The following is a 144,179-nucleotide window of genomic DNA, read 5'->3' on the forward strand; positions in this document are numbered from 1 at the left end:
GTGACAGCGACCCGGCAGCCGCACACTGAACGCAAACGGCGCGGGGTGTTACGTACACATGAGCGCGCTTCAAATTGAGGCGCGAATGTGTCGAACTTTCTCCTCTCGCCTTAAAGTTCGCCTTTAAAGTTTTATCTTTCAAGATTTCATTCATAGTTTCTCTTCCTGCTATTTTCTTTCTTCCCGCTGCTCTCAATGCTGCTGTTATGCCTAAATTTCCCTGACTGGGGATAAATAAAGTTTATCTTATCTTATCTTATCTTTCTCTAATTTCATTCAAAGGCGTCAGAGAATTGAAATCTGTTGCTACGCTACGCTGTCTGTCACAACAAACGAGTACAGTGATCCACAGTTATTACTGATCACTGATAGTGATATCAACTGTCCCAAGCACAGCAACAAACAGTGGACAATGGACATGTCAAAGCATGTGATAACTTTGTGTCCTTGAGTTCTACCCAACAAGGAAAAAACAGGAACCCTGCCTGACAGAAACCTAGTTTATGTACAGTAGTGTGGCATACATGCTCTGATCAACATGTTCGTTGACGTCCCCCATCAGCAGGACAATATTATTTGGCTGTGCCTTCTAGAACTAGAGCACATCACTGTTGGAAAAGTGTTTGATGGTGCGACAATGCTGTGGTTACGTTTGATTAGGTTTCGGCTCCAAAACAGCTCGATCAGGTGCAGGGAAAGATCGCGGCTTAGCTTAGAATCAGACCCAGAAGATGAAACAACATCTGCTTGTCACAGTCTGATTGTTGTTTCCTACTGGTTTGATTTTGAGCAATTTTTTCGGAATAAGTCTAATAGGGCTGAAAAGGTCAACCTAACAGTAATGATTAAAGGACAAGGCTTGCGATGCTCACTGTTTTTGTTATTGTAGACAAATCCTATGAAGAGACCGAAACTAACAATGTGTTCGAACATCTCTCAATACTTTCTGATTACCTGCTAGTTCCCATTTGTTCCTCTAGAGATGCAAATGGGTCACTTAAAGATAATGTCATTCTTAATAAAGGCTGAGTTATCTACAGCAGGAGCCGGGCAACGTAATTATTAGCACATATTTCACAAAAAGGAATAATTCATTCATTTGTTGCGGACTCGTTTTCAGCTCTTTTCTCCCGTTCAGGAAATACAGAAACACAATGCATCGAGGTAACGTGTCTGCATCCTGCAGGCTCACAAAGTGCCTGTGTAAGCTTTACTCATTGTAGCCATAAATTAACCTACTCGAACATTGTAGCTGCTGTTGCTAATTAACATGCATCAGATGATGAGTGATGAAATAATAAGAGACCCAGCATGGTGGACTCTGTGGAAGAGGACCCGCTCCCTCTGTAGCTATAAAGAGCTCATTCAAAGCTAATAAAGACACAGCAATTCTTATTTTCAGGTGATTAAACACCTGTTATATTTTCATCTTTATGTAGCATAAATTGAAAATGAGAACATCTCCATGTACAGTGTTAGAGCATCCGACCTCCTCCGTTCCTACTTTAAAACTTTGAACAATGCAGTGTTAGTGTTAAAAGTATTGTGATTAAAGTGCTACAACACTAACTGTAAACAGTGGCACCCAGCGGAAGGTGCAAAGTGTCAGGTAGATTTATCTACAGGTACAGGTGCATGTGTTTATGAGGCCCAGTGAATCATAAACAAGTCCTGTGCAGCGCAGAGGCCGACTGGGAGGGCTGTTTCTCAGCCGGGAGGGGCGATCTGAGTGCCGGCGTCTGTCTCCCCCGATGTTTTCACTGGTGTCACGTTGAATCGTGCAAGTTCCCGTTAGATCAGAAGTTCTGACGTCAGAGGAGTCAGCAGGATAATCTCAGTTATTATGTGTGAAAGCCCATCTTCGCCTAATCTTCTGCTGCAAGCATATTTATAACTGGGAGACATAATCAGTCAGATCCATGCTTGTGTGTGTGTGTGTGTGTGTGAGTGTGAGTGTGATGCAGCACTGTCCACATTCAGAATTGGTCAGGCTGTAACATCGGCAACCCCGTGGACTCACCGGCTCATGACATACATGTTGTGCAGGCATGCATACGGCCACAGAGCTTCAGTTTAAATTCCAGTCAGGACTTCAAGGTTTGGATGCAAAAACAACTTAAGGAGAGCAAAAAATAACTTTTAAAAACAGGAAAATGTTCATATACGAAGGGAATAATTGGACAGCTGCTTTAGATATTTTGTTTAATAAAAATGTTGAAAAATGTGCAGGGCTTAGAGTGGCTGAAGACATTTTTTTAATTAAAAAGCTGCACGTGATGAGACCAAACGTGTGTGAAACGTGAAAATACGTCAATAAAATAAACTGAAGGGCAAAGCAAAGTTTAATGTAATGACAAAATAATAAAGTGTCTTTAATTGAAGCGGCAGAGGGACATAAAGAGATCAAAAATCAACGCAAAAGAAATGGAAGTAAATGATGTTAACGTGTTTGAGCATGAATAAATCACATAACGTTAAGTTGTGGTTAAATGAAATTTAAAGCATGGGTGGTTCACCATGAAGCCACGCTGCAGTGCAAAGGAAGACAGATATATTTAGAAAAACAATCAAGACTGCGCTAAATTAGCGGGGTTAGATTATTTTAATGTGGTCTAACATGCATGAATTAATGTAAAATTAGTCCGAGTTTCATTTTTTAATAGTATCATGGATACAATGTGAGGCCGTATGCTGATGATAACGCCACGTTTAAAGTATGAAAGGAACCGACTGTTGTGTGCAGTGTGTTTTAACCTTAATAACAACATCAGTCGTGACAGTCTCGTCCTATTCGACCACGCTGTCTTTTCTTTTTGTGTCCCTCTCACAAGCTTGTTGTGGGTCTTCTGTTCTGCCGTCCTTTCGCAGTCATGAGTGGCATCCCATTCAGGGTTGAATTAATTCACCGCCGCCCTCTCTCTCTCTCTCTGTGGATGGCCCCATCAAGCCGAGGACAACTCCAGAGCAAGGAAGAAGGCTAAGAGGGTGTTTCGGGACGAGGCCCCGGTCTTCTTTATAATGAGTTGTGGGAGTTCAGTGGCTCCTACTTTAGACACTAGTTGAGTGAGAAGTGACATTGCAGCCACGGACGCTTTTGAAATTACAAATCTGGTCTGCAGCTGCATACAAAGACGTGGGAAATCTTTTATTTCTTTTAATTTTGTTTAATGGTTTCCAAATAGTTCACAATGTGACCAAGCAAAACAAGCTTGAAAACTACATTAATCAATATTTTTGTATTAACAGTGCATCACATGACTGTGTTCAATTTTCATTTTCAGGCATAGCAGGCAGCTGCCTTTGCTAAAAAAAAAAAAAAAAAAAGCTGCAAAAACTGATATCTACGAAGCAGCTAAAGAGTTCGAGTTCAGTTAAGACCAAAACCAAGCAAAAGGAAGAGTGAATACTGGATTCAAATCGTTCAGCTGGACCCAACATGACACCAAAGTAATGTTTATGTTTCTATTTATCTGCTAGACGTCTAAAATGGGGTCTGTTAGCGGCTAACAAATTAGCCATGTCAACTTTAACCCCTTGACGCCTGAATTTATTTAAAATTCTTATATTATATATTATATTAAAAAATAAAGTATTTGTGTTTTTGCTTTCAAATTGATCCTAAATTAAAAGGAGTTTGTTAATTTTTCTGTAGCACACACAATAGATATAAATTAAGGTATGATGCAAATTAGCGACAACAGCCACAAAATTGGCTTACAACCGTTACACTGTAACAACAACACAACGGATGTGGTTTTCACTTTGACCGGTCCAATGAGAAACCAGTGCTTGCAAACGGTTCCTAGGTGTGTGTTGAATATGCACAAACCGGCATGAGAGGAATGCATGTGCGATTCGGCTGCAATGTGGATTAAAGCGGTGTGATGCGAATTCGCGACAGTCAGCATTAAGGGGTTAAAGGAGACATTATGTCAGTGTTGTGTTTACAGCTTACAGGTTGTTTACAGTGTGGCCCAGAAATCACATAACACAGGTTTAAATTGTAAAATTATATGAAATAAGTGAAGGAAGAAGGTACATTTAGGACACCTGTGAATGGCCTGTGGATCTATTCTGCATTCTGAAAGCAAATACCTTATATAAAACACTTTATAAGGTTACAAGAGTTTTCACTTGGGTAATATGGGGTTCCCTTTCAGCTAATTATGTCTAATTTTGGTACGTTTGATTAAACCTTATTTAACCTTATTGTGCAATTAACTTTATTAACCTCGCCGGAGCGACTGTGGCTCAGGAGGCAGAGCAGGTCGTCCATTAATCACAGGCTTGGTGATTCGATCCCTGATTAGACACTGAACCCCGGGTCGGTCCCGATGGGCGGGCCGACGCCGCACATCATTGGCGTGTGTGAGTGTGTGTCTGAATGGGCGAACGAGAGGCAAGAATGGTGTCTGTTGAGATAGAAAAGCGCTGTATTTCTGTCACAAAAGAAGTTTTCACAAGGTTTGGGAGGCAGATGTTTTTTTCCATATTGTTTAGTCTGCTTACAATTAAAGTCAGTTATATCAATGAAATGATTGTAAAATTACAGTTACAACCTTTATTTGTACAACACTGAGAGCAAGGCCGGTCTTTCAGGATCCTCCTGTAATATCTACAATGTCTGTGCTGTAACATCAAATATAGCATTCCTGGCTATTCATATTCACTTTTCTAATAATATGTGGATGCGAGTCTGTGGAAGCTTATTACCAGCTTTGTTTTGCCTTTTATGGGACGGTGATTGGAGGCTGCAGAGCTGGAACGAGGCTGGAATGCAGTAATTGAAGTTTTTGTATTTATTTAGTTGGCATTTTGTTTCACGTGAAGATGAGCAGACTGCGAATTTTTCTTCATCTTAAGAAGTGAAGCACTGCTACCACTTCTTCTCCAAGTACATGTGCTTACACTTACGTACTTGCCAATACCAAGTACCAGTATGAGTACTTAATATTACCATTACCATATCCAAACACACCCTCCAAGATAGACCAGTTTGATGTCAGGCAAAGGTGCAGAGGTGATTTACAGGCTCCGACCATGAAAGATGAGTTTGAGAAGAGTTAACCTGGCAAATAAAGCCAAATATCGCACCCTGGCATCGGTAGCAGCGCCCTAATCTTAAACCCTGATAAAGATGTCTGCAAGTGGACCAATTTGAATGAATGGCGCATGAGTAATACTTGATGAGTCAAGCAGCATCAGTTAAGGTCTCTCCAATTTCGTCCACGCAAGGTGAGGATGGGTGGCGCATAACAAATATACACAAGTCTGCTTCAGTCCAAGTAAACAGGCCACATTTGCTTTCCCATCATGCACAGTTAATGTTTGGCCAAACATGGCTGCCAGAATAAATATTCCACGGCAGTTTTGGTTGTTTGGTCAGGCAGTCACATGTCGTCCCGTGTCCCTTCCTGTTACATGTGAGGTTTTACTTACCCAACGTATCCTGTCAAATAAGGGCAAGAGAGGCTGAATTGATGCTATGAGTGTGGAGTAAGTAATACCATTTCATTATTGCATTGCTGAGTTCACGCAAACAGGACAGAACCTTTCCAAAGTCCGGCACAGAGCGTAAATATGTGAGCTCAACAGACAGTGAAATAGAAGAAGTGTAACATGGAAGACGTTTATTCTAATTCAAGCTCTGTGATGAAAGGAAAACAAATCGCTTGGCAGGAAAACACAGCGGGACCCCGGAGCTTCGGCTTTAACATCCATCTTTGGAGAACAAGTTGAAGGAAAGAGGAGTGGAGTTTTTCTTTGAGATGCTTGACTGGTCACTTAGAGTCTTCATCATATATGGAGCTGGAGCCGCGAAGGATTCAGGGCTGCTTTAACCTCGCCGAGCCTTGAACCCCGGCCCTGTAGTGTGCGTCAGGCCCAGCGAATGATTATTCCACTTTGGTTCTCCTAACACACTCTGCATGTCCATTCTGCATGCAGTCCGTCTCTATCTTTGGCTCTTTTCTTTGTGCCCGCTGGGACCCCCGGGGAGTCACGGAGGAGTCAGTCATGGAGAGCGTAATAAGGTGCAGACTTTGAGAAGCATGTGAAGCCCTTCACTTCCTCTCGGCCTGTCTGGGTTTCTCTTCCACCACAGGCGGGAGAACTTGCACAGAGGTCAGATGGCCCCTGCGTTCGTCCTGTTCTGTATTCAAGCTGCATGGCCGGTTTGATTGATCGCTATACCGACTGAGCTTTTGGAGCAATACTGGGACGACATTTTTAACTGATTTTGAGAGTTAGATCGTTTGCACACCTCCAGTTCGTTTGCTCTCTCCTCCTAGAACTCCTGCTGTTTCTTCAGTACTCCTCGAGTACCACATGAGTAGTACTCCAGTGTACTTGAAGTGTACATAGTTGCTAAATTTGCTCAACATTTTACAAACTTTAAGTCCACCAGTGAAAATCAGGATTCATGAGCATCCAAAAACACACTTGCAGTACAATTGTATTATACAACCAATGTGTTTAAAATATGCTGAAATATACTTAAAATGAAGTGAAATAAAATACACTTTAATTAAGCTGCTAATAGTATTTTATAAAGGACTTCAAAATAAGTATAATTTCATAAGTACACTTTATTATTATGAAAAGTATTTGTTATTTACTACATATTTTAAGAGTACATAAGTACAATTTATAATACACTTACAATAAAGTGCACAATACTTTGAAATGCCACCTTAAGTATTGCAGAATTAGTATATTTAGTACATTTAAGTATAACGAATGACGCCTAGTTAGAAGTACACTTTTTAAAAGTATGTCAGATATGCTTTAAATTAAGCACAAAAATATCTATATACTTAAATGATATTTGGAATAGACTGAAGTAAAGTTGCAGTAATGTTGAACAACAGGAGCAGGTTTGGTCAGTCCTTGATGTGGCGTCAACTGACCCAATGCAGACAAAAACACACACATATAAACACACTTCAGCCTGCCTTCAGAGGCACAGTGGAACAGGATGATATACGAGCTCATAAAAACGGGAAGAAAAAAGTGAAAGCGGCACTTATTTGACATTCAGTTGCTCAAACGTCGTGATCCGTCTTTGGATTTCTCATCAGCAGCTTGGACAAATTGTTTTGACCCCAATCCAACACCTCTGTTTACCTGCGGCTGCTTATATCCAACACCTAACACGAAGCATGTCCAGAAACCCTCCTGATTAATGAGAAGTGAATATAGGAAGATTATTTTGGAGTCAAGGTACAAGAGGGACTCAGCGCCGACACTATGCAGAGCTGTGGCTGCTTTTCAAGTCTTACACCACTGTAGTAAAATTGGAGCCATGACCCACATTTCAAACAATTTAGCTGTGAGATTAAGTATTGGTGTACTTCAAAGGAAGTGAAGAATGCGTGGCCTCGCCGCCTTGAGCAATGTGCACCCGTCCACCTCAAAGTTGACAGTTAACCGGCTCACATGTTTCTAAGGCAACAGTGGAGATGGCTGGCAGATGGGTTTATTTTAGCCTAAATAAATCCCTTCATTGCTGTGACTGCGATAGCTGATAGTTCTGCTCGACGGATTATCTGGTTTGAGTGATCATCGCGACTCGCTGATGCTCGTTTTCAATTTGCCCTTCCTTCAGACTTCTGCTCTCACACTTTCGCTCAGCCTGATGGCTCATTCGCTTCCCCTCCATCTAATCTCAGCCACTTCCTGTCCACCTCTTCGCTCTGTCCGTCCACATCTCCTCGCCACTGATCGGGGCTTGGCCTGGGCATGGGAATGGGGGCATTCGATTGGCCTGCACACGGGCTGGATCCAGGCTGAAGGAGACGGGAGAGCAAAAGGCAGAGAAGCGAGTGGGTGGTTCGAGCGTGAGCGCTGGGTGTGTGTTTTTGCGTGTTCGTGCGCGCATGCATGTGTGCAGGAGAGTGACTGAGAGCAACCAATAGAGATAGCGGCGTGTCGTGGAGCTCCAGCATGGTGCTCAGTCGGATGCAGGGATACTGTCGCATCCTATCCTCCTCAACACCGGTCTCTGTGCTCTGCGGGCCGCTGAGCTCTATAAGACATCACAGAGATGTAGATGTGCTGTAAATGCTACATCACCCCAGCAACACCTTCTCCCAGTGTGCTGAGGCAGCTGCAGCAGCTGAGCTCTTCTGTACTCTCTTGATCTTAACGGGTCATTAAAAGGGATTTGACTACAGTTTTAAACGAGTGGTTTGCAACTCTTACATGATGATTGTAGGAATATTTATGGTAACGTGTACCACTGGACTTTACAGCACAACAAAAACTGTGACTAATATAACCAAGAAACTTCCTTTTTTTTCTTTTCAACATTAATTGTGGCTTGATTATTCTTGTTAGTACAGTAACATAGTGGATTATTTTCAGTTTTAAAGGATAAGTGTGTGTTTTCAACAAATCCCATTAAAAGACTGGCTTTGTGTGTTCAAAGCAACACATAATTCAGATCACCCGACATATTTTTGATGGACATAATTTCTTTCAAACCAGTTGATAGCGAACGGTGGATTTGAAGAGCGCCCTCTGCTGGACCACAACGCAAACTAGTGCAAAATTTGACTTCATTACAGTTCGAACATTTGATTTTTGTCCAGCCTGACTTGTCAGTCGGTTCAATGCATGATTGTTTTTTTTTGTTTGTTTGTTTGTTTTTTGGGCTTTCAACAATAGTTAAAATGTAGAAAATCACCTTCCCTTTCCTCTCATTTCCCATTTGATCTTTTAAATTAACTTCTGGGTAAAGGTATCCAGTCAAACCAACCACCTGCTAACTCATGGCAAACATATGAGAGAAGCATCCTAGAGTGCGTGTTTGCCCACATTACTGAACATGAAACCAAATTCTTACGAGTTAACTCTGTGTAGCTGTTTTCTAAACTTGAGAAAATCCACAGGACTTTCGAGCTACTCGTCAATCCAGGTCTGCTACCTCAAGAAGACATGAATTCGTTGAGACGTGCAGCCATGTGCAAATGACAGCCAGTGGCATGCTTTGCTCTCACTATCTGTGGAGATGGAAATGTCGTATGTAAATCGGTCACGGTTTTGAGTGTGATTTTGGAAATGAGATAATCTGAATCGTGAATTACAGAGACAGCGTTGGGCACGTGTTAATTACCCATTTTTTAAAGGGACATTGCACATTTCTCATGTGTCATTCAAGTGTCAGAACAGTGAAAATCTGAGAGTCACAGGCTATAAACTGTGCACATGCTGAATGCAGCTGTCACTCACATCACCATGAGGCTGCCAGGCACTGAGATGGAAAAAACACTGTAGATACATTCTGCTGTTTGTGCTGTTCCTCCACCCCCCCGCACTCACTGTCTGACACACACACACACACACACACACACACACACACACGCACACACACACACACACACACACACTGTACACAGCCAACTCCTGCTGATCCGCTCCTTGCACACATTTAGAAAAGCATGCACTGCTGCCTCTCTCTGGACATGACTGTGAACTGCGCCTTATTTAAAAGCAGGACAGTTTAATGACGGTAATTTCAGAGTCGATTGCTACTCACTCGCTTGTATTTCAAGACCTTATTTGTGTCTTTGAGCAGGTGGTTTATTTCTTCCTCTGTGGAGTCTCAATATTTCATAATCCGTTCGACAAAATTTCAATTTTGAAAGTGAAATGGGAAATCTATCATCATTTTGCACCTCAAAGTGGTTTCATTTCATTTCATCACAGAGCCCGGGGGGATGTGTGTCTCGGGTGAAACTCGTTGACAGTAAAGTCTGATTGAAGCCTTTCAAGTTTTTATTATTATTTCACACGTGTGTCTTAAAGGAGTACAACACAGGATATTTTCTGCAAAAAAAAAAAAAAAAAGGCAATAGTGCTGAGCATATAGGAAACACTAAAATGACAGAAATCTGTTAGAATTGCAACATCCAGGGCAGAGGGTCCCAGACTTTTTGGCTTGTGCCTCCTCCAAAGGGAGCAGTGCCTGTAGTTGCAACTCCTTGTCACATTGAGTATGTGCAGAGCCGTAACTACACCGAGGTCATGGCCTCGGTATTTCTTTCCTGGGAATATGAACCTGAAGTGCAGTTTACATTTTAGAATTTAACAGTTATATATAGAGGGTTTTTTTAAGGCAGACATAAACATCCTTTAGACTCAGTGAAAAATGAAGGAAAGCATCAGCAGCTTTTATCCCATCATGTGGAGAAACAACAAAATGAATTCATTTAAAAACATGGGTGAAAAAAGCATTGGGAAAATACCCAACTTCAGAGAAATCTGTGCATCATTTTAAGGTCTCAAAGTTATCTGGGGGTCATTTTCAAAACAGAGAGCAGCTTTACAGTTTTTCTTTATATGGCCACAGAGGATTACACAAAAATAAAGCAAAGATTACAGTAAAATTGTTAAAAATTAATGTTGTATGACAATAATATGTGTGTTTTTTTTATTTTTTTCCTACCCTGTTAATCATCTCATGACCCCTCAGGTTTATCTCGTGACGTCCTGACCACCAGGTTGGGAATCAGTGCTCCAGTTTTGGAATCTGAAACTGCCCTCAGACTTTGAACAGGTTGCTGTCAGCACTCCTGCTAAATCTGCACTAAGAAGAGTGTCAAAAATGCCACGTTAAGCAGTTTTCTTCATGTATTAGTGGTCTGTCTTCCTGGTTTGGCTTTAGAACTGATACTACTGTGCAGATGGAGCTCTCAGTTGTGCTGCAAATACTGAAATGTTATTAAAAATGGTTGCATAACTGCAATGCACAGTGAAATAAAACCGGCAGGCATGGTGGAGGTGAAGGACTTTCAGCAGGCTAATGGGGTCAGTCCTGTGCACCCTCAGCTTTTTCCATTTCGAGTTGTTTTTTTAGCAAAAAAAAAAACAAACAAACCGTCAAAAATGGCATGCCGAGTAAAGAGGAGCTCTGCCAGTGAAGGCATCAGCACTGGCAAACTGTGTTAAAACACAAGAATAATAGCAAAATGGCATAATGTCATTGTTGTGGATATTCAGCTAACACAGGAAATCAAATTCAGGTGCAAAATAAATGCTTCACGATTAGAAACTACCTTCACAGACGAGTTATGTCTGGAAAATGTATCTCATGTAATCCACCTACTGCGGCTGAGCAAAAGCTCCTTTATCCGAGCCATTTAATAGAAATCCTCAGATAAATGAACTCTTCCTGCTTCATTTGGAGCTCGGGCGCCCCAGCTCTATCCAGCCATTGATTGTGCTCAATAATTCAAATTATAGCATCGAAAAAGAGCATGCAATTCATCATCAGTCATGTCATTTTGGTGTTAGGCAATGACCCTTGCAGACATGCCAGCTAAATCATCTTCTGACATTATGGATGGGGTCATTTGTTACTGTGTCATGCTATGATTACTACTTTGTTACAATGGATCCTTCTGACCTCAATATGGTCCAGGGAGTAAAGAGCTTTGCTCATAATAATCAGGAACCTGAATGCATTCTCATAAGTGTTCCAGTCCCAAGGGTGATGAGAGGTCAGGCGTTTCACCAAAAAGGTTCCCAGAGGTCCTGATTTGATCATTTGATCATGATCATGAAGTTTTTTTCCTTTAACAACTGCTGAAATGGCAGAAAGGATGCAGAATTTTAGACTTGCATTAAAGGTGCATTCCACTATCAGGCGTAACGGGCTGTATGATGTGTTTTGTGGATCTGGAGGAGAAAATAACCCTGATGATGTCAGAGTGATGTCATCAGGGTTGGCTTGGATTGATCTGGAGGTGTCAATCAAGTCTGTGGTTAAAAGATGTGGGTGTTAACCAAGCAGAGTGGGGTCTACTGAGAACTGCATCATGGGAAATGTAGGATCCAGTGCTTTTCGAGTTTGGCCCATTCTAGAGAGTAAAAGTGAAGACATCTTGACATCTGCAGCATCTCTTTTTTTTAATTTGTCACTCTCAACTGATTGGAACAGCAACACTTCACTTAATCACAGGAGAATCCGTTGAAGCATGTTTTTATATTAACACTGAATCCAATGGATTTATGAGAAATGAGACCATCTACCAGACATGCAGCAATAAACAAACTTCGGGAGATGCTCTGTGGGGTCATTCAGGGGGAAAACTGCAGCTCCGGGTTTGAAAATTACCATTCAGAGGACATTCTGCACAAATGAAAGGCTTATCTTTGTTTTGCTGTTTGTAAATGTAATGAATATGTAAACGTGTTTTTCTTATTGAACCTTGTTCTGCAACTCTGGGTTCAAGGATTCAGGCATTTCATTACCAGCTAATACCACAAGTCTCATTTTTATCATATGTCATACACTACAGGATCTGTTTCCTGTAGAACTGTGGCTATTAACACACAAAACGAACAGAAATGGCACGAAAAAGGACGTAAAACAGATTGTATCTGAATGGTTTCAACACACAATTCTTAGAAAGCATGTGAGGAAACGAATGGCAGTGACTGACAGCAGTGGCAGCATTTATCCCAGTTCCATCCAGTTAATGATCAACAGTGTGTTGCAAAATGACCAGCTGATTATTTTACTCTGCACAAGCCGTTTTTATGAAGCGTAATTATTGCATGTTATTTGTTTTTAGTACTTTTGTCATTTTTGAGTTAAATCATTCTTGAGGCACAGAAATAGCGAAGAGTTGTTGATACGCAGAGCCAGAATATGCAGATGTTTCTCTAAGACTAACAACGCAAAAAAGAAATCTCAGTTTATTTTTGTAAGGCTTACTTTCTGTAATTATGATGTCTATGATGATGAGAACATTTCTAAGTCTAAACACCGAGGTCACCACTGTCCCTGACCTCTCGAGGGGTATTTCGAAAACCTCGCAGTGGCCGCCACCATTACAGCAGGGAAGGACGTGCCGTGGACCACAGGCAGGTCCGCCGGAGCAGGTGCTAGTTTGATGGATTCCTCTTTTCCACTTTGATCCAGATGCCGTTCTCGGGTCGCAGGATGAGCTCTCCCACTGGCCGCAGATCTTCACGTGTCTGACAAGCTTCCACATTGAAGCTACGCAGAACTGAGCCCAGGATCACCTTTTCCTCCATCAGGGCGAATCGCTGACCTGAGGAGCATTACGCACACATCAGCGGCAGTTCCGGGTGTGAAAGTGCGAAACAGCAGGAGCGAAACCCGTCCTGCTCTTACCGATGCAGTTGCGGAGTCCAGCAGAGAAGGGGAGGTACGCATATGGAGGCCTTCCCACCGAATTCTCAGGCAGGAAGCGCTCAGGCCTGAACTCCTCGGGCTCAGGGAAGTACCGCGGGTCACGGTGGAGAGCGTAGGTGATGATGATGGCGTTGACACCTTTGGGAACCTTGAAACCATCTACGGGAACAAAAAAGAACTTGAATGTAAGAGCCTCAGCTTCAGCCAATACCAGTCATGACAGACAGGTGAGCACTTTTCAAAGCAGATGTTTCAAAGTGCTTTACAGCACAGTAAAAGCAAGACAAGTGAAGTCATAAAACGGACAATAAAAGGGCTGTTAATCACGAGCAGCACAACAATTATCAGCCACAATATGGTGGTAAACTCATAAAATAATAAACGAATGAAAGCAAACAGGCTTGTACGTATATTGAGACACACATACTCTGCACACACGCCTCACCACGGGCCTGCGCACAAATGTACGTGCACATTATGGAAATGCCATCCTAAAGAAGTGTTTATTTCAAAGGGGAGGTTTTAAAACAGGAAGTGCATTCCAGAGTTTGGGAGCCCTGACAGCGAAAGCCCGATTTCCCTCTGGTCATTAAATCAGACCTGGGAAAAGCAAAAAGCAGCTGATTCGCTGATCTGAGGTCGCGCTCGGGCTCCAAGCTGTGCCTCAAAAGTGAATTATAAAAATCTTAAATCAATTTTAAAATGTAGAGGCAGCCAGTGCTACGCTATGATAGGTGTGACAGGTGTGCCGTGCTTCCTTTTGTTAGTGATTTATAAGCCTGGACGCAGAGTTCTGAACCAGTTGTAGCTGTGAAAGTTGCTTCTGACCAAGACAAGAATACGAGTCGTCAAAATAAAGGCATGTAAGACCTTCTGCACAACACTGGAGGACGGAAATCATTTCATTTAACTGCAGGAAACGTGCTTGAATGGCTTCAGCTGTAAAAAGAAAAAAAAGCAGGCTGCCTCATTTTTGTAGCATGACCTGAGATAACATTGCGAAAGCTTAATTATTTGCCGAGGTCTGGGGAAAAGGTGACATCACTTAAACAAAGTCCAGTGGGCAAGTGGTCCAAGGCATGAGATCAAAGAGCTCGACACAGCTCGAACGTCATTACTGAGCGCGCTCAGAGCCAGAACTAAGAGAATCAAACCCTGTAATATACCTGAACTTTCGAAATTTCGACTTTTGATGTGCGAGAAGCAAAATGAGACAGATGCCCTCAAAAATAGGGAAAAAAGAGCGACAAGCCCACTTTCACAGGTACATTTACTAAGGTATCATTTTTATAGTCAATGTTAATTTTTATGCACGTCTTTTAACTCCAAATTGCTATCAGCTGCAATGTCTTACAAAAGCACGGTGTGTATGCTAACACTGGTTTGAGCAGAGCTGGCTCTGATTTGACTGGTGTGGAGCCACATTTCAGGTGTCTTTGCTTCACATTTTATTTCTAGGATGTTAATTCCTTTTGTTTAGTCCCACATCGGCTGTGCTACTTTTTAATCAAAGAAGAACAGCTTTAGCCTGCTTTCGCTCTTTTTACCACACAGACTGATTATTTACACATGCAATGCAGACAGGCCCTGTTTTATTTTATTCATCTGAAGAAACTGTGTGAAAACTGGAGAAGAGGTGGATGCAACAACAGCGTACAATAAATGTTACGTGAGAAAGAAAACCATTTTTCAAATGACAATAATAGGGGAAGGCTGGCTTCCCTTGGCTTCCTATAAAAAATACCACTGCCTCGGGGGATTTGCACTCGACAAATGAATGTTTCATTCAAGTGTCATCATTCATCTGTAACTCACTGATATGGCAGTCTTCACCGAGGCTGCGGGCGAAGAAGGGCACAGAGGGAAACAGTCGCAGGGCCTCTTTGATCACGCACTCCAGGTATTTGAGCTTCTTCAGGTCCTCTGTGGTAAAGGGCCGGTTCGATGTACCTGAGCACATTAGACAGGAAACACTGTTTTCAGCGCTCAGCTCGGCGGCACGGGATACACATAGACACAACAGCCTGGAAACTACGTGTCAGATGGCTGTGAATACGTTTCCAGCTGTTTCTTCTTCTTCACTTCTATACAACAGCTGTCAGACTGTTCAACTGCAGCATCATTTAACAAAGCACGGTGGTAATGTTGTTTCACATCACAAACCTACTGTTTGCACTACTCTCTTATTTATATACTAATATCATTACATCTGTGCAACCTGCAACTATGCAATATATATCTATACATATATATATAGATATAATTTTTACTGTGCTATAAACCAAGGACACTGTATTTTTGCCAATATTTATTTTTATACTCTTTGTATATAATGTATGTATATATTTTCTATATCTGTTTAAGTCAGTGGTTCTCAACTTTTTCCCTTTAGTGATCCCTTTTCTATCATTGATTGGAGTGACTAGCCCTGCATAAGTGACATATTTTATGGATATTCCAGCTCTGTGGATTGAGCTTGTGTTCAGGTCTTCACCGTGAGATTTAATTTTAAGTTAATTTCTTAAATAACAATTTGTTTAGTGTTCTTCACAGAGATGAATGAAATGCTGAGATATAAGCCTACAGTAGATTTTTTTTTTTTTAAAGGTTTCTTGCACCTCTTAAAATCAAGAAGGCCTAACAACCCCATGAGGGGCTTTGGTGACCCCTAGTGGGGCTTAGGACCCCAGTCATTTTTACAGCATAAGCATTTGTGGACAAATAAATTCCTACCTATAAACAATAAATCAACACTTATTGTCAACAAATGGATGCTTCTGTGCTTGAGGACAAATCTATTCTCAATTCCTCAAACTGGTGCAAGTTGTTCTGTTATTACTGCCGGGCCATCTCGCTTACGTCATGGAAAAAAAAATGCATGGAGGCCGCTGTAAAGCCACACAGCAAGGAAAATAATTCAATTACTCCCTCTGTGTTTTGGCAAGGATTTTCACAGCTATTATCCCCCTATAAGCTCCTCTCGACTTGTGAAGAACAAACGAATCCGAGCAAAGATGAGTCAAAAGGCCTTTGGGCGGGAAAATAAATGATGTCATGAAAGTGAGAAGGTGTGCGGCGACGGGGGTGGCGGGGGCGACGGGGGATGAGGGCATGTTGCTGTTACCAAACACCTCCTGGAGCTCTTGTTGAACTTTGCTGTGCGCCTCAGGGTGGGAGCCCAGCAGATGCAGGACCCAGTTCATAGAGGCTGCAGTAGTATCATGTCCCTGCAGAATGAGGCAGTTTAACAGAGAGCAACAACAACAACACATCATTTTATGGCTTTAAAGCTGCATTCATTTTCCTTTCCTCTCTCTCTTTTGCCAGCAGAATAACAGTGAATTTTCCCTTATATTCACTCTGCATGTGTCTAGCTCTGTTTTGGTCTCCACCAGCTCCTGAGGGAAATACCTGGCTCCTTAGCTGCCAAACGCTCCACTCTGTCCTCCAGCTAATCATTAACGTCGCTGCCTGCCGGCGCTGGGCAACCAGCCTCAGAGTATCAGCTGTAAAGCAGCAGTAGACTGCAGAGCTGAGCAGTGGTGGACGTATTCAGATCCTTCACTTAAGTTAAAGTACTAATACCACGCTGAGAAAATACTCCACTTCAAGTAAAAATCCTCAATTCAAACCCTGCTGTGCAGTAAAATAGTCCCTCTCAGTGTTTTATTATTATATGTGATTAATATTAGTGCTTAATCTACACTAATGCATCATCTTCTATAAGATCATCACATGTTCGCAGCGTTTGAAGACACTTAACTGGGCAGGAAGGGTATGAAAAAACTGTGATCTGAAAACTAGCTTGTAACTAAAGCTGCCTAGAGGAGTAAATGTACTTAGTTACATCCCACCAGTCACCACAAGCAGCACACTTCTCCGCACAAACTGCCATTTGATCCATTGCTAACATGAGTGTTTTGTCACTGTGAGCTGTATCCAAACCACCAACCCTAAACATAAAGGTGTCCACTTCCTCCTGAATGTCCTGGTGGCTCATCCTGCTGCCGTCCTCGTATGTGGTATTCAGAAGCATGTCCAGGAAGGCCTGCCTTTTCCTCGTGCCCTGGTCAGAGTCGCTGTCTGAGGTGCTCTCTGCTCTTTCGTGTATCACCTGAGATGAAATGGCGGCTCTGGTTACGGCTGAATGTTGCCTCTTCGGCGTCGTCTCGAGTTAATGAACGCAGATGGAGCGCTGGCTTCCACACCACCGGCGCCATCACTCACCTTGTACGTGAAGGAGTGGAGGATCTTGAGCGTCTTTTCATGCTCCCAGCCCTCGCCGAAGCACTTGTACACAAAGTCAGGCCAGAACCAGGGCGTCCTCTGTCTGCGGCTGATAATGTCACTCATCCTAAGGGCGAAGACAAAAACATCAAATTATTGATCAGATAATTATTCCCTGATTGTTTTTGTGATAGAGAAAAAAATGCAAAGAACTCACTTGTACACACTCCGAACATACTCGGAGTCAGAATTACTCTGGGCGTAAATTTTCTTTCCCATTGCAGTTTCTGAAAGGACAAATTTTCAGACGTAACTTTCACAAGGATAAACCGAGGTTGAACACAGGTGGTGCACGATGGCGCTCACCGCAGATGATGTCCAGGGCACACAGGGTGATGTGGCTGAAGCAGTTGAAGGGGCCCTTCCCCGCCTGCTTCTCCAGCTTCTCCACCAGGATCTCGGCCTGCTCGTTCATCACCTCCAAGAAGTCCGTCAGGATGGAGAAGTGGAAGGTGGGAGTCAACATCTTCCTCCTCTGACGCCATTTAGGCCCAGTGCTGACCAAAGGAAGAAGACAGACAGGGTTTGAGGCTGAGAGAGTAAACCGACCACAGAAGAAGAACTTTTAGTTTACTACAATTAGCCATCATCAACTCAATATTTAGATTTTCTCTTTGACATGTTTCTGGTAAATAATAATAATGGTCAATCACTTTGGGTGCATGATAAACAGATTAGCATGAAAACCTCTGGCCTTTCCCCCGTCTCCACCATCAGGTCAGTATTTCTGGGATGATAAAATCTAAGCTTGTGGGTCTTTCTCACTGCGCCACCTTCAGGTTAAATTAAGAACTGAAAAGCCTGTTAATCAACCACATTGATTTTGGTGACCCCTTGACCTTTTTCACACTCTCAGGCCAAAATTTGACAACATAATTAACTCTTTATACTGAAACTCCCATAGAAACTCTCTATATTTTGCTGCTTAGACGCTACAGTGCACAGACTCTACAGTTACTGGGACAAATTGATGTTTCCAAAGTGTTCCTGAGTCCACTCCACGCAGCAACATCCATTATCCAATCATGTGTTCACAAAGTGGTGAACCTCGCTCCATCCTCGCTTGTGAACGACTGAGCCTTTCCAGGAAGCTCCTTTCATATCCAATCATGATGCTATCACCTGTTACCAATCAACCTGTTTACCTGTGGAATGATCCAAACAGGTGTTTTTGGAGCGTTCCACAACTTTCCCAGTCTTTAGTTGCTCCTGTCCAAACTTGTTTGAAACATGTTGCTGCATCAAATTCATAATAAGCAGATATTCTATTTAAAATCAATGAAGCTGATGAGGTCAAACATTAAAGATATTGTCTTTGTGCTGTTTTCAGTTGAGTATATGTCAAGAAGGATTAGCTAATGATCACATTCTGTTTTATTTATGTTTCAACAAAGCGTCCCATCTTTTTTACAGTTGGGCTCGTATTATCTTTAATCGTTTATTTCATCATCATGTTTGGTTTTGTTTTTTTCAAACTCACAGCTGCCTGACTATGTGTTTGAGCCACAGGTACCTGGTAAGAAGGCCAGTTCCAAGCCAAGGGTGGAGGAAGTCGTATGCAAAGGCTTTTTTCATATGAACGGGGTTGTTGAGGACTGTCTACTGAAAAAAAAGCAAAAATGGAAGAAAGAGCGACCGGTCAAATGGCAGAGCTGAGAGCTGGAGCGGTGAGCACACGCAGAGGTTACAGCGGCTGCAGCCTGAGCATCAGCAGTGGGTGTAAAAGTGCAATGTCATCCTAAACAGACTGTGCTGTTACACACGGAATAACAAGTTCTGCTTGGCCTGTTTGACAGTGCTTCAGTATTTGGGTGAGATGGTCATGCCTGTAATTACTTGACATGAAAGACGTTTTACTGCTGCTCAGTTGCTGAGATGACTTGTTGCATCACAGATATATTTACAAGATAAGACATGTGGACACTGACGAGTCACGCCCATCGTGCTGCATGCATGCAGTATTTGGTGGTGTAAATGTGGAGCTGTCAGTCACGATACCTCAACAGTTTCAGCATGAAACAGAATCAGACATGGGACTGGTCCAACCCAGAGTTTAAGCAGCGGTGCGTCACAGAACTCCCGAGTATAATCCTCAATTTGACGAAAGAAATCTGAAACGCAGATTTAAAAAAATAAATCTAATGGAGCATTAAGTCAGCAGTTACATCACCAGTTATGTCAGTCAAATGAAATTTCTGTTGAGCGCCTAATGGCCTGTGCCTTGACATACATCAGCCTCCTGCAGCAGCACACTGGTTGCTTTTCTTACCTCCTGCGTTGGTTTTGAACTGCAGTGCATTTCCAATGAAGAGATACGATCCTTCGATCCCTGGAATGGGCCTCATCTCAAACCATTTATGCAGGTAGCTGCTGAGCAGCTTGAAGGTGATGTAGCTCAGAGCAGCAATGAAGATGCTCACTCCAAGTAGCGGCATGGTGTAGCTACCAAGTAAAACTGCCATCTTTTCTATTGTGTGTACGTAGAGTGCATGTGTGTGTTCCGGCAGCAGTACCAGGCTGTCCTCCTGTGCCTCCACTATCAACCTGCGACGTGTCTTCTCTGCTTTTGCCCCTCCTTTTCTCTGCAGTCAATCCCCTGACAGTTCACTGGGCTACAGGGGCCCGCTGCATTTATCGCCATTTATTACTCTTATGTCATAAAAAGCTTCAGAAGGAGATATGAGATATACAACAAGAAGATAGATAAACATGAATACTAAAATGTGCAAAGGCAGATTGAGCTGTGAATGTTGTTCACAAATTAAAAAATAAAGATGTTAATTATTTACCTTATGATAGCTGGCTGGCCCTGACCAAGGCCTTTGTCCCACTTAGTCTCTCCTAGTCTGGTATTTGTCAACATCCTTTCATATGACGTCCAGCATGATGGCTAATGAATAACATGGTTATCTTGGCAGCATGTACGTTTTATGATGAAAAGAGGATTTCACTGTTGTAAAATGAATGTAAATAGTATACAGGGGTTTATATGAAGGTGTTTTTTCACTACATAATGTAAAGAAAAGCACTATATTCTAAGTGAAGGTAACCCTGATTTTTGTTTTTAGGCTTTATGTAGTTTGTGGTGCTTCAAAATGTCCATATCTGTGACACAGGCTGAACAAAGACTGGACATCAGGGCGGTAGTTAGCATGAGGATACTGCGGCAATGTACTATTTTACTTATTTATTATGAATTTTAGCAACCTGGCAGGAGTTTATATTCTGGAATGAAAAACTCACACATGGTGGGTATTTTCTAAGCCTCTAAGCTTCTACACCTGGCACTGAAGGGAAGACAAACTTTTAGCCACATGAGGGTTTAATGCTTTTCAGAATATAACTCAACAGTTAACTGAAGCAGTAAAATAAGAAAACTCTAAATTATTATTGATCTTTTTAGCTTACTTCTAAAAGTGTGTATTCTGCAAACTTCAAATGGCTTCTTTCTAGGAAGTCCAGCTCTCACCTTGATCAATCCCTAATCTTGCAGACTGAGTTAGTTTAAAGCCTTGAGGCGTAAACAGAAATCACAAATGGATTAACTACACAGGGCGTGTTTCTCACTAACATTTAGAAGCTTAGAAAGAAAACGCCACTGAGGCTATGGAACTGGCTTTTAAATCATAACATACAGTAAAGAGGAATAAACTGCTGCAATTACATCTGGCCATCATCTCCATCTCCTGTAAGACTGCTATTTCTATTAAGAATAAAAATCTGGCGTTACCAAACTGAACAATGACAATATGCTGTTTTGTATTGAGCTCAGATCAGATCAGTAACAGAAGATTTTAATCTTTGAGGCAAAGAAAATGGTGCAGTTCCTCACTACAACCACTAGGTGTCCATAGAGTCATTCTCTGCTCACACTGATCCCTGCGTGACGAAGATTGCTGTGTAAAAACAGACTTTTTCAGCTATATCATTCATTTAAAAGTCACCTTCTGCCATCGCACAACAATAACTGTAACCAAGAAATAAAAATCATAACTTCTTTGAGTTAATTTAGTTGTTTTTATAGATAACTTACACTTTACATGTAACTGTACCTGCTCAGCTGGAGTTTAAAAGAATAGCATGATAATTTTTGTACCTCAGACAAGTTTTTGTACCAAAGACTTGAACAGGCAAATAACAAATACACAAAAAATGACAGAAAAATCAGCAATTGTTAGAAAGTAGTGATAACTGAACATGCATTGGTAATTATTATCACAAAGGGAATTACTAGCGATGGCATACAGTCAGTCCTGCAATCGGTTAGTCATGCCAAGTGCTATGAGGAGCTTCTGGTGAAAGGCTGGTACCCTCTCCTTGTGGACAGGCCAGTCCAGGATGCAGCACGGACGCAACATGCCCCTGCGGAGGAAGAGTGAGCGAGACAGCTTGTAGTCGTGAACATCCTGCAGGAAGACCAGAACCACAGAGTCCCTGCTGGCTTCAATGACCTGGTGAAGGGCGTGATGGGCTTTAAATCTGGATGGGCAGGAGGGCAGAGAGACAACTTTGAAAACTCACTTCATCACAAATACAGAACACCAATACCAAGAAGTATGTAAGCCAGACGAAATATACGATGGAGTGATTTACCGTCTACACCAGGGATCTCTGAGGAGAGTTTCAGTGACGACAAACAAGATTTTTCGTGACTTCCTCATATTGTCCACAATGGATTCGAGCTGCGACATGCCGGGGACCGAATCCCGATCCTCCAAATAAAACCTGCACTTTTCATTCTCCAAGGGGACCATCCTTCTCTCCACCCAGCTCCTGTCCTTCTCTGCATATATGACGTAAGCGTCGTACTCGTACTCCCTGCCCTCTTCGACTGTGGCGTCGCTAAATCCCAATGTGCGATTGATCAGTATGTTCCAGTAAAACTGAATCCTCCAGCCATCGAACCGCACCACAAGCGCAATTACAGTCAGCATGATGACAGCTGTGCTGCTCAGTATGTAAAGAGCCTGAAACGGGGTCATGTCTTTGCAAGAGAGGGTGTCAAAATCCATGATGGAGCGGTTGAAGTAAGCCAGTGGAGTGTTGCACATATACTGCTCCCTGACGCCAGGCACGCCGGTCATATTTGTGCTATTCAGCCATGTCACGAACCACAGGATGCTCTCGCACGTGCAGTCAAACGGATTTTTGTCCATGAAGAGCAGGCTGAGGTTGCTCATGGGAACTTTGAACACTCCGGGCCTCACACTTGTGATCAGATTCTTTTGTAAAAATAAAGCCTGCAGTGACTTCAGGTCATCAAAAATGGACTCCTTGAGATTATTGAGGAGGTTGCTCGCCAAGCTTAGTTCATGGAGGTCACTCAGGCCTCTCAGAGCCTCTGCCGGGATCTCGTCCAGCCCGTTATTATCCATCAGCAAGGTCATTAAGTTCTGCGCCCATTTCAGAAACAACACTGGCCCACCTTGGTTGGCGCTCTTCCACAAACGGGCTAAGTTATTGTGTTGGAGCTTCAGCACCTTCAGGTTCACAAGCCCCTCCAACATGTTCTCTCTGATGTTCGCAATGTTGTTGTTGCTGAGATCCAGGAGGGCGAGGTTGGACAGGGGCCTGAACGGAGAGGGGTCCAGGTTCAACGCTGTGGCTTTAAGACTTTTTCCCAAAGTCAGGACCCGGAGATTGGGCACATTGACGAACGAAGTGTGGCTTAGATTGACCGTCTGGAAGTTATTGGACATGTGAATCTCTTGAACTTGGTCCAGACCTTCAAACTCTTTGCCAGTGAGAGTTTGCTTGATAAAGTTGGAGTCTAGAAGAAGGGTGCTGAGGTTTCCGAGAACAGAGAAGCCTCCGGGACTGATATGATTTATAGCCGTCCCAGTCAGATTGAGCTTTCTGAGCTGTGATCCGGCGAGGGAGACAAAGGTCTTGTTGGTGATGTCTCTGAGCGAGGGATAAGTACTCCAGCTCATGTCGAGCTCTTTAAGACTCGTCAAGCCTGTGAATGTTTGCTCTGTGATTTCCCGGACCGCAGTTCTCTGCAATATCAAACTCTCCAGGGAGCTCAATGGCTGGAAGGAGAAATCATCAATAATCGGGATGGCGGAGGTGTGACTTTTCACCAGAGCCTTCGTCAGCTGGAGTTTTTTCAAACCTTCGAGCCCCTGAAATGTGTCCTTGGTCAGGTGCTTGATGTTGTTGTCCACCAGAATCAGCGTCTCAAGTCTGGACAGCCACAGAAACGAGCCTTTTTCGATCTTACCCATGCCATTACCGGACAGATCCAGAAAGGTTAGATTTGTTTCCTGCAGCCCTCGAAAGGTCGTGTTGGTGAGTGTGACCAGCTTCATTTTCCGAAGAGACAGCGCATCGATGGCCGTCGATGACAGCTCCGAGCAGAGTTTAGCAATAACCAGAGTGCCCATGTTGCTCCCGTCCATGATTAAAGTACGCAGGCTTGAAATGGGATGGAAGCAACCGGGCTCAAGCTGCAACGAAATACGACAAGTGAGACAAAAAAAGCAGAAACAGAACAGACAAGTGAAAGCAAGGTGCCACATTTTTTCAACTCCATTTTCTACTAGTTCCAATTTTGACCACATCACTTTTAGGTAGGTTTCTTACTGTTTTCAGCGACACCGATGACAGGTTGAGGACTTGCAGAGAGGACGAGTGGTTAAGGAAGGAAAAGTCGTCTTTCTTCAGAGTGCTGAAGTCATTGAACGCCAGGTTGAGGTTCACCAGGCTGGGCAGCTGACGCTGGGAGCCGAGCTTGGCTGACGGCAGCTTGTTGGTGGAAACATCAAGAAATTTCAGGCTCTGAGAATCACGCCAGGAGAATAAAAACAAAGCAAAGTGTTATTCAATGCAACACAGGAGAGGAACATCAAACAATCTAACCCCCAAAAGTGGCGTGGTTCCTTTTCCTTTTTCCATTGGCTTCCCCTGACGATTTCTTTGTATGAGAGATTTAGGTTTGCACACCAGTATCATCCTACAACAGAGACTGATTCACTGATTGTTATAAGATATGACAGTATGCTTATTTCATCTAGTTTTTATTTGCTTCAAGCCTGTTTGACACCGCCGGGGTTGCAGTCGTCATGCACACCATAATAATGCATCTAAGCAACACATCAACAGAACATTTACACATTTTTGCCGGCTGTCCCTCCTGCATTTGGCAGCTGGGTTATTATTATTATTATTATTATGCGCATATTATCGGATGTTATACTTTGCTCTTCGTTCACCCTGCTGCCGGCAGACTTTCCATGTTTCCGCCGCCTGTTTCATGTGAGCATGCTCATGGCTAGATATGGAAAACCTGGGCTGTTAGGCTTAGTTATCTGAGCCAGATAACAAAAAGATATGCTGGGTGTGTTGAACTTGTTTCTTGGCACATGCTCCTGGTGAGATAGCATGAGCAGTCTACTCGTTGAGCTGCAACTACACTGTATTCACTTATTTCATATATTTTCATGAAGCAATCCATCTCTATCATAATCAGTCCTGTCCTGTATTGATTTTCTGCCACTGCCTTTACTCTGTTTCTACTATTTTTTCTGTTTCCTTTCATGTTTATTTAACAACAGTTTACTTTATAGGTAAATACAAATTGTTGCACAAGAAGGATTCTTTACTTAAAAAGGATAGTTTGACAGCTGCACGGTGGCTCGGTGGTTTGTGTGGAGTTTGCATGTTCTCCCTGTGCAGCGTGGGTTCTCACCGGGTTCTCCGGCTTCCTCCCACAGTCCAAAAACGTGCTTAGGTTAATTGATAACTCTAAATTGTCCATAGGTGTGAATGAGCGTGTGGTTGTTTGTCTGTATATGTAGCCCTGTGGTAGGCTGGCGACCTGCCCAGGGTGTCCCCTGCCTTCGCCCGAGAGACGGCTGGGATAGGCTCCAGCCCCCCCCGTGACCCTGCAAAGGATTCAGCGGTGTATAGATAATGGATGGATGGATGGATAGTTTGACATTTTGGGACACTCATTCGCTGTCCAGAGGGTGACATGACAAGAGCGACACCACCCTCACAACTATACAGTTAATAAGTAGCTGGGGCCAGCAGGCTAGCTTAGCTTAGCTTAGCTTATTTTAGCAAATGAGTTTTTTTTTGTCTAAAAACGACTATTTACTATCATTTCAGTCATCAGTACCATTATTGCACCCTCGTTCATGAGGTTTGCTCTCCAGCTTATCAAAGGTCTCACATCTATATGCTGGACTTAAGTGTGGACAATCAGACTGTTGCACACTGTCATTTTTGCACAACTGCACTACTGCGCTCACATTTAACCACCAGATGTCTATCTTGTATAGCTTAGTTCTATATTTTTATCTCACTATTTTTTATTATTTCTTTTTTTCTTATATTGTTAGTTGGTAGTTTGTATTGCTTTTTAGCCTCCTTACTTGAAAGATGTTCTTTTTGGCATGCCCTTGTGTTTCCACCCTTTGAGCTGCTGGAAATGTAAATTTCTCTTTGGAGATTACCGGTAATACAGTCTCTATCTATCTATCTATCTATCTATCTATCTATCTATCCATCTATCCATCTATCCATCCATCCATCCATCCATCCATCCATCTCTATCTGTACCTGCAGTGCAGAGAAGGGTTCTCCTTGTAGCCTTAGCCGGTTACTCGCCATGATCAGCCGGGTTAGTTTGGTGCAGTGGCTCAAATCCTCCCTCCTCAGCAACAGCACCTGGTTGTGTTGCATGTTCAGCGTCTGCAGCAAAGGCAGAGTCTGACACAAACCTCCGTCCAGCTTGGTGATACTGTTGTAGCTGACATCAAGGTGGAGGAGGCCCGGGTATGGGGTGAGCGACACGGGTGGAATCCCCTGCAGCCTGTTGTGAGACACGTCCAGGCTGGTGATGTTCCTGGGAAGGTTTGGGGGGACCGCACTAAGGCTGAGGTGGCTGCAGTCAGCCCTGCCGTCTCGCACCTGGCAGGAGGTCTTCTTCTGGCCCGCCACGCGACTGTTGGGTCCCGCCAGGAAGCAGCATGTGATGAGCAGCGCAGGGAGGAGGGAACGAGGGGCACACATCGCTTTAAAAACCTTTTAAAAAAGAGAGAATAAAAGCTGCATTCATTGATTTTGACATATTATGATCTTCTAAAGTTGATATAGCAAACATGTTAGCTGTTTATACATTAGGCACATACAAAGCATTATTCGGAAGTATTTGGAGTTAAACTTGGCTAGTCGCTAATGTTTTCTGTCTTCTGTCTGGTGCTGGTCAGTTACTGCAGAGTGTTTTATCAGAGTTTTTTTTTTTTTTTTGCTAAAAACACCTTTCTGACGCTGCTTGGAAGCAAAACGGTTCAACTGCAGGCTGTAAAATCAAAGCAACGAGCTTCTTATAGCTGAGTCTGTCAGGGCGGATGATAATTACATGGATTCATCACTATGAGCAACATCTTTCACTCTACACACGGTCTTTTAATCTATTGTTGATATAAAGATATTGATTGGTGCAGCTTTAATATACAGAACTGGCCAGGTATCACATGTGTTATGCAACAGTGAGGGAAAAAGTTGTAATTCTGTTTTATTTCTGACATTACAACATATAATATGACTTGGAACGCTGTGTACAGATGTTCAAAATTCTCCTTATTACTCTCAAAGTAGGCTAACATGAGCATAATTAGGATTGTATGATAATAAAAGAATAACTGTCACCTCGACCCTTTAAGTCTGGCTAATGTCAACATAATACCTGAAGATTTCTTACCAGGTTTTGCCTTTGCAAACAGCAGCACAGTCTCTAGAAGGACAGCTGCCACAGAGTCTCGGTGCAGCTTATGAAGCAGGCACCGCAGAGGCAAAGCCCAGAAACAAGGAAATGAGAAGCTGGAAGTTTCACTTCTTCATCAGTGTCTGGATCCACTGGAGAAGTGACTGCTGCCTGCAGGAGGGTGTGCAGAAGAAGCTCATTGTGCAGGCTGAATGAAATTCATACTCACGTTCAATAAAACCGGTGTTTTTAAGTACTTTAGATATACAGACACATCCCCGGTGCCTGCTGGGACACAAACATGGCTGCAGACTTGGTCAGGATCTGACAAGGCGTGGTGTAACCGGGCGAGATTGGTGGATTTTAGGCACAGTCACAGTGGGACGGACGTGTACAGCGAGGGAGGCATTCAGGACATTTCATCAGGACACGAACCTGAAGGCATCAGTACCGTAATGAACGCGTGTTCAACAAGTTGATGCCGGTTGGTTCGATGGTTTCCAGTCACCTCTTGAACGCCAAATCCCTTTAACCTGTTTTGAAAACTGTATCAAAAGAAGAAGACGTTCGTCGATGTGCACATTTGCTTCAAACATCAGTAATTTCAATCAAACAAACAGCAGGACGGGTTAGCGCCGACACGAAACGCTCAGTACCGTAATTTTACCAGTAGACGCGCAGATTTGATGTGCACAAACGCAGCTAGATGCGGTTTCTAAAGTCCTGATCTGTTAGGCCAAGTGCGTGCACACTTACAAGGACTTTGACTCCGGTTTTAAGTTGCTCACAGTGTGCTTACACAGGGATGTACAGAGCAACAGAGCATATGAAAATATATAAAAAGCAACCATGACCAACACCATTCAATGTCTATGTGCAAGTGTTTCAAACAGTGCAAATAGTGCACACAAATACATGTTTATAGTATATACAGCATTTAATTGCTATTTAATTTTATTCCTCTCAGTACTGTGCTGTCGTATAGGTCATCATTAAAGGTCATTATTAAAAATCTTTTTAGGCGGTTTTTCTGACTTTTCAGGAGATTTTTCTTCCGGAAACCGTGACCTCTGACCTCTTTTATGTGTCTTACTTCTGGCTCTCTGCTGTCGTTGACATGAGTGACCTTTAGTCCATGGAAGACAGGTGGGCCCAGTCTGAAATTACCTGAAGTGGTAGTTGCTCCAACCCACTCAATCAAACATTGTAATTTACAGATTCTGACACATTATTTTGGACTGAATTGAAATAGCATAAATGGGTCTGCCAGCAGTTTGTAAAACAATATCTGCGATCAGATTATTTGTATATGGTTGTTAGAAATCAACACTCAGCAGCTCATTCACAATCAGAAGCCAGGCAGGTACTTTTATGATGTCACTTTATTTGTGTAGTCCAAAGTTTATTTACACTGACATATAACGCACAAATGTACAAGTGCTGAACCATCCAAGTAAAGACTGACCAGTAAGCACAGTTCTCTGTTCTACAGCATAGCTTAACATTGTGTCCCCAGCAGATGAAGTGAGAGATTCACTCACCTGAGGTTTGTGGTTCCCTAAAACTGACTCTGCAAGTCAAGATGCAGAAGTAGCAGAATCCAAAAGAAGAACTGTTGTTGGAGCTCAGGTTTGTAGAATCCTCAGGCCGGCCTGGATGTTATCATTCGACCCCTCTGAGCAGACAGAACAGGAATCAGTAGTCATATGATGATGGTTAATGCTTTATACTTTTATTATACAACTCCAGATTCCCTCATTCAGATCACCCGAGCTGTGAAGCTGGACTGAGCTTAGCTGGGGGGAAAAATAACTGGGTTACTATAAAATGACCACTAGAGGGCAGTAAAGCACTATTAATGATCCAATCTTTGTGCCACAGTATAAACTTCCTATTCTTATAGGTGCAGTGGGTTCATATAGAACAGTTTTTTTGTTCCAGAAGCTCTTTCAGACTGTTTACATATTTGCATATGAAGTATTCAGTGTTTTTGGATCTAATAACACAGGAAAGTAAAACTTATTACTTGGGTTGTCAAATAGAAATGCAGTCTAGTTGACAAGACTATGAACTAAGTCCGGCTTTTTCGTATTCTAGGGGGCATATTTGCCTTTATTTGATAGCAGACAGTAGAGATGCACGTCGCCTCTTTTGTATGAGATCCCTCACTGCCCGAATTCAGATTGACATTTTAAATGTACAATATGGACGTACATGTTACATACATGTTACATGACACTGGGGTGTGCTGTTGCCCTAGGAGTCTGACCATGTAGTCCCAGCAGCCCCAGTTCGGGTGCGTTGTTGCATTTCTGTCCTCCAGTGGCTCAGACCTGGAAGCTGGAAGTTGCTCTTCCTGAAAAACTCAGTGTCAACAAATGTAATTGTTAATCAATCCGTTGGCATTATTTTGAGCTCTTGTGCAAATTGATCTTGTAGGACCGTTCATCTTCATTCATCTTTAAAAAGATGAGCTAGTTATTATAAAAAGTATGAATTTTAAATCAAAATGTACATTGCAAGTAAATAGAGTGAAGGTAATTTATTGAATAGTGTATATCTTTACAGCTGTAGGCAGGAATTAAGTGCATTACTGAATCTGAAGATTACTACATGAAACCCATTTTAAAAGGTCAGCAGTAAAAGCAGAAATGACCTGCTGATGGTGCTAAATGAGGCATAAATTTGAAACACAGTAGATCAAGGAACTCTGCATTTCTGAAAGCAAAAACAATTAATGTCTTCTTCCGGATTACGGTTAAGTGATGCATCATTTCATCATTATAATGGATGGTTTTCCTTTAAAGTATGTGAATTTTATTTAAAATGGAAATACTTCTTCAGTGTCATTGCAAATCTTTAATCACATCAGGCCAAAAAACACTTTTAACCAAAGTATTAATTATTGACATTGGCTGTCGTGCAACAGAGCCCCCTTCCCATCGTTCCCAAGTATGCCATCAATCCAAACCATGGCTCAAAGCTGCACTGTGGCAATGCGTTTCCATCATCCTCACTGGTGTTTAGCGCTAATTAGCAAGTGTCAGCATGCTAACCCTTTAAACTAAGTTAATGAATAACAGGTAAACATTATACCTGCGGCTCATCAGCGTGTTAGCATTGTGACTGTGAGCATGATGTGAGAGTTTAGCCCAAAGCACCGCTGTGCCGTCGCCAGCACTGCCGTGAACTCATGTTTAGTGATTTAACAACTTTAATCATGCTTGATATGCTACAAATACACAATATTTGTTCATGTTTTCTGGTATTAATTGTTCTTTGGTGTCTATCAAACCAAAAACATTCTGCCTTTATTGTATCAACTCCTCTTTTGACACAGCGGTTTCTGGCTTTCTTGCACACTCTTTTTGCCAATATATTGATTAAATGGAGATTTATGGAGGGAGGACGCTGTCCCTGTCACCTTTCATGTTAGTGATTCTGCTATATGGAAAGCAGGAAACATCTGCAATAAACTCATCCCTCATCCTCCATAGTCATGCAGACATACATATATCCTTCTATCCCCTCTTTTCCTCTCTATCCTTCCCTCAGATTAATAGAGCAGGTCCTTCCTGGGATAGACCTCTGGCCACCTGATTGGTTTAGCCCGGTGCTAAGCCGAGGCAGCTTATAGGGCTTTGTGACAATGGCTGGATTTCTGAAGACCTGTAAAAAGTGGAGAGAGCTAGCATGATCTGCACTGGGGAGGTGGTCAAGTTGTTTAATGTGAGGAATAAAACCAAGAGATTAAATTCAGGGGTTTTCTGCAGGGAACACAGCCATAAAATAAACAGAGAGGCTGCATGGAGACGGAACAGTTTGATGGGAACCAGAGCAAATGATGCAGCAGGGAATTGTTGCAGCCCCATCCTGCTTTAATTGTGGCTAAATCATGAAGTGCACTGTCAACAGCTCAGGAGGCAAAAAGAGACATGAAAGCTGACAGGAGTTAGGTGATCATCAGATTCTCTCAGGAGAAGCAACTTGGCACCGGAACGAGGGATTAAAAGGAAGGTGAAACACCTCTCCTGCACTGTGGACTCATTGGTTAGTATTGCTGTACGTGCTTCACTTAGCCCGAGAGTGGCTGGCGCCTGCCATGTGTGCATGTGATTGAATGCACTAGTGCAAAAGGGATAACTGAGGGGGGGCGCAGCGGCTCCATCAGTGGGAGTGTGTGCCACATTCTTCATCTTTCTGGGTAAATCTCCTCTCCCTCGTATGCAGATTGAGTCTCTCTGTGTTGGGATGTTACAGAACGAAAGGTGAGTTTTTCCTCTTCACAGCTGTACATGGTGGATGTTAACCTGTGTGATGTAATCCTGAACATTAACTCGCAGTTACATCATTATCCATGCGTTCAGGTCCTCACTACACATGCTGCTCACTGTGCTTATCCACGTGTAGCCTATGAGGCTGCTGGAGTTTCAATGGGGTAACATGGAGAGAGGGCGATGTACATACAAGCAGCAGTGCAGGCTGTAGCAGCAGTGTTGTAGCATGTTCTCTCTGCCCTCTGCAGAAAAAAAGACACTGCGGTACTGTATGTCTCCCCCTCCCCAGTTTGCTGACCAATGATGTTTGGAGGTCGGGCGCCCGGCTCGGCTCCTGGTGTCAGCCGCTGACACACAGCTTGTTCAAGAACACGCTGGTTATTACACCTCGGAGGAAGGGAGGGGCCCGTGGCTCATAGCAGTGTGCATGCATTTGGATTTCAGTCACATGACGTAGACGCTGTTGTCCTTCATTAAGGCCACAGTGTGTCACACTGCACACGAGAATGAGCAGCCGTCTTTCACTGTGGACAGATGTCACACCTTTAATAAGTGAGGAGGCTTTTCTTCCTAATTGTGATTAATGAAAGTCACATGACAGGAAAAACAAGCTGCCTACATGACTGAGAATGAGATTATTTCTTTGCTTATCATCAGTGAGACTATGCCAGTCTGCTTGTGGCATTATCGACATATTAACTGTATTTTTCTTCTTTTTTTTTAACATTAGCTGATGGTATGTGCTTCTCATCACTGGCTAGTGCTCACTAAGTGCTGACTCAGGTCTCTTCTCACTGTAAGTGGTCCCGAGGGGTGACAGGACATCAATACTGAACTGGAATCAGCAGCACGGATCTACTACTGGACTGTTAACTCTCTGCAGTGCTGCTCAGTAAAACGCAAGGAGAGACAATTCAGTGTGTGGGGAGTACAGCTGGAAATGGGGCAGATACAATGAAAACCTTATAGGGGCTACAACTTAGTTACCTTACACTACTGAGTACTTCTGAAATTAATCAATTAAACAAATCAGTGTGACTCATAGAGAAGCAATACATTTTACTGTTCTAGTGATAGTTAAAAAACAACATTTAATTTCATACTGAGAGGGAAGCAAGAAAATCTTCACATGAAGCTGCGACTCAGTTTAAACCTGCATTAACCAACTTTCTGCCACTTGGGGGCAGCAGAAATAAGTTGTAAACCACATTAACATTGTATCATCTTATAAAGTTGACATCAAACAGATGACCATTTACATCCACAAGATAAAGAGTGACACTGACATTCATTTGGATTCATGTTTCCAGTCACCGAGCGAATGCAAGTCAGATATTTACTCTCTTTATAGCTCTGTTTTGGTCTCCATCAGCTAAGGGAAGTATTGATTGCATCCTCCTAACAACTGATTTCCTCCTTTGCTCCCGTCATAAGTACTACGACCACTAGAGGTTGCCGCCCAACAATAAAAGTACACACGGGTCGTAATAAACTACTTGCAAAGTCGAACTATGCTGCTGTTTATCTGGTGAGGACAGGCTTGAAATGGCCCTTTAGCTGCTAAATGCATCACTGTGTTTATTAGCAGTTTATCAACAGGGAGCATGAACAGTAAAGTTGGGCTGCAAATTTTAATGATCACGTTAGCTAATTTTAGCTGCTCACATTCTCTTCAAAGAGCTACGTGATGAGACCTGGTGAAATTTGGGCCTGCAGCTTGCCGACACTGCCTGAGGCTCTGTCCTGTGGCTTTTCAGGGCCGTTTCGCGAGGAGTTGACACTGTGAGGCTTTGACCATGTGCTAAAAGCTGTGAGACAAGTGGCCTTTTCAGGGGGAGATTACACCTTTCTAACACCAGGCTGAGAGCATGGAAGGCAGGCAGAGCTTTGTGCCAGCGCCTTAAGCTTTGGCTACAACAGTCTGGCAGTACCAACGATCCAGCCTGTCAGTGATAGTTAGCAGATGGGACTTAATGCCCTCTTGATTTAAAAAGCCATATGGCTTGAGGGAATGTTAACGGTGTAATAGCTCCTTTCATATAGGATATTAGACCAAAAGTGAAGTTTAATTTCTTCTGTAAGTGAAGTAATGAATGTAACTTAATGTACATAAGAAATGTACTTATTTTAAGATGAACCATGATCTTTACAAGTACTTCTGGTGCCTAAAACTAACCAAAGTGCATCCGTTTCACAGCATTAACCACATGTTTATTATTGTTCTCAGAAAGCTTTATTTTGAAAGTGAACTTGACATTAAAAACAATGACGCTAAAGGGGTCCCAGTGCCTTAAAAAGTGACGCCAAGGGGTTTTGACCAAGCATCCGTATGTGAGTTGGGAATACCAATGTGTTGCATCCTCCTCGTTCAGGAGAGTCATGTGTGATGTAGCTCATGTTATTGTTTATTGCAACTGGCTGCACGATTTGTATCTGCAAGGAGAATATTACCATTATCCAGCAGAGCACAGTGACTTCAACCAAACAAACAAGAAAACAAACCAAAAAGACAAGAAAAGTAGACGTGACCGAAGCAAATAAAGCAATAAGATCCCCTTATTTTGATAGGATTTGAGTTTCAGCTGAAAAATAAATAAATAAACTAACACTCGTTGCATTTTTCTTTGGATCTCTCCTCCATAATAAGTTAACCCCCCCCCCCCCCCCTTGGCAAAATACACAAATATTTCTCTGGGTCATGTGGTCAAAACTGATTTAGCGATTTAGGCCTCTTTTGATGTGGCGGAGCAGCGCTGTTACCAAAGAAGGAAGAGCGACTTTCAGGGGTCACATTCCTCGTCCATTCTCAGCCTGGACAGATTGCTTTGCCCCAAAGACAGCAGAACGATTTGCTCCTGTACGCCGCCATTATTCACATTTGCTGTGAAGCGCTTGTGCTAAAAATGTACACCCAACATGACACAACATACTGTGCTGCTCATCCCCTGAAAAGGTAGGAAAAAGTCACCAGCACAGCGCTATTTCAAGTTTTCACTTGACTTTTAGATTATTTTCAGTGTTTTTTCCTCTGAATACAAATATCTGTTTTATACAGTACAGTTCTGATCTCTGCACAGAGCCTCAGCGGGTCGAGGCCACTTCTTTATTCATTTCCTTAAGTTTCTAAACTGGTGCCATTATTTGCACCATTATGTGCACAACTGTGTGTCACTACTATTGCATGTTTGATCAGTATTAATCTCCTCCTGTTGGCTCCTAATGAATGTCCCTTCCCTCCCCTCTGGCAATGCACATTTGATAGGATTAATCGAGCCATTACTTAATTACAATCCTGAGAAGGAGCTGAAAATCTATGAAGAGGATTTACAGCTTTAAATCAAGGACAGAATTTGAAAGCAGATCTTTTTTTTCCATAAATACTTTCCACTAACAGGCTCATTAGCAAGTAGATGATGAACGAGTTGGTAATGCGAGTGATTCTGCCAACTCTGTGTAAGCAACCCCAGCTGGTTCCTCATGGAACATCATAATAATTACTCAGTGTCTGAATGTGAACATGGGAGCTTGCAGAGATGGGCAAAAAGACATCAAATGTGCTGTTGTGAATAGCAAGGCTGTTGTTCAATCTAAACAAAATAAATGTCAAATTAGTGAAGAAGAAGAAGAAATTAAGTGAAAATGAACTGAAAAATGAGTTTAATCCTGATATTTATAGTCGTCTTTACACTGCATAGAAATGAGAATAATAGTTCCACCATTGTTTGGATTTTAATGTGTAAAACATCCCTATGAAATTATTGATGGCTGAATTCCATTTAGCTACAGTTCAGGGTCCTGGTATTATTATTTTTTCATTCAAGCTTTATTTAAGATTTCAAAAAAATCATTGAGGGCGTGCCCTCCTTTTTAATGATGCTGAGACTTTTGCATTGTGCATGCTTCGCTTTTCCTACTTTGGCTACCTTTTTATGCACTGTGTTAATTTCATATATGTATACAGTAAACCACTGATAAAATTGCAGCACACCCATATATAGGCATATACAATATAAATGGAAGTGTGGGTGAGTATCTTCAACATAGAAACCTCAGGCGAAAGATAGTTTTGGCTTTTACTGTAACTGACTGCGTGGAAATCCTGCTATAATTTAATAGCAACATGTCCAGGAGGCCTGTCATCTTTTATCTCAATGCATGCTGGGGAATGTTACAATAGGAGCAGTAATAGAATATGACAAGTGTAGGAAACAGATAGATAAATCAATTATGATGGACCCTGTGGCGCCCTCTACAGGCTGGCTTCAGTTTGGGAGTGCTAACACCTGAGCATCTCTCATGACAGCCAGTCGAACACCCATCAGGGCTCTGTGTACTGCCTGGTTCTCTCCAAGATAAACAGTTCTACACCAGAATACAATGATCCCAATGCTATTCCTGCGTGTTTGCTTGTGTTTTGGTTTGTTTGGTGGTGTCAGTAGCCAGTTGTGCTGTGCGTGGAAGCTGACTACAGAGTGAGAGGAGGCTCTGAATTATACACAGCTCCTGTTTAATGATGCCTCAACACATTATTGTTGGTTACAGACCATAAATTCAGGTGAGTTTAGTGGGACAGCTGTTACTGGACTGAGTTTTTGATTCATGAGTCTTGCTTAGTCGCACTTTCTTAACACATTTTTTCAAACTCAAAATGTTAACTGCATAAAGTTATACATGAGGCAGACACGATTAAATCAGCATATATTGCAATCCACTGCAATACCTCATAAATAACTTATTTTGACAAGCTTCAAGGGTCCTGAGTCTGATTTTTTGACAAAACTGCACCACGGGACACGTCGGAAGATATGTGTGATTCATTTCCTGAGACATCCAGGTTGTAAACTGGTAAAAAGGTTTATTAAAATCAGCCAAGACGTTTCTGTGTTCATCCAAACACTGTAATCAGTTATAAAGTGACAGGAAGTAACTCCTGATAGCATCCTTATTTTCCGAACACACCGATAAGACTCCACAATTACAAAATTAACAAGACACCTCCAAACCTGAGAGCGTGTGTGTTTTCACACAAAACACCTGACAGTGTGAACCTGAAAGGTTGAAAGCCCTTGTGATCACACAGCTGGGTTAGAGACACTCTCACTTTCAGTCACGTCACTTTTCATTTAGGCTTCTGTTCACTCTAATTTCACTTCCTCGTTGTCTGTTATTTTTCAAAGTCTCTTCTTTCACCAGATCTTACTCCCCACCTTTGAATCAATCTCGTCTCTTCTCTGTTATTTGAGTCTCATCTACCAAACTGCTCACTGGAAGAGCAGTTCGGTAGACACTGCATCAGCATCCAACTATGCGACATTTCATCAGCCTCAACGCCACTTATCAATTCACTTAGCAGTCACACAGCAGAGGCCTGGCTTACCAACATCAGTGAAGGGCACTGAGGTGGATGAAGTGCAGAGTAATATTAGGAAAGCGTTCCAGAGAGACTGTCTATCAGTAATTGTGTTTGGAAGACACACGTGGGAAACATGAAGAGGTATGTTGCATAACCAGCATAAGCTTCACTTCGCTCCATGCCCTGATAAGGCAAAGCAGAGAGGTGCAGGAGGTTGAGAGCTCCAAGAGTCAGATTAGATGTTTCAGCGTCAGGTGTAGTAGTAGATCATACTGTACTGTATGGAGGTATCTTAATGATCGCAGTACTGAAACGATTCAAATGATTAGACATGCATATGATTATTTAAACATAAAGTATAGAAGCATGACTGAGAGTGTTCAGCTATGCTAGCAGCTCTGTGAGGCTTCACAGAGGTGCTATGAGCTGATGTCAGCACGCTAACATGTGCACAATGACAATGCTACCTTTATGATGCTTAGGCAAACTCACATTCATCCATTCACCATCTTAGATTAGTGTGTTAGCATGCCAACATATGCTAGTTAGCACAAAATACAAAGTAGAGCTGAGAATGGTGGGAAAGTCATTAGCTTCAAATTGAATCAACAAAACTATTTGGACAAATCTTGGCTCAGATGATTATTAGCTATCACAAGCCAATTCTTGAGACATTTGTGACAATAACTCATGGCGGCATTAGAGGAAAGGTCACATTTTCATCCAAGTCATTAGACTTTCCTCCAGAATATCCTCTGAGACCATGAATGTCTGTATAATGCCTTTCTTTCGAGTGGATGTTGAGATATTTCACAGGATAAATTATAACTTTGACTTACTGGTGGCACTACAGGGAAATGATGAAAAGAGGAATGCATTCTCTGGGTACTATGCATATCTGTACCAAATTTAATGGCAGTGTATGCAATATTTGTTGAGATATACCAGTCTGGACCATGCTAGTAGACCCACCGATCGCCAGAGATACAGATCAATATTGCAATCAATACAGCCACTAGCATGGCTGACAAGTGGCAAATGTGAGGCATGAACACAATTATCCCGATGGCTCACCTAACGGCTGATCACGATGACAGTATTTCTATTACTGTATCATAGATATTCATACTGGGTGATTTTTTTTGGTGAAAGTAGGTGAGGCAGTAGCTGGAATGACTTATATTTAAACCAGTAATCATGTTGTCAGTATTTAGTTTTTCAAAAGTAATCTGATTACCTGAGTCAGGCATGGTGAATGCTGAAGAGACTCAGTGGTGTGCATCCCTAGTATCTTGGGGATATTCAAAAGCATGCGAGGAATGTTGTTAAACATTGCATCTGGCTGACAGCAAAATGTTTGCTTACAATTTTTTATCGAGCATACTAAAATGAAGTTATTGCTCAATTTTAAATAGGATTTCATTGGCATATAAGAGTTCTCAGGTCATAACACATTTAGAAATTAAATAATATCTAGAGTAGCTTTACACTCCAGCACATTATAAGAGGGAGAGATAGGCAGAGAAATTAGCACTCTGGTAGCCTGAAAGCATCCTCATGCCCTGCTGTTGTAACTGCAGTGTTTGACTCATGTTCATTATTGTCTCTGCTGGTGTGAGCTGCCCCTGAATGCCTGACAGCTGCTGACTCCTCTCCTGAAGAGAGAAAAACACCAAGGTCTGCCTGACTCTGTGCCACGCAGATGTGCCGAACATGAAATATTGTCTGTAATTTGACAGTAACTGACAATGTCAGCTTGGCAGCTTGAAGAGGAGAGTCTACTCAATATGAGGACACTGGAAACCTGATTTACAGACAGTGAAGTCTGTGTTTATTTTACAGTGTTATATATGTTAAGTTTTACATGCAGGGGGTATTAGCTATGCTAGTGGCTGGGTTTTTTTTTGTACAGGACTGTTCAGGGCCCGACGGGTAAGGCAAGATTGGGATACAAACTTAAAAATTATGTTCAGGTTCAGTAACGTTGGCTGGCTGACACATGTAATCCGGTTTAACAGGCAAGCTGTAGCCATGGTAACAGCAATTTTGTGACAAGGTAGCACTCAGTGCTTCAACTTACGTTAATTGTGTCAAGGTCGGGTTTGGACAATTAAAAAAATGTTTAGTTTCGGGCTCGGGTCAGGCCCGGTTGCTACTATCTTGGACTTGATTTAGGCCGGGACATAAATATGCAGCCTGAGCCGCACCCTAGTCTCCCCCTACTCCTCAGAGGAATATCTATGTCTTACGCTTCCCTGCTGTTGTACTGTACGTTGTCTTTGTGTGTTTGCATTTCGATGCTGAGCAGGTGGTTGTATTAGAGCTTTTTTGCTGAAAATAGCTGCCAGTTGGATAACAGGGCTTTTTAAGAATGGAATTTCAGGGCAATACAACCAAAATCACGAGCTAAAAGAGGCTAAAAAGCTCGCTATGAGTGACCCTTTGTACATTACACATAATCATCTGATCCATTGTTATTATAAATATATTAATTTGTGGAGATTTAAAGACTATGCAAACAATAAAAATACAAGTCTTCAGCATTTACCTTTAATACATATTCAGACTTTAAGTTATTGAAAATTACATAAAGTTAACACATTATTTATTATATGGTATGAATGGTTGTTTAAGTCTGTTATCCATCAGTGCATATTTTTCAGCGCAGGCTGTTGCAAAACTTGATTTCCATTTATTCCAGTGATAAAATAAAAATAATTCCTGCCCTGCACTTTGTCTCTATATACTTTTCATTTATATTGTGCTGCTATTACGTAACAGGTTCACCTTCTGTCAGCTATAGATGTTACAGACATTAACTGGAAATGATCTTAAACAGTATAATGTGAATGTTTGGTCTATATCTATGCCTATATCTTCATTTTAAATGATTTATTCAACTCATAAAATGCAGTGTCATTCAGTGAAGATTCCCATGAGGTAATCATGTCTAGACAGGTAGACAAATGATGATGTCAACTTGTATAAGCTCAGAGTTAGCCTATGACTCTTATCTAGCGTCTCTGTTCTTCTGTGTCCTTCAGTGTGTCATTTATTATTCTGTAATCCTTCATCTTCTTCATCTTCCACCATTTTACTCAGTTCTGTTCTGTCAGCGTCTCCCCAACATCTGTCATAACACCGTAGCGTCAGCGTTTATATGCAAAATGAAGCGTCATGAGTGACACTGGCATTTTCACCGGGGACTGTTGACTCTTTTTGATTGATATCGCAGGGTGGGCAGGCAGAGGCCAGGGTGAGTGCTGGCTTAGATGAAGTGTAATTTGTATTTTGGTGTTTGAGTGATGGTTGGTTGACAGAATTCAGCACTTTGTTCTCTTCACTGCACCACCGTAGGGTGGGGATTGACCCTGTTAATGTTTTAGCAGCCAATTACGCTTAATTATGCTAAATATCTGAGTAACACCAATTAATGAAGTAAAAAGGAGGCAAATGAGAAAATGTAACGACAACGTTAGCACGACTAATAATAATAACCAATAAACAGAAGGTCAAGGATTTAACTGCACTTTCTGGCACTGCTAAAGAAAGAGATGATGCAGGACCCTACATCAGCAGCCTCGTTCTCTGGCAGATCTGATTTGACATTTCACCTGGTCAGCTCTTAGACATCAAAGCAAATCTGGAATGTAAGTGGAAGTGGCATGATGTCATTGCCAGAGTATGTCCTCATGCACTCATATGCCATCCACCCATTCAGCAACACTGTACTACTTTAACACTGGCCAGACGAGTGAACCTCAGTATCAGCCGTTCCAAATGTGGATCTCTTTGGAAAGCAACAGTGGAAAGATATGAGACAGTGCCACTGCTCAGATAATAGAGTTATTTTCTCACAAGGTCCATGTGCCGGCCTGCTCTCTTTTATTGTGGGCTATTCTAAGAGAGGCCCAGAGGGTGCGGTGGTAGTATATGTAAGGGCTTGGACATTAGATAATTGCAGACATGAAGGAGATGAGGGTAGGAAGCGGCAGCCATAAAAGCATGACACATGGTTGATGATGTCACATTCTCTAAGATAGGCTTCATGTTGCCATCCTAAAAGGGAAATACTATTATGGGAAGCATTGTTGCACATTTGCATTCGGATGGAGGTCTGGCACAGAGTCAGATACTTCATGTGGATTGTAATGTAGCATTTATTTTATTTTTTTTACGGTGGTCAGCTTCAGCTCTATCAAAGGCCAGCTTTCGGATTTCACTCACGTCAACACTTGACTCCACTTGATGAATGTTGCACAGTGGTGGCACCTCTGCTACCTCTGCTTAAAGGCCATTCTTAGCTCTCAGATGGCGTGGGGAAGGATTCCTGTGACTATATGTAGTGACACAGTCCAGGAGGCCTCGCTATCCTGGTCGTCTATTTCGTCACAGTTGTGGCATGATGCTACACCTAGCAGTGCATGCTGGCCCACTGGTCTGTTCACCACTTTGGCTAACTATTGGACATTTTATCATTATGCCTGGCTAATACATCGATTCATGGTCATGAATGGAGCCTACTGACCCTGGTGTTTTACTCTAGCGCCGCCATGAGTGTCATTTTTTTTTGGTTTCTTAGTGACATGTCTCAGCAGCTATGGAATAGATTGCCATTACATTTGGTCACATATGACCCCCTTAAGGATGAATTCTACCAATTTTGCTGATCCCTGAACTTCCACCATCAGGTCAAAATTTTATGTAATGCCACCCATACTACTTATGACCAAATACCTGCAAAATTAAAATGAATGACAGCCACAGCTGTACTTTCCGTTTACTCATAATTAGCAAATATTAGCATGATAGCGTGTGATGTACAGTATTGAACATTATACCTGCTGATGTTAGCATAGCTGACATTAGCAATAAGCTCAAAGCACTGCTGTGAAGTATAGCCTCACAGGCTGTACATGCTTGTACACAGTGCAATACACAATCAGTGTAGATATGCGTACAAAATGGAAGGAAACAGTGTAAAAATTACACTTCAGGTTGAGGTTAGGCGCATGATTAAAATAGAAGTATATTTGCTCTGTCAACATGCATGAGACGGACGGTTGAAAAAACGTGTCTTAAATGGCTCCTGTGCAGACACGTTAGTCTTGTTCTATAATGTGCTGTAATGCCCCAAGCTCCACCCTCCGTATGTCTGCACCTGTATCACCTATGGACCACTGCATACCAGACATAATGTATCGTCATCATGCTCCCTGGCCCTGTCAGAGTGACTGCTAAGAGTATGTCTGTGGACAACATACCACCTATAAAAAGGCACCTACTTGACAACACTAAGATTCAGTAAGGGCTGCCTATACTGCACATAAGAGCTGGTGATAAAAGACCAAATGCATGCATGCATATGTGCACACACACTCACAGATCACTCTTGTTGATGGTTCAAAAAGGTCAGCTATCAATATCAGTCTAAATTTGTACACCTTAACTGTTGACAGAGGAAAGAGTTCTTTATGCATGTGTTAACAAAATAACACTGCAGCTTTAATACTGCTGATTCGTTGTTTCTTGTTAGTGCAACTTAAAGTATTATTTACAACTAGGGTGACATGTTAATTAACCCAATAAGAAATTCCCTCGTCCTGCAGTTAAAGCATTTAACAGTAAAACACAGTTAAGAATATTCAATATACTAAATCATCTGACAGAAAAATCAATATGGAATATAAATACAATGAACTTATATTATACATAAACAGAAAACTAGGTTATCTACAAATGAAAAGCATTTTTTTTAAGCAAACAAGGTCGTTGTAATTGAATTACCTACTACTTACATTATTAGGATAAGCATTGCAAGTTATGCTGCTGTTTAGCTGATGACAGGAGTTAGCTTAGCACAAAGCAATTGAGCTGATTAGGTGAATGACACTACAATGAGGGCTCAGAAAAGATTGTATTTGTCAGATATTTACATAAGAATTGATGCATTCCTAAAGTGTCATTTTTATAAGGTGAAAGCATCGTATCTTTGCTTTGTGGCCGATTCCATATCAACTCAGTAGACCATCTCTAACAGGCCTCTAAAGGCTTTAAGAATTCATAAGCAATATGGCTTTTGCTTTTCCCACTTCAAGTCTACAGGTCCATATCTGATATTGCACATTTGGAATTAGTGCAAAAGGTAGATGGATAGATAGATTTTGTTCGGGACCTGTCGGTTTATCTGCTGTTTATCTCCAGGTGCACCAGACTGTACACAGAGGACAGGCTACTCCTGCTATTTCCTTTAAAACAAAATCAAAACAACGTGATAAGTAAAGGCTATGTTTTCTGCAATGGTCACAGGACATCTAGCACTGACTATAAAGGTCCACCATCCACTCTGTAAATAATTTAACAGGTCGGTGTGTGTGTGAGAAAGAGAGAGACAGACAGACACAGAGGGGGAGAATTCCCCAGTTAAGCCATCAAATATCAAGACACGGTCCAGTTGCTTTGCTTAATAAAGACAGTGTTAAACAAATACAGTTTTGTTAGAGGGCAACACCTAAAGAGACAAAACCATAATTCAGCCTCTGGCATTTCCCAAACAAGAGCAGAGGACCTCACAGCAAAAATGTCACTTTTAATTTAAAACGCTGTGTGTTAAAACCAAAGCCACGCCAGTGTCGATATAAATCCACACCTATCACGGTTTAACACTTTCAGATCATTACTGGATTTTGCTGCCACAAAATTATGTCAGCTCTGAACTGAAAAGTCAACACTTGCCATGTTAACACAGAAACATTCGCTGTGTAGATGCACCACAATGATTAATGATTGGTAGAAGCAAAGTACAAACACTCATTTATCCACAGCACCACACAACACTGTAGTTATACTATAATTTGTTATCCTATCCACTAAGGAACAAATTCAAAAATAATTCACTTTTTTGTGGTCTACAAGGAAGTCAAGCAATAAGTGTCCACAAACAAAAAGTCTACCATATCCTACTGTGCCTGATAGTAATGAACTTGAGTCATATAAATATCCCTTTTTAACCTACATCCTACATATGAAGAATTTCTTTGCAAAAACAGATAGAAGCCATTCTTAAAATGAATAAACCAGCACCTGATTGATATCCCCTGAAAGGCACAAAAAATACAGATGGAGGAAAATTAATGAAAACAGACCCTTCAGATGCTACAGATAATTAGCTTGCACTTCTAAGATACAGTACATTATGAGGACAATGTAAACATGTGTGTTATTTTGGCTCAAAATGCAGGTTTACCTGAGGTTTCTCTTTTTCAACTCTAGAATGTGTAACTCAATCCTCAAAACACAGGTGAGGCCTACCTCAAATGGCTCAGCGGGCATATTCTACAAGGAAGTCAAGCTATAACTTACTTGTCATTTATATATAGCTTAACATTTCCCTTCAAACGGTTTGATGACACCATGATATGCTGCCAGGGAAACACACACAAATGTTGGCATAGCTCTAGCTTATTCCTAGCATGGGTCTGTGAATCACTCACTAACCCTGACTATATTATTATCATGTTCTAGCCATTAACAGAGCCCATAGCCCCCATAAACTTGCAGCCCCTCACGGCTGGAGTCGGTCTGGTGTGCGTTTCTACCGCAGATAGGAAGGTAAAGTGGCACTTTCCTGTTAGCAGTGAGCTTTACACAGGCCCAGTGTCCCAACGTCCTCTCCGCGAGCGACTGATTGAACCGCGGGCGTTGCCATGGCTACACGCAGATCCAATGAGAAGCTCGCGGTAGACTGTTGCTGAATGAACATAACAGTGGCCATTTTGCGCACAAAGCTACGGCATCATTCAATAAACATAAAAAACGGAAGCGGGAGGCAGGTTCAGCCCATTTCTGGACCGACGCGAAGAGCCGGGAGAGCAGTGCGGGACCGCGGTGAGACTGGCGCTCGTACTCAAAAGACAGAGAAACGGCATGCGGTAACTAATTGTGCCGCCTCTTCCGCGGAGGTTCACGTCGTGAGGAAAGGGGACAGGACTGCTTCACCGCATTGGTATCCGAGCCACAGTGACCCCCCGAGAGAGGGAGCAGCCTTTAGTTAGCTGACCCACACCGGCGACATCCATGCGCGTCGAAAAACAGGTGTACGGTTTCATCACACGGACACCGCACTAGCTTCCGAGCCTTTGTAGCTCGCCTTGTTTGCGACGGTGTACTTATGTGCTTGTTCCGACTTTTCACATGGAAGAGGCTGCTTACCTGACGATATGTTGAGGAATTAGTCGACTGGGGCGGCAGTCGTTTTAAGGTAAGACACACACACACGCACGCACACACACACACACACACAGTATCATTCAGTGTTGCTGAAGAGCTAATATCTTCTTCTTCCGCGCCGATTTTAGCGGCTGCAGCGGGTCTGACCAAGAGCTGAATTTGGTGCAGTTTAGAGGAGATAAACAGGGTATTTTGAGTGTTTTTAAGTGCGTTACAAGCTACTATGACCCTATAGTTGTAATCAATGTGAGCAGGGCAAATGAATCAGCTCGTCCGGCATGCGGTAAGGTCGCTACGAAAGTGCATTCCAGTGAACTGCTGTTTCCAGGGCATTAAAGGAAGATGCGGTCAGAGCTGCGAAGATGTTAAACACTCAAACCAGAAGCGTTTAAAATGTGGAGAAAAAAAGAAATATTCCTTAACATTAGCAGCAGCCCAAACACTGCCAGCATGAGAGACGTTCAATAACAAACAGGATGCTTGGTGGTAATAAGCATGAATTGAGATATCCATGTTTAACCTACATCCCAAATGCTTGGGATAATCCCTATTGTTAGCTTGCACTTCTGCGGGGCAGTTCAGTATTTTACGTGCAATGATGAAAAACACTAATATAGCAATTACAGCTGAGTTTTGTATTGTGCCCTGTGGAGTTACTTGTTTTATGGTATCAACACTAACCCACTAGTACTGTACATTTGCTACACCTTATGAGGATGGTGTATTATGAAGGCCCATGCCTCACATGGGCAATGTTAAGTCAATATTGAGCTACAGTTTTTCCCTCATTCCTTCTACCAGTGGGTTTGTTGCATTCACCTGCTATTAAAGTCTCTCATCACTCTTGGATGAAAACCAGCGGGGCTCTGACTCCTGAGTCCTACTGCAGTAGTGCATTTTATGCCGTATTTTAAGACTAATCTGTTCCTGAGTTCCCTGTGTTCTATCCCAGATCTGACATAAAGCAGTAAGGAATAGTTAGACCCTGTGTTTCATTGGTGCTATCTGCTAACTGGTAAAAAAGGATGATGTAATGAGGGAAAAAATAAAAAGGACAGCAGCAATAGATGGTATCTGTAAGACCCATTTGAATGCTGTTTGAACAGGGAGAGTGGGGTGGTGTCCAGGATGCACAAAGCGTAACCTTATCACTCCGGGAACCTCATACTGCTCCCAGTGTGGGCTACCTGGCCTGTGTGTGTGGGCTTAACTGGATGATATCTTTGATGTAGGACTTTATGTATTTCTATGAACGCAGACTTGGGTCTGGGGTAGAGGAAGCGACATAGCAGGATGCAACATGACAAGCAACAGTTGGCTGCTATCCATCTCATGGGAGGCTGCTACACCAATAAACAGTCTCTCACAGAGGCTTAAATATACACACTTAATGGACGATCATAGCATTTTGACTTGATTGATGAGCCGGAGAGTATGTCTCTGTTAGCGTTAACTCAGTTGCACCTGCCAGTTTAGAGTTACTGAGAGAGACTGTGTGTGTGTGTGTGTGTGTCTGTGTGTGTCTGTGTGTGTGTGTGCGTGCATGCATCTTTGAGTGAGAGAGGCAGAGAAGGGGAGAGGGGAGCGAAAGGGGATCAAGGCAGGCCATCGGGGAATAGGAGAATGTGATACATTTTCTCCTGAAAGTACAGAATGTAAAAGGAGGTTACAACTCATGGTTCACTTTCTTTAGCTCCCGCTCTCTGTCACTCTCTTAGTCTCTCTCTATCTCAAACACAAACACGCTTCTTTTTGATTCTCCTTTGTCTGTTTACTGCCTTGTTTTGGTGCCCTCTGTTTTCTCATTGTCCCTCTGGTTTGTTTTCTTCCTTCATCATCCCCTCTTTCTGCTGCTTCAGAAGCTGATGTCATGGCTCAAGTGATGTGTGAAAAGGCTTGCCTAAGTCTTAGTCTCTCTGATAATAGGGGCTGCCTGCAGGGCATGCATACTCCCTGAGCTCTCTCAATGACCAAGCTGTTTGATGATGGGGACTTTTTTTTACCTTAACTGCAAAGCCAGTTTCTTTTATAAAATATAACTTTGTTGTCAAGCTTGGGGATTGATTGATTGGGATGATCAGTGATTCTGGGTCAGTTTGAGTCGAGAATGCTGCAATAATGTTGGATGTTTCTATTAATTGATAAAGTAATTATTAAGGAGTTCCGCTTTTCAAGTACATATTAACATCATATTGTGGGAAAACTACTCTCAAGACAATTTTCCAATGACAAAGCAAATATATATAATTATATCTTGCTTTTTTGCTACTGTTATAATTGCAATACCTAACAATGAACACAGGGGGAACCACGTCATATGCCACACAGGCACTGGTATATACACATTAACAATAATCAGATGTGGAGAAATAAATTTTCAGTGGCAGAGACAGAAAAAGAGGATACTTAAGAGAGTGTATATTGACATAGATAAAGTTTGCATTCTTTTTGGCTGCTTTCATTTAAAATCTGTTAAAGTTAACAAAGATATACCCTGAACATTTAGACAACAACACCTGCTGAGGTGGGTTAGTCTTACTAACATATTTGCAATATATGCTGTGACAAAACAGAACTGTTATCAATATGTCCATGTAGTGCTAGAGCATCTTAAAACTAAAATGTATAAGGAATGAAAAATGTTAATATTAAAAAAATAATAATTGTACATCTTTACTTAGACATGTTCTTCCCAGCCAGGATGCATCCTGTATTTTTATTTGTACTTTTTATTTATCATGATATGTAAATACTAATTCAGTCCAGTGAATTTTAATTTATCCTTTTTAGCTGTAAAACAGTCACAAGTTTATCACGGCAGTGAAAATTTTTTAAAAAGCCTCTATTTAGTTGAGGATCGAGACATGCTTTAAACCGATTAGTGACAAGACACAGGAATTAAGTAGTCTGTCCTGCTAAGCTAGGATAAAGTGTTGGAGACTACCTTGAGTAAGCAGGTAGTTCAGTATTCCCAAATGCAGTCTGTTGAGCTTTATAGTATGTTAGACAGGTGTCTGCTGCCTGGTGATGGTGAATGGAGAAACACATGCATAATTTTAATGACAGTTTTTAGATTTCTGTTCATTATAAACAGAAACACCTTACTTTTTTGCTGGTATACTATTCAGCTCATCAATAGATCCACTTAGGCAATTCTGAAAGCTCTTAAAGGTATGTGTGTAGGATTTACAGTTATGGTTCCATTAGCATATAATCACCTGAAAACAAAAACAGTTGTGTTCTTGTCTTCTTAAAATGAGCCCTTTATATCCCTTTATACAGGGAGAATGGGTCCTCTTCCACAAAGTAGCCCAGAACAGACAAACCAACCACTGGCTCCAGTGAGGGCCTTTATGGTTATTTGCATTTTTCGCAGCCACCGTAGAGGAGGGTGAGACGAGGGTTGTCGAGTTGGCCACAATCTGCAACCAATTCTACACACTGGGCCTTTAAGTAGAGCTATATCCTATGTTAACATGTACAACAATTAAAAGTTCATACTTCAAAATATTTAATGAGTTAAAGTAAATGTGACTATCTGTCTGTTGTGCTGCAGAAGTGTAAGGGAAAGCTGTTTGAAGGAGCACTCGATCAATGACTGCTGTAACTGTACTCTGTCCAGCACATCAGGCCCTAAAACCTAGTGAGATTATGTTTAGCTTGTTTTGAAATGTATTTCAGGTTGCTTATTCTCCATTTACATCTAAATATTGTATATTAACTCTATCAACACAAAATACAGTGAGTTCTGCGCTCATTTTCCTGTGCGTCACGTGTCGTTCCAAAGCACCAAATCATTGGCACCAACTCTGTTGAACGATATCTTTGTGGATATATTTTTTCGTTTTTGATGTGCTCTCAGGTTTAAGTATTTTCCAGTAAGTGACACTTACTAATGTGTACATGCACAGCTCCTCTGCTTTTTATAACCTGCCACTTACTTAACTGGGAATGGCAGGGCCTTGCAGAAGCTGATAATGAATTAGGTGTTGAAACTGTACGGGTGAGAGCATGTCGACGCAGCCCCTGTAGTCCGGAGTGGCTCATAGGTCAAAGTGTCTGTGTGTTAGAGTGCGAGTGTGTGTCAGTCAATATAAAAATAGTTTGTTCTGGTACTTTAATGAGATCGTTCCTAAGCTGCTGCTGTGTAATATTGTTTTTGATTGTTTTTATAAACCATTCCTTCACATGCAAATGATAGAAGATGCTTTTCAAAGTTGCATTTTAGTTTTAATGCATGAGAGATGTGATCCAGAACTGAAAACTTATAACCATCGAACGTTAAAAACAGTTGGTGATGCTCGTTCAGATGCCGATGAAGGTCCTGTCGGTCATCTTTTGTAAAGCCTTGTGCAGACTAAAGGATAATTTCTGAAGTAAATAGATAATGATTATAACAGAGAACGAAACTTAAGTGCTTTGGCCCTTCAGTACGTTATTGGTCTCCTGATACTCCCCTGATTTTGGCCAAGAGGTTACATCATTAGCACCTGTCAGTTGTCAGCTTTTCACCATACCTCCTTGATCCTTGGCACGTGACCAGAAATTTCTGGGGCCCAGCTGCTGTTTGATCATGTGTGCTAACACACCAGTCACTGTAGTGGGCTTTGGGAACCCCAAGGTCTGGAGCTCGAGTGTTTTGGGGGACGTAGTTGTTACAGAAGTGCTACTTATCATTGGAGCTATCCGTGCCCATGTAGATGGGATTTTTACATTACCACTTCATCATTTGCACGATGACAGCAGACACAGATAGTGCTGATCCGGGACAACTCTACTAAGTCCAGCCATGCTTGATTTAAAGGTTGGCAGCATGTTGACAGTTGGCTGAGGTTGTTCATGACTTTAGTGTTTTGGCTTTGTGGATTTGTATGCATAAAGTACTTGATGTGTTGACCCATTTAAACTTATTGTTTTTGATACACTTGCAATAATGGGTCCATTTCAAATGTAGACCTGGGCTGTGGACTAACATGATGCCATAGATAGCCCACAGTTGTTTTTCTCACGGAAAATAAGTCACCACTCAGCAATCTTATCAGCATTCACTTGCCACTAATCAAGCTTCATTACCAGAGGTTAATGGATTGCCCTTGTAGCAATTGCTGAACTCTACCTGAACCCTACTACCCAGTAATTTGTTCGTTGTTGATTTTTGTGCCTGTTTTGTTTATTGTCGAGTATGGGTGTGAAGGGAGGGGGTGGTCCAAAAAAGCATATTGCACAGTAGCTGTCTGGTTGGTTTTAGGTATCCAGGGTCTAAATACAAGATGCTAATAGCGGTAGTTACATCATCATTCTGGGAATAGAAGGGAGTCTAGGGTCTAGAGGTGGTTCTGGCTGACCTCTCTGCTGTGTATATTCAGCCTGTGTGTGTGTGTGTGTGTGTGTGTGTGTGTGTGTGTGTGTGTGTGTGTGTGTGTGTGTGTGTGTGTGTGTGTGTGTGTGTGTGTGTGTGTGTGTGTGTGTGTGGTCATTTCCAAAAATATACATTCCCATATGGATTACACAGCAGTTAAGATTATTAATGACACAGGTGAGTGGACACGTTATTAGTCCATATATTTACAGCCTGACGTGACACTGACCACATGTGATTTATTTGTGATAAAAAAGAAAAAGAGTTGGTGCATCTGCATGTACATTTGCACATCTCTGAGTGACTCTTCTTCACAGATAAAGTGTCAGCAACAGAGAATGAAAAAAAATCTCATGTGAAAACATTCTGACACTCTTGTCAGTTTCTGTGTGGAGAAGTCCACTTTACATAGCCCCACACTGACGACAATGGCTACTGTGTGCCACTAAAGCCCCAGAGGGGGAGATGGGCATGTGGAGGCACTCTGACACTCCTCTCTGTGTGCTCTCCTCCACTGCTATCCTAACCCTAGTTCATTTAACCATGCATCCTTTATCAGAGGTGTACCCACCTGATGCATTTTGTACCATATAATTACAGGGTGTATGTGACTATGTTGTTGTTGGTACAGTATGTGAATGGGTGTATAGATAGAGTCTTTGCGTGCGTGTGTGTGTGCGCATGTTGTGTGGTATGCATGCATGCAAACATGTGTGCCTGTGGTAAAATAGAGATAGTCAGGCCTGTCACTTAGCCCCCACCCATATTCACTGGGGGGTAACTTTCCAGTCTCATAGACGAGCATGCCTGAGTCTGAAAATAGCCGTATCTGATCACTGCTTCACCCAAACAGGGAACTCTCTTTCTCTGTCACTCCCTCTCTTTGCCTCTCTAACTTTCTCCTCGTTCTGTTGTCTCTTTGCTTCCCAGGCATTAAACGGGGTAAGATCTGGGAATAAAGCTTGACCGGGAGGAGAGACTTATACCGAGCAGAGGGAAGAGGAAGGGAAAATCTCATCAGAATTTAAGAAGACAAAGTGAAAGGAAAAGGCCTCACAGCTCACCTATACCTGACTCTTCTTAGCAAGTCTCCAGTCTTTTGGTTTTATGACGGTAAGAGTTCAATTTTCTCTGCTTGATGGACAGTTGCACCTGCACTCTGCAGGTTGAGAGGTCAGGCTTTCAGGGTTAAATGTCACAAAAGATAACCAGACTGCATGGTTCCATTTTATAAGTAAATTATGTGCTCATGTGGGTTATTATGCCAAAGCACAGGAGAACATTATTTTTTAAGTTCTAGTGTTTAAAAGTGCATTGAAGATGAGGTATTATGGATTGACAAAAACAGGTTAATTTACCTTCCTAATTCATAAAAAGTAATTATTGTATTTTGATATCCCTTGAATGATTTACATATATTTCTGTTTTGTAATGTTCAGTAGTGTTACCTTTACATACACTCAAACAGATCATATGAAGCTGTCTGCTCATTTGTGATGTATCTTACTTGGTATGAACACATTGATGCCTTAAAGGGAATGCAAATTAAAAGAGATGTGAATAGATTTTACAATGCAAACACCAAAAAGGAATTGCATTTATCTGTCCTGCCAAAACCCACAATTATAGACTGAGAGTAGAATTTTTGTCTTTTGTGACAGTAGACAGGGGAAATGGTGTCAAATAAAACAGTGGCTGCTACCACGGACACCTCAGAAATAGCATCAGCAAATAGCTTAGATTATAGTTTTGTGGATTTTAAAGTTTTATACAAAAACCCTATGAGATATGTTGAGGCTTGAGAAAAGAAGAATGTGTGACTTTTTAACTGAAAAGGGAAAGTGGGAATTAATTGTACATACCACAGAAATCCACCTGTTGAACTTTAGTGTTTTTGTATTTTGATGGATGGAGAAATATTAAGAAGAATTTTAATTCAGTCCCCAAAAACTTTTCCTTTACCTTCCCATAATTTTGCCCCAGAATCTCATTTCCCTCCCTGTGCCCTTTTTACATACTTCCATCTCTTGTTACACACTTTTTCATGCTCTCTTCTTTCCCACTCAACAAAAGCCATGCACCAATCCCTCCATTAGACCAGTCTCAGAGGTGTTGTGGAATGTCACCTTGACCCCTTGGGTACACAATAAGGGGTGGTTCCCAGCCTTGGTTCGTAGCACGGGTTCGCTTGGTTCCCTTTCCCCCTGGACCTTACATACAGTGAAACACTTTGTCTGTTCCTTGTAAATGTCACAGGCCACCCCATTTTTCCATGGCACATGTGACATTATTGATACATGGCAATGATTCCTTCCTGTCCCACTCAAAATGAACAGATTTCTGCAGTGCTCCGAACAGGATTTCGTTGCACTTGGAAACTGTAATGACAATAAATGATTCCTGATTCTTGTAAAACCTTTTGGCAATACAGAAGCTACATTATTTGGGACAGAGATGGCTTGATTACTTTGCTGGACCTGTATCACCTGTGATGTGGGTGTTGCAAGTAAGTCAGGTTTGATGATAGATTTATGTATTTATTCGTCTGAGGTGCAGAAAGTTGTGGGTTATGTGTGTTCTGCAAAACAGGGAGCTTAGTGGGGCAGTACAGAATCTGTTTTATTTTCAGCGGCTTTACAACTATAATTCCTTTATTACTGTTAGTTTTTTTTTTTTTACCTCTTCTTCCTCATTCCTTCCTGATACTGGATATTTGTTTAACAGCTGATGTACAAAAGAACAGACATTCAAAAGGTGCCTTTACAGAATAACAGCAAACACAAGTTTCTTGAATTACAACTTTGTGTGAATATGCAAAGTTCTCTTTCTCTCTCTGTTAGCCATACAAAATACCTCTTAAAGAGGCCTTGGTATTTACACAAATACTTGTCTCAGAATTTTAAATCTCATGCATAGCGACCTCTCTCTGAGATATTTCCTGTTGTGCATCCAGTTGTGATTGTAAAGTTTACCATCTCTCTTTAACCACCTGATGAATTTAAGGAATTAAAAATGTAAAATAGTAATATTTCCTGATAATCCGGACCACCTTAGAGGGTAATGGGTCTTGTCTAATGGCAGTAAATATAGCACCCCTGCTAATCAAGGTCCTCTTATCTTCATGCTCAACACTTAACACAGGTACCTGGGGAATCCAGACTATGTATGGGGAATGTAATCTTAGCCACAGCTGATAGCCATTCTGTTTTAGTGCACCCCTTGCCTCAAATGAAAGACTATTTTCACATTTTTGTTGTTTTTGACATTAGATGTTCAAAATGTTTTTAAAGAATGAAGCATATGAAGTCTTTACTGAACAAACTCTAAATTGGAATTACATTTTCAGCTAATTTTCTTTTTAAGTTATCAAATCGTTCTGCAAGATAGGTATATTGTTCTTCAGCCTCTCATTTTTTCCTGTTGAGGTGCAATGATCCACACGTCTTCTTCACTGTCAGTCACATTTGGTCTTCGTTTTAGGCCTTGTGCATTGGTACCAGATTGTGTTCAAACTAGTGACAGAAAAGAAACTACCGTTGAATTTAAATGTTCAGTCATGGTGGGCTAGATTATAATATAGGACAGTTCAATCAGCATTTGTAAATCATGAGTATTCTTTTTAAAAAGTATAAACATGAAATATTTAAACATTGACATGTATTTAGTGTCATTGATAACTTCTTTGCTGTCATTTACAGTATGACTGTGACCTTTCTATTCTACGTGCTCATCTTTGGTCCTCTCTACACACTTGCGTGATATGGTAGTTTTAGAATAGGGCATGAAGAACTGGTTACAAAAATTCAGATTTCAAAGGAATTATTATGGAATTTAAAACTTAATTTTAAATACATTTCACTCATGTTAGTTTCAAATAAACAGTGTACTGCAAACAATTGTCATATATCTACCAGGGCCTGGCTACCTGTCTGCACCTGTAGTCATGCGCGTTGAATGCATGTATGTCTTCCCATCTCCTGATACATTTGTCCTATTAAATCATGAGTCTAGCATTATTCTCAGCCATTGCAGAGTTGCTTGACTAGCAGGTGAATAGGACATATTGCGTGATTGTCTTGTAACGGTCTCCTTAATTCAGCAAATGCTGTTCTACAAAATGCTTAACAAGGACAGGATTGGATATGTCTATTGATACAGCAAAAAGTAAACGCCAAAACATTCAAGAAACCAGTAAAGAGACTACCATCCACCATCGCTGTGGTTACAGTATCTAGCTAGTCTCCGCTGGTAACATTTATCTGTGGTTAAGTTGCGTTTCATCCAGTTCTGCTGTAAAGAATGTAGGAGGATGCTGTAGTTACACTGCACGAACAGGGACTTTGTATTTCTCCACTGGCTGCATAGAGCTCATGAGCCCTACTTCTCAATTACATTTTTTTACCTTAGTAAACAAACAATTTTATAATGAATTTATGTTCTCAGAAGTTAGTTTGAAGTCTTGTTCAATCCAGCATAATGCGCATTTTGTAAATTATGTTCCCATTTAGAGGAAAATAGATGATAAAGCAGAGTATGCTTTAAGGCACGACTTCCTTATGGTTGACTGAGTACATTCAGTGAATGACTGAGTACATTTTCAGGAAAGATAATTGTAACATTTTGGTCACGTGAAAAATGTCTTCTTCAGCATGTAATTGTAGACTGTAAGGAGTCGGCTGTTCAGTTTTTCCAGTAAGCAATTTTTGTTTTGTTTTTTTGTTCTGTTTTTTTTGCTAGCCAGAATTAGCATCCCAATTAAAATCACAGTTTAGGTGAATTACGGTTGCTCCTTGCTAACTGAGATAGCTAGCTGGTGCTAGCTATTAACTCCCCAGCTCACAGTAGTAAGTCTTATAACTTTTTTAATATTACATGGCATTATAGCAACATAGATAATCAAATAGCCCAAGGTACTTGGTTTAAGGTATGTATGTATGTAAGTGTGTGTGTGTCTGTGTGTGTGTATGTCTGTGTGTGTGTATGTCTGTGTGTGTCTGTGTGTATGTGTGTGTATATACATACATACATGCATGCATGCATGCATGCATGCATACATACATATAAACAGACATACATACATACATACATACATATTTGTATGGGTGCATCTATATCGGTATATAACATTTATATATCAAATATCAATTACTTATATCTTACAATATCGAAATTATATATTTCTTCAAATAGTAAGAGACTCTAGGCACCAGTGCACTGAAAAAATTGGGTAATACCCTAGAGGGTTAAACACTACATTTTAGACTGAAAGTGTTTGAGATTTTGAGTTGACCAGCAGTTATTCTCCCGTCACTCAACCATTTGAAAAGGCTAAAGCCATTACTGGGGACCGCTGAGTTATAATGTCAAGTCAGGAAATGCTCATGCGTCATCTTTGAAATTGCTCTGGCATTCATCACCATGTATCATTGTTCCTCAGTTTGTGCATCCAGTCATTTCATTGTAAGTCTGCTTATACGCTTACATACATAGCTCTGCAGTGCTGTAATCACCAGCCTTTGTTTCTGAGCTTTCCTGTAGTGTAGTGTATGCATCTTGGAGAAGAGGAGATGAAAGAGGTGTTGTTTAGTGATGATGCTGTGTCCCCAGACAGCTCTAGCCAGACAGCTTACGTAATACAGCATGCTAGTATCGGCTTATTTCCATTTTCACTCGTATTTGCTTCTTCAAACTTACTCCTCTACAGCTCTCATCCTCTCTGTGACATATTTTTTTTCTGTGTTAATTTTTGTTTTTTATTTGCCTTTTTTTGCTTGTCTATATGCTTTTATCACAGCTTTTTGTTTTGTCTCTCTCTTCCACTCTGTGTGTCAGTGTATACAGTGAATGCATCTTTAGTGCTGTATAGTCATGGTAAGAAAACAAACCCACAAATTGTCACATCCAATTCATTCTTCTTCCCCCATAGCCCCGACTCACAGTGCCGGGGCTTGTGTTGCATAATTGCATTAGTGCTCTCAGGCTAATGGCTCTGCTCGTTAGTGGGGTTGTGATGCAATCTGTAGAACACATGGGCCTCTGTTGTTTGCGGTATGGGCAGTGAGTGGGCACGCAGGGTCAGTGTATTGACCTTCCCTATCCATTCATACAGCCAGAGGGGGGTCTGCTAATGAGTGGCAAGGTTGAACAAACAAGGCTGATAACAGAGACTTTGTTGGAAGTGGTTGTTGTTCAACTAGTGGCAGTTATGTGGTGGTGGAACATGGTGCTGATAAAATATTCCCTATAAGATGGCCTGCATCTAACAACAAACAGCTTTGTATTTCTGTGAAAGAGACGTTTAAAACAGTGCATTGCATGAAGACTCATTCAATATGACATATTAGTTTTTAGCAATTAGCTATCAGAGTTTTTAGTACTGCATTAAAACCCATATATGTACTATATAATATTTATGTTGATGTAAACCCTGGACCGGCTGAATACTGACCGTATTTCTGACTGGCCGCAGAGTGTTGCCTAAACCCTTTACAAAGGCCTGTCTAATACGTCAAAAAATGTGTGAATGTTCCTATTTAACATTTTTGGCAAGTGACCAGGGAATAAGCAGGATAATCGTTCTGATGTGTGCATCAAAGGATTTTAATACTGCAGCTAAGAAGAACCCTCAGCAAGGATTTAAACATCCTTAAGTCCTTAAACACGTCTTGATACGGATTTAAACTTAATGTCAGATTCTTAAATTAATTTTGATTTCATCATGGCGGAAAGCTGTTTTTTTTACGACTATAGCGAAGATGCGGTTTTTTAAAAAACTTGGTTTAATTTATTCACTTGCTTTTATGGAAATACAAATTCAGATGCTCATATGGAGTACCGGCCGTCAAGTTACTATAGCCTTGAAAAAATCAGAATAGCTTTATTATTTATCAATGTATCATCAAGATGAATAGGTCCACTGTAGTATATGGCTACACTCCAGTAGGATGGCTTACTGTTGAGCCACTAACATGTCAAGAAAGGAGGTTTGGGAATGGGAGACAACAAGCGACAAGTTGTCTTCACAGCAGCTGATGTAATGCTCTCCTGCTCAGGGGCTTGCAGGGTTTATAAAAACTGTCACATTTGATCTGCTCATAGTAGCTTAAAGTAAAGCATTATATGCATCATAGCTGCCTGTGATTCAGACTTTAAAATAAAGAGGTCGTAGGATGTAAATGTTGTTTATTTAAGTTCACTGTTTTGAAATTTTAACTACTAAACCCGATAAAGTACAGTTATCCGTCTCCTGTACTGTGTACTGAATTATATACTGTTCAAATGTTTACTTGTTTTGCTGAACATACATGGATACTTGAAGTACAAGAAATACTTGACCACTGAAGCACAACGGGAATTTCCTTATAGTTAGACTCTTATTTTGATTCTCAAGCCTTTCTTTTTTTCTTCTTACCACAACCCTGCACTCCCCACATTTTTACCACAAAAATGCACACCTAAAATAACTTGCCTTCAATTCAGTCATTATTAAGGAATGAAGCAATTCTACATTCTGCCTTTTTTGGAGAGGTGACTCTCCCTGTCAGTTGGGTTTCAGGCTAACCATGTCTCGATCAGGATTTATGTAGGATCTCCAGGGAAATTCTGTTGCAAAGAGATTTGCTCTCTTTGATTCCTACAGTAAGATTATCGCTTCATTTTCATCCCCATCAAACTCCTGAATGCAGGCTTATAACTAATGCTCACTGCAGAGCATCACTACTGATAATACATAGATTTTTTGTTATGAATTTTCTCAGAATATTACATCTAGTGTCCATTATTTTATTTATTTTTTAAATCTTTTTAAACTTTCAAAAGCTGACAATATTTTATTTATAGAACAGCTGAACAGAAAATGTCGATCCAATGACTTTTTGGCTCGGTCTTTAAATAGATTTGCTAAGGAGCTTAATCTGTTGACATCCTGTGAGTATGTCTCAGTCTGAGTGACCACTCCTGGGTCCATAGTCCATAGTCGGCTTATCTCCAATGACTGTTCACTCTCTCCTGCTGTCCTCACACATGTGCACAAACACAAAAAAGGACCTTTAAAAGTTCTGTTAAATTACATTGAAATAAGAGTATAAAAATAGATATGAAAAATTAATTATAATATAACTTTGCTTCTATACTGAAAGTTTTAACTTGTCCTAATTAGTTGAGTTTTGATAATTTATAGGTTTAATGAGTTTAATTATTACAATTTGAGTATCATTATTACAATTTATTTGATTATTGATGTGATCATTGATATATTTTGCTGTATTCATTAATAAGATTTTTTTTTGTGGTGCGTTTGTTTGTTTACTTTCAGCAGTTTGGGGGTGGCTGTCATACTCCAACAGGAAGTGTAGTAACTGGAATAAGACACATCATAAATATAACCCTGATTCTAAAACAATTGGGATGCTGTTTAAAACATAAATAAAAACACAATGGAGTCATTTTGCAATGAACTCTGTTTACTGTTTTTTATGAAGTGTTCCTGAGCCCATGTACTGATCTCCTTTATTCAGTCGTGTTTCACAAAGTGTTGAACCTCACTCCATCCTCGCTTGTGAATGGCCGAGCCTTTCCTGGATGCTCCTTTCATTCTCAATCATTATGCTATCACCTGTTACCAATCAACCTGTTTACCTGTGGAATGATCCAGACATTCCAGTTAAGTTGATGACGTAAAACATTAAATGTATTGCCTTTGTACTGTTTTTCATTGAGTATTTGTCAAAAAGGATTAGCAAACGATCACATTCTGTTTTATTTATGTTTTGTAGAGTCCCAACTTTTCCCATGTCTTGTAACAGGAATGAGCTATGAATGATGGAAAGATATGTGAGCTACTGAAGAACAAATTAATTCATGAATGAGAATTGGAAGACCTCGTCTCCACCACAATTACAAACAATTTCTGGGTCTTGGTTTTTTGGACAGTAAAACAAGGAAGCATAAAAAAGTATCCAAAAAGATCTGCTCTTTTCTGTTTGTCACTTCTACCAAAATGCAGTAGATAAGCTACCAACAAGGGAAACACTGTAGTACAAAAGGGATACAAAGCAAAGGATGGGCAGTCAATAAACAGTAGCATAAATACTTTTCAGCGGTTACTCCCAGCCTCTGCTGAATGCTTCTATAATGGGAGTGGTCTCTACCACCATTCTGCTGATCTGCAGGATAAGATCGGGTGGTTTGATGAGCTTGAAAACAACATGAGCTGTAATGCGTAGCGTGTGCAGTTGGCAGGAGATTGAAAGAAGTTCAGACATCATTGTTATTTGTTTATGTTTTCATTGTTATCATTTTTCTCATGGAGGGACGGTGACAAATGTGTATTTTCAACACTTGTTTTGTCTATGCCAAGGCAGACTGCCAGTGACTAATGGCATCCCGGCCCGTGCTCTTTGAGGACGTGTTTGTGTTTTTCTTTCCTTCCTTTTGTGTTTCCATCATACTGTCTGGGTTACATTTTTCTCCATGTTATTGTTTTTTCAGGACATCTCTTTTAGTTTAAGACCCAGCGTTTTCATGCATGTTTCGTGACATTTTATGGTGCGCTTTAACCTTCATTCTCTAGTTACATTGATCAAGTTCTGCTTTGTCATCTAAGGGCTGTTTACATACTAATTTTATGAGATCATTTAAATAGTACAAACTGAAAGATTACTCATGGAAATTCCCATGTACTCACTGCGACTTATGTTTTGTCTTTAGAATTGAATTTGTGTCAAGAGTTTTGTAAAGGTCAACAATATTAGAACTCCTCTGTGTGGAAAATTAGCATGTCATCAAGGGGAGGCAAATGGACATGCCATGATGGTAATGATTTAATAAAGAAACAGAAGGATGAACTTCCTATCATAATCATAATTGCAAGAGTGTTTTATGTTCCAAATAGATTAAACGCTCAAAACCTAGTTCATCAATCATTATCTTACCTCAAAAGACAATCAAAGAGGTATCCTCATTTACAATGGTGTTGGGATATAAAAAAAATGCTTGCAAACAAAACAGCTAACAATAAAAACAACAATGGATGATAGCTAAAACTTAAAATACATCTTATTAAAGATGCTATAGAGTAAATAATAAAATAAAACAAATACATACAATGAAATATAATGTGGAATAAAGTTAATTAATACAAATGTAATACAAACATATTACACTATAGTTAAATCTTTTTTACAGTCAATCAAAAGAAGATCTGAAATAAGATAGATCCTTTGCAATTAGTTCATGTATAAAGTGTAAAATTACTTTTTGTCATTGTTCAGTTCTGATTAATGGAATGTGGAGAAACAATTTATTCTGTGTGCGAGTACCAAGGTCAGAGTTAAAAGGGATGTTAATGTTTCCTGGATGCTGTAGGGCGAGTGTTTGCACCTGCAGAAGTCCACCGCCAGCTCTTCGGTTTATCCTGCATTTATATATCACATCCCCATAAACCAAAACAGATAAAAATGTTGATTCAACTTTTTTTTTTTCTAGGGCGATTAGCAATACTTATTTCTCTACAGAAGGCCAAGTACTGTTCTCAGTTTAACAATAAATGTGTTAATGTGATGCTTGATGTTAAGATTATTGTCTAGCCAAATACCAAGGTTTCTACACTGACGCACTCTTACTTTCTATTAGTCCACTGAATTGAATGGAACTGTCCCAGTGGGTCACTCGACAGACTAATGAGCCTTGATGGGCTTGTGGTGTTGGACATCATGGCTTTCTGTGGTTTATAGCTCTGACTTGTGTATTTGCAGTCCCACAGCTATTACACTCAGTAATTATATACACACTAGTCTCCAGAGTGGCCCACCAATGTCTAAATTACAGTCGATGGATAAACCACAGCGAAGAAAATAAAATGACTCGAAGCAAACTTAACATACCAAATGCTCTGGCCAACAAAACTAGGACAAGAATCGAAAAACAGCTCTTTGGAAATGGTCTTGATATCTTGTTTATTATCTATTTATTTAGCAGACTTAGTTTAATCCTGTAAAGATACAGTGAAATTCAATGTAGAGAAAAGTCCTGGGAAGTGGCATTTAAGTTAATTAGTGATTAGAAATGATAGGATAACCAGTATTTGTTCTGTCAACATTTATTCCCACTCCTTCCTTTGTAGCATTAAAACTTTGGACGAGCTGTCACTGAATATTTTTGGAAACATTCGCTGCCTGTTCAGCATTTACCGTGACATCCATGCTGAAATGTGTGAGCTGCTAATGATCTATCCCTGGCTTTAGAGAGGCCTACACGTTTTGTATATATAAAAGCTTAAAAAAGTCTATCTGGACAGATAGTTCGGAGGTGTAGAGTCTGGCGGGTTTTCTTGCAGTGTCCAGCCATAACATTACACCATGGCCACAGCTGCTGTGTCGCCGCTGGTCTGTCCCCAAGAAACATGAGCCTGTTTATAATCTGACCATCATTTGGACGCCGACTGCCTGCGACGCCAGACCCATGATTTACCCCAGTGTGTGTGTGTGTGTGTGTGTGTGTGTGTGTGTGTGCATGTGTGTGCATGTGTGTGCGTGCGTGTGTGTGTTTCTCAGAGATAGATTTACGAGGGCATACTGTATGAGGGTGAGGAGTAGGTCTTAAGGGACTCAAAGTATCCCACGATGCATGGCTTCATGTAGCCCCACAAGCAAAAGGACTCCCTCCTCACCGACATTAGTGTTTGGAAACCCTCACATGGTGTCAACAAAGTAGTTGTGTATGTGAGTATATTAATGATTATTACAGAACTTGAAAGGCACACTTGTTGCTGACAAGCTCTGGAAGACTGTGCAGGTTGAATTGAGCATTATGTGTTTTGCCTGAGAGAAATGTTTGTAAGGAAATACTCTCTGCAACAAACTCAGTTGCTCATATGAGTGCTTTGGAAAAACTGAACCTACAATACAATTGCTATCAAATACATTTCCAGGTACAATTCACACAGCGCCTTTATGAAATGATTAGCTAAGTACTCTTATTGACTACATGACTATATGAACCTGTCTTCATGTAGTGGTAACAGATGGTCCCTCAAGGTGCTGTATCGGCGTGGAGACAAAGTAAGAAAACAAATAAGATGACAAACAAACACTTGGAGTTTAAAAAATCAATGACATATCTGCAGATTTATACATAAAAAAAAACAACTTGACATGGATATCTGTTTTTTGTTATGGATGTTTTTTGTTGTTCTTGTTTATAAGTATAGTGACCAAGATACATAGTAAACAGGACATTTTACTGCCATTTTTCTCTGGTGGTAACACTGTTTTTATTTTCTGCATTTTTTCTACTGCAAATTCTTGTTGCTTATAATCTGACATATACATTGATACAGTATATATGCATTAAGATAACAGTAGCCATTAGGTCTAATTCTGATATTAATGAGAACCCGTGTGCTAATGTACTGTATCTGATGCTATTTGATCGTTCTGTGGAGATACAGGCTGCCTCAGTAAGAGACAATGTTCTCATGTCTGGATGTCTACCATCTTCTCATCTGAATCAAGCCTGTACAATTTTCAGTCTGGTGAAATACAGGTTAATGTCGTGCCATCCATCTAGCGCCACTCTGGAGCCAACTGCTAAGGCAGTTTACACATTCATGTCAGGATATGGTTGCATACCTTTTCAAAAATAAGCCCCAGTAAATGGTAGCCACAGTGATCAGGCCCAGCGTTGCCATAGTGTTGAAACACATGTCTGGTAAAGCATTGTCGTTTGCATTGCCAGTTTGTTTGTATCTAGACCTGAAACAAATGCTAAAATTGTTAAATATAGCACAAAATGCTAAAAATGTGTGCTTTCATCATAACACAGCCTTTATGACTAGGGGGATCCCTACTTGCTCATATGCAAGCACAATGTGTGTTTATGTATACTTTTTATGTACTGTATGACATAATTAGTCACATAAATCACATTTAATTACATATCTGAAACAGCTGTGCATTTGACCCCCCCCCCCCCCCCATGCTTTACATTGAAACTGAAAAGATAGAATAAAAAGAGCATTCCGAGTGATTTGGGTGTGCAAATTCTACTTTTACTTCTAGATTTGCTTAAAACAGAAAATGTTCATTGTACAATACAATTAATATTCCAGGTTCCAACATTTGCCAAATTGCAGAAGGTAGTTTGTGATGTGACAAGAATATGCAATGGGAAAATCATGTGACTTCACCCACATAACTCAACACAAATGCTCTTGACCAAATGAGGATTAAGTTTTAATTTTCACCGTATATGTTGAGACAGTGTATGTTGACCAACTATATTTGTGACTTTGTCCTTGCCTCCTCTTTTATTTTGCTGTATATATTTTTCAGTTACATTTGTGGTTATTAAGCTACTCATAATGTTTCAGAGTAGGTTAAGAGTGTGGGGGGTATTGGAAGATTCAGAGAGCAGCTACTGTATATCACATTGCCAAAACTTCACAACAGTATCTACATGTGTGTACGGCAAGGTTAGCCTTGTGTATGTCATAGTTATTTACATACCAGACATAGATGATCACTACTGCAGCCACTGTAGGCTGTCACTTATAGTATCTGTCATACACACTAAGTCCCGTGATGACACACGTGCATGTATTCACGCTGCGATGCAACAGTCCGTGCTGTGCCTTTAGCTTTTGATGTGTGTATTGTTCACATCAATCATGCGCCCTATCGCAACAGTTCCAAGAAAAGGTCTCCATATGGCAAGAGAGAGAGGCATCGCATATGGGTACGGTTGAGTAGACATGTGTTTCTGTATCATTTATCAGTGCCATTTAACTTATTTATGTTTCTTCTATATGCTGAATTCGCTGAGGTCATGAAGTGTCTCACTCAGCTGGAAGACGTTATGTTCCCACATTTGGATTCCATGGGTTTAGGCTTTGGCTCAAACATCTTTTTGAACATGACAGGCAGTATGTGTTGATTTTATTCCAACTTTTACTTTTTTGTACAGTGCTGCGTAGTAACTCAAGTGACTAGAGAATTAAAAAGTATAAGTGAGCTTGTTGTCCTGCTATTCATTACCTCCACTGCTCGTATGTGAAGATATTATGGTCTCTTTCTGCAGCTTATATCTGTTTGAGCTGCACTACATCACAGCTGAAAGTACGTTTCTGTTCACATTCAAAACAAGATACATATTTTACATGTCAGATGTCCATCCAGTATTCTTTGTCTCATTGTTAAAGCAGTTAATCAGAATCACTCTCATAATCTTTCTGAGGCGTTCTAAGGCGCCTCTATCCATATCTGTTGGTCGTTCACATCCATGTCACATTATCCATGTATCTATTTTCTAAACCTCTTATCCTGTTCAGGGTTGCTGGGGGCCTATCCTGACACACTTGGACTTAGAGGCTGAGCATAACTTATACTGCTTATCAGATAAAGGTCTATGCCACCATACCCTGATAAACAGACTGAATCTCCATTTCAGTTCACTTCATATGAATTGGTGAATAAATCAGAGATGTGGATGGTGGTTCCAGTCTAATGAGTCCTCATTTTGCCTGGAAATTCAGAAGTGCAGTTTATGATTCAGTTCATCATCAGGTCTCGCTTCATGTCCGGGAGGTCTACACTTCCGCCCAAAGGTTTTCTCAAGATTGGAAAAATGAAATGTGTGAAGGGAGTTTAAAATTGAGCTGACTTGGAGTGTATTGCAGTATGTCAGCACGCTGCATTCCAACTCCTAAACATCATTAATCTCTCTAGAATTTCCCTGCATAGAGATTTGGGGGTTTTGAGCAGTGTGATTTCAATCAAAGTAAAGCTAATGACCCAGTGGGCAGCAGGAAATGGCATTTTTCCAGAATAATTGCTTATGTTTGAGATTTAATACGAGCCTGATTCCAAGAACGTTGGGAGAATGCAGAATGTGATACTTTGCTAATCCTTTTTGACATATACAACAGCACAAAGATAGTATATTCAATGTTTTACCTCTTCAACTTCATTGGTTTTTGTAAATATATGCTTGTTCTTTGATGCCATCAACACGTTACACACAAGTTGGGACAGGAGCAACAAAAGACTGGAAAAGTTGTGGAATGCTCCAAAAACACCTGTTTGGAACATTCCACAGGTAAACAGGTTCATTGGTAACAGGTGATAGTGTCATTATTGGGTATGAAAGGAGCACCCTCGAAAGGCTCAGTCATTTACAAGCAGGGTTGGAGTGAGGTTCACCACTTTGTGAACACATGATTGTATGAAGGATAAGGATAATCAGTAAACACATGTTTTACACAGTGTCACAACTTTTTTTTGGAATCAAGGTTGTAAAAAAGAGTTTACACAAAAAAGGTTGCATAATTGTATTGCATTGCATAATTCCAATAAGTCAATTCTGTGTTGTAGCAGCCTCAGGAAGATCATTTTGTAAATGTAAATCACTCTAAAACACAATAGCGTCTTCCCTGTTTAAGAGGGTTAATCAGCTTTTCTAGAAGACCTTTATTTTTGAAAATGTTTAATGCTGTTATCTGAAATACTTTGCTTTTGTGTTTCAGGAAAGTGTATCCCCCTGCAGTAGATCAGTAAGAAGTGCTCTTCAATATGAATACAGGTATACAAGCATACACACACACACACAATTGAACCACATGCTGTATGAGATTTTTGAGAAATCATCTATCCAGTCCATGTCATTCTTTTTGTTTAGCAAACTTTAGTGATTATATTTTTCATTTTTGCAATTTATCTGGTATTCCTTAGTACAAATTAACTGAACATAAAAAGAAATGTTAACTTTTTATACTTCACAATAAAAAACTCATTGTTTCCATATTTCAGACCGCCTAGTGGTTTGAAACACCACTATGTGTGCTAGTTTTCCTCTACCACAGGCATGAGTCTATAATTCTAACCCTGACCCTGTTTCACCACTTTGGTGTTGGTCCATTTTGGGCCTGGGTTATTGTGACTGAAAGCATCACTAAGTATAGTAAGCCTGTTGCTTTTAACCACAATGACGTCTTCCTCCTTTAATACATCCCCAAAGCTCTGTCCTAAAGTTGGCAGCCATCCCAGGTGTGTATTTCAGCCAGAGAATCAATGATGAGTAATCCGTCTTTGAGTCCTCTTCACACACCACACACCAACACACCAGTGGTAGCTTGACTCATCTTGGATGTTTGCCTGTATTTACAATATGGAAGACCACACAAAAATGGGTTTGTCGAGTGTTGAAAAACAACATACAACATTTAGAACAGATAATTAATTTGACGGAGAACCAAAACAATAAAAAGCAAGTTAAGAAAAAAAGAATAATGGTAAAGCTAATCTGCTCCTCGTAGAACACTTTGATCCTGCATGAGCCCCCACTTGAGAGAAACTTCAGTAGAACATCTTCAAACTCCTACTTTACAAAAAAATCTTGTGATTGCGCAGTGCACCAGTTTCATCACATATCCTGAGCTTGTGCAGTAAAAAAAATCAGGCTCTTTAAATGCATGTGCCTTGCCTCTACTGGTTTGCTTTTTTCTTCTGGCTGGCTGCATTTGCGTGTGTGCCTGTGCATTCGTATATTTGGGTATGTGCATGTGCATGTGTGCTGCTGCTTCTGCCTCTATGATCACCTGCCTGGCTGTGATTTCTCAGATAGCGGAGGATTCGCTCGCAAAAGCGTGGCCTTGTCACTCATACTCTCTCCCATGAAGAGGGTCCAGAGCTCACCAAATCTAGGCACAGGTACTAACACTCACAAACACACTCTAAATTACCATGTTTGAATAAGAAGAGCTGTATACAGTAAGTAGATAAAACACAGGCCACTTCAGGTATGAAAGTGTGAGGTAAGTGTTTAAAAAGGGGCTTGTTGTTTTTCAGAATCATGTTTGAGCTTCATCGACCTGATGTGGCTTTAGCATATTTGAAATACTTTCAAATGGGTTGTGGCTGCCTCAGTATGCTTAAGCGATGTTTGGACTGCTGGATGCTATTTTTTTCTAGTCAGTTCATTGTATAATTATTTTATTTCCTTTTCTTTAGTCTCTTCCGTCTTCGGCTTGTTTTTGCTAACTAAGTTGGTCATGAGTCACACTGTACCGAGCTGTTGTTGATGTTAATCTTCCTTCCTTTTGACAGCTCTCATATGTCATGCTTTCACACAACTCCATGCCATTTCCCCCTCTTTATGGGTAGTTTATTCTTCTCTTCCTGTTGTGTTAAGTTGTTTTTCCTGCCTCTTTTTTTTTCAATTCTTTCTCCTCTTGTCAGCATGAATTGGTTAGACGTGGCACATCACCCTTGACCCTGAGCTCTTGGAGAAATGTTCTTGGATGCGCTTGTTATACTGACCAAAATGGCAACCTTTCTACTTCATTCTTGCTGCTCAGTGTTTCAGTTTAATGCAAGCAAAGTTGATTCGCTGTGTATACAATCCCCTTCATCCTAAGCATGTTGCCTATAATTGTTAAAGGGAATTTGAAATAGCAGGTCAGGTTAAGGTGAATAACTTAGGAGGCTTTATATAGCAAGGGGAAGGAGCTAAGATTAAGTATATATTCTCATCTTCCAGACGCTACAGCTGGTCATCCCCAGCTGCCTACTCCTTTCCTCTGCTGTAGAGGCAGTGTTTGTCCCTGAAGCTTATCAGCATCCAGGTTAACAGCTGCACCCTTATAGGCATTCTAGCACTGTCAGCTTCCTTTTAACAGTAGTAGGGCACTGTGTGAAAACTGATAAGATGTTGTCAAATATACAGTAGAAGGTTTAGGAGCATGGTAGGACTGTGCATAGCCACCAGAGCATTATTATGAGACATGCAGATGTCAGTTCTCCAAAATCTGCAAAGCTGTTTCAAAGAAACAGCAAGTACCCTACAGAAAATACCCACCTGCAAGGGTTCAGCATTGTAATAGACCAGTTCATAGTGTTTTGTGTGATGTGGAGTAAACCATCCGAGCTTGCGCCATCTCCACTGGTAAAAATAGCTGTCTATGTTGCTGTGAGCTAGCTAGCATAACCTGCAATTTGGAATTAATTTACAGAGACATATTCATAATCAGAAGAAGAATGTGGTGAAAGGATAATTCTGGTTAATTTCAACCTGGCTTATTTCCAATAAATTAAGCTGTGGTGGCTCTCTTGGTCATGCTAATTTTGCACTCACCGCCTCTGTTGTAGAGATATGGAGAAACAAGAACTTGTGTAAAACAAAGCATATCAGGACACAACAGTAGCAAAACCTGCCTAAGCATCTTGGATACAAGGATGAAAGCAGCACCTTTTCCAGGCTTTTACAGGCACTTTTGGATGCGACATGTGAATGCCCCCCTCATCCTTTTATCCAGGAGCGCGAACTGGTGCGCAAAAGACGCACATGTGAATGGCCCCTAACTGCCATTATGACTCACTGCATAGGAATCTGCATTTAGCTGATCTAATCACCCTACATATTCATCTGTGCTGCCGGTTTATTTGCATGTGTGAGGCTAACAACATTTCTGTGATAGAGCCAGAATCTGATCTGTACCCATTGCATACAAAGAGTAACCTTCTGAAGAAAGCCCATTCTTATACAAATAATATATTGATATTTCATTAATTTATGCTGGTAATGCAGTGAGAGTTCTGGCTTTAGAAATCTCTAATCTGTGTGGCAACAGCACGTTGATCCTTAAATGCTAAGTAATTGTTAGTTTGCCATGTGTCTTTCTGTAGTTTTCACTTTCCCATCTTCAAAAGATGACAGGAGAACTATTTTTTCTGGTGGAAACTTTAGGAGACTCCAACGTGGTATTATTAGTAGTAAAATGCTAGGTGATTACAAGAGGTTGTAGGCTTCTAACAAAGCGGTTGCCACAGACAAGACCACAGACCTCAGAGTGCTTGTGAATGTGAAAATGTTTGTACAGCCGGTGATATTGTGTATCAGGATTTGTCATGCAATCCTTAAGAAAGAATTTTTCTGTCCTGTACTTTTTCTGCTTCACTCTTTCTTTACAGACCTGTTTCTACTCCCTTAACCCCATCACCAAGTCTCTCTTTTTCACACTAAACACTCTCACAAGCATTTTGTGAGATGACGATTGCTTAAGATGTAATCCTATACAAAAGCATTGACATTTGTTGCAGGGATTAGTATGATCATGCGTTCAGTCCTGTCACTTATTATTGCTGTATTTTCTTTCTTCCTCAGGGAGTGATTCTCACTCGTCAGACTTGGGTAAGTTTGAAATTTGAATTCAGGTGGAGAATCTTGACAGTGCACATGACAAAAGAAGCTACAAAACACCCTGCAGGAGACCAGAAAAACTTCAAATCAAAACACACTGCGGTGTATCACATTAATATTATTAACTTTATCTTTAGATTCTTGGCGGTCACGCAGTGTTACAGATGGCCTTAAGAACGGAGACGCCAGCAGCTCATCTCTTGCTGCCAAAGGCTTCCGCAGCGTCAGACCCAACCTACAGGACAAAAAGTCACCAACACAGGTAAAATGAGTCACAAACCACACTGACAGATGTTGACATTTTTTCTTTTTAACTGCTATAGTTTTAGAAAAAAAATATGTTTGGCTTGTGAAAGTATCTGTGGAAAATTGTATTCATAATGACACCACAAAGCATCATAATTATGGATAATTTGCACAGAACCATACTATATTTCAAAGTATGTATTTGGAACAACTTGATAATCATTTGTTGTTGTTGTTGTTGTTGCTGCTTGAACCCCCCTTGGCTGCTGCATTCTAATTGGCCAATAAGGATATCAATCATGTGCCACTGCCACCCCCCAGGAGAGAGAGTTTCCACTTCTCGCCCACTGGCACTAATCCACCAGACTACAGCTCCCTTATTGCCCTGGCTAATGATTTTAGCCCAGGGACGCTAACATTCACTCAGAATGAGAAAGCAATTTTAAAGGAGTCCTACACTATTAGCAGCACATCTTCTTACTCCTATTCGGAGGGCAGTGTAAACCCAGCACAACAGGCACCCCAGTCCACTGTCCCAAACACCATGAGCAACTGTAGTGCGTCTGCCACCACAAGTGCACAGGCCCAAGAGCGTAAGGTGTCTTCCCTCAAACTTACCCCTATTACCATCCCTGACCCCCCAGTTCACCTCAGCTCTTACCTGAACCCCCAACCTAAGATAACAGGTTCCCCACCACCCACTTCCCTTTGTCCACAAAGGGGTCCCACCCTGTCACCGCCCCTAACACAGACAGCCTTGCTTTCTGTCCACTTGGGCGCCGAGAATCTGAAACATGCAGGGCCTTCAAACGACACAGTGGAGCTCAAGGTCCCAGATCAAGCCCCAAATCAAACCCCAAGTCCAGCTCCATCCCAGGTGGAGATGACGAAGACTCCTCCTGCAGTTCCACCAAGACCGTCTCCTGCCGAACTGTTGGTACATAACTTGACTGCATACTGCGACTTTAGAACAGAAGAGAGCAATGATTGTGTACATATGAAAGTCACAAAATACAACATCCCTGTGTTTTTGTCTGGGTGACATCAAGAGTGATTAAAGGGTAACACACTGTCTGCATCACATCATTTGATGTTCATAGCACACACTGACCGCAGCATAAAAACAGAAGTATTCAAGGTACTGTAGCTGAGATGTGCCAAATTCAGCAGCCAAAAGTGGTCAAATCGTTGCTTTTCTTTTGTCTTCTTGACACACACAAACACTGGGATTTCTGACAGTGCTGTTCCTTGAAGGTGTTTGGCCTTCCATAGCAAACAAGAGGCGCAGGTGTTTTGATGCACGTCATATGCTGCTTGTGTGTGTTGCCCTTTAGTTTGTTAGTCTTGGTGCTGCCATATCAAACTAATTGTGGTTCTACATATGTGTGAACTCATACTGTATGTGTGGTAACCAACTGTTTCATTTATTTTATACCGCTGTTACTGTCTGTGTATTTGCTGCCTTCCACAGAGTTTGAACTAACAGAGCCTCTTCAATTCACAGCATCAGTCCTGTTTTGGAAGACGATGCTGCAGCCTCATGACACCTCGGTGTGATTTCACAGCAGCATTTCACCATCTGTTAGGCTCACGTGTTACTTCCACACATCCTTTGTGACAACGTGGCTAATGAGTGATCTCACTAAGCACTCTCCTCCTCTCCTCCTTTTCCAATCAACTCCCTCTCCCTCCAACACCAGGGGCCTCCCTCCCCCGACCCCGCAGCACGGCACTCCCCCTATTGCTGCCGCAGCTCAGAATCACTCGACTACCTGTCAGGCCTAATGCCCAAGACTCTATCGCCCACCCCTTATGTTCCTAGCGGAGCTGGCAGCACAGCTGGTGCAGTCAGCGGGCCGAGCCTCACCACAGTCAGCAGCGTGAGCATCGGTGGCTGTGTGTCACCCTCAGCTTCCCCCGTGACGGTGTCAGCCCTCAGCCACTACTCGTCGTCCACGGCGGGTCTGCTGGACGAGCTGCAGATCTGTAGCCTGGACTCACCTGGCGCCTCACCCACGCCATCGCCCACCCTCAGCCATGTCTCCACCTACACATCCACTGCTGGCCTTGATGATGTGCTAACAACCTCTGTGGCCTCCACTGCTGCAGCAGCCACTTTCACTAACGTAATTATCCCAAGTCACTGCTGTAACACATATCATTACCAAAAAAATGGTTTCCTCCCTCCCCCCACTCATTTGGATGGCTGAACCAAAGCTTCACAAAATGTGTTATTACTACGATTTTTACCTTTCACTAACCATCAGCTACAACCTACCTGTCAGACACCAGAATTAAATGCAGCCCACTATGTTCCCTTATTATGTTAATGCCTGTACTCATTAGAACTCTGTCTACGTGTGCTTGTCTATGTTTCTTTGTTCTTTGTTATGCCTTTTTATTTGCAATCAATGCAATTTCACTGTCTCTTAAAGGCCAGTTCACATAAAGAATTCATGATAGGACAAAACCATTTTTCTGAGAAGTTGTGGCAGGTTGAAGCTGGAAACTGTTGGCTGCAGGTTGCTGGCATCTTGAAAGACTGAACCAGTGCGAGGTGGAGGGTTTAATAATGTAACATGACAGAACTGTAGTTACATCTCCTGTCTGCTCATTATGTTGCCCCAGGGAAACAATATGAGGGACGCTGCCACAGAATACCATACCACAGGCATACCTTTCCATGTGCATCTTTTCTTCTCAGACTGATATTGAGACTGAATTGTCTCAATTGTAATAGATTATTTAGTCTGACATTGTTTTTTGTTACTCCGCACTCCATTGTCACTGTTAACTTGTGCAATTAAGTGAGACATATCTCCACTGTATGGTGTCGTTCTACTACAGATCTTTTTCAGCACAACCTGTAAAGATTGTGATTGGCTTGTGTGCTTCGCTAACCAAGAATATAACCATTGACAGGAACAACACCAGACTTTTGAAACACAGATGTTATAATGGCCATCTTTAAAACCTTGGTTTGAGATTGTTAGCTGTGGCATTATAATCATAGTAACAGTGGCATTAATTTTGTTATTGAATTATCTACTGTATTTTGCTCCATGCCCAAGCACTAAACAAGAAGGAAGTTAGAGATAGAGTTAACACAGTGTTTACACAGGAAGCGTAGCAGGAGCAGGACGTTAGCAGAGCGGCAGCAGCTTCAGTGCTCTGTCGAGTGTAGGTCACCTTTGTTTTGGCCTCATTCAGAGCCCACATCACTGTAGTTATGAGCGTAGCAACAGAGGAAAAAAGACTTGAGGCATAGAAATAGGTTTCAGGCTGCAGTTGTGCATGTAAAGCTACAGTCTGTAGACAGTTAGACTTTGTGTTGATTTAATGCACATTCATCACTGTTACATTTTTGCATTGGTTGCTAGGTACAGTAGTTAATTGGTTTTAGAGCTGTCATGAATCTTTGATCTGAACAACAGGCCTTTAAATTGAAATGTTTTTACCCATTGTCAGATGAAATCATATGTTCCTGTGTCATGTTGAATGGGAGAGCATTCTACAGAAGAGCCTCGCATTGTAACTGTATCGTGTCCGTCGTCTTGTTTATGTCAACTAATTTATGACGAAATATGAATCTGAACGAGTTGTATTTGTTTACTGTCTCTGTTTTAATATCTTATGTCTGTTTTGAAGTGAAGTGATTCAATAAGTGCCCCTTTCCCTCACTAACTGTTCTTACATTGCACAGTCATTTCAGATTCAGCAGTTCCTACGAATCACATCAGCCCCCGTATCTGTCTACATTTACATTCATTCCTATACTAGGTTCCTGTACGTTTTTGAATGTTTTAAAGTTTTATAGCAATATTGTGACTAATAATGGATTTATAGAACTAATCGTTCTCTTGTTTGGGTAATTTTTTCTTACACTTACACTCATAATCTAATGTTGCAGCAACACTCCTCACTATAGTAAATGGATATTTGAACATTTTGCAGCCATTTGTAACTGTTAATGACTGATTATCTCTCTTTCTGGCTTGTGGGTCACTCATAGGGCCAGGTCCTCTCTCACGCTATGAATGGAAGTAGTAGCCATCCACAGAGGTCCCTCTCTCCCCCATCCTACCCTCCTCCCCCAACCTCACTCCACACTGGACTCCAGAGACAGAGCAGGAGTTCAGGTGAGTCGCTGATCTTTTGTGATCTTCTTAATTGAGCTGAGGACAACTCATGTTATCACTGCTCTCTACATGACGTGAAAAATCATCCACATGCATAGTTATTAGCAGGTACAAGTACTCGACAAATACAATTCCACTGTATGTTTAATTCCGAACCCCCTGCTGTTCTTAAGAACAGCAATGCACAGAAACAGATATGCAGAACATGAAAGACCTGCAATTAAAAAAATCATTAAACATTAATTGGTCGTATATGATATATTATTGATATATTACAATCCCAGGATATGATACTTGCTATTAGAAGATACAACCATTCTGTTGTAGAGCACAGTTAGACATTACAAAATGGAGAGAAACATAGTGGTGGTTCTTGTACTACTCAAATCTTGAAGCATACAAAAGAGCAGATAATCTTCAGATTATGTTGGTGCCTGACCTTGGATTTTGGTTTAGTTATTAGTAAGTACAACTGACTGCGTGTCTTCCTCTTTTCCCTCCTCTCCCTCCTCGTATGCAGAGGGCAGTGAGTCAGTCACCAGAGAGTCTGTGTTGTCGGGCCACACCAGCGTGAGCAGCACCGTGCCCATCGCCCGCTTCTCAGAAGAAGAGAAAAAGGTGTCCGTCATTAAAGCCCCTCATTATGAAGGCATCGGCCCCGTGGACGAGTCTGGCATCCCTATCGCCATCCGCACGGTGAGGTTAAACATACACAGAGATGAACACGGCAGTTACTGTACCGTGTTGCACAGGAGTGTCTTTTGACCCATTTCTGTTGTCTTGATATGTGATCAGCCTCATGAGAAGCGACTACTTTCAGCTGTCAGCAGCTTTTGACCCCATATTAAAGGCCCTTTCTCTCTCACTTGCACTATCTCTCAGTGTCTTTAACTCTCCCTCTGTGTGCTAGTTATAAATATGAGCTCAGAAAAGGTCTTTACTTTAGTACTGCAAGGTCCTCGCTGCTTACTTGTCAAACTATGTGACTGCGTGTTATCACTGCTAAGGCTTTTCATGCCAGTGTCACTCAGTTATCCATTTCTTGAAGAGCGGTATTTAAAAGCAGACATGTTGAACTAGAGAATGAGAAGGAGAAAGTTAACGGAGGAATGAAAGATGGGCAATGAAAGAAAAGAGAAAAGGTGAAAAGAAAAAATGCAGGGAAGAAAAAACAGATGCTCCTTGTTGTGAGCAGACAAACATTTTTGTGGGCACTTTATTTGGTAACCATGGAGAGTGAAGTGGTAATTGGCCCGTCTCATGGCCGTGCCAAAGCTACATGCTCAGTCACACACACTCCTTCACTGTGGAGCCAGACTGCCTCTTCTCTGACCAGAGTCCAGACTCAGTGTTTAGTGCTACTGAATAAAGGGAGGATTAAGTCTCTCTGCCATTTGATAGCTCTTTTTTGAAGTGGCTGTTAGATCTATACTGTATACACAAAGACACACATACCAGGGTCCCTCCTGGATTTGCCAGGAAGGGCACCAGGAGTTCCCACTTTGGTTTTATAGCAACATGGCATCTGTATCCTCTACGCTGTGAAACCAAACCTGCTGACATTGATTTCTGAAAGTAGTTACAATCACCTTATCTCACACGCACACTCACCCGAAAACAAACTGCTATAGTAGTTTATCAGGTTACTGATGACACTGTCATGTCTTTTTCTGGCTATGTTGGCTATATGTTTGGATATTGTGGCCATTTATATACTGAGTATGTTTAAAAGCTGAAATATCCACTTTACACACATTCAGACATTTTGAATGATGATCTTGTGTTTTTCACTTCTTTGTTATTGGTAAGCAGTAAAAGTGTCATAGACTGACCAAAGGACACACAAAAGTCCTTGTAAAATGATATTAAAAATTTTTGTTTTATTGACTGAAACAGCATTGAATTAAAACAACATCTTTTTTTCTCTTAAGGTCATTGTGAAGCAGAAGTTTAAGTGTTTATATTCTGTGATGTGACTTATTTCCAAGCCAAACCAGATATGTACACAAGGTATTATTATGAGAGAGATTTTAAATCAGATCCTTTAGGTTATATTGTATCACTCACAAGTGGGCGTGATCTAGAAAATATCATGCCCATAGAAAGATCCATAGAAAATATGGAGCTGTACAGGACTGATGGCCTCCAGCTCCATCTCTCTCACCTGTGTTGTTAGATCAGAAGGAGGAAGAAATTACTAACCAGATTCTTTAACCAGATTATTTGGAAAAGTTTCTCGCCAGCTCTAGGATGTGTGTTTGGATGTCAGCTGGCAAGAAACCTTTCCAAAGAATATGTTTAGTAATTTCTCATATCACTCTGCCTGCTACCTACAACCCACTAACAGTGGGTCAGTTTGTTTGTTTTTTTGAGGGGCTCGCTGCCCCAAATCACATTTGATTGCATACATTTACGTGTGTGTACTCTGAGTTCAAGATGAGTCATAAAAAATATTTTAATGTGTTATAGGAAGAGAAAGGACAGGGAGTTTGAAATTGAATACACACAATTAGCATAAAAAAGTGATAGTAAATGAGGACACAGGTTTAAATGTATTTTTCATTTCACTGTATTAATAGATGTCTAGAGTGTGTATGTGAGAACGATACAAATCCACTTTTCAGACTTGTTCCTCGTCAGTTATAGCTGATAAATAGATAAAATATCTTACTTAGACAAATTAAGAGCACTTACCTTGAGTTAAGTTAAAATTTCACAAATGATTCTTGACAAGATTTTTTATCTCTGATACGAAAAAGGGAGATTCAGTACTTAAATGAGCCCAATTTTTTTTCACTGAACAAGCTTGATCAACATTTCCTAAAAGCAAATTATGGAGAGTGTCTCCAACGGCAATGAATGTATCTTACAGATAATTTATTAATGTCTCAGCGTAAGTTAAATTCTCAGTGAGTGAAATATGGATCTCTAGAAAGGCTGAGAGTGTGTTTTTCTCTGCTCGGTAATATCCTGTAAAACGGTGGGAACCCTTTCAACGTTCTAACTTCAGCTTTCCAGTTTATGTTTCATTTCACGGAACATAAATCTTTATGATTATCTCTCCCTCCACAGACGGTGGATAGGCCCAAGGATTGGTACAAAACTATGTTCAAACAGATCCACAAGGTTCACAAAGCAGGTAAGTCTGCACTGAATCACACTGAACAGCAGAAATGTTGCATTATTTGTTGTTATTTGATCATCACACATTATAAGCGGAATTGGTCATGCATGCATTCATGTGTGTATCTTTGTGTGTCTGTGCACGTTGGTTCTTGTTAAACCAAAAGTGCCAGAGAAGCTCAGAGCCAGAACTCATTAGATGAGAGCAAGAGAGTCTGGAGAGGAGGAGGACTTGAGAGAAACCTCTAATAGACACTGAGCTGTCCTGGGAAATCTGCTCTAATTTTGTGGGCTTGACACAATCACACAGTCAGTACAAGGCTTGTTTGTTCATATCTGCTCAGGCTTCTTCTACTGCAGCACACACACACACACACACACACACACACAGTTTCATGATTGTGTGTGCCTGAGAACATCTTTATGAGTTCCCATGATGAATATTCACATATTCTCAGTGAATTTATGAAGCAATATTCCAGTAACCCGCATGCAGAATAGAGAAGAGTCAAGGAAATTAGTAGTTTTCTAATTTGCAGTAAACGGCAGCTTTGAATTCAGCCAGAATCAAATGCTCCAAGTTACCTCAAAATATGGCTAACACTGCTTCTGTGGTGTGCTGTCGCCCTTCTTAGAACTCAACAAACGACATATTGGAAAAACAATTGTTTGAAACAGGCTGAGCTTGTGGCTGAACAGAGGAGAAGTGCTTTATGCTGCTTGGGTGGTTTTGATCTCTCTGCTGTGAAAAACAGTCACTATTGGAAATTACTTACAGAAACTGAATGTATTCAGGCTGACTGACGGTGCTGGTCTCCCTGTAGAGGAAACTACAGATCTCTGTTTGTGCATGTATCCCATTCTGTCTTCTTTCCTTTCTTCTACAGATGATGACTATTCTGACACATACAATGCAACATATGCTGTCATAAACAATGGTGAGATATGTTTTATGTATAACAAAATCATACAATAAGTAATTTCTTCCCAACCCATTTGTCTCCTCCTGTCTGGCTTGCTCTGCTTCATCACCTCTCCCTCCGATGTGTCCTCTGTCCTGTCCAGATGACTACAGCCTGTCGTCCAACGCCACCATGGCCCACCCTGCTCCCCGTACACACACGTACAGGCCACTCGCCAAAAGCCCCTCGGACAACGGGGGGCATCTGGGGCCTCGGGAGCCTTCGCCATCCCCTGTACCTCCACCGCCTCCACCCATGCCATCTCTCCTCCAGCTGAGGGCCAGAGACAGCGACCGTGAGAAAGACCTGCCTGACGCGTAAGAGGAGCTCGGTCTTACCTCTTTCATTTATTACACCTTGTTAGTTATGAATACTGGCATGCTTGAATAATTTAACATAGTGTCAGGGTGTTTTCTAAGAAATATGTTTCTCTCACCAGGAATGAATGGGGACCTCCCAACAGGAAAGTGGACACGAGAAAGTACCGCGCAGAGCCCAAGAGTATTTTTGAGTATGAGCCTGGGAAGTCCTCTATTTTGGAGCATGAAAGACCAGTGAGTATATTTACCATTGTTGATTAACCTGTGAGGCCTGTAGGAGCCAATGTGAAATTTATTCTTTATAACAATTGGAAGATGCGATGATTGCCACCCGAGCTGGCTTCACGCTGGCATTTCGGAGAATGTTTCTATTCTCCGACAGTGAAGTGATTTCTATTAATATTGTAGTAGCTATGTTTGCTATTGTTAAGTCAAAGATTCATTCTGCTGCTGCTCGTCTTCACTTTGGAGCTAAGCGGAGGGTCCATTTCTGAAGAAGTAAACAAGAAAACATTAAGCAATATGAAGGGAAGTAACACTACAGAGATGGAGCTACAGTGCAAAATCCAACTAGATGGTCAAATTAAGAAAAGCGAGCACATTTACCAACATTACCTGCTGGGCTTTCCAGACATTACTGTGTTGTTAATATATTTCCATATTATGGGCTTTTGCTTGGACTTCTTTCCGTCAGACACAGCGTGGGCGTTAAAAAGCGAAGGTTTCCAGTGTGGCAGCCTTAAGTGATGTGTTGGCTGTTCACTCTGTGTGGGGTGAATGGCAAAGCAGACAGCAGAGATAATTTCTATGTGGAGGGAGGGCCAGAAATAAGAGACATGAGGTAACTGAGGTAAGGAAGAGATAATGGGGAATGTGGGGTCTGTTATGTGGGAAAAGATTAAAAAGAAAAGGTTTTTGTGAAGGTTTTGCAGACGTTTAATGTAATGACTGCAGAGAGAGACCTCTCCCGGGGCAATAATGCATGAGTCAGTTCCTGATAAAGCAATAAAAGGAGAAAGCTGCAGAGAGTAGAAGAGAACCCACGCTGGCTAATCTGCTGTCTGAGACTCTGTATATATGTTGTCTGTATGAACTCCAAGGTGAGGAATGGCACCCAAAAACATCCTGTTCATTGGTGAAATGTACAGTTTGGCTTTTAGGAGCAATAACAAACAAAAATGTTTTATGCAGCACTAAGGTTGTCAAATGTGCTCATTCTTCAATACTTTATCGATACCACATGTTTAAAATTACACGATTTCCGTTAATTAAATATTCAATAGAATTGAAAGTACCAAAACGATTAACAGATCTACAATCAGATTTTCAACCCAAGGCTACACAGATGAAACAATAGGGAGGCAGAGGCATAAGCAGGCAGCAACACACAAGTAAGTGTCAGAATAGGTAGTGAGCAAGCTGTCACTGTTACTCTGATACCACTGTACTGTGTTTACAAGTGTAGCAGCATTAGAATTAATACTAAAAGTAATGATAACAGCATATAGAAGGTGTAGGACTACAAGGAAGGGAAAACGTTAATATTAAATAATATTAATTACTAATACATTACAAATTTGTTGGTATGTGTTCCATGACTCTTTCTGTACCAGCACTGTGTGCAGGTTGTTAATTATGTGCACTGTGTGCAGGTCTTTGGTATCAGAAAGGGTATGGAGGATGATTTTTTTATACTAGTATTAGTAAGTTTAAACTTCTGGTGTCATGACAACATTCTCCAGCGCTCTTTGTCTTTAGTCTACAGTATTTGTGTGATTGGCTCCACTCTAGGCTTCACTTTTTCACACGGTGACTCATTTGTCTCAAAGGCAAATTCTCTTTTTAGCAAGAGACATGTGACACCGCAACACCTACAAAACATCTCCTGGCAGTGTTTTATTTGGCGTGAAAACTCCATTTCCATGTGGGAACAGGGTTAGAGAGAGCAGACGGAGTAAACCAGTGTATCATCTCTCCAGTTAAAATAACTGTAAGCCTCTTGACTGCAGTGCTTGTTGAAGTGTGTAAATGGAAACAAATAGAGAAAGCTCTACTAGTTGGAGTTAAAAAATACAACAACAAAAAAAAAAGAGTCAATGATGAACTTGCTACACAGCAGTAACCATTGTTTTTGCTTACCTGTTGGTTTTTGTTGTATGTAAATACTTAGATCCCACCTGGCACCGTTTATTACAGGTTGATTTGATATGAGAATGTATCTGTCTGCAATACAAAGGAAGATCTAGGTGTTATAATCCATCATGTGACCTCAACAGAGATAAGCTTCTGCTTCCTTAAGGCAATTTGTCATGGCAGGCATGAAAAATAGTGGGGTATTTTAACATTGGATGGCAGCTGACCTTCCTCAGTATGAAAGATACATCTCAGTTCTGAACTCCAAATGAAATTTTTATGAATCTTTAGAAGTGCCTCCATTATGAGACATGATGGGTGCCGATGGGGATAACTTGCGCTACAAGGAGAGGATGTGGCAGATTTGTGTGGCGGCAAGACAATGCAGGTTTATTTTTATAGCACCTTCCAACAACAAGGCAATTCACAGGACTTTACATAAGACATAAAAAAGCTTTCAGACAGCATGTTAAAGAAATACAAGCCAATACAAAAAGTGAGCAATAGTAAAAATATGGTAATTGTGATATTTAGAAATATGAACTGTTGACATTTATCGCTCTGTCCTCACTTGATGTTTTACTTCTTCTCTAAATAATTCATAAAAGCACATAATAGTTCAAAAACATAGTAAATTAACTTTGATCATGTATTTCAGTTATAATTAAGAAAATCTTTGACACTGCGCATGAGCATCATTTGGAGTATGGCAGTGTGATACCATACTGCTCCCACCAATGTAGAAGTGAAACCTGGTATACACCCATGTGAATAACCCCTCATATGTTTTGCAGTTCTTCATCACGTGCCCTGTCCTCCTCTTATTAAATGTATTGAGTTCTGCTGCTGAGAATTAAGTATGCCATCCAGTGAGCCTGCACAAAGGTGTGGATAATGAGGCTGGGTGTTAGATATGTAATGCTTTAAGCAACATGCTGATTTTCATTATCTGTCGCTTGTGCTGTGGCTTAAAATGCAGCAGCTATAATGTGATTCTGTCATGGGATTCACGGTCCTGTTAATTTTTATGCATGTGAATTAAATGAATATCAGTTCAGAAGGGCCTAGGTGCTGAAATGGTCTGCCCTTGTGGTTCCCACTGGTGACAAGCTTTGGACTGTGCATATTAGGTTATTTAGCGTTGACAAGATTAATTACTGTTTTATAATATAGCACTATTACACGCTGTCTAACAAATAGCTTGGGTGCGCAAATGTTTTGGAATTAGTGTCAAACCAGTAAGTAGTGGAGTAAAATTTCTTTCAAGGATTTGTCAGTAATAAATGGGTATTTACATCACTGTTTCGTCTCCGTGAGCCAGACTACATCTTCATCCTGGTTCATCCTGTGGCCATGTCCCTGTGACACCTCTGCCCATTCCTAACCATGAGGTCCATGTCTCTCTTTGTGTGTGACTTCTATCCACACTTCCTTTCTTCTGTCTTTCTCCTGCCTCCTCTCTCTGTCACTGTCATGCTTTCCCAGACCTATGATGACATAGATTTAGAGAACGAGCCTTGGTATAAGTTCTTTTCCGAGCTGGAGTTTGGGCGGCCGGTAAGTCAGGGCCATAGATGCTTCCTCAACCACAACCCTGCCATAGGCATACACCCACTCTCTCCACCCCATCCATGTTTTTTTTAATGTCTCCACCAAGAGACTGGGTGGGGCTAGTTGTTTGGGCATGTGGTACTTGTTGGGTGCTGTGACCCCCCACCCTCCCCCCTCCCTTGTGACAGGCTGTGATGTCTCTGCGTTGCTGGGTTTTTTGGTCTGGTGGCTAGCAGGCACTGAAATGTTCAAACACAAACCTTTTGTGTTGAAATTTTTATTTCGGTTGGTTCATTGTTGCATCTTGTTCAAAAACAAGCAGGAAAATAGGTCAAAAGGCCGTGTGCTCCAGATGCTTTAGATGACCTGGTAGAACTGCACAGATCAGTCAAACAATCAATCAATCATAACAGTGAAAAATATTCAATATATGAGTTTCTTTATGTTAAATATTATCCTTTTGTTCTGCATAATAATCTGAGTCTGCGCAGTTTCTTCTTCTCTTGCACATGCTAACATGTGTATCAGTTAATCAACCTTTTATTTAGCCTGTTTATGAATTTGATCATTTATTCATCTCTGCCAGTATTTCATTTATCTTCACTCAGTGAAGATACCAATTAGAGGAATGCTCTGCAAATCTTCAAGCTAAATGCTTTAGTGCCCTCTGCTGGATCTAGGTGGTAATAACGTCTTCGTGGCTCAGGGCAGGGATTGCCTCTAGCCACAGATCTGGGATCAAATTACCCCAACCTGACTGATTTACAAAGTGTCACGAAGACATGCCTCTGACCATGCCAGCATGACATCAGGTGATGATTTGTTGGGCTTATTTGAAATGTTCAGGTGAAAATGTCACATGACTTCCCAGAATCATGTTGGGCTGTTTGTTGAGATTTCTACCTGCAATATTTTGAATGTTTCACATCACAGAATAAGCCCTTAGAGTGTAGAGGGTTTTCCTACATGCACTGACTGGTCCAGTTGGGACAGAATCTCACAGTAGGTTCAGTGTTTGAGTGTTTATTGAGGTGATACAAGAAGTCACAAGAACTTTTGACCGACTGAGTGAACAGTAGTTTATCTGCACTAGTAATCGAGCACTAAATCACAACATTTTGACAGTGCAATACGTTGCACTCTCAAATAAACATAACACTGCAGCTTGTGCTTCACTTGGCTTTCTGCTTTACAGCTTGTTCTCACACTCTGCATGTGTGTGTGGTACATGGGCACATTTCTGTTTATATGTGTGTGTGTGTGTGTGTGTGTGCTATAAAGGTTGATGTAGTAGGCCTAACTTATTGTAGTATTGACATTCTGTAGTTTAAATGAAAAACGTATTGTTAGATGACGTTAGCATGTGAATATGAATGAATGTTTTTATGTGCAGGTGTTGTGCGTGTGTTTGTCAGTAAAAGCGTGTTAGCGTGTATTGAGTGTGTGCACATGTGTGCATTGTACATGCAACGCACATGTGCAACGTTTGTGAACTAGTCCATCTCTGGTTATTCAGATTCTCTAACGGGTTTCACTCTCTCCACATGTTTCTTGTTTTTTTGGTTTCTCCCCATGATGTCACCACTGCTTCTCCTCCTTCACCTCATTTTCACCTTCTTCCTATTCCTCCTCATCTCCTCCTCCTCCTCCTGCTCACTGCTGCTGCTTGTGGCTCAAGCCTCCTAAAAAACGGCTGGATTATAATCCAGACATCTCCGCTCGCCAGCGCATTGAGGTAATCTCACATTCATGAGTGTTCAAGTATTGTTGTTAATCTCACAATTTCTAACCAATCATAGGGATCAAAATCTATATTGTTAGGAAAAGTGTAAGATATTATTGCTTAAAATGAGTGTAGTAGTGAAGCAGTATGGCACCAATTGTGATCTCATGTCATATCAGTTGTCCACCACAAGATTAGTATGATGCTGCTTTGTGAAAACTGGTGAATTTATAGTTTTGAAATGCTATTTTCTTGGCATTGAATGAAAGTCTGTTGGTTGTTCGGTATACACCGGATATTTTATTTTACTGTCTCCTAACATCTTTCTCCTCGGAAAGTTATTATCAAGATCTAGATTTTTTTGTTTTGAACTCAAAATATAATTCACTGTAAATCTTTTCTCTGTTTCCAACATTATGATGTGATTGCATTTGATGATTAGCCTTTCCTCAGACAGACTTCTGCTGTTAACGTGTGTCAACGGTTCTTACCACTAAGATCCAATCCAGTCGATCCATGCCAGGTTTTGCAGGCCAACTTTTGCCCCTTGAGCTTAGCTCATAAAATCCTTTGCTGTATCACCTTTGCCATCATCCTCCAGAGCAGCCCAGGAGAGAGCGGAAATTTTTCAGCAACGCTTACACCGGTAGGCCTCTTCTCGGTCAGGTGTGCCATGTGGAACCAGCATCCATCGCACCTTAAGCCGGGGGAGCGTTTTGAGTGTGGCACAGCAACAACCGCATGCAGGCTGTGCATTGTGAGCTGCTCTGCCTCGAGTCTTTGTTCTTGCGGAGCTCACTTTTCTCTTTTGTTGTCTGCCCTATTTCAGACATCCCTCCACATCGCTCCTGCTGACAAGGCTCCGGAGAGACCTGCGAGGTAACCTCTGTTTCTTTTATTTTCCTCTGCATCACCTCCTTCTCTCTCCCCCATCCTCCCAACAGCAATGGCTCTTGTTGTGATTCATCACAGAATCAAAACTGCTCTGTCTTGCCTCGAGTCCGGTGCAAATAGCCTCTGTGCCTGCTGTTAAGGATGATTTGCAAGGATTATTGTTGGTCTTTATTTGGTTTTGTCACTGAAGGCAGGGTGCTTTGCATCTCCCTCCCACTAACTGAGCCAGAATAAATTAACCCAGCAAACCTATTGATTCTGTCCTTCACCTCCCATCGCTCCCTCAACCCCCTCCTCTTCCTCCCCTTGTCCCTTTCACCAATGGCCTGCTTATTCAGTCGCATTTTCCTCAGTGAACAGAAAGGGCAGAAATGGGATGTGATGAATAGGCCATGTAATTCGTGTAAGTGACATTGAGTGGGCTCGTTCTGAATAGAAAACTCATGGGTTTTTTAGACATCTTGAATAAGAGAAGTAACTCTGTTGTCTCATCTTTTTGGACACATGGACAATAACCTAATTCTTGGTAGGACGAGCTTGCATATACTTAAAAATGCATCAATAATGCCAAGGATTCATCATTCTCTCAGTTCATAAATGACAACGAAACAGAAATCTTCAATGTAAGTATAACATGAAAATCCCCAAAATTGGAACAAAAAACGTTTTTTGCCCATCAGTCACAAAATGTTTATAGTTCATATGTCTCCTTAACTGAAGTGGTTTGGAAAAGAGTGAAAATGTTTTATACTCTTGACACAGTTCATGGAGGTAATTATAGATGTGAAACACTATTCACTTCGCTTTATTATATTTTGGTCTATACTGAGTTTATAACTACCGATGATACAGGAAATATAGTGAATAAAATGTACTCAGAAGACATTTTTAGTAGTCAAATTCCGGTTTGGCTCTGTGAACTACTTTTATCTGTGGTGAATCTAGTGTTCTGCTGTTCTGGAAGCATTTGTGATTGAGTCTGACTGGATTGCAGTGCTGCCAGCGACTACAGGAAGAGAAGGAAGTCTGAGCCGTCAAGTTCCCAAGTGAATGCTCAGTCTCAGAGCAGAGCTGCCACTTCCCCCAAACCAGTGGATGCCTACAGACCCAGCAGCAGCCTGAAGAAACCTGTGATTCGTTCCTCACCATCCTCACCCTCCAGGGCCAAAGGTACACACACACACACAAACATCTCCTTTTCATTTTTTATTTTTTTTATTTTTTTTATTTTTTTGCACTTCAGTTTTCCCTTCTTTTCCCTGGACTTGTTCATTTTCTGTTTACTGTACTTACCACATGACCAGAAAATCAAAGAAGTTTTTTTTGTGTCATTTTTTGTGTTATTCTCAATATAATGTCTGTCTGGTTTGGTCATAAGTTTCCTCGATTGTTATTGCTGGAAGTCTGAAGAAAAGGCATCAAATCATCTTTTTTTCCACCCTCTTTTTTCTACTAATTCTTCTTCCTCTCCCCAGTTCTTCCACTTTTTTGCTGGGTATTGCTGCTTAACATGCTTTCCTCCTTCTTTTCTTTCACCACGCTGCTCTGTATTGGACATCTGAAAGGTGGGGACGCATGCAACATGTATTCAAACAGTCTGACCTCCCCAGGTCCTTACCAGGGCCCTTATCTGCCCGCTGTCCCCTCTGACTCTGTCCATTGTCATGAGGATGCCAGCCAGGAAGGCAGCTCCTCCTCAAAGCAGTCTGTCTGTTGTAAGAACAGTTGGCAGACAAAGCACCAGGATCCTGAGACATGGAGCAGTGCGGAGGAGGTACCGCCCTCCGCTGGCAAGCTCAAGTCACGCAGCTGTGATGACTTACTCAATGATGGGCATTCTGGCTCAGGCGGGCACAACGCCACTCGCTCAGAAAGTGCTGGGTCACTGGTTTGTGATGGGAATCCCTCAGGGAGTGGATCCACCTCCTCTCGCTCACTGCCTCGCCTCCACCGGCGACGGGCACATGATTCACCGGGCTTTCTCCAGCTCTATCGTAAAATGCACCAGATTGACCGAGCTCAGCTCATCCCATCCGAAGTCATCCGCTCAGTCCGTGCTCGCATCCTGGAGCTAGAGCGCCAGCCTCACCTGCATCGGCATCGCCTGTCTCCTTGGACACCCTCTTGGGGCATGGAGGTGCCACGCGATATGGTGCCAAACCGCATTTCTGAATATGAGCGCCTTATCAAGAAGTCCAAATCCATGCCCAACCTGGGTGATAGTGAGATGCCTTCAGGCGCTACCACGCCAGGTGGCTCGTCATCTCGAGCCAGCAGTGGTGGTGGTGGCACACCCAGTTTTCCAAAACGCCGTTTTTCCATAGAATCTTTACTCGAGGAAGATAACAACGGTAACAGTGAAACAGTACCTCATACCATAGTTCACTTGCATCGACCTCGTAGCCCACCTGAGGGCCAACCCCGGGTTGGGCCGGAGCCCAGCCGTGGGCGGTCCTTTCCTGCTCCTCCTGTTCCCCAAGGCCCTCAAGCCACCCCAGACTACTCCGACAGTGAGCAAGATGCTGTTGCATCAGACCTCAGTGACTTCATCCAGGTGGAGGGTTCCTCATTTTGCAGTGAGAGTGACTTTGACCATTGCTCACTAACCTCCTCTGAGAGCTTGTACGGCTCCTCAACCATCCATCACCATCACCACCTCCGTCATCACCACCATCATCACCACCACCACCCTGGTCACCAAAGTCTAGGCCAGAGCCAGGGCTACCAACACCGCCACCTCATCAGCACCTGCAAAGGTCGCTGCCCAGCCTCCTATACCCGTTTTACAACCATGCTTCGCCACGAGAGAGAACGAGCACGCCAGCAGCACCAGAGACCTTCACAGCAGAGCCGCAGCAGCCATTCCCAAATACAGAGCTCGCAGTCCCAGCAAGCGATGTCCAAACTGGCCTTCCTGGTCAGCCCAGTGCCTTTCCGCAGGAAAAAGGGCTCACCACCTACCTCGAGAAGAAGCAGTGGTGGCGGAGATCGAGGTAGCAGACCCAAGTCCAAACAGGCCATTTATGAAGCACTAGATGCAGCCTTGAGAGACATATATGAGCACATTCAAGCAGAGAGAGGCCACAGAGGAACTAGGCCACCAGATGATAGCATCCTGAGGAGGATACTGGCCGAACTGCTCCCAAATGTGCCTGAACGGAGCTCCTCATTGCGGGGGAGGAGGGGGTGTTGGCACGGGGGTCATTCCTCTGCATCTTTGTACCCAGATGGGAGCCCCACTGGGTATGCCTCGTATAGAGGGGATCCTTCCACACCGCGGCTACAGTCACCACGGCTACAGTCACCAATCAGTGCCTGTTACGGACGCCACTCGGACACCTCAAATAATAATGAATATGGAGAGGAGCAGGGCAATGGGAATGGTCTCTGTTATTCAGGTGGAGATAATACACACATCACACCTCAAATATGCGCATGTGCACTTTGTCATGTAGCCAGTCATACCTACATGTAGTTTCTTTCTACATAAACATACACACATACATGCATACGTACTCCAAATATGCATCTACATACATTTACCTCAATGTCTCTTTCACTACTTCCTGGGCTTGTTGTCATTCCCCTCATTATTGTTCTTTAAATATATATTTAAATGATATTAAGTAAGAGCTATTTACAGTAAATTCTCAAGTACAACATGGTATTTGAAAAAACACCATTCTTTTGTTCTGTGTAAAGCCAATGTAAGTGAAACTAAGCACTTCTGCTTTTACATTAAAGGTCTGCCAGTTAAATGGGAGGATTATGCCCTTTGAGCTGCTGGAAAGCTTTTAATTTGAAACTTTGCTGAAAATTGCTGAATTTGACAGCTTAATGCTGAACAAAAACAATGACAACGTAGGGAAATTGTCTGGAAAATAAAATAGTGAGAGGGGACAATATGTCTCAACAGGAGCCTTTCACAGAACAAGGAGGCTTCTTAGAGTACTAAAATGTGACATGCTTAAAAAAAAAGGTTTCCCAAATGTGTTCGATTTCTCTGCAACTGCTATTTGAGAATTTACAGTATATTACATGTGGAGTTGGAGTAAATAAATGTGATTATTCCTATGTTGTCGTTAATTTGTTGTTTTGGTTGTATTGTTTGTCTGTTTTGCTGACTGATTTATCATGTTATCCCACTGTCATTCTTTCCCTCAAGCCATTTGCTTGTATGTTTATGTTTGTAAATGGTTTTATCATATTTTTGCCCTGTATTCCCCTTGCTTGATTTTGTGTTTCAGCTATTTTGTAGGACTGCATGTGTCATGTTATAGGAACACATTCACCTTGTTTTTCCTGTGAAATGACAATAAAACACCTATTTTTGACTCCGAGCTTTCATTCCCGCATTTACCTTTTGGAATGACATCATCACTGTACCATTCAGTATTTTCCCAAAGCACATTATTGTATTGTGAGCATGCATGTGAAGTGATAGTGGTTACTACGGTAACTCCCATGACCTTTCTCGTATGTCTCTGCTGATCACAGACCAGGATGTGTCCAGGTGTTATTCCACCATGGATGGACGCCACACTCCCCAGAGTAGAAGACCTACTCCTGACAGAGAGGTACAACAGACTGGTCACTGGTTCTTGTCAACACCAGCTTGCACTTCAGCAGTACCACAAAATAGTTCATCTTTTTTTTTTTCTTTAAGATGATTCAGAATTATTATATCAAAGTTTTCATCTTACAACCAAAATACACCTAAGTGTGACGATTGGTTGGCACTATAAAAATATTACAGGGTAATGTTTTTGTCGTTATCTTAACAATACAACAGCAAAGTTATGTTTTCTCACAAAAACTAAAAAACTATATTTTATGTTTTGCCTGGTAATGCTTGCCGGCTTTCTTTTTCTCACTCTCATCTCCCAGGTCTCCCATAAACAGATGACACAACTTATTCTGTTCTCTCTCCTCCATCAGAAACAGCCTGCGAGAGCCATTTATGATTTTAAGGCACAAACAGCTAAGTGAGTACAGGAAATGCACAGTGCACGCTGAAGGAAGCCAAGCTTTAAAGCATGAATGTCTAACTGCATTTCCACTCATTATATTCAATGTTATGGTTTCAGATTCTTAAGCAATTTTGCATTGTTTCTTTTGCCTTCTCAGATACTATTACTTTATTGTCACATCTTACCATAACACCTGGATGGCTTTAACTCATTTATTTTATGCAGTCTTTAAATATGCGAATGAATAATTTCATCTTGCTTCATTGGCTGAAGTTCTGTAGCTGTTTACTGCTACTGTTGAAATGTGCTGAGCTCTATGAAGTGGTTGGTTCTTGTCTTCTTCACACCTGTATGCCGGCACTTTGATGACATGAATGTGTTGCAGGGAGCTGACTTTTAAGAAGGGTGATGCAGTGAACATCATCCGGCAGATAGACAACAACTGGTATGAAGGAGAGCACCGTGGGCGGATTGGGATATTCCCCATGTCATATGTAGAGGTAAGCGTGCGGCTGATAAACTGTACCTGACTACTGTAGTTGTGCATCATTTTCTCTCCTGTATGTAATTTGTCTTGCTGGTTTCTCTTCCTCGTCAACGCACACATTTACACTAATGCACACACAAACAGAAGATGCCGTCCTCAGAGAAGCAGCAGCCGATTCGTCCTCCTCCGCCAGCACATGTCAGAGAGATCGGAGAGGCGGTAGCTCGCTACAACTTCAATGCTGACACTAATGTGGAGCTGTCTCTCAGAAAGGTACTTTATTGTTGGTGTGTAACCCCAGAGCTAAAACAATCTTACAGGTTTATAATGGTTTCTAATTGTAGGGTGAAACCTTGCACTTCTTGAGGAACTACATGGTTTTGAGAATCAGTTGGACTGTGAAGTCACTGTATAAACTCAAAAGTTAAACATCATGTGTATATTTGGGTTGTGTTTGCTTGTGTCCAGGGTGAGAGAGTGATTGTGATAAGGCAGGTGGACCAGAACTGGTATGAGGGGAAGATCCCAGACACAACCAAACAGGGCATCTTTCCAGTGTCATACGTTGACATCGTCAAGCGCTCCCCGTCCAAGAGCTCCGCCCACCACATAGACCCACATGGTTACCCTGCCAACAGGACTCCAAGCTCTACACCCATCAAGGTAGGGGAATCATTACACACACATTGTGTCAGTAGAATATAATAGACCAACACAAGAGAGTTACAAATGTATAACAACTGTTCCCATCTGAAATGTAAAATATAAGCAATTTTAAAGGTATCCTCTGCAGGATTTTCCTGAAAACAATCTATAGACTTGTACAAAAGTAATTAGCCCCTTCTTCACTTATGACCCTCTAGAAGTGTGTGGCGGTGTATTTATCTGTATTTATTTTGCCCTCTGCCCGTATTTTGTTATTTTCCTCTTACTTCACTGTGTTTGGGACGTTTCTGGGATGCAGCCTTTGGGCAGTGGGTGTTGGTAAGCAGGACACATCCAAGAGGTGGCTACAAAAATGGTGGACACAGCACAGACAAATATAGCAAGGCAAACGACGAGCAGATAAAGCTCGTTCCAAAACGAGAGTGAATGTCGGGGTGGCTTTCACCCACTGGTGAGCAGTGAAGGTGAGGATTGGGATAAAGAGCAATGCAGAGTTGGCCTGTTTTCTCTTTGACAGCTAGATGCCAACAGTTAGCTTAGGTAGCTTGCTAAGTATCGGCTGTTTCATTACAGCAAATGTAACTTGTAACAACTCTGATGGTGTTGAGCCTGTGAGGGGGGGCCAAGTTTCAGTGGTGTGTTTACAAACAGTGACCAACAATTCCTGCATAGCATACCTTTAAATTTAAAACGATAAAGCAAAGCTGCTTTCAAAAATGTAACACGTTGTAATGTGTGAATATATTTAAATAGGTAAGTAAATACATCATCTGCATATTATGGAGTAAAAACAGCTTTTAAAGCTCCATTTAGCCCTAAATGACATGTAGCACACACAAAACACACACAGTAATCTTCTTCAGTTTTATAAATTCCGCTGTTCCCTCTGTTTCACTTTACTTTCATGGAGCCTTTCTACCATCCACCCCCATCCTCCACTCCTCGTGATCTACCCTCCCCACTCCCCCCATTGAGAAGGCTTGACCTGCAAGCTATCACCAGCGAGTGGCTGTCCCTCACATTGGACCCATCAGCATCCACTCCAGCTCACTCCGTCACCACCACCCCTCTACCGCCCACACCACCCCCTCTCCCCACTGACCTCGCACCTTTCCTGAAGGCTGAGGAGCCTAAGGCACCCTCACCTGTGCCGGCACAGAGAGGCTTCACCCTGCCGCCCCAGACGTTTTCCAGAACTCCCCCTTTTAAAGAAGGGCGACTCAGTTTAGGTCACACCCCAGCCGCCTTGCCTTTCTCACAACCGCATCCCCCTCCTCCTCCTCCTGTTCCTCATTACTCATTTATCTCTGCGCTGCCAGACTCTTCACTGCAACACAATAGTGGCAAGGGAATAGCCCAAACATTACACATTTCTAAGCCAGAGATCTTGTACTGCACAGTGCCAGAGCCAATAAAATCACCCACACAAGTTCCTCTGCAGCACAAGTTAAATGTGCAAGTGAAGAAAAGCAGCAGAATCCCTGATATTGAGCTACAAGTAAAAGACCCTTATGATGAGCTGCTGTCCCTGATTCTGGATGATTGTACCAGTACAGACGATGCTCATGTTTCAAGAGTGTCTTTGGTAGATTCCCCAAAAGCTACGCCAACCAGTAAATCCCAGAACAGGTTTAAGATAAAATCAGAAGAATCTCATCAGCCAGCAGTGAAACCTCCAGACATCACACCTGCCAGCGACTCGGCTGGCAGCGTTTGGTTAGAGGCGCAGTTTCGGAAGCCTGTGACAATGCAGCCACTTTCCATCACGTGGGGAGGGCAGTCAAAAACTGAGCAGCAAAATGAGCAACCCGTCGAGTGTCAGAGACCACCATCGGCGAAAGGAAGGGGATATACTGAGTTGTTCATCGAGGAAGAGGAAGAAACTAGAGAGGACAAAGAGGAGGACATGAAAGGTTTTAATGAGAGACTCAGTCCACAGGTAGAGCATGGTGTGAGCTGCATCTGTTGAGTTCAGAAACACAGCAGGGCCCACGAAGGGAAATGGAGGAAAATATTTTAAATCTATAAAAACAGCTCAACACAAAGATCAATGCACCTGTGACACTCAGCACTTTGCTAAGCCCAATTGTACATTTACAGTGAAGCCATATGTTACATAACTAAAAAGCTAAATGATCCAGAGAGACTGAAGAGTGCGTCTTAGTTCACCTGTTGTTTTATAACCTCATCCACAGCTGTGAATGTGACCCCGTTTTGAGTGAAACAGAAGGGATTGTGGTTAAAGGTGTGCAGATGAGATTAAATTTAAAACAAATTAAACATATAAGTACTGCTATTTGCTATTTTAACCATTACACCCACTAGCTGAAAGCATCAGTTACTAGTTAGGGTGAAGAAATGATAAAAAAAATGAACTTAGCGTAATTTATAATTGGAGATTAATGGACATTTTAAATGTCAGTGGCTGTGTTTGAGATCGCTCCCTGCTCCCTGTATAACAGCAGTAAATTGAGATTTCAGACAATCATAAATCTCCTGTACATGTGAGGAGGAGTTTTTGATTCACGACAGCATGCGTTGTTTATTTTTGAAGGATTTATGCCAGAAGTCTTGCTGCTGGTTTTTTGACAGGTTTTTCTTCGAATAAAACACAAAAGTAGATCTTTATTTAAGTAAAATATTTTCCTCCATGTTCCTTCTGGAGCTCAGTGAAAACAGCCGTCAGAATTTAATTAAAAGATTTTCCTTAATTTCTTCAGCTTCATAATCGATGTGTGTGTCATTACCTCCATAGGCTGATGTCTCTCCCTTCACTCCGACACAGCTTCCTCACCCCGGCCTCCCCCTCACCCTCCATACCACCACCCTCCATCTGACCTCCTTACCTCCTCCTCCTTCTTCCTCCTCTCCTCTCACTCCTTCCTCGTCGTCTTTCTCACGGTCACAACAACAGGATCGTATCGCCATCCCTCCCTCTCCCCCTCTCTCCCCTCGGCCCCCGTCCCTTCCTCACCTCATGACATCACCGCTACCTGCAGTCTCTCCCTCTCCGCCTGTCTCACCCTCTCCCCTCCACTCCTCTCACGTCTCTCACCCCTCAGCAAACGCTTCCTCACAGCGCTCTGTCTCGGCCTCTCCCTGTCCGGTCACATCCTGCCCCAGATCAGAATCGCCTATCCCCCTTCCCGCCCTGTCTTCCCCTAAACCTGCCTCTCCTCCCCTCACCACTCCGCGCTCTCCCCCCACTGTACCCCATCCAGGACGTAGGTCTCCCAAGGTGAAGGTAAAGCTGTACTGTGAAGATGATGCCGTTGATTTAGGTCATGTTTGTGGTGCAAAGGCTTGTGACAAGAACTCGTCTGATGACGTCCGTCTCTAACTTTCGTGTTGTTGACATTAGTGGCGCTGAGTCTGTGGTTAAAATAATTAATTAACTAATCAACTGATAGAAAGTTTTTGAATCTGATTAATGCATTTATGATACTTAAGCAGAAAAAATGCAATTTGATGCTACAATTTGAAGAGGAGGTCTGGTTGTGATTTCCAAATTTTTTTAACTGACTAAACAATTAATCAGAACGCGTCAACAGATTAAAAGACTTGTTTGTTCACTAACATGCATTATGATAAGTGCCGTGTTGATTTACGGAAAGCAGAGGACATTGTTGAGTTTGTGTGTTCTCATGTTGGCTGTACTGCGTTTCTTTGAGGGGGGTGTTGCTTGGCGTCGGCATGTTGATGGAAGACGTTTGCAGCATGTTATTAGCCTTGGTGCTCGTGTGTTCAGCTCATAGCGATGGCTGCTGACTCGGTTGCTGTTGAAGTTTATCGGTGTGTTGCTTCTGGTCTCTCTGCCTGTTGAACAGGATCCTGTTGTTGGTGGTAAACCTCCTCGTAGCCCCATCTTGTCCCGGAGGTCCTATCTGTCCCCCATTAGAGGTCGAAGGGTAGGGGGGCACGTCTTCACTCAACCATGCTCTGACTGTACTCTTGTCTCTGTGCAGGAAGGAAATGACTGTTCATTCATAACCATTCCTGACTGATCACCACATATTCTATAGCATTCATAGTAAAGTTTGCTGTTTTTAAATGAATCAAGGAGTGTCTCTTTGGTTTATCTTTTTATGTTGGGGTTCAAAGAAATGGTCATACCTCTGGTTATGAAATTATACCTTGAACATTAGACAAGTCTTTGCATTCAGCCTTCTCAAATCCCAAAGGAAAGCCTCATGATGCCACGTTTTGACTTTCTGTCTCTGTCTTTCCCACAGCGATTAGTACAGGATGCACTCCAAGGAGGAGGAGACCCGTAAGTGATACACATTTGTTGTTATTCCACTGATTTATCTAGCTAGCTCCTCCACAGTGGAGCCAGTAGTAATGTTCTGTTTGCTTTCAGCCATGTTTGTTTGATGTCACTGACGCACCTCATACGCATGCATACAGTATATTACATGTAACAGAATAAGATTACTGCAGCATATCACAGGTGTCAGTTCACCATCAGCTCTTCTAACAGGTACCAGGCCGTGTACAACTACCTGCCTCGTAACGAGGACGAGCTGGAGCTGAAGGAGGGCGACATTGTGGATGTGATGGAGAAGTGTGACGATGGCTGGTTTGTTGGTAAGAGGAGTCAATACAAGGTTATTCCTGCCTGTTGGAAAGATAATGTCGTTGATGTATCTCTTAAAACATTATTCTCACTGTTTTACTGTTAATAAATGTGATGGACATAAACAGTGTTCAGCAGGCAAATAAATAATCTGTGTTCAGTAGCAAGACTTCCATCCAAATGTAGCGCGTTTAACCTAATTTCTACACAACCAGCAAAGGAAAATACAAATTAATTTGTGTGATGTTTTGGTCTGTCAGCGTTTTTCACCTCCTCCATGGTCACATGCTTCATGTACGTCGGGATTCATTCGCCAAGTGTGTTTCCAGTGCACTTTGTCACACGTTGCTTTTATCGATACACCAACATTTCTAAGTGCAAACACTTTTTGTGTTCATTCTTTGCATTTTCAATCAAGTTTTTTAAATGCACAAATTGAACATTTGCATAAACACACGAGGATGGTCGGCCTTATTGTCGAAGCACGTTGACACATTTGAGTAGTTTGTAGCTCTCAGTTTACTTACACACAGTGATTAGAATGAATGTACAGTAGCATGCTACAGACATGCAGCTAAACAAAGTGGTACAATGTACTTAAACACTGTACTTATTTTTAAGGTACTTTATGGAAGTATTTCCATTGAATGCCTCATTTACACAGTCCAGTTTATTAGCTTTGCTAAAACTAAGGCAGTCTAATGCAGCAGTCCTACAATAAATATACCTTGATAAAGGTTTGTTACCCTCATTAATATAATTGGAGTGGACAAAATAATAGAAACCCCACTGTATAATGCAGTAGAATAGAGGATCTGAATACTTCTTCCTCTATATCTATATATACCTATTATACAGGCAAGTAAGTGTGATACTAGATTCATGTATCCAACAGATAGGTCAAATAGATGCTGCAACTGTCTATGCAGCCACTAGATGGCACTGTGATCCTAGAACATATGTGTAACCTCACTGTCTGATGGCCCAGAGAATCTGTTTGCTGTGTTAATCTTTACATTCTTTAACGACGCACTTCATCCTCTTAAGGATGTTTTCATGTGTTTCAGTTTGATCTCCAGGTTTGGCTGATTTCCAGACTGCAGCGAGCTGGACTAATTAGTGAAAGCTGCTGCCAAGTTACAGGCACTAACGACTTCATTTTACTGCTCTTTGTTTTTGAAGGGACCTCTCGGAGGAGCAAGTTGTTTGGAACCTTCCCAGGAAACTACGTGAAGCAGCTATAATGATGATTCCAGACCCCCCGCCCCCCGCCACCAGCCCTGGCCCCGCCCCTTTCTGTGACACATTCATCGCCCTCAGCACAGCACCCGCAGGACACCCCCTCCCAACACAAGACCTGTCGCACATATATGTGTTTGCGCGTGTGTGTGTGTGTGTGGCTCGTCAGCTTCACACAGACGGAACATTTAGCTCTAACTAGCCATCTTTAATGGAAGACTTCTATGAGATAATGTCGTTTTTTTAATCTTATCTTTTTATCCTTATTTTTCTATCACGGAGAACCCAAACTCTGTTCTCCAGTCAGTGACCTTTAACGTTTGACAGTGATGGAAGGATATCAAAGGAACTCTGCAAACACTCAGTGATAGAAAACAGAGCACCGCAGTGATGCTTCTCTCTCTGTTAAAGGGCAGTAAGATCACCTTTTTTATTTTTCTGCAGTATCTCACATTTAAAAACACTTGTTACATTTCATTTCAGTGTTCAATTACAAATATCCCCAAAGACATGCGGTGCAGAGCGTGTTGTAAAGCCAGTATTCTGTCAGCGTGTCTGTTATAGACGAACTGTGTTGAAGGGATTGCAGCCATGCAGCTGACGTTTCAGGGAAAAGGATGTTACTTCCCACAGTTACGTGTGGAAACGCCAGTGCATGTGTCAATGTTAGGTGTTAATCAAGGTATTGATTGGTTGGCAAGAATTTGGGGATGTATCTGTCCAGAAACACATCATTAAGCAGTTACGATGATCAAATGATCAAGTGGCAAAAGTGTCATTGACTCTGTTGTACTTCTGTCTAATCCTGATATGTTAGATTTAAAGTATAAGATTAGAAAACACAAAAATACTTTCAGCTTGTTGGTTCTTCATCTTCACACTAGGATTGATGCACTTTAACGAAACTTTAACACAATTTTGTGTTTGTTTTATCTCAAATTTCACTCCAGATTTTTCACACTAGAGGTTAATGTGACTGTGGGGCTTCGGGGTATATTGGTCATGTTTGAGAAGTGTATGCAAAAAGGTTGCCAACCTTTAGGTATTATATTTATTAGAAGACAAGTGCTGGTCAGACTGTGTTATAAGACAATTTTACAAAGGATGGAAACACCACAATGCTTTTTTTAAACATCTTTCAGCAGCAGCAAACCCACATTTAAAGGATTGTTATTTTATTGTCAGGTGAAGCATCATCGTCCAGGTAGCTGCTGAGCGACAGTTAACACAATAGTTCACAGGCTATAATCATGTCCTGACGTTTTATGTTGAATTATTTAAGTCAGATGCAGGATGAGATGACGTTTAATCAAAAACTTCAGTCATGTAACTGCAGTTTTTTTCCACTAGACCTTGGTGGCATCTTTTAACCCTGTTGTCAGTGAGTGGGTCACTGTTTCACGTAGTTATATACTGTTAGGAATTATCGCTCCATCTTGTCAGTGAATGTGATTTATATTTTTTTTTTTCTCGTTTTACGTGTTTCACATAGGATGGACACTGACGACAAAAAACAATTGTTGAAGCACCTTAACATATATTTTGTTTTATCATTCACGCATCATGTCACCCCCTGTCATCCACTATTTCAGCTGGTGTGAGAACACTGTGTGTGTGTGTGTGTGTGTGTGTGTGTGTGTGTCTGTGGTGTTTTTGTAAGCCTTTTGTATGAGAGCTGTAAAATGGCCAACATCCACTTGCTTTATAAAGTCAGCTTTTTCTCACCCACCATCACATTTGGTTTCCTCTCCTTCTTTCTTCACGTTCTTCATCGGTGGTGCTAATTTCCACTTTTTCAAACTTATTATCGTAGCCAGGCATGTAGGCCTTTTTCCTCCAGTTATTTGTTGTTTTAAGAGCCAGTGACGTATTTAAACTGAAGTTACTGTACGTAGAGTGAGTAGAGTTGGTGATTGCTGCCTTACATCCAACTCACTAATTTAATAGCCATGTATATGTGAACCTCTTCTGTGATGCAAAAAATTAATTTATGCATATATAGTTTAGAAAACGTCAGGAAAGTGTCTGGAAGTGTGCACAGAACATGATCACAAACTGGTCTGCCTTTGATACAACATTAGGAACAGATTTGGACTGAAGACATGAATTTGAATCCTGATATGTTTATACATGTAATGAAACTGTAAATCTTATATGTTATTCATGTTAATATCAAATTCAATGCACACTCTTGGGCCTAAGTATTTCTACAATACCTTAGAATTTGTTGGATGATTTTATGGGGCTGTATTGCTAATAAAATCCAGCTGGTAGATGAAATATTCCCAATTATTTTTTCCTTTCAGCCTGACAGAAAGAACTTTGTTGGTGACGGGAAAGAAAACCTCAAGCCATGATGTCTTATTTCACACAGTTCCACATATTGACAGTTGGTGGCAGTAATGTGCATTGAAAAGCAAATTGCATTTAAAGAGCTGAATTTTAAAAACATACAGAAAAAGGTTTTGCCAATGTGTGTAAAGCATAATGCTTTTGGTGAGTGATGTTGAATATAAACAGAACCATGTAGTTACATTGATTTTTGTCTTTAAAAAGTTGGTCAAACTTAAAAAGCAACCTGACAGCAGCTCTTATTGCTTATTATTGTTACACAGGATAAGACTGGTGACGTTTCAATCTTATTACTGTCCACAAAACACAAGAAAAGACCAAAAACAACATCCGTTCATCAGTCCTTTCAGTAGCCTGCTTCATGCATCCCCTACTCTGCCAGTTTTTTTTTTTATTTTATGCAAAATAAACGAAATGAAACAAAACCACCAGACCCCTGGACTGAGAGGCCTGCTCGGACCGTCGTCACACAGGCCACCAATATGTGGGTTTGTTTTTTTTTTTTTTGCAAGGTTTAAAAGTGTTGAATTTGTGGACACTGCAGTTTTTAATGAAATAAGAGTAAAGAATGTATTTGTTGGGACTATTTTCAGCTGTGGATGAATACAGTAGGTGCAGAAGGTGCATGCAGGAGGGTCCAAAAAGACTAAGGTCCCATGTTCAGAAGGAAAATGTCACCCAGTGAAACTGATGTGTTGATAGTAGTGTTGGATGTCCATGGCAGAGAGAGCTACATGAAAGGTTTTGGCAACACAGACAATACTTGTTTATGGGATCTTGAGCTCAACTTAACCTTGAGGCTAAAATCAGTCATAATTATTCATGATGCTTGCAGGTAGAAAACACCAGAACAGACCGTACAGGACACCTGGAAGCAATTTCAAGAAGCTGTACCAATGGTCTCACCACTCCTTCAGTTCATATGTGTGATATTAAAGCTACATGATTCAGGTTTAATGTGCGTTTCTCTTCCACAGGTTTGGCGAGTAAAGCAGACACAAGGGGACAGTGTATCAGTCACTGTGTGTGCTCATAGGCTTTGGTGCAGGTGTGAATGAGTGACAGAGAGAACGAGTGAATGACTAAGGAAACTGAACGCAGGCGGACTGTTACATAGAGAGAGAGAGAGCAAGATTACTTCACCATCAACTTCCCTTATTTGTCAGGGAGTTACATCGTCGTGGTAACTGCAGAAACAAACCATGAATCTGGAGGAAGATTTTCAACATTCAGCACAGATGATGGATTTGAGGTGTAATTCTTAATTCCACAACAGTTTTAACTGGTGCTCAATTACAGTCTGTATAATTTTGGATATAATGCAATGATGAGGGGTTTGTAGAAAGAAAAATAAGGTTTTTCTAGGCCCAGCTTAGTCTAACGGACAAAACAGACCCAGTTTGTGGCATAAACAGAGAAAAAGAGAGATGATGTGTTGAGCTGGATTGTTAACAAGCTTGGGGGTGAGAGTCCTGGGTCCCATCCAGATCAATAGGGGCTGGAATGCGCCTGTGGGACCTCCAGGGCCTCAGAGTGGAGCTGCGCCTCCAGACCAAATAAGGACAGGAGCAGCAAGACCCGTCAACCAGAGCGAGAGGAGGCCAGCCAGACTGCGAGCTGCCCAGGGATGAGAGGCGGTGTGTGGGGAGGGGGGGCCTGCTGGTTTTCATCCTCACTCTGTCTACAAGTGGTACTCACAGGCTGTGATTTGAGTAACACAGCTGAAGTCTTGGTAACATCTGATTTAAGAGGAGAAGCATCAGCCTGTATTTGGAGAGAGAAAAGACGAAATAAAGTGCTCAACAGAAACAGAAAAACTGGCGAGCAAGTGCTGGTAGAACAGTCTGGGAGCCAGTTCCCAAAATCTGACCAATTGCTTCACTCCTGGGGTGGTGTCTGTCCATTCTCCTCCCCCTGCACCCGCCCACACGGTTCAAAATCTCCATCACTTTGCTTTGCTCTTTAACTTTGCTCCCCGCAGGCTGCAGCTTGCTGCCTGCACAGTTGTTATCTAACAGCGGGCGAGACGTTAAAGGGTCATGCCACTCGATGTCGTGCTGGACGGTCCGGCCCCCTGGGGGTTTCGCCTGGCAGGAGGAAAGGACTTCAACCAGCCCCTGACCATCTCCAGGGTGAGTAAGTGATAGGATGTCTCAAAACAAAACCTTTACTCTCACACTGCGTCGAACGATGTTGTCAAAATGTCTAAAATGTAAATGCGCTTTAATCCTCCGGGGGTCCGGTCCAGAGGGGTCAGTGCTGGGGTTTCCAGAACGGCTCATTCTAGAAAGGGTCTGTCTGCATGGTATGGGGCTTGCACCTGTGCCACAGCAAATGCAAGAGGCTTAGATACAAATAGCAGCTTACATCGTACTCTGACATGTGCACACACACACACACACACACACACACACACAGTGTCTCATTGAGTGGATTTCAGACAGAGGAATTTAGCAGCATAGTGAACTTATTATTATTGTTATATTATTCCCAAACAGTCCTGCAGACCTGAAACATGTGGGAAAAAAACCAAGGAAGAATCCGCTTCATGTGTTGAGAGGATGAGCCGACTGTTACTGTTGTAACGGTGCAGCTGTTCGAGGCTAGTAAACGTCAGCTCGCAGCATCATGGAGCTCATCAGCACTGCTGTAACTGGAATTCATTAAAGGAATTGTTTTTTTTATTTATTAGAGAGGCGTTCGGTTAAAAAGAAACTGTTCAGAAAGTGATTCAGATCAGAATTTGTTTTCATCTGTTGCTAAAAAACGATAATTTCCTTGAAATAATAATGTATTTCCTGTTTGTACAAAGTAAAGACAAACAACTGAACCACATGTAGTCATGAAGAAGGTCACATATTAGAATTTATTCCATTTAAAGGAGAACAAGCTCATGCTAGTGGCTAGTTAACCTAGCTTAGCACAAAGACTGGAAGTAAGGGGAAACAGCTAGCCTGATTCTGTCTAAAGGCAATAAAATCAGCCAACCAGCGCCTCTGAAGTTCACTAATTAACCCCATAGTGGCGCAAATAGTCTTTTTTCACAAACACAAACAATCAAGATAGAACATTAAAGTTAAATTAGTGTGCTTTGGAAGTGGATTTTGTTGCCTTTGGACGGAGCCAGGCTATCTATTTCCCCCATGTCTTTATGCTAAGCTAAGATAGCTAGCTTCATAACAGAGATATGAGAGAGACATCAATCTTCTCAGCTAACTCTTGGCGAGACAAACAAAACAAAAAAACCATTTGCTCAGAGAGCGCTTTTCACAACCCTACAGTACGTGTGCATCTGCGCCACTTTATTTCCCCTCTAAAAGTAGCTTTATTCTTGTTGTTATTATAATAGTGTGCTTTTATTCTCACTTCTTGAACTGGTGTAACTGTTTATGGCTTAATCAAAACCACTTCAAGTGGCAGGAAGTTAATGGAGAGATAAGACAAAAATCAAAGATGAAAGGAAGGACAGAAGAAGAAAATAAATAAATAGAAAGGGAGAAAAGTCATGAAAAACACAAAAAAAGTTGGTATATACAGGGAAATGCATGACAAACATAAACATGATCCACAATCATTACCATCATGATATAGATATGACTTCATAACAAGGTTTCTATGGAAATTCCTTGTTATAACAAACAATCACTCTTCAGTGTCCAGTTAGCACAATAAACACAGTGAATATAGTCTTCAGCAGCATTGGGACTCTGTGTGCCATACCCCCCCCCCCCCCCCGTATCACACAGGATCAGCTGTGAGGAGACCCTGTAATCCCGCTCTGTTGGGGTTATGTGCATCTATATTTAGGGGAACACCTCAGGAGCGACTGACTAAAGGCATAGTTAGCTGTCCAAACCGCTGGCTCTGTCCAACACCTGTTGTGCGAGAGAAGGCCGGGATGGACGAGGACCCGGGGAGGGTAAACGATACACGAGCAGTGATACAGGGAGTGTTGAAATGTACATGTAAGAGAGAAGTTCATTAAAGAAAAGAGCACGAGAAGCTCTGACATACAGAACATCTAATCCAAGCGTTCACCGTCGATGAGGCAAATTAGAGGAATTGTTGCTGCGCTGGAGCCTTATTTAAGCAAGTGAAGCCAGCGTCTCCCTTCACTGCCATGTTTGGTCAGGAACATCCTCCTCTTTGTGTCCGCCGGTGCTCTCAGCTGCTCCAGGAAAGTAAACACAAGCCATTAACATCTTTCTTTCTTTTTTTTTTAATCTGGAGCCAACAGCAGCCTTAAAGGGGCCCTCTGCTGAACTTCCACACCGAGATCAGTTTACGTGATCTTGATGTCTTATTCCAGAGTATGTGAAAGCAGTTGTATGTGCTGTCTTCTGTGGCTCAGGAGGAGGAGGAGAAAATAACCCTGGTGATGTCATCTGGGTTACATGCATACCAGCAGGAGAGTTTAATGAAAGACAATAGTTTTATTATTATTGTCATTTGATGCTATATTATATTGTCATTATTATTATTATTATAAATATCTCATCAGAGGTTGAAATCCATAAAGACATATAATAATAATTATAATGGTAACAATGATAATAACTGTTCAAAATACTTTATTATTGTTGTTGTTGTTGTCGTCATGCTGATTTTATAATAACACTGCACCTATTAATATTATACTGTATCACATTACTATTATTACATGTTTATCTATTTATCTATTGATTGCAATGCCAATGATACTTTAATGATTGGTACATTGACTTGGGGTTTGCTGCACTTTACAAGCTCCCATCTGCTACACAAGTACCTCAAACGTATTATTTCAATACACAACACAATAAAATTCTACAGTTGTTTACAGTTGTCCTGCACTGTTTTGTTGCATATATTATACGTCTGACTGAGAGAGCAGCATATAGGCTTTTTTAACACTGTATACCTGAGTATTTGTTCAATGACAATAAAGCTGAATTGAATAGATTTGAAGAATTGAGTTGCATTATGGGAAGCGTAGGATCGAGCAACCCAGCCAACACAAAATATTCCATTATCAGCATTTCCAGAACGTTCCTTACAGATTCTGAGAATGTTGAGCACATGTTCCCCTGAGGTTCCCTGGTGGTCACTTTTTTCAGTTACTCAAGTGTGTTTCATGTTTTCTTTAAATATTTATATTCAAATATATGCAAAAGTAATTTCTAACAAGCTAATAATACTAATAACACCTAGTTCAATTTGTAGTGTGTGTGTCCATGGACCAGCTCATATACAGTACAGCCTCCTAGGGATGTTTTATTTATTATTTCTAATTTGTAAGGTGTGTATTTAAGGAGAAAACCCATTATTGAGACTTATATATTAATATTAATGAATATTTGTTTCTTACAAAAGTCGTGCCTTAGTGATTTCTTGCCAAATATGTCAAAGAACAAAGAAGTTCATTAAACATTTAAAGTGAGCTTTGAATGAGCTGAAATGTAGCTGCAGACTGACTGTAGATAGCTGAATCAATAACATTTACGTTACGTTATTAACGTTTATCTCATCAATCATACCCAGAGAGGCCATTTCTGGAGAAACTGTGGTGTGAATGCTGGATGGTGTAAAGCTAATGCTAGCGCTAATGCTAAACTAAACTGCTGGCTGTACAAGCTCAATAATGCCTACAATGTATGAAAGATGAGGGATATTTTAAGGCTTAAGTTTCTCATGTCTGTCGAGAAAATAAGAAGCTACAGCTGGCAGCCAGTTAGCTTAGCATAGTATAAATACTAGAAAGAGGGGGAAACGCTAGCCTGGCTGCATGAGGACGTGCATGGACTCTAGTTAACGGCAGTTCCTGTTTTATTTTGTAGTAACTCTCCTTTATGCATTCCAACATGTTTTACTTCCTGTCATTGTTCGTTTTCCCGCCAGTTTTACTCATCACCTGTTCTCCATTATCCAATCAGTCCTCCCAGTACTTATAGTCCAAACTATCCAGCACCTGTTTGCCAGGTTGTCTTTGTTCTCCCTGCAGACCAGCCTTGTTGTTTAGTTGTGTTTTATCTCTGCCTGCTGTTTGAATTCAGATTATTTCCCAGCTGACTTTCTGTTTGCACCTCAACTTAATTAAACTTTGAAATTTCCGGATTTTCGTGTGATCCTCGAGTCTGTTTGAGTTCTGCTCGCCACACTCGTTTGTGTGTGAGGAAGCGGTAGAGTCTTGTAGTGTGGTGAGCAGATTTTTTGGAGTTAAAGGCAGAGATAATGAACAAGCTGCTGCGATTCTGCTGAACGCACACTTTAAATCAGGCATCTCAAACCGGTTCCATAAAGGGCCGCGTGGCTGCAAGTTTTCATTCCAACCAAGGAGGAACACACCAGGCTGGAATCAATTCATCAGCTGATCTCAGTCTTCAGCTGATAACTAAGTGATCCCTTGATGTTGGCCTGATGTGCTCCTCCTGGGTTGGAATGAAAACCTGCAGCCACTTTATGGAACCGGTTTGAGATGCCTGCTTTAAATCAAAGGAAGTTTGGGACACAAGGTTTATTCAACTAACTTTCCATATGTTAGTTTTATGTCGAAAAAACTCTCGTTTAACATCTAGAGAACGTTAAGGGGAAAATATTAAAGTAGCCTTTCCAGAATCTTCAGGAATCGTAATAATAACGTTGGTTTTACGCCAGAAAACTTGCCATTTGAACATCTAGGGAACGCTGTGTAGGAACGTTTAATAAATGTTCCTGCAACCAATAAATAACACTTTAACATAATTTTGCTAGCTAGGTAAATCAGGATGTTGTAGCTCAAACTTGTCTTCTTTTAATCTGTCTCAACTTGTAACTTGTACTTGCATTTTTCTTTCAGTTGGGGGCACCACAACAAGCTGTTAACACATGGTTGACATTTTATCACATTATACAGTTGCTATGGCTAGCGTGTTAGCAAATTGTTGCCCATTAACACATCAAGTAAATACATTTGGATCATTTGGAGTTGTTTTTGTGGGCACGCAGTCCAATATTCACTCTGCTTTTAGCTCTGTTTTAGTCTCCACCAACTCCGGACGGAGATATCTGGCTCTTTAGCAGCTAAATGCTCCACTGTGTTCATGCTTACAAGTTACACTAGCTAGCTAGTTAGCACACTTTAGGTATATCAGGGCTTTTTTTTTCTTTTTGCCTGCTGTGAGATGAGAGTGAACCAAATGTTAATACAGCAAAACCAAAACAATGAGCTAAAAGATGCTAAAATGCTCTTGCAAAGCTAAGGGGATAGAGCTAATTTAATCAATCTTTCATTCTTACTTTGGATTATTTTTTTCACTTACAAAAGGTATTCTAAATATATATTTATATTTACATATTTAGTTTTGCTCTTGAGGAAAAGCTTTTTCTTTCTTCAGTTTTGGGATTTTCATGCTTCATGATGGAAAACGAAGGGATTTCAGGATAAAAAAGGAAAGAAATAAGGAATAAATAAAGGCTAGAGGAAGCAGCAAAGGAAGAGATAATGACAGAAGGAGGGCGGCAAGAAACAGAGAACAAAAAGACAAAAAGAAAACAGGGTTGTAAACAAAGACAAATGTTCGACGTGACGACTGAGCTGCTGGAGTCACAGGAATCCACTGAAAAGCAAAGCTGTGCAGATTCAGGTAACACATGCAGTCCAACCAGCGCTCCACTGTAGATCACTGCTCCCTCTTTGGCAGCATGAGACATCCCCTCAACTTTCATCCACAGTTATTTATAGGCAGATGACCTCATTCAAGTTTCAATGTAACATCCCAGTGTAGCTAAGTTTCCTACGCCCCGTAATGCAATATGGCTGAGCATAGGTCACGGCCTGTGTAGTGTATGTGGGAATGTTGGGTGGGTTTGAAGCTGCCTCCTGACGCCTTTTGGGGAGTTCTTATCCATCTTGATCACTTCCTGGCCTGCAGGACGCTATAATCCCACCTGGATGCTGTTACTCAGTGGGAAGCATGTTTACTGTATCTCCATGACAAGCGACGGTTTACGCACATGCATACCAACCAGGGCAAGGTCGTTCTGCAGGGCTTTTCAGAATACATGTGGTTAAAAGAAATGCAGATTTAGGTCATGAATCTTCTCTGTTCTGAATCTGACTGGATGTTTCGGTTTCTTGGTGGATTCTGTGTTTCGCAGGAGTATTGAGGCCAGGTGAGAGGAAGTGAAACAGGAATGTGAACGAGGGGCCTTGCGGTCGAGTTTGTGTATTTAGAGATGACGCGTCAGTGATGGAGAACAGGCCAAAATGTTCCACAAGGCTACCCCACCTGCACATTCTGGGCCGTTGGAACAGGATTTATAGAGAGACAGAAAGCCAAAGTTTCTTGTTTTCTGGACAAATGTGAGACGTTTCTCCAATTCGAATGTGAAATAAGACATTTAAAAATGGCCTTCATCCAGAACCCCTAACCCCCAAACACTACACTGGTCTAATTCAAGCAGATTAAAATTAGATCAGATCCTGATCTACAGATGATACCAAATGACATTATGTTCTGGTCGTGTTCTACGTGAACAATGTTCGGGCAGCCTTTCAGGGTTTTCAGAAGGTTTTTGAACCTCACATTCACAGTCGCAGCAGTTTGGGGTAACAAAACATCTTTATCCCAGTCAAAATACTAGAAATAATATTGCTGTATTGCTAGAAGAAAGTGAGTGGATCAAAGAATGAATGAAATCTGCAGCATGCACAAACTTTCTCTTTGCACTACTCCATAATTTAGGTTAACATTTGCTAATATCCATCACATTTGTGGAATATTACATAATTTTTCCTTTGCTTATATATATATATTTTTCACTGTGTTATGTATTTTCTACCATGTGAAAGTAGTAAGGAAAGTACATTTCTCCAGTGTGGGATCAGTAAAGTTTTATCTTATCTTAACTGATTATACGCATGAAAGATTCTAATATAGCCTAATGCAGGACTATTAGTCTGACATGTGTTTGTGTGTGTGGTTGTTATGCTTGTGTAAAATATTGTCTGAATGTGTGTGTACATGTATGTACTGATTTATCACATTATTGAAAAGAACATGTGCCGAGCTGCAGGTTAAAAATGCTCAAAGTTGTACGTTTTGTTTGTTTATTGTACCACAAACGATAAAAAATGAAGTGCCAAATAACTTTAATATAAAAAATAAATCTAAGCAGCGGACTTGCAGTATCTTCTCCACCTCTACTGATGTGCTAAATCTGGGTTTGCAGCCTTTTCTGCCCCCCTGACCCTGTTTTCAGGTCCCAAACCTCTCATGACCCCCAGCCAGAGAAGTCAGCTGACTTTGAGCAAAACATATTTTTGTTTGTGGCTGGACCCCCAGATTTATTATATACAGATCATCATCATCATCTGTTAAAATCATCAATCCCTCTGTTTTGTCTTACAGGATCTGTTTTCTTACCTGGTTAGATTTGCCTTTTTTCCAATTTTGTTGTCCCTCATTATCTTAATATGATATTCTGACTAATTTAACACTTGAAACTAGAATGTTCTTAATTCTAAAGCTTATGAAGCACAAAACCAACCATTTGCTACAGCTTTTATTTGTTTTATGCTCCTCTCCCCCTCACTTACCCCCCCTTTGACTCCCCTGCAGATCACTCCTGGCAGTAAGGCCTCCGTCGCCAACCTGTGTCCCGGTGACCTCATCCTGGCCATCGAGGGGGTCCCGGCCACGGACATGCTGCACAGTGAAGCCCAGAACAAGATAAAAGAGTCCACCAATCAGCTCTGTCTCACTGTTGAAAGGTTAAACAAAAAGCATGCACACAAACAGGTGCAGGACCCAGTAAAGGCAACACCTGCACAGTACAGAGAAACCTAATACGTCAGCCTCGCTAGTAATTACTGTGTTCGTGAAGCTTATATTGTTCCATTTTTGTGTCGGGCAGCTGTTGGTTAGATTCTAAATGAAGTTTAAAGGCCTTGTTGTGGTTACATATTGTTCCATTGTTGCTTTTATTGTGTCAGTAAATGTGTCCACAGTACTTACTGGTGCTGTGCAGGAGTCCACGTGAGACCCCTACAGCTACTGACTGAATGTTTAATGTGCATGCTGCTTTTTGGAGGCTTGAAGAAGAGAAACTTTCACCAGAAATAAGAGTGAAGAAAAGTAGAAGAGCAACAAACAGAATTCTGTGTGCCTGATAATCACCTTTTGATCCCTTTGAGTGGATGCAGACCTCCAGGTTGTGAACCCCTGCTATAGGCCCACAGTATGAACTAACCTTCATATACTATATACTATATATACATATAGTGTGTTCTACAGTTAGTACACAAGAAACTGGTCTATTTTACGAACAGGAAATAAGACAAGGTGTGTGCTGACATCAGTCAGTCGTGTGTTTGGTTTCGCTTTTGACTTTGGCTCAATTTTGTCGCTTTTTCAGTTTGGATACACTCAAACCTCACTTCAGAAAGTTAAAAGTGTCATGTAGTACGAGGTCAGCATGCAAGCAGAAGTTTAAACCTCAGTTTGGATGTTTTATAGGCTGGAAGCGTGGATAACTCACGCTCTCACAGCCTCAAATGAGCGCCATGAAGCAGTCAGTCCACGTTCTGGAGTCCCTCTGATCAGGATCTGCTTCTGATTTCCAGGAATGAGTCCAGACTGTGGTCACCGCATGTCGTGGATGGAGGAAGAGCTCATCCATATAAAATCAACCTGGAGGCAGAGCAGCAGGTTTGTGCGGGTGTGTGAGAGACGTGGAAGCCATTTTGCTTCACGTGTCTCGACAATGACATCACTTCCTTCCTCCACCTGCAGGAGTATAAACCTATTGGCACGACTCACAACCGGAAAGCTCAGCCGTTTGTGGCGGCGGCGAACATCGATGACAAGCGTCAGGTGGTCAGCGCATCCTACAACACTCCTATAGGCCTCTACTCCTCAGGCAACATCCAGGACGCCATGGAGGGCCAGATCCGAGGCCTGGTTCACCAAAAGCCCGCGAGGTGATGTTTCCCACTCTGTCTGCAGCTTAAACATGGCAGCAGGTTCTCTCACAGCTCTGCAGCAACTAACAGCATGTGAGTCCTCATTATAGAATTAGCATTAGTCATGCTAGCAGTAGCAATATGTCCCGACAGATGACGGTTTGCCGTTCAGTCCATCTGTTGCTCTCTGGGACTGAGGAACAGCTCGAGGCTTTGCATCAGATTTGGTCCAGCGCCGACAAGCATAACTGCAAGTCACGCAACGCACCTGGACAAGAATAACATCTCTCCATGCACAGTGATCACATCTTTCTGAGCAAAACACTGAAAAAGCTTAACAGTCTTTGAATCAGTAGGTCCAATACACAAGTTTTTCACTCTATTACTGATCCATACGTGTGCGCAGGGCAGCAGCAGTCAGACATATGAGCCCAAATATGTGGAAGCTTGAAGTGAAGTTATCTAGCAGATGAACTTTGATTGGAGCGCTGCATCATTACAATTTAAGAAGCACACCTGTCCTACCTGAACAACGTGAGCTTCAGCTTCCAGGTCAAACAGTCGTATGCTTTAGTGTATCAGAAATAGAACCGAAAAGTCATTACAAGTACACTTTTACTTCATGTGCTTAATCTAAAGTATGTTTTGACATATGGTATTACTAGAAAGTTTATTTTATTCTAAGTGCTGATAAATTGTACTTTTAAAAAGTGTACTAAATTACAGATACTTTAAATAGTAATACAGTGCACTTATGAAAAGTATACTCATTTTCAAGTCCTTTGTTACAAACTACTAGCATTCTTAATTAAGGTGTACTTTAATTAACTTAATGATATATTATATTAAGCATATTTTCAGCACACTGGTGATATAAAACAGTTATAAATCCTGATTTTCACTGATGGACTCCAGCTTAATTAAAGTTTGTAAAAAGTGCCAATTTAGCAACTATTTACATTTCAAGTATACTCGAGTACTACTCAAGTGGTACTCAAGGACGGCTTGAGTACACTTAAGCGTACTTGACGGTGACAAAAATGGCACAAAGTGTACTTAGTAGATTCTTCAAAAAGTATGCTTTTAAAACTCTGGAAAAAAGCTGAGATGAGTTTAGATAAATTTATCACAGAAGTTGCTAATTAACTGACTAATTGTTCCAACGTGAACGGCCTTCCCTCTGGCGCCACCCTGAGGCCAAATGTTTTTCTAAGCTAAGAAAAGCCGGTTGTCCATTTTCATCCCAGTTTTCTGATGTGTAGTGATCAGGGATGGTAATAGAGCTCGCTCCCTTCGCTGTCACCTGCTCTTTACATGACTCACCTCCTGAATCACCCACTCACGCTTTGTTTGACGGTGTCGGGTGAAGTTTAGGAGCTTGATACGGCCACGGTTGTGCTACAAGCACGTCAGCCTTCGGCCTTCCCCTCCATTCATGTGGCTTTCATCAGGCTACCTGATATATGGTGTGTCACGCTGAGAATACACGACAGCAGCTAGAAGGAATTCATCTTCCCATGGCCGAACCACAGCTCCTGAATGAGGTGCACAGCTTCTTCTTTGAGGCTACTAAACTCTTAATCTTCATCCTCTTTCCTTTCTCATTTTCTTCTATGTGCTGCAGCCACATTTAGCATCTGACCCTGTTTCTCCTTTTAAGGCGGACTCACCACGCTGTAGCCTCGTGATCTCCAGCTGGTTGTTCTCACCTCATCTGCTTCACTCTGCAACCACAAGTTTAAGGGAACACAGTTAATGTTGCGGCGCATCACTCCAGCCACTGGCATGAAGGAATCAAACTGACTTTTAGTGGCTTGGGGAAAAGAATTTTAATTTGTGTGTGTGTGAATGTGCCACGCAGCCCCAGGACCCTGACCAGCATTGAGGATTCTGCCGTGTACCAGATGCTACAGAAAGACCAGGAGGATCCCCAGGAGCCGCGACAGTCTGGCTCGTTTAAGGCTCTGCAGGAGTTTATTGACAGCGACGGTGAGCTCATCCTCTTCCTCAGTCTATTCCCTCCACGAAAACATCTCACAGGTTGAAATGATTAGTGGTACAGAGGAATATCTGCACTTTTACTGGCAGCCAAAAGAAAGACAGAATGTCTCATTGAAGAAACAGATGTTTTACGACCCTGAAACCTTATTCTTTAAATCTGATGTTCACTGTGAGTTATGGGCTTCTGCATGAGCGCTCTCTGCCAAAGTTTGGGTTATTTCACATGAGAGATTCTTCTTTTTCTGTTTTTTCTTTTTCTTTCTCTGAGCTCTGATGTCACATACTTCCGTGCACCAATCAAAATTTACAACTGCTGGTGGGCTGTCAATCAAATCTTATCCCGGTGATTTTTTGATTGTTAAACTCTTGATTAAATCAGAATCAGAATCAGGTTTGTGGCCAAGCAGGTTAACATATACGAGAGATTTGCTTCAGTGTTTTGGTGCTTTTTTTAAACTCATTTACTCATGAATATTTATTATTGTCGAGAAATACTACGATTTTTGGGTGTTTTCAGGGTCTTTTTGCAGCACTACTGCTATGTTCTGCTATGTTCTCTTCATGAGATGCTGTTTTTTTTTTTGTTGGAAAATCATTGTTGCATTATGAATGGATTATATCATGTGACGTTCTGGAGTGATTAGGACAGTTTCTTCTCTCTGGGGGCATCAGCTAATGTTTCGGGGCTTCCAGCGTAGTCAGCTGAGGTCAGGGTAGCTGCAACAACTCGACGTGATAGCTCATTTAAATATGTATCATCACGCATTGGATGCAGATTCAAAAAAGCAAATAAAAAGCTACCTCTTTTACTCTCCACAGACTGTTTACCTGCATGCAGCCAAAACCCGCTCAAATGTGATTGGTCGATGCTGCAAACAGAAACCAGAAAGCTTTTGATACCAGATTCACATGCAGATATCTGTTTATAGAGATTGTGATGGGAGCACATGGTTGTAGGTGGAGCTATTTAATAAGTTCCAGCAGTGAATGTTTGGACTTGCAGCATGGCGTCCTCAGAGTCTGTTAAAGACAGACATCTCCCATTTTGACCTCCTATAAACATATCAGGAACAATCTGGGGGTTCACCATCAGGCCCGAACCCCCAACCCCCAACGTCAGGACTGAACCAACAACCCTGCCACCAACCTGCTGTAACTCCTCTGCAGCAGAACCACATTTCATGACCTCCCTACAACTGTGCCTTAAACAATTATTGCAATAAATGATACATATAAACAAAGACAGGCTACACCGGCTGCATAAGATTGCTATTTAAATGATTTATGCAATATTTTGGCAATGTGCTGTATGACTAACCCGTCTCATAACACACACTGTTACAGCCATTGTACACATTATGTATTTAAACCACACCCACACGTGTTGCCCTTATTATTCAAGTAAAGTAGTACACAGAGTGACAATATGTCCTCACAAAAGCTCTCCTCCATGTGTTTCCTCTATTAAATCAGAAGTAAAAATGTGTCCTGATGAGCCGACGTTGCTTCACCTATAGGGAAGCGCCACTCAGGCTTCGAGAGGGTACAGTGAGTGTGCCTGGTCCATATCTCTGGAGTGTTGTGTTATTTATGTGCTCCTGTTGTGGACAAGTGCCGGGTTGTTTTGTTGAGCGCTCTCTCTCTCTCCCACGTGGGCAGGCGCTCGTCCCATTGTGACCAGGACAGTGAAAGCCCCCACGACCAAACCGACTCCGCCCACAGGAAACCTGCAGAAGCTGCCCGTCTGCGACAAGTGTGGGAACGGCATCGTGTGAGTAAAAATAGACAGAGATCATCTGTGATTCACATTCAGAGCTGCCGTGAATCAATGGGGGGGGGGGGGCAGAGAAAAGAACAGGAACAAAACAGCAGCAGCACAAAGTGCAGCTCAGAGAAATGAATGGGCACCTCTTACTCTGAACATACACGACTGAATAAGCTTCTTAAAGCAGGTGAACTCCTGCAACACAAAACGAACCAAATATTATATGAATTCATGCAAATACAAACAAATACAAAGGAATCCTTTTGTTCATCGACCACATGAACCTGAACTACGACGACTTTCCTTCAAACAAGTAATATCCAGATTTTTAAAACCCTAACTAAGAGCTTTAAAGTTTTTCAAATATCTGACTTCCATAAACATTAATGTAACAAAACACGTGAGAACCGTAAATCCAATCATATTAATGTGTTTTCATGATCATCTATAATCAGCCTGAGTATTTTTACATGTGTATTAATGTACACTGTCATGTAATCCCAGGTGAAAAAAGTACATTTTGTGCTATTTCTGTCACCTTCAAGTACACTTAAGTGTACTCAAGTACTCCTTGAGTACCACTTGAGTAATACTTGAGTATAATTGTTGCTAAATTGGCTCAACTTTTTACAAACTTTAAGTCCACCAGTGAAAATCAGGATTCATACGTGTTCAAAACACACCTGCAGTACAACTGTATTATACGACGGATGTGTTTAAAATATACTTACATGTACTTCAAATGAAGTGAAATTAAAGTACACTTTAATACACTATGCTATTACAAAGGACTTGAAAATAAGTATGCTTTTCATAAGTACACTTTATTACTATTAAAAGTATTTGTATTAGGACACTTTTAAAAAGTGCAATGAAGTACAATTATAATACACTTACAATAAAGTAAACTTTTTTATAAGTACTTTGAAATTCCACTTTAAGTACTGCAGAATTAGCATATTCATTTTTAATATACAGAAGTAGAACTCTATTTAGAAGTACACTATTTAAAAATATCTGTCAAATATACTTCTACTACTAAATTCAGCACAAATAGTGACAACAAAGTACTTGTAATGACTTTTCTATATTTAGATTTTATTCTAATACACTAAAGGATGTTGCTGTTTATATGATGTATTTATATTTTATTGTGTTTTCAAGTAACTGTTTCTACACTAGTTACAGTTGCTTCATAGGAGTTGTCATGTCTGTCTGGATGCATTAGGCAGCCTGTTTAATTATTATTCTGTGAAACGGGAAACAACTGCTCCCATTATTTTGTCCATCCCTTATATTTGCAAACTGAATGCATATAGTTGTGCACATACTCACAACAATCCTTCCTTTACTGCATAAAGACTTGATTTCGTCATTTTGATGCTCTGCCTGACTTTTTTTTTTGCACACGCTCACTATTCTTTGCTTTCGTCCCCCTCTGTCTTCTGTCCTGCAGCGGGACCGTGGTGAAAGCACGAGACAAATTTCGTCACCCCGGTTGCTTTGTGTGCTCCGACTGTGACGTCAACCTCAAACAGAAGGGCTACTTCTTCGTGGAGGGGCAGCTGTACTGTGAGACTCACGCTCGTGCTAGAATGAGACCGCCGGAGGGGCACGACCTCATCACGACTTTTCCCTCTGCGTAGACCCCCCCCCCCCCCCCCCCCCCCCGAGCACAGACACAAACACTGTTTGGCCGACACTCCTTCATCGCTCATCTGCACTTTGATGTGTCGTCTGTGTGCAACAGTAATTGGATAAGAAAACACTTTCCTCTCTGAATGTAACAGTATGATGTTTTGGCCTGTAGGGACATTTTGCAGGTGATAACTGAACAGCCTGTGATTAAAAAACACATTGAGAGTTGCCACTTTCATCCTGCCAGTTTCTCACTCTTTGATTCTTTCCCAATAAAGGCCTCTGTTCATACTGTGAAATGGCATCTGTATGTGAAGCCTTGAGATGAAAAGCTAAACCTGTGTGTATTAAAAAAACTCTCCTCTGTTGAAAAACATGCCAAAAAGCTAAATAACCAAGCAGAATGTGCATGTTACCTTTTTACCTGCTCCAGGCTGAAATATCTCATCATCTACTGGATGGATTGCAGCACGGACGTGAATGCTCCCCAGAGGATGATGCTTACTGACACCGGTGCTCCCCTGACTTCTCTTTTTTCTGCAAAATGTTTCCATAAAACAACAAAATTCGGTCTGTTAAAGCCGGCACACCTATGATAAAACCACACAGGTGACTCGTTCAGTCATCTACCCCACTGTTCTGTTAGCTTTGACAGGGCGGCACATAGCGTCCTGCAGACAACTTTAACTTTATTGTCCCAGAGGAGAGGACAGTTGTCTTGCAGCCTGGTAAAACACACCACACCGGTGCATATTAAGGTGCATAAAACATAATAAAATACATGAAATATGTCTAAAAAAATAGTTATAAGGGAAACTCATCATCAGCTGAGTCAACGTGAGTATTTCTGGTGGCCTGAAAGATTAAAGGAGTATTCACCCTGTTAGATGTGGCCTTCGGCAGCCTGAATCTCCCCCTGGAGGGCAGAAGCTGACTCAGGCCGGACAGTGTAACAGTTTAATAGCTTTATAGTTTGTGTTTCAGTTGAAGTATCAGGTATCACACCACAAAATAAAATGATAGAATAAGATCACTTATTGGCTAAAATGGGGCTGAGAGGGAGCACATCCAGCTACACCTGGTGCACCCTCATCTGTTCTGATTGGCCCCCAGCCACTCTGGGTGGGACAGTGATGCAGAACACAAGCGCGAACAAGAAGAAGGCTGAACAGAATACAATGTGACACCTCCTGAAAACACCAGCACCAATGCTGTGGGTCGGCAGACAGCAGCAGCTTCTGAGACGTGGTTTTATTCCCTCTGGATTCTGGTCACTCACCTTTAGAGGATATATTTCCGTTAGAAAGAGAGAGAGGGGTGGGGATAAAATAAAAGCTATTTGTTTACTCATCAGTGTTTTTCAAAACTACAGAACTTTATTTCACATTTCAGTCAACATTTAACTCCAGTTTCCAGCCTGTCAGGCTGAAACTGAGATCAGTGATCCACAAAACCAGATGGTGCAAAAAAAAAAAATAAATAAAATAAAAGGGCAAGAAAACAGACATCTGTAATGAAGTGTTGAAACAGAAACGTGTTAAAACTCTCCAAGTACTGGTTTCTCTATGATTCAGTGAGTCCTGCTGCTGTGGAGAGACCCTGCTGGGACAGCGGGGGGAGCTAAAGTATAATTTTAGAGCTCTTTAACCATCGCACAAATCAGCAGAAACATTCCAGTCAAACTAAATGACTGAGTTTTCTGTTTCGAGGTGAGGAAACGCCTCCAGTCTGCAGCAGGTGTACCGTGTTTTAACTGTGTGATGCTAAGCTGCGATTAATAATCATTCTGCTGATTCATTTAGTCATTTTAAAAATCTTACTGATAAAAGATCAAACAAATAAGTGATGTCTTAAAGCTGCATTAATCACCTTTAAGTGAAAGGGCCACAGCTCCACTCAGATGGTTTCACAGTTCGTTCATTTTATGGCTGAATCTCAGCAGCTTTCTATTGACGACCACAGGGAGCTGCTTCCAGCAAGAAAGAGGTTGTGTTCAGGAAAGATCCAGATCTTCTGCTCAGGAGATGAACCAAACCGCGGCTGCAGCGGCGATACATCATGTCAAAGCATTAAAAAAGTGCAATAATCTGAAAAGTTGAAGCCCAGATGTATAGTTAGATGTTAAATGGACTCCAGAGGCTGTGGAACGCTGTGAGCCAGCGAAAAGACTCTATAAGTGAACCATCGCTGATGAAACAGCTGTCACACTGTGTTTCACCTCCCATTTCGCAACCGAAGAGCAATTAATTTACAAAATCGATGCTCGGCCCGCCGACAAAAAGCCGCAATACATGTGGACGGAGAGCCAAGAGACGCACAGGAGGAGTGACGTAAGTGCTTTCTCTTCTGAAAGCCAAAAGACAAGAGCGAGGAGGAACTTAATTAGTTTCAAAGCTATTGTTCATTTGACTTGATTAGCCAGCATCCTCGTCCTGAGGGAACACTTTGTAGCAGCTGCTCAATAACAGCAGACAGTTGAAGAAACAAATATTGATTTAGTGCTGAATGCACCATGAATAGGTTACTAAAAATGGAGATGCAGAGCTAATATCCCGGTCTCCCGGCTCCTCACGTACACACAGAGTAAATCAGTGAGGACCTGGTCAACAGGAAGGGCTCCTCGAATCCTGAGCACCAGTGTAATCAGTGTGAAAGCAAAGAGTGGTAATTAGGATGCTCGCTGTAAACAAAGACGAGTCAGGAAGACGAGGAACCCCTTGCGTCTGTCTAATAAGGAAGCCTGTTTCAGCTTCCTATTGAATCTATAAGGAAAACACACACACACACACACACACACACACTGTGATTGCAGATCAAACCCCATAACCAATAAATATCAAGGCTGAAGCAGTGAGTAAACAAAGCAGATGTCAGTTAATTGGTGGCTTCACATGTCATGATTTCATGTCTATTTGATATTTATTATTTGTATATTCCAGCATGCAGTAAAATTCACAACCAGCATGTCCATTAAAGGTCCGTCCAGCAACACGCTCAGTGTAAAAACGTTGTGTCAGGATATCTCACTGACAATCAGCACAAAGCTCTGCAGCTTTGCCAGCTTCCCGGTCCGCGCATGACTGGATCCTGGCAGCCATCATTCATCCCGTATTTAAAAAGTCACCGTCGACATCCAGAATAAACCAGAGGCAACGTCTGGTCAAGTGAGCGTAGGTCGTCCCTCTGAGAGGTTCCTCAGCCTGGGGTGAGCTCCCAGCCGACGTTAACGACAGATCCTCGTTCAGAAGGTGGCTGAGGCAGGAACGGATGAGTCTCGCCCAGATGTTTTCTGTCCTTCCAGCTTTTGGAAGCGTTTGGCTTTGGTTTTTTGGTGCCGTGGATGTGGTGCAGCCCCGTCCTTGTTTCCACTGTAGGTTGCTGCTGTTCGAGGTTTCATGCGTGAAGTCGCTGCACTTGTTTTCTGATCTTTTTGTTCAGTTTGTGCTTTTTTGTTGACGCGATGCATCTTTGACCCGAATGAAGAGTAAAGAATAATAACTTCTCGTAGCGCATGTGCATATTTTTTTTAACTAATACTAATGTTCAAAATGTTTCCCATGAGCACTTAATGAGCCCATTCTGCTGCTGTGATGCATCAATACAGCTTTGTTCAAATTGGTTTGCTGCTTATTTATTGTTCACTTTAGTTCATTTGATAGCATCCTACTAACTGCAATGCATTGGAATCATTAATCACGCCATTAGCATTAAAGGCTAGCCACACTTAACAAACAGCCCGCATGTGGGAATATATGAATTCAAGGCTCTCGTATTTGGACCCTGATGCACCCTGGCTTGATAAATTAAATGAATGTCCTCGCATCCTTTGATAAATTCCTGATTGTTGACAGCAGCACATTTTATTTGAATAGCATTTCATTGGTCAATGAGGTTTATTATACTTAGATATATAGTATATATAATCAAGTATGCCAGGTCAACTGAGCTCTTTCTGACTAACACAGAACAACCTTTATAACCTATGACCGAACTTTAACTACGCTGCAGAAATGTACGGCATTTCATATTGAACCAGGCTGGAGCAGATTTAGAGGCGTTGGCCCTGGTTCAAGCTTCAACTATAACATCACTATAATATACTGCAAGTTCAATGCTGAAGGTATTTAATATCAAATGCAAGTCAAGGTCTAGCTGTTTTGATTGCACGTCTCTGTATCATCTGCAGATAAAGCATGTAGATTGATGAAGACTTTACAGGGATATTCATATGCTAATGCAGGCATGGGCAAACTACGGCCCGAGGGCCATATGCGGCCCGTTACAAAATTTAATCCGGCCCGCCGAACTTGAACAAATTATATCAATAAACCTTGTTAATGTTTTATTTTCCCTGCAATTCTGGCTTTTTCCCAATAGATGGCGCACTCTAGATACATTGAGCTTTGTTGAGGTGAAGCGTATTACTCCACGTTTGCGCTTTACTCTTCGACCCTCAGCCCTTCTGTAAAGATGAGCGGAGCTAAGAATGTCCAGTTATTAATAAGGAGTGGACAACTAAATATTTTTGACTGAACACCGATCAGGCGGTGTTTAAAGACTATGATACAGCAAGAAAACTGACTCCAGACTTTGATGCGCTGGATAAAAAGGGAGACCAACAACACTGTTCCCACTGAAATTAAAAGTACGTTTCTTCGTTGTGTTATGTAAAAAATGCATTTGAAACTAATTTGTTCTGTCTGTTAAGGGATGCACATATGTGGTGCTCAGGTGCACGTACGTTCTCAAAACCAAGTGCGCAAATGCAGCGCGATCAAATATAACGCGCTCCACATACTGGCGCGTTGTCACTGTTCCGTCCTCGCGCTGCTCGTTGTTGAGTTTTGGCATTAGGGATGATTGAATAGAAGGAGAGGACAAGTAGACCTGCATCTCCTACCGTTTTTTAAATGAAGACAGTCAGGAGGAGACTGATGATGATAATATCCTTAAGGATAACACAACTTTCAGTGCTTTAAAATAATAAAAAGAGTCATTTCAATAAATCGCTCAGTTCTGTGGGACTTCAAAGACAGATATTTAGTTGTAATGCTTTTGTTCATTTTCAATTGAAATTAAAGCACATGTGTTCTACATATCTCATGATATTTTATTTTCTCTTATGAGGTGGATTACCAAAACACTCCATCCATCTGCTCCTGGTCCGGCCCCCCAGTCAAATTTTAGAACCCTTTGTGGCCCACAAGTGAAAAAGTTTGCCCACCCCTGTGCTAATGAGAAAGAGATGTTCCTACATGTTGGTGGTAAGGAATTTCATCACATGTATAGAGCAGATAATTGATTTGAGACGTGGAAACTCAAGCAGGACAACGTTTGTCTGGCTGTGTGTAGCCTGAGAGAAAAAACCCAGGGCACAAAAAAAAAAAAAAAAGCTTAAGAGGCTCTGAGCTCAAAGTAATAACTGAAGGTGACTCATATGAGTGCATCAGCATTTATCACCTCAGATCTCTCACCTGGACAATCACGACAGGAAAGTAAGACAACAAACTTTAGCCAGAAAATCAACCTGAAGGTATGAAAGCGACAGGAACGGTCTGTAAAATCATAAATATTTTAAACTGTGGAACATCCACCATCGTTTGACTCACAAACACTTTCATCATCCCTCATTCTGAGAGACACGAAACCAAAAATGAACTGCACACAGACGTGCCAAGTCCATTCAAGCTGCGAGGCCCAACTGGCTTTTTCATGTGATGATATTTTATGTCATAGCTCAAAAAGTCATCACTCCATCCCCCCGTTTCCCGGTGGTATTGGTTTCTTCCAGCTGCAGCATGAACTCAGGTCATCTATGCACCTGCAACACACTGCAGGAGGTGCAAGCTACATCTTAACTGCGTGCATTTGAGAAATATAGCCGTAGTTTTAGCTTTTTTAGCATAGCATTGCAAGATAATTGGCTAGTACCAGCTAAAGTTAGCAGCTTTCCCTCATTCTGGTGGTTTAGCCCTGTGGCTAGCGGGCTAGTCGTGACTTGTGATAGATGGAGGCAGGGGACCCAGGAAGTGAGCTCGGAGAGAGTTAGCCTCACCTGTTGCTGCCTCTTATGCCTCTGTATATCAAAAATACATTTATAACCATGTTGGCAGGTTCTTTTCATCTGTGGCTTTATTATCTAAGTTCTCTGAAGTGATTTGCGAAGCGGATTTAGTCTTTATGTGAGTTTATGCCCCTTAAAATTTTGGTGGTGAAGCAGATGAGATTTATCTCTTTTTCAAGAAAAGTGGCCGCAGTGAGTGAATAAGTGTCATTTTCAACATCCACAACAGCACAAATATTAACTATACAGTATTTACCCGAATATAAAGTGGGAGGTTACCGACCTACATTGTAAAATAATCGCCTCAAAGTCTTTGAGATTATTGTCAAATTGTAGAAATTTGCAACTTTATTATTATTTTGTTTTTGTAGGGAAGGACCCCCATGCCGCCACCCCCCACTCTAACTGTTCCCACGCAGAGTTTTGGCTTGCATGATGCCTCTGCTTCACATTTCCACGAATAATAATCAATGAACCCACTGCACCGCTTAAACATTTGTTGATTTGCAGTCTGTACAAACCCTGTCTTCGACTTTTTTCGCCTCTCTGCCTTTGGAGCACCTCACCCTCAAGCTGAAGGGCTGGTAGCACCGACACACGGACAAAAAGGCCTTCCTGTAGTTGCTGTTCATCCACCCGTATAGGATGGGGTTCACGAACGTGGAGCACATGGCCACAATGTGGAACACGGTGAAAAGCAGCTTAAAGTCCTTCATAGACAGCACAGTGCTGTCGATGTCGGCAGCCAACTGGAAGGCGTGGAAAGGCAACCAGCTGACGGCGAAGACCACCACCATGGTCAGCAGCATCTTAGTGGTCTTCCTCCTGCGCTGCTGGCGGTCATTTCGACCTCCACAGGTTTTCTTCAGCTTATTCCAGATGCGGATGTAGGCGACAGAGTTGATGACCAGAGGCAAACCGTACTGAATCAGCAGCGCCGATATGCTGTAGATGCTTCCGTTCATGCTGCTTCCCGGCCACTTCTCCATGCACACCGGGAAAGATTCGTTGGGCAAGAGGTCGAGCGTCCCGTACTCCCTGAAGATGGCGAGCGGGCTGGCCAGCAGCGCGCTGACGAGCCACGTGATGGCAATGACCACGGCGCACATGACCTTGGACATCTTGGTCTCCATGTGGTAGACGATGCTCCTGTGGCGGTCCAGGGCGATGACGTTCATGGTGATGGTGGACACGTGCACCGCCATGCCTTGAGCGCAGGGCAGCATGAAGCACAGCACCTGGCCGAACTTCCACTCGTCGTACAGAGTGTAGACGAGGGTGAAAGGCAAACACAGAGTGTTCACCAGCAGGTCCGCCACGGCTAGGTTCACTATGAAGAAATTGGTAACGGTTCGTAGATTTCTAAACTTGTAGACAACGTAAATCACTAAGGAGTTTCCAGTGACTCCGAACAATATGATTGTGCTGTAGGCGAGGATGAGGATCACTTGGACTCCGACCAGCTTTGTGCTGTCGTCCAGCTTCAAAATGTTCTCGTCATTGATCGTGTCTGTGGTCCAGCAGCAGCTGGAGGAGTTCGCTCCAAACTCTGAATCTTCTGCTTGGGTTGTGTTTAGTTGATATAGAGGATCCATGGCCAACAGTCCCCATAAGTCACTCTGTGAAAATATGGACATCAGTCTCAGCAATGTACACGTGATGCACACAAAGTCAGATATCACATATACATTTTTTATTAACAGGCAACAAACAGGCAAAATGTTTCAGTATTTCTCCAAAAACAAAAGGGTGACATCTGTTAAATATAAAACGATGTTTATGTTCTTTTGGAGCGTATGAAAAGCTTTGCAATTAATGAGAAGATGCTGCAGCGGCGACACATTTAAAGAGAACATTTATTTCAGTTAAGACTGATGCCGACTAAATATGCACCTTCCAGAGGAGGATCACTATGATTTATGACACGTTGGCATCAAAATAAGATTAAAATATTCTAAATGTTTAATATTGGACAGCACATTTTTAAATTGTCTCGTTAACATGTGGAAAGAGACAGACTTCATGTGATGCTTTCGTGATCCTGGACCTGTTTCACAGAGAGGCTGAGGACAGCAGCCGTGGTGGCTCTGCTGCAATATGGGCACGTTTTCTGATCCACATCTATCTCTATAAAAAAAACTCAAGCAGAACATCTACAGCACCCAAAACTCCACCAAGTTCAAATCATCAAGTTTGCATCTCACAGGATGAGATACTGCATGTTTAATACACATCTGTTTGTAGGGTGGAGTTTCCCTCAGAAAGCTCTGGGACGATCACACTGAACCACAGATTCACCTTCATGAAAACTGCTGCAGATGCAACGTTTGAAAACACCTTCACTTCATTTATCTGCTCACGAGACAAACCAGACTATCAGGAGTGAAGATGAGTGAACCTGCTGCGAAGCTGGACTGAAAATCTTTAATTACCAAACCTGACCTTATTATATTTCTGGCATTTCATGAATACGTTACGCGCACAAAGTGTCTCCAGGAGTTAAATGCAGTTGTCACTGCGTCCGGCGGCAGCTTGAGATAATAATTCATGAAGAAAAACACATTAAACAGAGAAAGGAGACGCGGGTCGTTTGCACTCACCTCAGTCTGCAGAGAGATTCTTACATTCCTCTCATTGTTTCTGCTCCAGGGAAGTTTAGTGATGGTGTCCAAACAAGCCAAACATTATGAAGTACTGCGCACCGCCGGAGTAATAACCGTCTTGGAGGAGGAACAGCGCAGCCCGTTTGGCATCGAGGGCGCATTACCTGCCCTGTGAGCCGGACGGACGGAAGGAAACGCGTCCTTTCCTCTCCAGCACCCTCACACCGAGAGATGAAGCCCCTGCCACTTCCAGCAGGGCGCTTTTTTTGCTCTTCATCCAGAGCGAACGCGCGTCTGCCCGTGCTGGAGAGGCAAATAGCGCGTTTCAGTGCCGAATGCAGAAGGACACGATGTACAGTACAGATGGAGCATTTCATCCAGTAACCTACAGTGTAAGAAAAGCAGCTTTCATGTCAAATCTTTCTGATATAACCAAGAATCAAATCATCTATTTGATATATTTGATTTGTTTTACATTCAGGTCAGTGGCTCTGCGCTGAAATCCATTGTGATCTTAATGGGACTTTATTGACATTATTATTAGTAGTAGTGGCAATATTATTATTATTATTATTATTATTATTATTATTTTAATGTGGGAATTCAAGGCACGTTTTCATTTTTCCAGGACGTAATCCAAATATAATGTAATGTGACCTACTGGAGACTGAATTGGCCACAGAAGAGATGTTGGATTGAGGAGTGAGCACAGGGCTGCATTTGCTTTTTTCCAGCTTTGTGAGCACTCAGCCAAAAGTAAAACAAGCACCATCACTCCTCCACCCGTTACTGCATGTGTCCTGCGCAGGGCCACAGAAGGCTGGAGTCCATCCCAGCACGAACTGGGCAAGAGGTGGGCTGCACCTTCAGCTTGCCAGCGCCACGCGGGGCTAATATGAACACACACCTTCACCTTCCATCACTGAGAGGCACGGGGCCTTTAATCATGTTAATATGAGGCACGTTAGCCAATACCAACAATTTATAATGCTGGCAATTAAAACTCATCTCTGAGCCTGAAAATGATTTCTTCCCAAAGTGTTTCAGTGAAGATGATGACAGCATCCTTTTTGGCTCAGGTGATGGTGATTGATTAACACAAACTTCCTTAAATCTTGAAGCTTTGCTGCTTTTGCTTCACAAACTACATCATCATTAGAGACCTCACTCAAAGTCACCTCTTATATGATGGGCAATGACAATGAGGGCATACACTTTAAAGTGTAGCACAATGTATCTGACCCAAACTGTTTCGCCTCTGGCTGGTAATTGGTCTCATAATTTGATTACCACTGTTATAAACCAAGACACCATGTGGCCACTGGAAATTGAGTTACTGTCAGGCAGCATCCTTGGCAAAAGCCCACTCCATCCATAGTGCAGCGACACAGATGGTGAAGTAATGAGAAAAACCAACAAACCCTGAAGAGATGAGCATGTTCAGAGTTTCCTCGATGATTTTAGGAAGCAGGGCAGACTGTAAATGAAGACCTTGTGAATGGCAGCACAAGAAAACATTTTTCTGCTGTCATTAAGGAACCATAAGAGTTAAGGTTTCCGCTCTTTGTACAATGTGTAACATCTCTGGGGACTATTTCCTGCACAAGTTTTTTAAGTTTTCCTTCATTTCTAGGCAGCTATTGTTCATTCATGACTTCTGAGGGCTGCAGTAACCTATAACTTTTCAAGACTCAAGATCGTCTTTATTGTCACTGAGCATAACATGTCAATTAAATTTGCATTTCAACCCCCATGTTAGAAACAATTAGAAAGATAACAAAATAAAATAAAGATACTAGAATACAATAAACTAACATGTAGATAAAAATATACGTAAATGCAATAAAAATATACCAGAAATGAAAATATACTAAGACAATAAAAATATACCAACAGCAGCTGAAATATACTGAAATGTATATACTGAGTGCAAATGGTTGACCATTTAGTTAAGTGTGTTTACTTAAATGTTAAGTACACAGAAGGTGCAGGTGGAGATGGAGGTGAAGGTGGACTTTAATGTAGATTTCATGCTCACTGTGATGGACTATATTGGCCATAGAATATCAAGATAATATGGATAGCACCTTCCATACAATATGTCTAATAGATTTTCTTGACATGAAGAAATGAATGTAAGCTAATAAACGCCTGGAATGGTAGAAATGTATGTTTAAAATGTCTAAAGCACAGCAGCATGGCTTTTGATAGCTGTGAGGTAAAATGTTATACATTATATAATATAATATTATGCTGATCTGTATAAATTCAGATGCAAATCCACTTGTCATGAGCCGTGTTTCTGGTCATCTGATGAAAGTGAGTCCAATATTCACTTTCCTTTGAGCTCTGTTTTGGTCATCTCCTAAGAGGATTATGTTTTAATTATCTCCTCATGAGACAAACCAGACTGTCAAGAGTGAAGGTGAGTGAACCAGCTGTGATGCTCGACTGAAAATCCTAAATTACCAAGTATGACTCTACTTTACTCTATCTGTACGTATTTCTGTCCTTGTGCTGCTGCAACTACTGAATGTCCCTTCTGGGGATCAATAATAGCTCATCTGATCTTATCTTATCTTAACCTAAGCCAAGCAAGGATTGCTTCAAATGATTAATGATAATTTCACCACATCATTTAAGTGGATATAATTGCTATCGGTCTGTAATGAGAATTCAAATATATTCTTCCAATGCTTGGACAATGTGTGCGACCTTTCCAGTAAAAAGGCAAAGCAAAGCTCTAAATGTAAATAACTCTAAATGCATTTCCTCAGTCTTTAATGTTTAATTGATCCTATTTAGAGAAGACTTACAGCAGCCATTCACTTAAAACACATCTTATAAATCAGAGCTACTCCTCCACTGCCCGAAACAAGAGCATGCAGCGAGCCGGTAACCACAGAGTAGTGACTGATTATTGATTACCTTGATCTAAATAGAAACCTGTGCCAGAGATTTATCTGAAGTGAGTTGAGTGTTTCTTAATATCTGCAGGAGCTTTTCATGGCAGACGTCTGTAGAGGACGGCAGCATATTTATCACCCTGAACTGCAGAGACATTAATATGCTCGGCTGCACAGGCCCGTCTGTCAGGGGTCAGCCAATTTAAATAAAGTTATTGACAAAATGTCACCTGTTCTTTACAAAGCCACACAACCTGAGAGGATGCCACAACCCAATGACCAAATGTCTGTTTAAAGTAAAGTCGATAATCAGGGGCAACTTTAATGTTAGCTACGCTCTTACATTATTATTAATGCCGTTAAATGAAAAATTCAGATTCACACAATTTGTTCAGATAATGTTGCGGTCTATTTCAGCATAAAGTTTTGTCAACATTTAGGTCTTGCTGCTTGTTTTGTAGTCAAACTCTTTGTTACAAATTACATGATTATTTTCTATACAAAGACTGTGTTTTTACATATATATTTTTGCCTTTATTTTGATAGCAACAGTAGAGAGAAGACAGGAAACAAGAGGCGAAAGAGGGATGACTTGAACCAAGGACGTCGCATAATTAAATCTGAAGGTCTGTCCTATTCATATGGCGGTGCAGGTTTCACAGGTAAAGGATGTGTCTCTAGGTGTGTTTACTTCAATATTTATCTGCATCACCAGAGACATCAGAGTCTTTTATGAATCTAAATGAGATCATTATGATACAACTTCAGTCGTGGCTGCTGCAAATTTGCATTCAAATGATGACAAGGCATTGTCCTTCCTGTTCACACACACAGGGCTTCCTGGGTGTCTATACAGTCAATTTAGACAAGCATGACCACACTGTTTTCAAACAGGCAATGCTAAGAGTCTTTCAGCCTGCTGGTCATTATTTGTCATAATTAATACAGTTGCTGCTGTGCCATATTTACACTGAGTAGTTAATACGACTATGGAAAATAGCAACAGTGGCGTTTCTCAGTTTGTCGTCAGACCAGTTCAACTATCTGTAACCACTTTTAATTAAGTTTCAAGGGACCCATATTGCAACTCGCAAGGCTGCCTTACTTTCAATGGCCTCCTGTCTGATCACCATAACTTGAACATGGACTACAATGTCATAAGCCGTACTAGGAAGTATTGTGATGCAAATGTCCTGGGCATACATCCATTAGCCAAGACAGTTAGCCAACAATTTACACCCATGTTTTGGTGGGATTTAATTTGCAGGCAGATAAATAGAAGACATTTTTTGCGTGCAAGCAAGCAAGCAAGCTTCGACATTGGAGATTTGTGAGCAGTCGTTTAATCTGCATGTAGATTTGTGTGTCATCTGCATATACGCAGAAAATTTCAAAAGTCACAGACTAACTTCAACCAATTAGATCAATGAAGCACATGACTTGAGCAAAACTCTTCTGAAGCCAGTCGGGAGAAGAGGGAAAACATCTTTTTCGCTTATACTCTCCAGCTCTGGTAAAACTCATGCTATAGCAGCATCTACGCTAACCTCTTTACGAGTCACCATTGTTGTTTTGGAACGAATGACCGCCTGTAGCTGCTACTGCTGCAGTAGTTCCTCACAGGATACTGATTGGATGACTGTCAGGTTGAATTTACACAGCTAACACACACCCTAGATTGGGAGCTACTGTACCCTGACCACCTCTTGTGCCACTGTGTGTTGCACTTTACACTGACATGAAACTGGAATGTTTGTAGACTCTGGCTCTTAGATGCTGTACACCGGTCAGCATTATGCAGCCCCATTTCTAAAAAAGTTGGGATGCTGTGTAAAACATAAATAAATTATAAATAATCTACTCAACTGAAAACAGCACAAGGACAATATATTTAATGTTTGACCTCATTAACTTTATTGATTTTTTGTAAATATCTGCTTATTCTGAATTTGATGCCAGTGTTTCAAACAAGTTGGGACAGGAGCAACAAAAGACTGGGAAATTTGTGGAACGCTCCAAAAACACCTGTTTGTTTACTGCATCAGAATCCAAATTGAACAGAGAAAAAGAGAGATAGTCTTTTATTGGTGTGGGAACCATGTCGCAGTTGGAATGTTTGGGCCTCAGTATCCCTGGAGGCTCTGGTGAGGGTGAAAAAGCTGTTAAAAATAAGGAAGCAGAGACTTACTGCTGTGCTCAGAAAACAGAAAGCCAAGAAAGTGTAAAACTCGACTGTAAACGCATAAAATATCTATTAAACAATAGTAAAAGCGTGAATTTTAAGTGAACAAATCCATCAGGACTGAGAACACAGCAGTCCTTCTTTCTCCTGTAATGGCCCTTTTACCAGTGGACATTGTAAACATGTTCATGCTTAGACCAAGTCCAGTTGTTTGTGCTCTCAGTAAAGATTCATCCTTCTCTTCTCTGTTCTCTGAAAACCTGATTACAAAAGCGGCCATGTGACCCATGCTGGATGTATCCATGCTTTTTAGCTCTATAGATATGAAAATCAGATTTGCTCCTGTGAATCCAGGCTAAAAGCAAAAAGGCGTCAATTTTCGAGGTGACAAAACTCAGTTACTCTTCAATCTCAGCGGGAACTGTGCACCTGCACTCCGCTAAACAGAATGTGGGGGCTTCAGCCCATTACATCAGCCTCTCTTGAATCAATGCGGAGTGCTTCTCTGCAGGATTAGTGCTGAAGTGTAATGTCCAGGCAATTAGCCTTCATTAGCACTGACCGTTAGCTGTGTTGCTCAGGTTTGAAGGCACAGATTATTTTAGACTTTTTATATCTCCCTATCCTGGACGTTCAGCAGCCAAACACTGTATATGCTTGATGGAAAACATCCTGACATCAGTCTCCCAATGCCTTTAGTCAACCGCAGGACTTCATTTCAGCTTCCACTAGTCTGCTGAATGAAGTCTTTTCTCACGAGCCGTCTCTCCAGAGGCCGTTAAGCCATTTGTTGTGCATAGTTCGGCGTCCTCGCTGAAACCTGGAGGCAGAAGAAGATCATGTGCTTCTGGCAGGTTTTCAAAGGTACTCTGTGGAGTTTTTTGCAAACAGAGTTATGTTTATATTCAGTGTGTCTTCTTGGATGGCCTAAAATAAAAATACCGAATGCACACACGAAACCCTTCGAAACACCTGCATTGTTTACATCCATGTTTAGAACAGTTAGAAATCTTGCTCTACTCCGCCTGTTCTGGTGCATTGCCAAACTACTGAATGTATATCACATTGTGCTTATGTTCAAGATGCGGACCCTCTCATAAAATTGATGCTCTATATCTCTATTATTGTTCAGAATCTCAACAAGATGAGTGTAGCTTTGTTTACATGCATTGAAAGCCTGTTGTTTTTCACACAGGATTTAACCTTTAACAGCCTATTCGAGGGTTTCATCTGTGTCACTGTATCCAGGTTATACTTCCCTTTGTGTTCGTGCATTATGTGAAGCAGAAATGTATGTACCTGCACTTCAGCTGTTGTTCCAGTCTTGTGCTCTCCAAGCTGCAGCACTACAGCCTCCTCTCCTTGTACTTCCCTGCTCTGTTTTGGACTTTTTGCTTGCACGCTTTGCTCCTTTGGCCTTGAAACATTATTAATAAAGATAAATTTTCGACAGGTTGAAGTCAATTTCATCCCTTTTAAGGACTTACATAACTTCTGTAGGCACAGACAGATTCTCCACCATCCAACAGTGATAAAGATTTATTGATTTGTTATATAAATAACATTCCTTGCTCACCCCTAACTGTCTCGTCTGCATCATGAAACCCTTCTGAACGTTTTCCCTTTGGACAGAAGCAGGATTAATAATTTACAACTCCGATCCTCAGATTCTGAAAATAATTCATCAACCAGTAATTCTTGATTCTTCTTCAGAACATTTAATAACATGCTGACTGTTAAGTATCTCCTGCGTTCAGTTGGTGTGATAGCACTTCCTTTCAATTCTGATGGGAATTGTTAAAAGGAGTTTTAGGAAAGTTGGCCATCAGTGCTGTGCTGTTCTTACTGTTGTTACAATGACAGAAAGTTGAGCACGTTCTCTGCAGTAATAAACACTGAACTCGTGTCTGTACATTCACGGGAAGTCCTTTCATGTATTTAAAATGCTGTTTTTCCCACAACATAGGGACTGCATGTGTGGCACACAGGATATTTACTGTATTATTACCATATTTTTTGAAATGCTGAGATTTTGATATTGTATTGTTGTTGTTTTAATTCATCATTCGTGTTGATCGGAATAAGTTCAGTTGGCAGCAACACCTGAACCAGTGAAGTAAAGATCAGGTGACTCACAGTGTTTTTCATTTATTCTTTCCAGAATAAATCTAACATATTTCACACCTCATGTCTGCATGCACCGTATGGGTGTGACATACAATTAACCTTTAATGGCAGCAGAGAACATTCAAGCATCATGCAAGAGACACAACAGGAAGCGGGTAGAAACACATGTTTAATGGGCTAACAAACACATACGACATTACGATCAATCAAAATTTTACTGTACTCCATTCAGACTTATTGCACTTTGTCCAAGCCAACATTTTAACTCGAGCACGATATGAGTAAAGCATCACACTGATGACAAACTAAAAACAAGGATTCACTGCAGCAGCATCCGTCCACGCACACCATCACAGATCAGTCTCTTCTACCCGATATCTCAGTCTTCAGGAGTTTGCCTCTGTGCTGACTTTAAGTCCATTTATAATCTACGAGCTGCTTCGTGTTAAATGTGATTAATGTTGAATATCAAAGCCTGGTGAACATCAATTATGAATAACTTACTAAATTAGACATCTAACAAAAAAGGTGTCTGACGGCATGAAGATTATGCAAAGATTTATGCAAAGAAACATAAAACATCAGGCAATATATAAAAAAATCAACAAAGCAAAGAGCAAATGACAGTTTTTATTATCATGGACGCGTTTGTTTCCCAGTGCCTTCAGTCATGTAGCTAAACCACAGGACTTTATTTCAGCTTCCACCAGAGTGTTAAATTAGTCTTTTCTCACGAGGCCGTTAGGCCGCCATCCAGATGGTGAATGAGATGAGCAGAGTCGGTAAAACCGTCAGCGGTGTCACACAGCCCAGATACAGCATGATCCCGACGCCACACAGTGCCGTCAGATAGGAGCTCATCCTGCTGCAAACAATCTTCCGGACTGTTGTGCAGAACTGCAAGAAAAGAGTGTGAGGGTTACACCGAGAGCTCTGGCTGAGTTAGCTTGTGAATTAGCAGTGCAGCAGATGCCTATTATCATGAGGAAGGTCTTCATCAGCTCCACAGTGGCAGTAATTTGGGGATGAAGTGACACTAGATGGAGCTACTCGCCTCATGAATAAGTTAATTTTCACTCCAGCGGATTGAAGCAAACAAGTCAGTGCTGTGAAAATAATCCTCATGTGATCGAGCATCAGTCAGTTTAATTTCAGCATGAGGGAACCCGCCACTGTGAAGTAAGTAAATAAGAGCATTTAGATGCCACCTCATGCCGAGAGTTACAAATGTGTCCCATAATCTGGTTTTCCCTAAATCCAGATAAATAACTGACGGCGGTGCGAATGCTGCACGTGCAAAGAACCTTAAACCTTTGGCTTTTTGCATGTGACCTTTCTCAGGAAATAATCTCCAGGATGCAAAGACAGAAACATTTAAGAAGAATTAAACAGTCAAAGATTAATGTGGGAAAAGAAATCAACATTTCCACAGAAATCTCCAATTCATTTGTCAAAATAACTGTTCAAATATGATATAAATAATTGCTTTGTGTACTTAAAAACCTTTTCTGATGTATTTGGCAGCAGACTTCATCGACTAATTCAACCATACTGGATTGAGGGTACGTTAATTGATTTTATATCAAGTGATATAGGACCAAAAGATCCTTTCCTCACCAATGGAGGACAAAAACTACAGCCCTCGTCTGTGTGAAAGTTCAACTAATGCTAATATGAGGCTTCAAAAGCGTGACTTTGTCGAATAAAATTACTGTCTTCCAAATTGAATGTATTATTTCTGCAACAATCCCTCTTCACCATCCCTTCACTTCAGCTCATCAAGTAAAGTTTGTCAAGGGAAACAAAAAAATAAATGCAATAAATAATAAAAAAATAACAACTCAGGCTGTTGAAGCTTTATAATAGCATTAGTTAAACTTTGCAGTTCATCTTCACACAGACGAGGACTGTAGTTTTTGTCCTCCAGTGGTCAGGAAAGGATCTTTTCATGGCCATTATGAACAAAATCTGGAACCTCTCTGCTGGCCAGAGACTGTACCTGGTACGTCTGGTAGCTGATGGCCATGCCATATCTGCAGTACATGACGTAGTGTTCGCAGTTGTACCACAGTAAGCTGTAGGTGACAGAGCCAAGGAGCTTCTCAGCCCTTCTGGCCACCTCGTCCCCGTCCAAAGCTGGCTGGCTGCACACTTTATCCATGTGGTTGACCAGAATCTCTGATCCATACGCAAAATCTGCCACGGAGTCCACTCTGACGCTGGCAACCTTAGTGATAACTCCCAGCAGCAGCCGGTTATTGGTCACCATCTTGGCAATCGCGGATTTATTCTTGGAAATCACAGGAAGGATGTCCGGAATGAGATGAGCCACACGATTGTTGCCCAGGTAGATGCCAAAATGTGTGAACAACGTCCGGGGGACTTCTAACAGATCACCTCGCTCGTAAAGCGACAGGTCGTATTTCGAGTCTTCCTCCTTTTTGGAAGCTGCAAAGAAAAAGTTGAGCAGCTGGAACAAAAACATGATGACAGTGTGCAGCAAAGTGCCCCACAGCCTTTTTATTCACCTTGGAACTGGGCGGGGCCAGAGTGGTTAGCAGGATTATATTGGTCAATGTCTCAATATGATTTTGACAGAAATAAAGGAGCTTTCTCTAATCACTTCGCTGTGTGGTTGGATTTTGAAACCGAAGGCCTTGTTTGTGGTGTATTAAGGTCAGGGCTCCTCATTAAGAAGGCTGACTTGGCAGTGAGTTAAATCCTCGTTTTTTTAGAAGGTCACTGATATTGAGCCATCGTACCCAAATAAACAGCCTTTGTTGTTCACCAGCTAGATTGGGCTGCAACCCTTTAAATTTGACTCATCGTTATTCAGCACTTTGTTTGGTATTTAAATCTCATTTAGTTCTAGAAATGTAATGAGTGTCATCTCAAATGAGCTAAATCCATCAAAATATGTAGTGAAATTCAAAGGTCATAGGTGCAGTATTACAGCCACATGAAAAGGCTTCGCAGTTTGATGACACTGCTTTGATGTGATTGAACTTTTTCCAGTCTATATTGTATTTATGCATATAATCTTAGTATTAAAGAATTGAGGAGTCTCTCAATAAGAACATATATCAATAAATATCACACATTTTAAAGCTAATTTGTGGTTGTAGTGTGTTAAAGTGGTTGGAGATGCATGGAGAGTCACAGTCACAGGAGGCACACGAGTAAAAATAAACTGTTTATTAAACATTTCTCATATTTACAACATTATATTAACTGCACTACTATAAAATACCCACTTTATACATATAGAAAGATGTTGCTGTAGACTGTATACTATTTTTGTAGTGACTAAAACGTTAGCAAAAATGAATCGCTAACCATATTTCTTCATCAAACACTTCATACGTTGACCATTATGAGAGGCCAACAGGAAACTGTTAATTCATGTGGCAACACGACACATTAAACGCTGTCGACACACTCAAATCAAAGTATGATCATAAAGCGTGAGGCATCACATGACAGGTGTGCACCGTCCCGTGGAGGCTTCCGGTCAAGTAAAAGTTCAGCTCAGTTTGTTTGTAGGTTCCTTGTGCTGAGCTCCTTTAACCAGCCATCCACAAAGTAAAGGGGACGAGGATTGTGGGCAACGTAGTTGACGGTGCCATGCCGAAACAGACGATGGAGATCACTCCGAGAAGGACTGTGGCGATCACGCTGCGCTGGTCTCTGATGATTAATTTCAAGCACTCGCAGAACTACAAGGGAAAGAAATACAGTTAATTATTATTATTATTATTAATTAAAAGTTGTGCTCAGCCTGGATCACCTGAAAAGTTTCTGTCATTCTGAGCAGTTAAACTTCCATTCTGAATCAGTGTGTGAGGTTAGCCTGGAGGTTAGCATCGTGCTGTTCAAGTCAAAGCTGGATTACCAGCTGGGCAGAGCAGGGCTGCCCCTTGCCCCCTGAACTGCAAGTGGCCCAAACAACCCGGGTCCCCTTAACGTTGGCTGGTTTGGGTAATCCCATTTGCAGATTTGTTGTGCCCTGCATTATCACGGTTTCTGTCAGAGCTTTATAGCAGAGGTGGAAGTGAATACTACCTTTAATACACTGTTTTGAATTAATAGATTTAATTTAATCTAGTCACACAGCAGATATTTAATGAGGTGAACTGATCACAGGAGGAGATGTGTCAGGATCTGGGCATTAGGAAACTCTGACCTAAACTTGTGGACCCGTCGTATCGAGGGGTCCTGTGTCAAAATCTACGACCTTATTTCTCTTTATACTGTGTTCACATGGTGCATATTTTTAGATAAAGTAATGGTAACTTGGAGGTGTCAGAGTAGAGGCTACACAAAGTACAGAGGCTGGGGGGCAACATGGGGGTCAATGGGGTGCCAACACTCCTCATAACAAGTTGATCCAACCTGGATAACAAACGAGCAGCATCTTTTTCTTTGGTACAGTGAGAGCACGATGATGCATTTCCCTGATGTCTACCTGTTCACGAGGCTACAGCTGCATTAAAGCTATGCCACTTGCATGATCAATAACAAGAGCTGCACTCGTTAAGACAGACATGTAGTTTCTGAAAGCTGCCGCGGGCTTCACCTTCTCTGTTTGCCGGCTGACTGCTGATCCGTATCTGCAGTAAGTCACGAAGTGCTCGCAGTTATTCCACAGCAGGCTGTACGGGATGCCCCCGAGGAGTTTTTCAGCTCTCTTGGCGACGTCTTCATTGGGGAGCGCGTGGCTCTTCATCACCTTATCCATGTGGTTCACCAGGATCTTGGAGCCATACGCAAAGTCCTCCAGTGAGTCCACGCGCACCGTGGCACACTTGTACATGCAGCCGAGGATGAGCCTCTTGTTCGTGATGACGGAGCTGATGAGCTTCTTGTCGTTCGTCAGCACGGGGAGGATGTCGGGGATCAGGTGAGCGACTTTATTGTCACCTAAATAAATGCCGTAGTGGGTGAAAAGGGTTCTGGGGACCTCCAGCAGGTCTCCTCTTCGGACGGGCGGCTGGGGACCGCGTTGCGCATGGCGCTCCCGGTCCTGGTCCCCCCGGTCCGACCAGCTGGACTCGAAAAGTTTGAACTTGGAGAGAAGAGAGAGCTTCTCCACCAGGAACGTCAACAGCTGCAGCATCGTGAGAGTTTTCGGGGGTGAAATAACCGAGGGAGTGGAATGAGCCTTTTATCCTCGCAGGCACGAGGGGGAGAGAGCTCTGAGGAAACCTCGCGGACACAATTGGCCACGAGTCGCCGTGCGCACGTGCGCATTCTCCTTCACACTCACATCGCTCAGCATCTTGCTTTTTCTCTGGTGCGTTTTCCTGCAACCTGAGGTCATTGCTCGCCACTAAACACTTAACAAAGAGGAGATTAAGCTGGAAAGAAGCCCATTTATTTTAAAAGGCACGTGTAAAGAGTGAAGACAAGGCACACTGGTGGTGTTTGATGGTGCAAGTCAAAGCGTTGCAAACAACAAGTTAGATTTTGAACAGAGACACATCAAAATATAAAGATTCTTTTCAGAAAAATCCTCTTTTAACATAAAAGGTGTGAAAGTGTGTAAGAGTGCATAAGAGTATCCAGCCAGCTGTGTGCAGTTTCACTCTGTGCTGTTCCTGATGATCTGCAGGAGGCTGCAAGTGCATCATACTCGCACTCTTATTTAAAACTGGGAAAAAACTGATGCAGTCACATCAAGAGGTCGTCCCTGAACAAAACCCCACATTAAAATCCCTGCAGGCAGCACGCAGTATTTTTATACAAACAATAACTACTTGCATCATGAAAGGTGTCGTTCATGACCCACAGACAAGAATCACCAAACTGTACAGTTTCCCTCAACCCTGCGGAGCATTTTAGCATCTTTAGGTTTGTTGTTTTGGTTGTCTGGTGTGCAGTTTTGCCCTCACCGCTCTCATCAGTATCATTTCCAGCCACGAGAGGCAGCTGCCATCAGAGAAAAGGCTCTGATAAACCCACTGTGCACTACCTGATCAGCACCAAAAGGCAGACAGACAAAGTTAGCAACTGTAGTTGGTGGTCATGTGGAGCATTTAGCAGCTAAAGGGTCAGATAATTCCCTCACTGGTTGAGGTGGAGACCAAAACCAGAGAAAAAGAGAAAAAACTATCAGACTATTTAACTCCAGCATCACTTAACATAGGGCTGTACTGATCGGTTTCCCATGACAACATCATAAACCTACTGTTTGCACTAATCTTATCCATGCTAACAGATGCTCATCTCTGCAAACATCTTGTGCAATATTACTTTTTTTGCAACAGTATTCTTATACTCTTTATATAATTTTTTTTATTCTGTATCACTTTTTTATTGTCTTTTTGATCTTAATATGTCTTTTATTCTTTGCTGTATGAGACATGACAATTTGTGTCAAGTAAAAATACTGATGGTGCACTACAAAATACTCCATTACAAGTAAAAGTCCTTCATACAATATTGTACACAAGTAAAAGTTCTAAAAGGCCAGTATGTGTGATTCAGGGGGATCTATGGGCAGAAACGTAGTATAATGTTTATAGTTTTGTTCTTATTTGCTGTGTTTTCATTATCTTAGAATGAGCTATTTATATCTACAGAGGGAGCGGGTCCTCTTCCATAGAGTCTGGCAACCTTCTACAGTGGCCCAGAATGGACAAACCAAACACTGACTCCAGATCAGAGACTGTATAAAACATGTGTGAAGGCTCCATGATGTCACTCATTATGTTTTTCATTGTGAAGCAGTGACAGCAGCTCCAGCTGTCACCCTGACTCAACCAAACTCCCAGCTAATCCAAACATGGGCAAAGAGTTGGAGCTGAGGCGGATAGCTGTCACTCAAAGTGGCCATGCACATAAATATGCATAACTTTAAACGTTAATGTAATTTAAGCAAGTGAGTTATATAAAAACTCACCACCCTGTACAGTTGTCATGAACGGGGAAATTAACAAAGCTGTTTTTCGTGCCAGGATCTAAACACGTTTAATTCTGCTGTAACGCATTTTTATATGGGGGTCTATGGGGATTGACTCAATTTTGGAGCCAGCCTCTAGTGGCCATTAGAGGAACTGCAGGTTTTGGCACTTCTGTGTAGGGTTCACTTTTCAGCCCCAGGTTGCCGCTTGCTCTAGAAAGGATCTTTTGCAGTTTTCACATTTTTAAGAACCACCATAGCAGAGGGTGAAGAAAGGGACGTTCAGTTGGTTGCAATCTGCAACCTCACCACAAGATGCCACTAAATCCTACACGGGGGACTTTTGAGTGTTAGCAACAAAATGCTTAAAGTATAAGAAGTATTCATTGTGCTAAAAGGTCACCTGTTGGGCTAGTAGTGCAGAAGCACAAAGGAGCATCCAGTGGAGATACCTATAACTACAAATACCACAAAACTGTACTTGAGTACATGTACTGAGTTACTTTTCACCTGATCTTTACAAGCTCAAATCATAGGCTCCAAAATTAGATTCATAGAGGTTCAAAACAAATTCGAATGCTGTTAGGTGCTGCAGATAAATTCGTTAATTAATCAAATAAGGATGAAATTAAAAGGTTTTGGCTATTTTCCAGTTTGCTAAACTGATGTTTGTCATTTTAATGTTTATTTTGCTTTTGTATTTTTCCAACTGTTGTTTACTCTTTTGCTGATTTAAAACAAATGTCTAATTAGACTATAAAGCTGATTACCCTCCAGACAATGACTTGCAGAGAAGCTGGTGGACTTTGTTGACTGGGCTAATCTGTTCTGTCCCGTCATCAGTCCGGGATCAGTGCAGGGAGAAAGCAGACTGTGCTCGATGGTCTGCACCTTCTCAGAGGAACCATATGATGAGATAAAACATTCCTTTGACCAGATTACCATGATCCTGTAGGCTTCAGTTACACACTCATCTTTTAACCCAGAAAGTACCTTGAGAAATACTGCAGCCTTTTTGATCTTGTGTCTTTGAATTTTTCGTTATCGTGCATTTGCTGACCCAGATACTGTAAAATCCTTGCTGAAGGGATAAATTATTGCTGGTATTTAACTTAGGCCAGCTGCTTTTCCAGACTGTGAGAAAACCAGTTTAACCCACAAACAGGACACATCCCACTCTTGAGGAAGTGTGTGTGTGTGTGATTCATGTGTATACACAACTATACAGCTCGAATGTTGAACTTCTAGCCTGCAAATATTGTAAACGATAATCTTACATTCATAAATTATAAGAAAAAACGAGCTGTCTGATCACTGTTTGTGCACAGCGTGAGCCAACAATGCTAACAGCCTATCTTCGTCTTCAGTCTTCATCTGCAGTTTGTGCTGTTGTTTGATGTATTTTGGACCAAAAGCACAAATTCATTATCGGTCAGAGTTCAACTTTTAATAACTTTAGCATTTGCAAACACACAGGATTTATATTATAGCCGTTTGTGCCATAATCGATGGTGGAAGAGCTATTCCCAATTTTAGTAGTACTGCAATGTAAAAATACTGCACTACAAAGACTTCACAAAGTTATTTAAGGAAAGGTATTGCCAGCAAATTGCACTAAAGTATAAAAATTAGTAGTTGTAGTATGTTAGTTAGATTGTTACTGATGCTTTATGCTGTTGATGAGCTGATTTAACTTTAATCTGCAAAGAAACTACCGGCAGTAACTACAGCTGCCAGATAACTGCAGTAAAAGAAAAGTGCATGTAGTTCAGGAAAAGAATAAAATGGAATGATTCAAGTTACAGAAAGCACCTTAGAATGGTACTTGTGTAAATGTACTCAGTTGTTTTCCACCACTTGCCTGAATCCAAACTGGCCAAAAATAAGACTTAAATCTCTTCTTCTGAAATCAGAAAACCCTTAAAAGCAATGAAAATGGACAGTAATCACCACAAACAGCTATCAAGCATCTATGTGAGGAGTTATCAGGATAGAAATAGCATTAGTCATTGAAATTAAACGTGTAATTTTACCTGATATCGTGTTTTTTATATATATCTTATCATAATTTAGCTCGACAGGTTGGTTTAGAGCTACTCGTTATTTTGTGCAGTAAAAGAGGAACATACGATATAAATCAATCAGGGTAATAAATGACCCATAGATGCATGAAAGCGGGAATGTGGAACAAGTGTCAATATTATGTAACATGAAAGGTGTGTCCCACTTTTTCTATTACAGCAAACCTGCAGGAACAAATGAACCCACTTCAGCCTGAGTGCATGCAAACTGAACACAGAGCACAGTTCAGTCAATGTATATGGCAGAGCTAATATTTAGAGTAGCACGTCCAGGTCAGCGCAGTTGCTAAGTAACACAAAGGCTGCTGCATCATTTGAGAGACTTGATGATATATTTACTAAATTCAAGTCATTCGTGACATGTGAACAACAACCTCGCTGCATGTTTTGCCTCAGATCCACATTCAGCTGAGTCGACTTACCGTCTGTGACCACAGCTTGAACCCTGAGGTGGCATTATAACAAACCTTTGCCCTCTGTCCTGGGGAGATTTACACCATGGTCAAATGGCTCCAGACTTATAGTTGTGGCCAATGGGGGACCCTAACTAGGCTCTTTAAATTTAATTCCCGGTCAGACCACCTGTAAACTATGCTGACTTTGTTTTTCAGCCTTGAAACTTAAGTTGATTACCGACAAACAATGATTCAGCACCATATTTGTGTCGATTACCAGGTAAAGATTTGAGAATTTCAGCCCTTAATAACGAAAAGTAAATACTTTGCATTGCTTTTCTGTTGCCGTGCATCCTGATAAAAGTGCAGACAGTGTAGGACTGTCAGCCTGAATACATCAGCTACAACAACAGTCCGAAGCACAGCACATCCTGGACGCAGTGTGAGGAGAGACCACGTCTTTATGGCACTTAGAGAAAGAGACACTTTCCATCTGGTGTTTGGACACAAAGAGGCCAGTTCAGCGAAAGTTCAGCGCTGTTTAGGTTCATGAGCCCGGCAGTTCATTCTCAGGTCAGCAAGGTTTTAGATCCGTCCCGCGCCTGTTTTTTTCCACATAATAAAACCAGGTCACACAGAGGCACTTAAGGTGAGATTTATCATCCAGCGTCAACACGGGGCCCACAGATGAGGCCGTATTTATCTTTATTTGGCCACATGTATCTGCACTGTTTGTTTTGATGTAATAAAGAGAAGCGTGTTTGCCTGGAGCGCCCAGAAGAACATCCACTGGCAAACTGTTGTCAACAACTGTGCAGCGTACAAAATGGTGGAGTGATGAGTGTAAAGTGGCCTTGAACAGTATGGAGCTGACTGCAAACGTTGCACTTTTATCCTCGATATCACTGTCACTCACTCTCACCCGGCGGAATGCATGTAATTTAATGCTGAAGTGAAATAAAATCCACAGCAGATGAATATTTCCTAATGAATGTGGGCGTTCACACACTCGTGCATGTGGCGTTCAGCCTTTGTTGTCCTTCAGGTCATGCTTGACTGTGAGTATTTGCCTGCCTGACCTTGAATGATCCATCATTTAGGGCTGGAGCCAGGATTTTAGCAACACAGAGGTGATCGGACCCACAGGTGTGTCGCTGAAATGGATCTAGTGTGCAAACTTTTCACGGCACTGTTTTCACTATAACAAGACACATTTAGCTCTTCTAATGGCGAGTCGGGTCTATCTGCACACACACAGTGGTTTACTGGCTCAATTCCAAATCGCATAAACTCTTTTACATAAACAATATCATGATTTCTGCAAGAAGATCACGGTGCAGCAGCAGGCGTAGCAGCATCTCACAGAATTTAAATCAACTTCTTTGTTAATTTATGGCTGAATTCCATCCAACAGTGATGTGCAAATATAATGTAAAAGGCTCACGAAGAGCCTGGAGACCAGTCTGGACCAGAGATTAAATATTAATAAATCATTTGGATGTTTTGTATTTGATTTATTCAGTTAGATGTTTTAGTTGTACTTTTTGTGAATTTGAAATTGCATTTCCCAACATCACTTTAAACAAGTCTAAAAACTTAATACAGACTCCTTTTTTTATTCATTTGTTGTCCTAAGACTCGTCCCAAAAAGCCCATCAAGAGTTTTGTTTTGTTTTTTTCTTTCATGGATTATAATCTCCCCTCAGATTCTCTCAGGAACAGATCAGGAACAGATGACCTCATGTCCTGAATTAGGAGATTTCTGCCTCTAGTTGAAGCACTTCTTTGACCATCATTGTGGAATCTTCAAGAAAAGAAAATCTGATTTGAATGCAGTCAGCCTTCATGCAGATTAGCATAACATTGCGAAAGAGATTATTTCCGAGCGATTATTCCCCCCCATGAACGGGCACGATCGGAGTTTGACAAAGATCAGAAATGTTCATTTACAGCATCATCGCCAGAGATGATTCGACGAGCCACACTGAGCAGATCTCTCTTCCTCTGCTCTCATCTATTCATTCGCCTCGTGTTCAAGCGGTCCAGCTCCGGTTCAGCTCAGCTGCACATGTGCGTCTTAACAATAAAGTCTGTGAAAAACGTGCAGCTTTCCAGGAAAACACGCAGAAGCTGATTTTCCTGCAGGGCGCAGGAAGCAAGTGATTAATGCTCTTTTGTTTCTGATATACAAAAAGTAAACTGTGTGTGAGTGATATGCATTATGCAGTGTCTGAAGATAGCTTCACCACTCATTTATTAGTCTTCCTTATGTGCCACATAAAAGTTAAACTTATTTTATTATAAATACAGTTACCTGTTATATTTCACACCAATCTCACGTCTGTGAGTTTGCACATCTTCTCTGAACCAGAACAGCTTTGCTTTGCTCACTGATTGTACAGTGTGTGTGTGTGTGTGTGTTTGTGTGTGTGTGTGTGTTTGGTTTATTGTGGCTCCGCTCCCACTAGTGGTTTGACCTTCCACTGCAGCCAAGTTTCAAATGACAAGTCAACCACATCACCAAACTGCAAGAAAATAAGTGAAGGAGTCGGACTGAAGTTTGCAAAAAATAAATAAATAAAAAATACTCTATTATACTTGTGTTTTTAATGACCTAAAAGTTCCTAGCAACCTTTTAATTCCCTAATGATTGAGTGGTTTTACTACATTTTCTTGCTTTTGTTTTAAACGAATAAACAAAGAATGGAAAGCAGGAGGGAAAGAGGCCAACAGCAGGAAGTTTTTTACAGTTTTCATGTGCTGCTTCATCACGTCTGAGACTTTTTAAGGCGAGAAATGAACTGTGTAGATTTCAAATATAGGCGGTTTTGTGAAAATTGATGCAAATTTCTTTAACTTAAGTCAGGGACATCTGAGGAAACTAAGGCACTTATTGAATGGCGAGCCATCAGAAGATTAAAAAGCCAGTGCTCACCTTGAATCCATGACAATAAAATCTACAAATCAAGCCAGAGGTGTAGGTGTAGTTGTGGACTCGGACCTATATTTCAACAGTCACGTAACGACAATTACAAAATCAGCCGATACCGCCGCCTTAAAAAAAGAGTTTAGGTTTGATTTCTGTTACAGAATAGAAACTTGTGTTTTTTTTCAGCAGGGTACACTGTTGAAATGGTGTTTTCAGAGCCTTTCTGAACAGCTGCAGCTTGTCCAGAGTGCTTCTGCCAGAGTAACACCAAGAAAGTGGAGCACATGACACCTTAAATCACTGCACTGGCTTCCTGTGTGGCAAAGGGTAGATGTTAAGACTCTGTTACTCTATCAAGGTGAAGCAGCATCCGTCCCCCTGCTCTCCATCTGTGGAACGAGCTTCCTGCCCACCTGAGTCAACTAAAACTGTCTGTTCATTTAAAGACACCCCACCTGTCACTCCAGTGAAAATCAGCCTAAAACACCTACAAGGCATACCCAAAGTAAATTCATAGCTGTTCCTGAACCATTTGGAGTACATGCATGGTTTTATAAGTCTGTTAAGTGCTGCCAGCATTGAATAATAGACCTCTGAACACACTAGAAGGCTTTTTTTTCATCTGAATATTTTTTTGTAAATACTGTAGGTGCTCATAGATAGACTATATCTGCGCCTTATTAGCTGGAAAACACAATGGGACCACAGCATG

General features: G+C 41.5%; 7 protein-coding genes across 9 annotated transcripts; 2 read left to right on the forward strand and 5 right to left on the reverse strand.

Annotated features, from left to right (window-relative positions):
• Positions 1 to 12,891: 12,891 nt before the first annotated feature.
• On the reverse strand, positions 12,892 to 19,914 carry LOC121604579 (cytochrome P450 4V2). The gene is made up of 11 exons (XM_041934139.1): positions 19,722 to 19,914; positions 19,451 to 19,563; positions 18,966 to 19,051; positions 17,759 to 17,949; positions 17,610 to 17,679; positions 17,393 to 17,519; positions 17,118 to 17,279; positions 16,290 to 16,392; positions 14,981 to 15,115; positions 13,145 to 13,324; positions 12,892 to 13,061 (listed from the first exon to the last, which is right to left on the reverse strand). The coding sequence occupies exons 1-11, from the start codon at positions 19,912 to 19,914 to the stop codon at positions 12,892 to 12,894; spliced, it is 1,530 nt and encodes a 509-aa protein (XP_041790073.1).
• Positions 19,915 to 20,769: 855 nt separating this feature from the next.
• Positions 20,770 to 27,462, reverse strand: tlr3 (toll-like receptor 3). Of its 2 annotated transcripts, none has more exons than XM_041965771.1 (5): positions 27,394 to 27,462; positions 26,018 to 26,482; positions 24,038 to 24,232; positions 22,046 to 23,901; positions 20,770 to 21,931 (listed from the first exon to the last, which is right to left on the reverse strand). In XM_041965771.1, exons 2-5 carry the CDS (start codon positions 26,468 to 26,470, stop codon positions 21,700 to 21,702), a joined length of 2,736 nt encoding a protein of 911 aa, XP_041821705.1. In that variant the 5' UTR covers positions 26,471 to 26,482; positions 27,394 to 27,462; the 3' UTR covers positions 20,770 to 21,699. The 2 variants fall into 2 exon arrangements, with proteins under 2 accessions (XP_041821705.1, XP_041821697.1); XM_041965763.1 differs by having other exon boundaries at positions 27,162 to 27,459.
• A 24,016-nt stretch (positions 27,463 to 51,478) lies between these two features.
• On the forward strand, positions 51,479 to 98,863 carry LOC121626933 (sorbin and SH3 domain-containing protein 2-like). Of its 2 annotated transcripts, none has more exons than XM_041965690.1 (20): positions 51,479 to 51,495; positions 65,903 to 65,958; positions 69,538 to 69,564; positions 69,711 to 69,835; positions 73,832 to 73,958; positions 74,479 to 74,654; positions 77,031 to 77,097; positions 77,969 to 78,019; positions 78,147 to 78,360; positions 78,483 to 78,597; positions 84,600 to 84,649; positions 85,659 to 85,834; positions 89,162 to 89,241; positions 89,552 to 89,649; positions 90,020 to 90,134; positions 90,266 to 90,394; positions 90,590 to 90,784; positions 95,020 to 95,057; positions 95,268 to 95,374; positions 96,546 to 98,863. In XM_041965690.1, exons 2-20 carry the CDS (start codon positions 65,949 to 65,951, stop codon positions 96,605 to 96,607), a joined length of 1,962 nt encoding a protein of 653 aa, XP_041821624.1. In that variant the 5' UTR covers positions 51,479 to 51,495; positions 65,903 to 65,948; the 3' UTR covers positions 96,608 to 98,863. The 2 variants fall into 2 exon arrangements, with proteins under 2 accessions (XP_041821624.1, XP_041821630.1); XM_041965696.1 differs by having other exon boundaries at positions 89,603 to 89,649.
• A 2,069-nt stretch (positions 98,864 to 100,932) lies between these two features.
• LOC121604263 (PDZ and LIM domain protein 3-like) lies at positions 100,933 to 115,572 on the forward strand. The gene is made up of 7 exons (XM_041933737.1): positions 100,933 to 101,086; positions 108,533 to 108,684; positions 109,537 to 109,621; positions 109,706 to 109,893; positions 111,737 to 111,864; positions 113,536 to 113,647; positions 115,098 to 115,572. The coding sequence occupies exons 1-7, from the start codon at positions 100,994 to 100,996 to the stop codon at positions 115,285 to 115,287; spliced, it is 948 nt and encodes a 315-aa protein (XP_041789671.1). The 5' UTR covers positions 100,933 to 100,993; the 3' UTR covers positions 115,288 to 115,572.
• Positions 115,573 to 121,831: 6,259 nt separating this feature from the next.
• Positions 121,832 to 122,959, reverse strand: npy2r (neuropeptide Y receptor Y2). The gene has a single exon (XM_041934225.1). The coding sequence runs from the start codon at positions 122,936 to 122,938 to the stop codon at positions 121,832 to 121,834; it is 1,107 nt and encodes a 368-aa protein (XP_041790159.1). The 5' UTR covers positions 122,939 to 122,959.
• An 8,943-nt stretch (positions 122,960 to 131,902) lies between these two features.
• Positions 131,903 to 133,646, reverse strand: si:dkey-30k22.5 (lecithin retinol acyltransferase family protein). Its single transcript, XM_041934172.1, has 2 exons — positions 133,161 to 133,646; positions 131,903 to 132,058 (listed from the first exon to the last, which is right to left on the reverse strand). Exons 1-2 carry the CDS (start codon positions 133,644 to 133,646, stop codon positions 131,903 to 131,905), a joined length of 642 nt encoding a protein of 213 aa, XP_041790106.1.
• Positions 133,647 to 134,724: 1,078 nt separating this feature from the next.
• On the reverse strand, positions 134,725 to 136,277 carry lrata (lecithin retinol acyltransferase a). The gene is made up of 2 exons (XM_041934170.1): positions 135,738 to 136,277; positions 134,725 to 134,877 (listed from the first exon to the last, which is right to left on the reverse strand). Exons 1-2 carry the CDS (start codon positions 136,275 to 136,277, stop codon positions 134,725 to 134,727), a joined length of 693 nt encoding a protein of 230 aa, XP_041790104.1.
• Between the last annotated feature and the right edge of the window lie 7,902 nt (positions 136,278 to 144,179).

This window comes from Chelmon rostratus, chromosome 3, assembly GCF_017976325.1.
Source record: "Chelmon rostratus isolate fCheRos1 chromosome 3, fCheRos1.pri, whole genome shotgun sequence".
NCBI lineage: Eukaryota > Metazoa > Chordata > Actinopteri > Chaetodontiformes > Chaetodontidae > Chelmon > Chelmon rostratus.

Bases quoted from the DNA above. Each gene is read 5' to 3' on its own strand.
- LOC121604579 (XM_041934139.1), bottom strand. From the start codon at position 19,914: ATGGCAGTTTTACTTGGTAGCTACACCATGCCGCTACTTGGAGTGAGC. The intron at 17,280-17,392 runs GTGAGTGATGGC...ATTTCATCTCAG, and splicing joins TCCACTCCTTCACGTACAAG to GTGATACACGAAAGAGCAGA. The intron at 13,062-13,144 runs GTAAGAGCAGGA...AATGCTCCTCAG, and splicing joins TGGACTCCGCAACTGCATCG to GTCAGCGATTCGCCCTGATG.
- tlr3 (XM_041965771.1), bottom strand. From the start codon at position 26,470: ATGTGTGCCCCTCGTTCCCTCCTCCCTGCGCTGCTCATCACATGCTGC. The intron at 23,902-24,037 runs GTAAGAAACCTA...ATTTCGTTGCAG, and splicing joins CATCGGTGTCGCTGAAAACA to CTTGAGCCCGGTTGCTTCCA. The intron at 21,932-22,045 runs GTAAATCACTCC...CTGCCCATCCAG, and splicing joins AGAGATCCCTGGTGTAGACG to ATTTAAAGCCCATCACGCCC.
- LOC121626933 (XM_041965690.1), top strand. The intron at 69,565-69,710 runs GTAAGTTTGAAA...CTTTATCTTTAG, and splicing joins TTCTCACTCGTCAGACTTGG to ATTCTTGGCGGTCACGCAGT. The intron at 95,375-96,545 runs GTAAGAGGAGTC...TTGTTTTTGAAG, and splicing joins TGACGATGGCTGGTTTGTTG to GGACCTCTCGGAGGAGCAAG.
- LOC121604263 (XM_041933737.1), top strand. From the start codon at position 100,994: ATGCCACTCGATGTCGTGCTGGACGGTCCGGCCCCCTGGGGGTTTCGC. The intron at 109,622-109,705 runs GTTTGTGCGGGT...CTCCACCTGCAG, and splicing joins ACCTGGAGGCAGAGCAGCAG to GAGTATAAACCTATTGGCAC. The intron at 109,894-111,736 runs GTGATGTTTCCC...TGTGCCACGCAG, and splicing joins GTTCACCAAAAGCCCGCGAG to CCCCAGGACCCTGACCAGCA.
- npy2r (XM_041934225.1), bottom strand. From the start codon at position 122,938: ATGGATCCTCTATATCAACTAAACACAACCCAAGCAGAAGATTCAGAG.
- si:dkey-30k22.5 (XM_041934172.1), bottom strand. From the start codon at position 133,646: ATGTTTTTGTTCCAGCTGCTCAACTTTTTCTTTGCAGCTTCCAAAAAG. The intron at 132,059-133,160 runs GTACAGTCTCTG...CTTTTCTTGCAG, and splicing joins TCAGCTACCAGACGTACCAG to TTCTGCACAACAGTCCGGAA.
- lrata (XM_041934170.1), bottom strand. From the start codon at position 136,277: ATGCTGCAGCTGTTGACGTTCCTGGTGGAGAAGCTCTCTCTTCTCTCC. The intron at 134,878-135,737 runs GTGAAGCCCGCG...TTTCCCTTGTAG, and splicing joins TCAGCCGGCAAACAGAGAAG to TTCTGCGAGTGCTTGAAATT.